The 144,179-nt window shown below is 42.3% G+C and overlaps 2 protein-coding genes and 2 long non-coding RNA genes across 7 annotated transcripts; 1 reads left to right on the forward strand and 3 right to left on the reverse strand.

Moving 5' to 3' along the window:
* Positions 1 to 10,735: 10,735 nt before the first annotated feature.
* On the reverse strand, positions 10,736 to 57,667 carry LOC101825530 (neuroendocrine protein 7B2). Its single transcript, XM_013117834.3, has 6 exons — positions 57,511 to 57,667; positions 55,901 to 56,133; positions 24,851 to 25,000; positions 21,701 to 21,813; positions 14,867 to 14,920; positions 10,736 to 11,278 (listed from the first exon to the last, which is right to left on the reverse strand). Exons 2-6 carry the CDS (start codon positions 56,124 to 56,126, stop codon positions 11,183 to 11,185), a joined length of 639 nt encoding a protein of 212 aa, XP_012973288.1. The 5' UTR covers positions 56,127 to 56,133; positions 57,511 to 57,667; the 3' UTR covers positions 10,736 to 11,182.
* LOC121140471 lies at positions 32,534 to 45,201 on the forward strand. 3 transcript variants are annotated; one of them, XR_005877315.1, is made up of 3 exons: positions 32,534 to 32,866; positions 38,046 to 38,171; positions 39,476 to 40,145. It is a non-coding gene; the product is annotated as an uncharacterized LOC121140471 (long non-coding RNA). The 3 variants fall into 3 exon arrangements; XR_005877313.1 differs by lacking the exon at positions 39,476 to 40,145 and adding an exon at positions 44,527 to 45,201 and having other exon boundaries at positions 32,535 to 32,866; XR_005877314.1 differs by lacking the exon at positions 39,476 to 40,145 and adding an exon at positions 40,557 to 40,729 and having other exon boundaries at positions 32,535 to 32,866.
* Positions 57,668 to 60,520: 2,853 nt separating the features above from the next.
* Positions 60,521 to 80,735, reverse strand: Arhgap11a (Rho GTPase activating protein 11A). Of its 2 annotated transcripts, none has more exons than XM_013117772.3 (12): positions 79,991 to 80,735; positions 77,357 to 77,427; positions 74,940 to 75,036; positions 74,199 to 74,452; positions 73,124 to 73,287; positions 72,819 to 72,965; positions 71,240 to 71,314; positions 70,221 to 70,388; positions 67,503 to 67,629; positions 66,935 to 67,040; positions 63,222 to 63,315; positions 60,521 to 62,897 (listed from the first exon to the last, which is right to left on the reverse strand). In XM_013117772.3, exons 1-12 carry the CDS (start codon positions 80,117 to 80,119, stop codon positions 61,384 to 61,386), a joined length of 2,946 nt encoding a protein of 981 aa, XP_012973226.1. In that variant the 5' UTR covers positions 80,120 to 80,735; the 3' UTR covers positions 60,521 to 61,383. The 2 variants fall into 2 exon arrangements, with proteins under 2 accessions (XP_012973226.1, XP_005064823.1); XM_005064766.4 differs by having other exon boundaries at positions 63,177 to 63,315; positions 79,991 to 80,733.
* A 10,812-nt stretch (positions 80,736 to 91,547) lies between these two features.
* Positions 91,548 to 95,345, reverse strand: LOC121140229. The gene is made up of 3 exons (XR_005877019.1): positions 95,163 to 95,345; positions 94,180 to 94,214; positions 91,548 to 92,888 (listed from the first exon to the last, which is right to left on the reverse strand). It is a non-coding gene; the product is annotated as an uncharacterized LOC121140229 (long non-coding RNA).
* Between the last annotated feature and the right edge of the window lie 48,834 nt (positions 95,346 to 144,179).

A 144,179-nucleotide genomic window follows, 5' to 3' on the forward strand; every position in this document is an offset into this window, starting at 1 on the left:
AAATTGAAATAATTTTCATAATACTGCACTATTATCTTGCTAGACTATATTCTGGTAGACTGGAAGGAAACAGGAAATATTCCGGCTTTCCTACCTTTGGTGCAATGACAATAAAGGAACAACACTATATGGATTAAAATAAAGAATAATTGAATATATGGTGGGAGGTGATGCAAATTCTACTAGATTTTTAAAGCACTCGTTTTGGAACAAGGTGAAGACTAAGTTTCCTTGAGAGTGAACTTGATTGCAAAGGTCTCTTCATTTTCAGCTCATTGAGGCAGGACTGAGGATCTCGTTGTTATTTACCTTGTGAGAAGAGAAAGCGACACCACTGTTCACTGTCTGAAAGCAAAACACAGGAGGCCTGGAAGAGCCCTGGAGAAGTTGGGCTGACTAGGGAGGTCTGGGACTATAGGAGTTAGGTTAGGATAAAGTCCAAACATGCTTTCCAGACTGTTTGAATGCTGTAAGACTATTGTAGTTTTGTACGCTGCTCACGAAGCAGTGCAGTGCCACAGTCTTCTTTCTTCTCTGGGCCCTTATATTTACTCATCCTCATGCCATATCTGTTTGCAACTGTGTGTAGTGTTTCCCCAAATCAACTATATCAGGGTCAATGATAGAACTTAAACAAGAAAAAAAAAATGGCTCTCAGAACATGCTCTAGACTACTGAATCAGAATTTCCTGGGTTGAGGCCCAAGAATCTGTATTTTTAAAAGCTTTCCAAATGATTTTGACAAGCAGCCAGCTTTGGGAATAATTCATGTAGTGGAAAGAATCTTATTCGCACCTGGGCTCAACTACTAGCTCCTTGAACAGCTTTAGACAAGTCAACTCCTGGGTCATCGGGAAAATGGGAAGTGATGGCTACACAACAGTCTTTGGAACATTAGCAGGCCTTCCGTATGTGATCCATCTCAGTGTGACTTTAATTGGTGGAGCTAGTTAATACTCTGCTGATGCCTAGAAGCCTACCAGAGGGTTTTTATCCATCCTAGAAAAGGGGTTCAGCTTCCTCTCTCATGTTTAATTTCTTATGAAACTGGGCTTTTCCCTTCATCAGTCACCAAGGACAAGGCCATACACAGATGAGACCATTATGCCATTCCTTCTAAAACCCTTCCAAGTTCATTGCTGCAAGAAACACTCAACGGTTAATGCATATTGTTTTTCGATATCTCTTTCCAAATTGCAGTTACAATTTCCATTTCTGGGAAATTACATAGACATGTCTGGATCCAGCTCTTTTATCTTTGCATTTCCAACTGCTCTGTTTTCCTTCTTTCTTCCCATCAAATTCTCATATTTTGACATTTTTAAGAGCAGCTCTTCCTTGATCTTTTCCTTCCTGTAATACAATGCATCGAAAAGAGCCCATTCTCCTTGGTGTGCTTTCCTTCCAAATGCAAACTACTCTGAGGTTCAAATTATCTTCCTCCGAGTGAGTTAACATCACAAAGCCTTGTGGTTTCATCCATCATAAACACGGGTGTTTTAAATGAACTCTGCTTCTTTTCTCACGAGGAACGCAGAAAAGTTGGGACAAAGTAAAGTGAAATCACAAAAAGAGAGATGTGTACTAAAATAGTGGGCATAAAATTGTATTGTTTCAGTGGGAAGAATGTTTAAATTGTTTCATGTATATAACGAATCAGGATAAAATCACTTTGGCCACTTGAAAAATCTGTTTCCTCTGATGAATGTTCACAGATTATATCTGAAGTAGCCCTTTCTCTTAGGATGGGGGTCAGGGTGGGGGTGGGGAGGCACCCTGCACCCAAAGCATCTGACCTCACTTCATTTTGGGAATGTTGGAGCTTTTGGTTGTGTGCCCAGTGATCTGAGAATATTAACGTAGTATTAGCTGCTGACAGTGTTTTCTATCAAACATTTATCCATTGCAGAAGTAGAAGAAATACTATATTCACATTTTCTATCCTGACTTTTCCTTAACAAAAATGCTGCAATGTGGTTTGAGTTGTGAATCTATTGAAGTCATCTTTGACAAGTCAAGTCAAGACATATGTAAAAAGTGATCTGGGAAATTCTTCATGGGTTATTGGCAGTGGGTAGAATAGCCTATTGGGGTGTTTCTTCATTTTCTTTCTGGCTCCTCCATCAACCCCTATCAGTCCCTCAGATTATCTCCTATTACCAGAAAAATAATTACTTCTTTCTCTGAGTATTATTGGCTAGTTGCAAAATAATTTGAGTTTTCTTGGACAACTGGTACTATCTCAATATGATAGACTCTGTTAAATACTCCAAAATAGCATCACTTAAGTTGGAATGTTCCTAACATTTGGGGTATTAAATAAACTAACAGCCTAACCAAAAAAAAACCAACCAAAATAAAGGCAAGACATATTGAAAGAGAGCAAAGACAAACTTCCATCTGTACATTTGTCAGTAATGTCACTGTGCATCTGAGGCAGGAAGGAATGATTCATATGTCAAAACTAATGGCATAGCTAAAGCGTGGCTTATGTCTGTGCTATGATCAATTATTTTCTTTAAAGTAAGCCTTCTTATTTTATCAAACTGGAAAATACAATTTTTAAATTTCCACAATCATATCTTTCTCCTTTAAACTGTTAGAGTAAAATGGATTAATGGCTAAACTGAGATCATTACAACTGGACATCACATTGGCTCTTGACAAAAAAAGTCAAGAAACCACTAGTTTGGTATCTTCTACATAGAAAATATAAATTGTAGTTGGCAGTCAGGAATCTTGAGGCAAACTAGAGTACCAGATAAAACGTATTTCCACAAGACTCGGAGGGAGGAGGAAAGAAAAGTTTATTTGCAGCTGCTGTTTCTATTACAAGAAAGCATAGCTGCAGGCAAGTCAGCATCCCACTGTCCAGACAATGGCTTTGGGATGTTGTGCATCAGCCTTAATGTTGTCAGGGCAGTGACACTGACCACCACTTCCTGACATCTAGATTCCAGCCATGCCAGTGACCTTGAACTGACTAAGTCCAGCCATGGATTCCTGTCTCATGCTTCTGCACAGCTTCAAATAATTGTGTAAGTACCTAATGCCTTAGAGTAAATTCCTTTCATTTAAAACATTAAGAGTGAGAAGAATGTGTTTCTTGCACTGAAACCTCTCTATTTCTAAGTTTGGTATACACATTGAGTATTAAAAGAGGTGCTGCATTGTAGACCATTTACATTCATATTAATTTCATGAGGCAGGTGTGACCATGCCCATTTATTTGTCAGATGAAAGAACTAAGATTCGAGAAAATGAAGGTTCTCTATGTATAAGTGATACATCTTACAAATCTGAAAACTCAGGATCACTATGAATCTAGGCACAAAGTTTTGTGTCTAACTGCTCCACTCAATTGCGATGATGCAAGATTGAGTACAAGTCGGTCATTTGGCAATTCTTTTGCTCACCATGCTATACTATAAGCTGTGTGAGGTAAGATGCCATATTTTCTGCATTTTTGCAAAAGATTCCTGTGCTGGTCAGTTTTTATTGTCAATTTGACATAACCTAGAATCACCTGGGAAGAAAAAAAAACCTCTAGTGAGGAATTGCTCAGACCCGCCAGTGGCCATGTCTGTGAGAGACTCTGTTTTGTTTTTATGATTATTTAACTTTATTTTATGTGCGTTGGTGTAAAGGTGTCAGATCCCCTGGAACTGGAGTTTAGACAGTTGTGAGCTGCCATGTGGGTGCTGGGAATTGAACCCCGGTCTTCTGGAAAAGCAGTCAGTGCTCTTAACTGCTGAGCAAATGTCTCTATTCCCTGAGAGATTGTTTTGATTGATGATTAATGTATAGCCCAGCCCACTGTGGACAGTGCCATCCCTAGGCAGGTGGTTCTGGATTGTATAAGAAAGCTAGCTAGAGCCGGGCGTTGGTGGCACATGCCTTTAATCCCAGCACTTGGGAGGCAGAGGCAGGAGGATCTCTGTGAGTTCGAGACCAGCCTGGTCTACAAGAGCTAGTTCCAGGACAGCCTCCAATGCCACAGAGAAACCCTGCCTCAAAAAACCAAAAAATAAAAAAAAAGACAAGAAGGAAAGAAAGAAAGCTAGGATGATCAGGAGATCAGCGTTCATCCATGGTGTATGATTTAGTTCCTGCCCTGACTTCCCTCAATGATGAACTGTGTGACCTGGAAGAATAAACCAAATAATTCCCCTCCCCAGTGTGATTTTGGTTATAGTGTTTTTTAATCACAGCAACAGAAAGCAAACTAGGACAGCCTCCCAGTCCTAGAACACAGCCAGTATTTAGCACCTAGAATATGTCCCTGGCAATAACTACTTAATGAACATGTGAAATGTTGTAACAAGGAAAGTGACAACAAAATATGAAAAAGTCATCCGAAGCCCTGCTTTCGGGCGATAACTGTAGTCACCAAATGGATTTTATTAACATGCTTCTCACTTCTTGGGTCTTTAACTGTAACTGCCAATGCATATATTTTCCTGTGCATATGTAGTTTTGGTTTCTGCTGGGAGAAGGTCTAGCAACAATTTCTCCTACCATAATAAGTTCATCAAGCAATGGGATGTCCAGTTTCTCTGGATAAACTACCAGGTCTGTTTATCTTAGCCTTCTTGTTACAACTCTTAAGAGATTTTCTTTACAACATCTAAGCTGATATGTTTCAAACCCCAGGACACTTTTCTATTAGAATCTTTACAACACTCTCTTTTGGTCACAGACTTTAGAAGTCAAGGTGTAACACTCCAAATTCTCTTGGCAGTGTTCTCCATGGACTCCTCTGTTCTCATTGCCAAGCAAGTTCTCTTTCATTAAATGCTTATGATGAAGTTTTATGACCCCTGTTTTCTCATGGGACTTTTGGGCAAAGAAAAGTGTTTTGTAGGAACCTCCTGATAACTAATTCTTGATAAAGTCTCTCTTCATCTCTAGGAAAACGAGACAAGGGTTGTGAAGAACAAGCCTGAATCGTGCTACGCCCAGGTCAGGGGACAGTGCAGTCTTTGTATGATTTCACATGCTACTTTTTTTCAAGATACAGTCCTAGTTAGGTATATCTTGTTTCCAATAAAGCTGCTGAATAACATCCTGAAGGCTGTCTTTGAGAGATAATTGCCCACTCCTCTGGCCTGTCTTTGTAGTGCTCCTACAACCCTCCAAGTAAGCCCACCATTGATTGGCCAGCTTTTCCCAATGTCTGTCTCCAGCAATTTATACAGCTATTGCTAAAGTGCTTGATGCAAGGTAAAGTGCACATATACCCTGCATGCTGCCCATGTGGCTACTGGGTGTCCCATGGGTAGAGAAGTGCCAACTGACGAAAACCCACAGTGGAACCCAATATAGTGGCTTCCTTCAGATCAGCTGTCATGAAGAGCAGAATCGTCAACCAGTTCATTACACACTCATGCATAGCCATCCTTGGAATGAATGCAGCAAATAGGAATGTTTAGACGAACCTCTGCAGCTCTACCTTGGACCTGTTTTCATGGGGCTGTCACTTTGGAAAAAAAGGGCATGTCTCTGTTGGACCAGTCTCAGAAAACCCTGAGAATCATCTGCAAGTTTTAAGGTCAATTTGGGGGGCCATAGCACCCTTACTTCTTTATGCAGTGTGTGCATGTGTATGCATGTGTGTTCCTGTGTATGTAGATGCACGTGTGAATATGTGTGTGTGTGTTGCATTCATGTGCATGCTTCCATGCGTGTGAAGCAAAAGTTGTCGTCAGGTGTGTTCCTCTATTCCTTTCCACCATTTTTGTTTTTAAGGCAAAGACTCTCAGTGGTCCCAGAGCTCACTTACTGACTAAACTGGCTAGCCAGTGAATTCCAGTGATTCAAGTGGCACTGCTCCCAGCCCTAGGGTTACAGATTGTCACCACACCTGCTTTCACCACATGGGAGCTGAGGACCTGAACTCAGGCCCTCAGGCTTATAGAGCAACTGCTTCTTACTGACTGAGGTATCTCCCCAACCCAGGACCTTAGTTTTCGTCTGTCTGTCTGTCTGTCTGTCTGTCTGTCTGTCTGTCGGTCGGTCTGTTTCTTTGCTTGTTTGAAACAGAGTCTCTTGATGACCTGGAACTTACCAGTAAGCCTAGCCTGGTTGGCCCACAAGCCCCAGGACCCACCTATTTTATAGTATTGGGATTACAAGCAGGCCACCGTTCTTGGCTTTTTAACTGTGGGTTTGGGAATCAAACTTGGGTTTTTATGCTTCCGCGCACGCACTTTGCCCACTGAGCTACAGAGCTACAGAGCCCATCCTTCTTTATACACAACGTAAGATGATGACCCTTTTATAAGTTTTTCAAAACATTCCTTAACATTCATTAATTTGGCACACATGTATCGTTTTTGGGAGGGTCTCTGGAAGATTGCAAGCTAAAAAGAAACACAAGACACAACCCATGGCCTCAAGGAGTTATAACCCTTGAATGAGGCAAGCACACAATAAGTAAACAGGCACTGTATAGCAGCGAAGCACTGGACGCTGGGAATAAGATAATAAATTCAAGAGACTAGTGAAAATTGAGAAGTTTTTAACAGCATTCTGTAGAAAAGGTTGCTGACACAGAGAAAAGGCAAAATGGTTTTTTGATCTAGAGCAAGAGAATGATTTTTAAAGCCCCTAATGTCAAGAAATCCCTAACCTTTCCTCCCATAGGCTAAGAACTTTCCCCCTTCCCAAACTCCCCATCCTCTTGGCTTAGGACACACACCCTGTCCTTCTTATAGTTTTGCACATGCATTCCTTGGACCAAAATATTCAACTATCCACATCTCTCCTGACTTTGAAGGTTGCCTTTCTATAGTCGTAATAAATACTTAAAGAATTAATGTACAAAGAGAAAACATACACTTCGTTTCACTGTCTGCTGCTTTACTTGATGACTGATTATAGCCATCACTTTGCTTTTAGCAGCATGTTGTGATGGGAGTGTGTGACAGAGTATCCAAGAAGCAAAAAGACACAGAGGAAGGGCATTTCAATGACTTGAAACCTTCCCATGAGACCTCTCAAAGAGGCCATTACCTATTAAAGGCTAGGTCACTTCCTAATAACACTACCCATGGGAATGAAGCTTTTAATATAGGCATTTATCCAAAGCATCATAAGTGATCATCTTTCTTTCCTGATGTGTTTCCTCTGAGAAGGCCACTGCTCTGTTCTTACTCCTTCCCCTGCTTATCTTTGTCTATTTTTTTAATGTTTTGAGATTGAGTCTCACTCTGTAGGCCAGACTGACATGGAAGTCACAGCAGTTCTCCTGCCCCATCCTCCAAGTGTTGGGGTTTCAGGTGTAAGTCACCACACCGGGCTGAAATTCCCTTCCTCTGAGTCTTTCTTAGACTTCTCAGATTTTTTCTTCCATGATGGCAGAATGTGATCAGTCTCTACACTGTGGGTCCAGAGTTATTGTGTGTACCCCATGGCACCGTATTGATTCACAAAACACTTGTGTAAGTTATATCTTCTTACAAAGAAGCCCCAGTTACTCTCATTGTAACAAACTGGATGCCCAATGAAAGCCTTTTTTAATGCCAGTGTCTTCTATGTTTGGGGCAGTGTGTTTCCTTATGGAGCAGAAGCAAAAACATCATGAGGCAGAATCATGGGCTCTCTTTGATTATATAAATGTATGGTAAGATCCTGCTGTCCTGGAATAAGTTTGTGGTATAGAATAAGCCTGTTTTTATTTTTTAAGATTAATTTATCTTCATTTTATGAGTATGTGAGAAGGGCTGCATTCATGCATGGCTGGTACCTGACCACACTATATCAGATAACCTACACCGGTGCTTGGGGATCCATTACTGATCAGTTGGAATGATATGGTAATAGGACTGGGGTACTGAGCTAAGATTGGTTCAGAGGTCATGGTAACTTGTAGAGTATAGCCTTCCCCGCCATCCGCCTGGGCCCTACCACAGTTGCTGTCCCCAAATAACACACAAGACACAATATTAATTATTAAGTTGTTGGCCGTTTGCTTGGTTTCTTACTGGCTAGCTCTGACTTAAGCCATAATTGTTAGTCTAAGTATTTCTCTTACCAGAGAAAAGGTCTGGACCTCTTACTCCTCTGGTGCCTACATGGCGTCTCTTCTGTCTCTTTTCCCCAGAATCCTCCTTGACTCTTAGTCCCACCTATCTTGCTTCCCTATTGGCCAACAGTGCTTTATTCAATAACCAGTATGAGACAGATTTACAGAATGACATCTCCCATCAATAACTCCCATTCAGTGCATACTACATTATATTTAGTAGTAGGGAAAGACTCTTTGTCTAAAGTCTTATAATTGCATCATTTTTACAAGAGTAAACCAGCAAAACAAAATAGACCTTCTGACAACTAAGAGCAGCATCCGCTGGCCATCCCTCTCTAATGCTGCTGCCAGGAGTCAGTGGGAGGAAGGATGGTCTGCCAGATGGAGAGGGAGTCCCTCATCATTGTTAAACCCACATGAACACTCCCTACACTCAATGTTTGAAATAAATTCATGGCTCTTTTTATATTTTAAATAAAATTTCAAGAACATAATTTGCTTAGGGGTAGTTTAAATTTTCCTTCCTGAGAAACAAATAACTTTTTATCTAAAAGTCACTGCTACTTTCTGATATCTTTTAGTAGAGTTTCCCAAAGCACACTAAACTAGACAGTATCCTCTGTGTTGCTATATGAAAAAAAACCTCAGAAACAATGTTTATTGACCCATATTCCCTACTGTCTTCACTCTTCCTCATCTGTTAAATCTCACTAGACCACCAGCCATCCAAGTAAAGGGTTTAATGATTAACCATACCACCCCTTAGCTACCTCCTGGCCCCACCCACTTACCCTTCTCCTGGGAGGACTGTTTCCAGAGCTCATAATTTCATTAGTATTTTTTGTTACCTGCCCCTTTTCTGGCCTCCAGGTTCCTGTATGCTCAGGCACCGTAGTGATGGCTGTGTGTTCCATAGCAGATGCCTGACTATACCTGTCCCCTTGGTCCTATGCCAATACTGAATGAGCTCTGTAGCAGGTACCAATGAAGCCTTGTATCCCTGAAGGCTTTCAAAGGAGGGCAGAGAAGAAACCCTGTTTCTGTTGCCTTGTAGGCTTAATGAGGGAATAGGATTTTTGATCCAGGATGGCCAGGAGGTGTACAGTGGCTGGTCATGCTGCCACTTGTATGTCCGTAATGGTGGGATGGCAGATGACTCCAGTTTTCCAAGATCATATCACCTCCAGATAGCTGCACAACTCTAATAACACCTTAGCTCCCTGGTAGAAACACATGATCCTTTCAGGAATTCTGCATATTCTGGAATATCCTATATCATAGTGGCAAATACATTTTGAATTCCTTGAAGCCTCAGCCTAATGATTCATCTGGTAGGAATTAAAGAGTAGCTTCAGTGATAGTACATACAACAGAAAATATTGAACAACTCTCTACTCCCTTCTCCCACCCCAGCAGCAAGGGCAGAGGAAATTCTCTTCTAGAATGGCCCCATTGTATCCTCCTCTGGAGATGGGACTTCACCAGCCCTCATGCTGTGTAATTGCATCCAGGGATCTTGAGTGTGCTGGTACCACGGTCAGAGTTCAATCAGGACAATACTGACAGTGCCTGTATAATATACTTTACTTCTGCCTAGTGTGCCAAACATGTTCTTCTTTTGTTCTCCAAATGTCCCTGGGGTGACTACAACTACCTTCCTCACTTCAAAGATCCTTGGCTATAGTACTATGGAAAGACTGATGATAGAATGGGTGCTAATGACCCTTCTCAGCCAAGGAAAAGCAATGTCTCTGCTGTAGATGTGGTCCAGGGTCTATCTGGGAAAGCATGTCCCTTTCAAGGCTATTAGTCTAATGAAGTCCCCTCTAAATTTCCGTCCGCTTCCATGAAAATCTTTTCCTCCTAGTCACGCTGGCCCCTCTCCATCCAATTCACTTCATTCCAAACCAAATTTTCTCCCCCATGGAATCCTGGGGCATATCCTTCCATGATGATTTTGGAAAATGGTCTCCATTAACTTTTCATATCCATATGCATAATGATTTCTACCTTACTTACTATATCTCCAGACCAATGCTTACCATAGTCTTGTCTTACTGTTGAGTCTTACCTGTGTTGCTAGTGTGGAAAGTTCCAAACATACAAATAGTCAGGAAATCCTTATGTACATTGAATCCAGCTTCAACAGCTATCAATATGTGGTAATCTGATTCATCTAAATCTAAAGTTTCCTTCCTATCACTATAATGAATCATTGTAAAGCAAACCTACACACCATCTGCACAAATTTCAATAGACATCTCTAAGACACAGAGTTCTGTAAAAGATTGCTATAAAATTTTGCATAACCAAATTGCACCAAATACTCAGCAGTGACTCATGCTTCTCCAACTGTCTGATAGATAGTATTGTTTTACTTGAATCAGCAAACAAAGAAACACCCACAGAGATTTCACTTGGTTCACCTTTCTCTTAAGTCCTTTAAAATTTATAGCATTTCATGTACAGGGGTGTGTGTGTGTGGGGGGGGGTTTCTTGTCTTGAAAATCCTTCCATTCTGGATTTTGCTGATTATTCCCATGATGTGTTGAACATTCTCAGTCCTAGTATATGTGAAATGGGGATCATCAACTTATTAGCATTACTACTAAAATTAGATAGTCATGCATGCTACTTTGCTGTATTAAGCAAAGAAATTGATTTTTCGACTGTTATTTAACAATAAAGAAAGACTTCACAAGCCAATGCTTGCACACACATTTATTAAGAAGCAGCCAAGAGAAATGTGTCAGCCCCTCCCCTTGAGTTCAACCTTCTTTATTGGTGTGTAACAAGGCCCAAGGGCTAGATACACTACATAATCAAAATCAAATGCTAGCTTTTTACAGACTTGGCCCAAACTGCACAACCCAAAACTGCAAGAAATCTGAGTATTTCATATCCGCGTTTTTATTATACTTGACATATACATTTTAATTGTAATGTTTCTTGCAGATCCACATTAAAAACCCCTCAAAAGAAAAGGAGCTTTTATTCTAATTTAGCAGAAAGCACAGCCATTGGTGTGGAGGCAACTGCAAGGACAGCTGCTTTCCATCCATAATTATGTATGTAGGACGCATGCTGCCACTCGCGGGGGCTCTAGTAACATGCACAGAAGCACTGGATGGGTTTCCACCTACTGCCTTCTCTTTATTCTGACTCCTTCTCCTCTTCAGAAAAGTGAGGGACAGATTTCTTTGCCACAACATTGTCCAGCCTCTTTCCTTGTAGATATGGATTGACACTCTGGGGAAAAAAAAAAGTCCTTTGGCATTACTCAAGAACCTCTGATACAGACATCTCACATAAGCGTAGAAGCCTTGCTTTCTGACTGTTGTATTCACAGGACAATAACATAACACTTACCACCCCTTGCCAAATGATGGCTCCAGGGAGTTGGTTAATACCTCAGTGCCGCATGACGCAGAATACAGTCTCACTGACAGATGTTCCAATAGTGTCTTTCATAAAACCATAGTGTTCTTGATCAAATGCAATGTAGCATTTTTATTGTCATATTTAGCTTACAAGTTTGGGGTGAACCAGAAAAAAATTCTTGCTACTAACTTAGGTACCAGGTCTCATGTGAAAGAAAATGATTATTCTATGATCCTATTTAAGTGGGAGAGAGAATCTGAAATGTCTTAATTAATCTACAGGAAGCAAGTTAAAGGAAAAGACAAATAGGACCAAGTGGGAATCAGTGTCTGAAGACTGGCCCATGGCAGCAACTCTTCTATGCAAACATTCTGCTAAACACAATTAAGGGATCTAGCAATCAATTCCAAGCTTCCCTCAGTGAAACTTAAAAGGCAAAATAAAACACAAAGTCACCAGGAAGGGTCTTTGTTTTTTTACTTAGGCCTCCATATTCTGGAATCTCATTTGTTGATGTTCTGAATAAGTCAGCTTCCATTGCTTCTCTAATAATATCAATTTTTTGAGGTTTGGATTTGAACTGGTAACTGGAGCTGTGCAACATAATCTTTAGTGAACAGGAAAAATTTTCAAACTTTTGGAAGGTATTTGTTTATTGAAGCTGCCTTCCAGCAGTGGAACAGAAATGTAAGAAACAGGCTGAGATTACATATGAGGAGTCGTCCTATTACAGTACTGAGCCACTGTGAGTAAATAGACACAGTTCTTGTGCGGGCCTGGCCTGCACGGCTCTCTTGAAAGGTCTTTAGAAGACAAGGACTGGAACACATGAGCAGCCCTTGTCAATGGACTTCACATTCTGCTGTATAAATCAAGGAGGACCCCAGCCACTCTGCAAAGCCGACTCACAAACAAGGTGGGGACTACAACACAAACGGTGTCTTTACGTTATTTGAAAAGAAGCAGGTCACAAAAAGGTAGACATCCCTAAAGTATTCAAAATAGTACGTTTCCCATTGGAAATTGTCAAATCGCGTGATCTGGCTCAACCTAAGGAATCACATAAGAACCTCTGGGTAGGCAGACTTACTGTGCTTGGAAAGAGTGTATTCAATATCATACTGTTTCAGTTTCGTAACAGTATTGATTCCTAAAATTTTAATATGTTAAAAGAGAATTTCAAATATTCATATTTGTCAGCTGTGGGATTAAGCAGCTGGTAGACTGTTTAAGATAATTAGTGGATTCAAAATGATAACAAGACGCAGCTTCAGAGTTCATTTTTTTCAGAATCACTTAAACGTACATTGATCTTTTATTTGAGAAGCATCTAGAAATTCAAATGGCCCAGAGTAAGTAAAAAAAAAACACACACACACACAAAATAACCTGGAGCTTTGGTTATAATGTTTGGGATCAAGCTTCTTACTAAGAAAATGCCATGGTGCAAGATGGGCTATCCAGACTCAGAAATGTCAAAAGTTGGAGGAAAGGGAAGAGGGAGATGCCAAGGCCAAGCCTTGACACTTTCAGATTAATGTTCAATTATTGAACCAAATGTTTTCTTTCAAGTATGTTCTGAAGACCTCAAGATACATATGTATGGTCACTCATGATTAGGTTGGGTAGAAATCACTATTCATATCTGACAACTGGAAGGACAGGTTGGGATGGAACCTTGCTTCCTGTCCTCTTCAACCCCAGTAGCTGATGAACTTCATTGGAGTAAGCCCTAATTCTTCAAATAAGTGAGCTATGATTTCTTGATATTGATTCTTGCTCCAGAGAGGGTGGTTAAGGTCTCTAATCAAGATGGGAACAGCAGCTGAAGTGTGGTAATGGGGGAGGGGGGAACATTTGCTTCCTTATAAGTCTACAGGGGCCCAGGGCTAAACAAATGAGAATGGGCTTTATAGATGTTTGAGAATAGAAGGAACCTGAAACCCTGGGTCACAGTGACTCTTATTTTCCTAAATTCTAAGCCTTGTCTATGTGGAAGATGTTGAGGCCAAAGTAAAAATCCTTTATAGCACATGTCTTAGCCAGAATCTTGAGTTTTGGTAATCACTGGTCTCATGGAAATATGATCTAAAGTCAACCTAAGTTCCGCCGAGTCATGACAGAAGGCACGTGGGCCAGCAAGTAGAGACAATTAAAACTGCATACTGTTATTCATTTGGGGTCAGTCATTGGCCCTATTTGGAAATGTCCTTGCTGTACCACGGGGGATATTCCAGCCATCTTCCTGGTATTCTGAGCTCCTAGAATAGAATTTCTTGATGTTCTCTCAAGAACACATTACACCCTTCCTGTCACCATCTGCCATTGGAAGCTGTAATCACCAAGCAAAACCCTAATAACCCCACTTATTCTCCCAGAGAAGATCTGCTTCCAGACATAACAGCTTTCTGCGTCTTGCGTAGGAAGTTGTCTGTGGGTCTTCTGTGTTTGTCAGGCAGCTGGGGCCTTATGATTAACACCAAGGCCAGAAACTCCACACTTCTGAAAACATTTCTGATTGAACTTGGCCAGGCTCTTTAGATTGACCACAATTGTCACTGTCTAGATTCCCAATTTCCCCTGAGATCCAGGTACTTTCTATTCCAAACAAATCGTCAGTGACCTTGGATATATATAGGTTGGTTTGCATATTTTAAGTAAAGTAATTACTATGGTAGTACTGTACTGTGAAATAGCAGGGTTTTTACCTGTTTTCTTTGGTCAAATAAAAGAGGCAGTGTTCCGATCCTTCTGTTCAGTAAGGTACCAGTAGAATAGTATAGGATGGACATTGATCACTGTTAAGTCTCAGCAGTATAACATGCACCAGAAACCCAATATGACCTTGACATTCAGATTCATGCCAAGCAGCACCATAAAAGGATAGCAAAATGCAAACATAGAGACCAAAGGCCATCTTGGACAATCCTTCCAAGGAGAGCTAACTAAGCCTGCACTAGACTTAGCAGTCAGCAAATGAGATAGGTGGAATGCATGTTACACCATCCTGCCTAGGAGTATATAGATATGTAGAAGACATTCAGAACGACAGCCTGCAGTATGTACTTCCCCGCTCTGTTTTCCATCATGTGACTTATATAACTAATGCAGATGTGTGAGCCATTTCCTGGCTTCAGTGTATGTTAGGAAAGTCATGCCCGCAGATCCTCCCTGCATACTCCCACCTTCCCTGTATGAGGTACCATTCATGGTTGCTCACTAGAAGGGAAGTAATGAGTGTTCCATATCATGTCCTAAAGCTTAGGGAGGAAGCCATGCCACCCTGGAAGCCAAGGGTATATCTGCTAGGTGTGGCCCTTGCCATACAGGATTTCAGTTTTGCTCTTTGGGATTGCATCAGAAAAGATTCTGCTACTTTCCCCAAACCAAATGTTTCAATTGCCCTACTCAGAAGCACTAAATGCCCCCGCACCACCCGGCCCCTGTGTGACTTACCCTCCGCTTCCGCCTCTGCCCCCCCTTCATCTTCTCATAAAGGAGTTTCTTGTTCTAGAGAGGAGAGAAAAGAAAACACAAATGTACAAGTATGGATTGAATTTGGTAACTGTCTATTTTAAAGCGACACTTGGTGTGTCCCCTGGATATTTGCATACACATATTTTGGAAACAAAGCTAGATGAAAGGAATGTCGTGTCAGAATGATAGACCACAAGAGAAAATCTGGTGACTGTGGTGCTTTTCACAAAGTCCTCTGCACTGCCTCAAGGCATACAGTGTCATCAACAATCTCATAAACAGGGAGAGATGGCATGCTAAAATACCAGGGTGTGGGAAGCTCATCTCCTCACTTTGAACCGTCTTTGTTTAAAATAAATAACTTTATCTCAGTATCTAATTCCCTTTTTATGAACTACACACATGACTGTACTCTGGAGGAGTGTCCGGCCATTAACGACAATCGTCTGTATAAATAAATGAGACGCTGACTTCTGCAGCCATCCCTCCCATGGCTCATGTGAGTGCTCCCATCAAGCCAATCACAGGACCATTTGGTCTATAACGTTTTTAATAGAGTGAACCTTTTAACAACTGCCAAAAAAAAACTTGGCAGAAGAGAGTTATGTTGTATGTGTGTGTGTGGGGGGGTGCTTCTCTGTGACCACAGTTTAAGTGTTCCCACATACTGCTGTGTGTCAGACATGGTGGACTTAAATGAGCTCTAGAATATCAGACACATGCTCAACACATTGCCATCTAGTAGAGACTATAAAAGACAGAACACTTAACCTGAATGTGGAACCAGAAAAGGCATGAGGGTGTTTCACTCATGTTATTTTATTTTCAAATCATAGCTGTAACTATGATACCCTAACCTTGACTTCGAGGAAAAAGAGCCGGCAGAGTTCTGGCGGAGAACAAATTAATCCTCCGAGTTGTCTTGTTAGTAACAGAATATTTAAGTGGTAGATATGAAAATGAGAGTGACAAATGCCAAGAATGATCTTCATTGTTTTCCTGTTCATTAAAACAACAACCTGCCATTTACAAGGGGCAGCTTTGCCCAACCTCAAATATCCAGGAGCGGGGTCTGTGCCAGGAGCAGCACCTCCACAGGCACTGCCCAGAGACCCTGTCTCTGGCTCTCTTGGGGTGTGGATTAAGTAAATATCAGGAGGGTGAAAAGGCAGGTCTGCTGACGATTCCCTTGAGAAATGAGAATATTGTAGTTGGTCTTCATTTCAGTGTCTGAATGTAAATAGACCAGTGTAATGCACATACAATGTTCTGGGTGCTCAGGCCAGAGTTCGAAAGGAGACTGGAGTAAAGAGGGTGAGGACAGTGACTGCTCACATACATCACTCCTTTTAGCTGTCTGAACTGAGGGAGGGCAGAGGGGCCTGCAGGCTGGTGCAGTGGAGCCCACCGCCCATCAGCCCGGGCACAGCTTCAGCATGCTGCAAATGAGATGAAGGTAGCAACATCTCACCCTCCCTTTTGGATCCTGGGGGAAATTATGAAGAGAAGTACAGAAGGTCCGGAAATCTTCTTCTCAAAGATGCCCCTGCTTTCCTGGAGAGTTAAGGTCAGGACTGGCACATTCATGCTCCCGCCTCTCCGTGGCGAATATGTGGCTGAGCTTTCTCCAATTAGCTCTGCATCAGTGTGGATTTGATGGTAGAGATTGGCAGGTGTGATGTGAATGAAAAAAAAGTACACAAAATGAATGAAAATAAATTAGCCACCTCCTCTGACAACCACTTGTTAGTTCCTTGGGGAGGAGTGGCCTAATTTCCAGGAGTGCAGCTGGTTTAAGTTCATCAAGATTTTGGACAACCCAGTTCCATTCCTAAAGGACCTTGGGGGATGGATAACTTTTTAGGGAACTGTCTGATTCTAGGGCTAGGCTATAGAAAGTACAAGGATTAGTGATGCTAAATATCTGATTGACCATGAAAGTAAGGATGTGTTCAAACAAGTTGTGTCCAAAGGAAAGAAAAGCCAGCTTGAAGAAAGTCCTACCAGTCAAATGCAGGGCATTGTGAACATCACACTCAGTAATGATGAATCTAAAGAGGTACCAGATAAAGAAGTAGACTTATAAACAAGAAATGAAGTAATGGAAGCTCCCTATGGGAGTAGGATACAACTTACCAAATGAAGAAACAAGAGAGCAAAACGCATGATTCTGCAATTACCATGGTTATAATTGATTCTGGTAAACACCATCAATGAAATGGTTAGCGAATTGGCAAAACGTATTGGCTAGCAGTGTCATGGAGATCAGAATATTTACAGTCTCAAAGTAGTTTCCCACAAGTTAACTATTTAATTTCAATTGGAATGATTTTATATCAGAGAAATACCACGTTATTGAAGGGAATGAGGTTACCACTAACAGGAAACAAAGTGACATCATGCACTCCCCTTTGGCGCAAAATGCTAAGGATACACATAAACAGCATGACAATGAAGAAGCCTAAAGAGTTGGTCATGTGAAAACAGAGAGACTAGGTGACTGCCAGAGCTGGGGAGGGTGAGGGAGATGGAGAAAGCATGGTGACAATCCACAGGTACATGCAGTTGAAGGAGCAATAACTACAATTGTCCTTTAGCACAGTGGATCAACCATCTTAGCAATTACTGTATGTGTTACAACAGTGGAGACTCGGAATATTTCAACATAAAGATAAAAACAAAGGAGCTAGAGAGATGGCTTAGCAGTTATGAGCACTGACTGCTCTTTCAGAGGACCCAGGTTCCATTCCCAGCGCTCATATGGCAGCTCACAACTGTCTCTAACTCCAGCTCCAGGGAACCCAGTGCTCTCTTCTGGCCTCTGTGTGTAATGCATAAACATACACGGAGACATAGCACCCATACTCATAAAATTACAAAATTTTTAAAGAAATGAATGCAGTCTGAAGTTATAAATATGCCAATCACCCAGATCTAATTATCACACATTGTGTGTTTTGACATGCCACACTGTACTCTATAAATATGTACAATTACTATGTGTCAACTCAAGGAAGAAATGAAAAACATTGCTCATGTCTAATAACATGGAAACCTAAGAGAAACCAGGACTAGAGAGTACTCTAAAATGCAAATGTGGCAGAGCCATGCAAAATAAACAAAGTCAGAGAGAGACCACATTCTTCCTGTCTCCCATGGGCCAGCTCAGGCTCTAGTGAAAGTTGTATAAAGCACTGGAAAAGGAGAAACATTTGTTTTTCTGACATGAAAGTAAGTGTATTAAGAGTCAAGGCTAACACCAGCCTTTGGCCATAGGCCTTGAGGATTGTAACTGACTGGGGCAAGAGGGTAGTATCAACTTTTGCTCATAGACCTTCAGGGTTGCAATGGAATGAGAGTGAGGAGGAGGGGCAGCCTGAGATGATGAGATGAGACGACTGAGGTAAAATACCAGTGCAGTGTCTGGCATGTAGCACGAGCTCCACAAATATTATGATTTCCTATTATATAGCAATTATTGGTGCCTTCCCATTACCCACCACAGGACCCAGAAGTCATATGGAGTATATTTAATAATCATGTCTTGATGCAGTAACAAGGAAAGAATCATGCAGGAAACAAGACAGACACTGGTATTTGTAATGTGTGAATCATTGCTAAAGATGCAACTCAGCTCCAGATAATATAACAGGAAGGCGGCATCATCAGGAAGGAGGCAGGGGGACTTGTGTGAAGTTTGAGAGATAAGGGTTTTGAGAGTTGAAAGAATAGTTGAGCTGCAGACTTGATTGAGTCTGTCTTCTGTATAAATACCCAGGCTGCTTTAGAGAGAGAGGGAGGGAGGGAGGGAGGGAGAAAGACTCAGTTCACACTTCCACACAGAGATCAAGCAAACACTGTTTTATTGCTAGGTGGTAATGAGAAAATAAACAAGGAAACTGAAGGGTAAACAAACACATAATTAGAGCTGAGAAGAGGCATGGATGTCATTCCTTGGCCAGTGGTCTGTGATAGCACTTTTTATACTTGGTCTTAAATTCTACTCCAGCTCTGATGTGCGCAGTGAATACGGGTGACAGAGAGAAGCGCAAGGCAGTGTTCCAAGGAGGGAGAGGGAAGGAAGCAAAAGGGATGTGAGTGGAATTTGATGACAGGAGTCTTCTGAGGAAAAGGACATGGTGGCACACACACACACACACACACACACACACACACACACACACACACACACGCACGCACGCATGCATGTGCCCTTAATCCCAGTGCCCTGAGGCAGAGGCAGGTGGAGCTCTGTGAGTTGAGATCTAGGCCAGCCTGGTTTACATACTGAGTTTGAAGACAGCAAGAACTACCTAGAAAGACCCTGCCTCTAAACAAACAAACAAACAAACAAACAAATGAACAAACAAACATACATACATACATGCATACATACACACAAAATAAATAAACGTGGAAGCTACCTTCTCTTCCCCTCCATCACAGCACAGACAGGCTCTGCCCACACTCAGACATTTCCTCAATTGTCTTTCTTCTGGTTCTCAGATCCAGCCTTCCAGTTAGCGAAGCCCCTCCCCTAGGACTTCAGCACCAGTTCCTCTTAGTACCTCATCTCTGCAGCCCCACAGGCCTCACATAGTCCCCTGCCTTAGGCTTCAATCTCTCCTAGCAATGGGACCTGGCCTTGTACTGTATCAATGAAAAACTGGGCTAATTTTGTCTTCATGCCTTGCATTTCAACCTGTTTCACAACTGTAGACTGAGCACTTAGCATAGTTTCTAAAGTAAAGCAGGCTACGAACCCAGTGACTCCCTTCTGAACCTGGTCTCTGCCTGGCCATGCCATGCTCATCTATTGTGGGTTTTTTCCAAGAAGTCCTCTTGATTATTTGTTCTTTCCTTGCTTTTCCTTACTCCTTTAAGCTGGCACACAAATACTTAATGCATCTCATACTCTCTTCTTAAAATGCCTCACAAGAAGAGTTTATAGTATCCCTTTCATATAGACTGTCTCTCTGTCTCTCCCTCCCTTCATCTCCTAGGCTATGTCTACACCATTCTATTTAGTTTATCCCCTTTGAAAGAGCAGAGCACAAATTCTTACCTTCATCACTACATTTAGGACCACCATAAATGGAACTACTTTTTTACTTTCCCCATTATCTTTCTGTCTCTAGTCTCTCTCGATTTTACCTCTTACTATTCTACTGGAATATATTTTAGAGGAGACTTTCATAATGTCCAAGTTATTTTTTCCTTATGTTTAAATTGTACCAGTAGGAGAAGGCTTGAAAATAGTTCTACAAGACAATTCTCCCTAACAGAACTATATATGTGGGGGAGGAGAGAGAGAAAGAGTTGGGAAGGAGTCAGAGGAAGGAGAATGATACAAATTGTAGATGCAAGGTTAACTCAAAAGTTTTCCTCCCCTAATTTGCAAATATATTCTGAAGGCAGAGGGAACTCAACTGACTCAGTGCAACATGAAATGAGATACTACAAAAAAAGCTCAAAGTGATCATTAATGAGGACAAATTTCTTCCTCCAAAACAATGCAGAAGAAAGGGAAATGTTTGTTTTCAAGGCTTAAGTGTGCATTGCAACACAACAGTGTCATTAGCACTGACTTGAGAAGGGACGGATGAGGTCAGAGGGGCTTCTGTCACCTGCAGTGTCTTTGGAGGGAACACTCCTCATTCACTCATTCCACAGAGGCACTGACCACTGCTCGGCATTTCCCGCTTTCCTCAAATGGCTTCAGCATTGGGTTACACAGGCCCAACCACAGGCACCTAGACATATTCCCATTCAGTTTGAATCTTCCTTGGCTCATTGTTCCAGCCTGTTGGGATCTTCTTGAATACCGACTTGGTCATCAAGTGCTCTCTTCCAACTTTGTGTCAACCACAGCGAATCTAGGAGGTACGTGATCTGTGTTTTTCTTAGAAACATTGATAAAAATGTGGAGTGTGGCAGCATGCAAATATGCAGGGTACCCTGTGCCATTTCCCTCCCCTCCTGCCTGACTCTTCAACAATCTGTCTTCTGGTGATGTTCTGTTGACATGGCTGTGTCTCTTCACCTCTCCCAATAGGAGATCATAAAAGACCCTGTCAAATGCTTCGATGAAGTCCAAGTGCATCATGCCTGTTTTATTTCCCTCATTAAGCTGGCACAAAGATACAGAATGCTGGCAGGGGAATAATATGGGCAGATCGACAAAACTTGTTTTTAGCACACCAGTGCCAAGTGGCCATGATTTGTCTTTCCAAGCGCTTATAAAACAACACCCTTCATTGACAGCTACCCATGGTTGCATGCAACCGACAGCAAGCTCACTGCCACACATCTGGAGATTGTCTCTCTTTCCACAAGGCAGACTTATGTGTGCCTGTTTCCAAGTCTGGATGTCTTTATTTCCTCGATTCTGCAGAGATATGCACAGATCATCTCCTTTAGTCTCGAGGTCAACTTTTCAAATTTTCCCAGTGTCTTTTCCTTTGAAAAAGTCTTTTCCTTTTCATAGAATCCTATTGAGGGGCATGAAGTCCTATGGAGTGGCATTAAGCACTAGGGAGACATGAGGATGCTATGACCCAGACTGTGGAGTGTAGCAGAATAGCCCCTGGAGAGTGTGTGGTCCAGATTTCTGTCTCTTTCAATGCACTTAGTATACTTCTCCATAGACACACGAGTGTGGTCTGGAATAAAAATTGCATGAAGTCCACCTCAGCCAGAGATTGTTCCTAAACAATTTTTCCTCCCCACCCCCATGCGTACTGTTCATCTCTGGTATCGCCAGCCCCAAGAGATCAGAGGGAAAACTCTACCAGCTGCTGAAGAGGCACTTACCCACTTGCCCAAGCCTGGGTAGTCATGCTCTGGATCAAAAAGGTGCTGGTTTAGCTGAAATTCTCGACTGAATTCTGCAGTGTCAGGGGCATTTTCTAGACATCCATCATCAGCTGTGGACAAAGTTTTTTGAGAAGTGGTCAATACATCTGTTGTTATTCTAAAAGTTAACTGATCAAAAGCATTTAGACGCACCAAGGTCATAGTCTTTTCATATCAGACACTCTAAATCACAATGTCTCTGGGTTCCAATCTCCTTCTGCTTGTCACAAGGCCAGCAAACACCTGTTGGCTGCCCTCCAAACTCATTTCCCTTTTCTCCTTGGCATACAGCAAGGTTAATTTTCCAGTCTTTCTTTGCAATAAGATGGAGTCGTTTGCCTGAGCCCAGGGCAATAGAATGTAGGTAGCAGTGATATATTCTACTTCCAGGCCTGTCCCCAAAACCTTCTTGTGATAGTCCACTTTCCCCAACTCCATCCCATGTGCCAGTATGCATGCAACCAGTCAGATCAAGGAGTGGGGGCATCAAGAGTCAAGGAAGCAGAACCATCTACTAATGGAGTCCACAAGATTATGCAGTAGATCACTGCTAATCTGCCTCTATCATTTCCTTCACGTAAGTGAGAAACAAGTTTCTATTGGAAAGAACTAGAATATTTCATTTGCTTCAACATCAAGTGTTTCCTTAGGTGATACCTTTCCACCCACACGAGTTCCTCTGTTCCTCTTGGGTGATATCTTCATGACCACTCTAGTGCCTTTAGACAGGTCTCGGTGCTGTGTAGCATGTGTTTTAGAGTCAAGTTTAATGAACAAATCCCAGCACTTGTGGGATATATAGGTTCAGCTTTTTTGGGGGGGGTGGTTAAAGACAGGGTTTCTCTGTGGCTTTGGAGGCTGTCCTGGAACTAGCACAGAGATCCACCTGCCTCTGCCTCTCAAGTGCTGGGATGAAAGGCGTGTGCCACCAATACCCCGCAGGTTCAGCTTTTTAAAGCTAACCTGGCTTCTCTAAGTCTGCTCATTTATCTATGAGATACAAATATTTACCTAGTTGCCCTAAGAAATGAAGGTGACCAAGCATGGTACCGTTGTCACATGGAAGGCTTGCAGTATAATTAAAGCATGGTACTGTTGTCACATGGAAGGCTTGCAGTATAATTAAAGCATGGTACTGTTGTCACATGGAAGGCTTGCAGTATAATTAAAGCATGGTACCGTTGTCACATGGAAGGCTTGCAGTATAATTAAAGCCCCTTTCAGCCACCTCCCTTAAAATGAAACTTTCTTCCAAGATAGTTTTGTTGTTATTGCTTATTTTGCTTTTGTTTTCATTGCTACCTCACAGAGGGCCTTACTCTGTGACTCAGACTGGCCTCAAACGCATAATCCTCATGTCATTGCCTGCTGAGGCTGCGATTACAGGGCTATGCCGTAGTGCTCAGCTGTGATGGGTCACTGAAGTGTACATGCTTCCCATTCAAACCAAGACAAGCAGGTTATCTTTCCTGGCTTCTGATCTTCTAGAAGATCTATGATCACTAGGTAGGGTTCCCCTAAGAGTGAGTTTTTAAAACTTCCTGATTCCAATGTATTTTAGACAACATCTTTAAAAAGAGGAGAAATAGGTACAGGAGATACATTTCGATGAACCCTGGGTTCAAGTCCCAGCATCATAAAACAAGGTATATAAGGACAGAGGTGAAGACAGGGGCTGGGAAATTTTGTGCAAGGCCAGGGTAGGAAGGAAGCCCCGCCCCCTCCTACTTTTCAAAGGGATAATGACCTGTCAAAGTCAACACTGAGAGGAGCCCAATTAGGGAGGCTGTCTAGTTCTTGGGACAGAACTGAAGTCTCTAGGCATGCAGTGTCTCAGTCCTGAGCACCAGGAAGCTAGTGTGGAAGTTATTAGTGCTGCCAGCAATTCCCCAATATGACTCCCCACTTCTCACTGAGCCATTTCTAATAAAGTTATCATGTGGGAAAGGGATGCCAGGCAGAGTGTGGGAATGCAGCAGCAGTTTCAGTAACCTTTTGGTAACTCTCAAGTACCTTGAGTAGTGATAAAGCCTTGCTGGGGGCCGAGCTGAGATTTGTGGGACTGAAAATGTGCTCTAGAAGTCACCTTCTAGCCCTGAAGTCGAGAGTTCGATTCTAGGAGCTGAACTGCTCTGTGCGGGGAGATGGGTAATGATTCAGGCAAGAGCAGGGCAGGGCAGGGCAGGGCAGGCAGGGCCAACGTTCTAGTTTGTGTTAGTCAACTGTGCTGTTCTGTATCACACATGTTGGAAGGTGGTCTCAAGAGATTCTTCTCCAAGAGCAGCGAAATTTAGCAAACATTTTCTATTTTTAGATTGCCAGTTGTGTCAGCAAAACAATGTGGTGTGTGTTAGCTTCATGGAATGGTAGTGAAGGCGAAAGCAGATTCTGAGGCCGAGTCTAGTGTTGGGATCCATCACCTTTCACTGCTCACTCTGACTGCTCTTTTCTGTGTCCTAAGCGCATGCACAGAGTGCTATGTCAAACAGGTCTTGCGTGGGATAACCCAGAACAACACTGTATATTTCTTTAAGGTATTGGGTAGGTCATATTTCTATAGATGAAGAGACTGAAGCCTAAAGACACACTGTGTGGTTAACCCTGGGACTCAGATCTCTTGACTCACAGACTTCAATGTGCCCAAAGGCTGGTCATTACACAGTGTCTGCTTCAGTAAGCCTGATTCAGCCAGGGGATCTGCGTTTCTTGCAAATTCCCAGGCTATGCTGCTGCTGCTGCTGGCCCAGGGCTCCCACTTTAAGAACCTCTGTGCTACACTGTATCTTACCAACTTTTTCAGATCCCCACACCCTCAGCCAGTCTTTCTTCCTGCCTATCCAGCACACTAGAGAAAGTAAAAGGTGGCTGATGGGCTTGCTGCCAGGCAGTGACTAAGGATTTCCTGTCATCTGGGGCCAGCCTCCTCATACTGGCTCAGTCGTATCCAACTCCCATGTTGCTCACCCAACATGGGAGCTCTATGCTTCAGGGAGGAGAGAGGCCTCACCCTAAATAAAAGGACGATAACTCTTCAGAGAGAACCCTCATTGAAACTGGGGTTAGAATTTCCAATTACCTCCCATTATAACCCAAGGCCATGTTCCTTACCAGTTTTCCCAAGAGGACAGGGATTTGGAGGGTCTGGGTAGCCTTGATCCTCGCTGAAGTCCTTAGGAATATTGTCACCAGTCAACTCTGCCACTATATTAGGGATGTTGCCAAAAGGACCCAGGTGCTGGAGACCCTCATGAGCACCACCTGCCGTGGGAAGAAACATCTTGAAATTGACATTTACTCAGCAGACAGTATGGACAAAGCACTGTGGTTGGTGAGCAGGGGAAACACAGCAAACGCTTCCTGCCATCTTGAGGTTTGGGTTTAGCTGCAAAAAAATGGACACACAGTATACATCGATCATTTCCTCAGAATGTGAATTGCACATGACTCTCATAGGAATGTTAAAACCGCATTAAGGAGCTTGGAGGAGAGACAGTTCCCTTTAGCTGGTGGGATGGTTGGATTTTTGGATGCTCACATAGGTGACCAGGTCTCTGGAGTTGAGTATGGATGTGAGTGGGAATGAGGGTCCCACAAAGAAGCAATTGCCACAGAGGTCTAATAGATGAAAAGAACATAATGGGGGGAAATTAAAGAAAAAACTCGCTAAATCCTGCCACCCCAACCTAACAACTGAAAATTGTTCCAATTGTTCCCTTCTGTACATATTTTTCTGCAGAAATCTTTACAGAGGCAGAGGCAGTGGCTCAATGGTTAAGAGTGTTTGCTGCTCTTCCAGAGGACCTGATTTGGGTTCCCAGCATCCACAGTCAGAAGTGACAACTACCTGTATGTCCAGCTCTAGAAATCTGACAGCCTCTTGTGGCATTAGTGGGCAGCCACCCTCATGTGCACACATACACACACATAAGTAAATGTAAGAAAATGTTAATTATTTTATAATTTTTATTTCTTAGCAAATCACAAGACTCTTTCCATTTGTAGCCCTGTGCCCCTTTCTGTATTATGAAGAACAATGCTGTTTTATAGCTAATCAGTGTACCGGGGCACATTCGCTATTCCTCTATTGTGAGACACTTAGCATTTCCCAATTTACTTCTGGACCTTAATTTTCTCCATATTTTGGATTAATTTTCATCAGGATAAGTTCCCAGAAGTAAGTCAAATTACTAGGTCAAATGCTATAAACATTTTTATGGCTCATGATATTGTACTGCCAAATGTTTTCCAAAAAGAAGGTACTAATTTATGAAATATCACCAAAACATGAGAGTACCATTTTTACAACATCCTCTCTAACATTGGGTCTCATAAAATTTCATATTTTTTCTTGCTCATTTAAATGGATTTGACTGCCAAATCAATCAAATGTCTTCCATATGTTTATTTACTGGTTTTATTTTCCTTTTTTATGACTTGTCTGTTTATGCTTCTAGAATTACTATGTTTCTCTTATCAACTTGTACAAACATTTCACTTAATAAAGATATCGGGCCTTTGTCATCTTCTCTGCAAGCATTCCCATTGTCTGACTTTGAATTCTGGTTGCTATTATAATATTTTGCTAGCATAAGCTTTTAATATTTGCATAGTCCGAGTTGTTTTTACTCTCCTTTGTAATTTCTCTTTATCTGTCTAGACTTGTGAAATCATTGCCTCTTCAGAGTTATGACCAGAATTTGGATATTTTAGTTTACTTTAAAAAATTAACTCTTTAATCCATTATTTATTTTAACTGTTTAAAATATATAACCTATTATCCCAGCTAATTTGTCCAATAACTGTTCCCATTTCCTTCATGCCAGCAACAGACGTCTAAGTGCCTGATCCATACACAAACACAGCAGTGAACCAGAAGTTCCCATGGTAACTTGTTTTACTGTACCTACTTGTGCCTTTTGACTGCTGGACTATTTCACTTGTAACATTGACTTTTTTCATTTCTTTAATTAATTAATTTTTTACATTCCAATCCCAGTTCTCCCTCCCTTTTTCCCCCCCACTCTGTAACACTGACACTTTACAAGGTAGGGGAATTTCCTTTCTCCAGACCCTTTCTTAGGAAGACTTCATATTTTCAACTCTGTTAGGAAACTGGTGCCTTAATCTATGTATGGGGTGTCCACAGACATCCATAGTGGGGGTTTACTTTAAATCATAGGATGACCTGTTGTGCATGAATTCCATGTCCACAAGAAGCATGACTTTCCCCTCTGGCCTCCTTACCTAAGTCCAGCCAGGCAAAGCTCCCTTGACCCTGTGTGACTATATTGGTTTTGTCTTTTTGGCCAAACCCGGTCCTCTTTGGATAGGCATGTTGTTTCCTTTGGGGTTGTAAACATATCCAAGTAGGATCATCATGGCTAAACATTGGCATCTTTCTGAGGTATTTTTCCATTACTGTCTCTGTTATGTTTGATTCAAGTTTAACCTTAAAGAGACAAACTTACCTCCCTCAGTAGCATTAGCCTTCAAATCCAGACACTGTCGACATGCTGGGTTACTTTGCTTGTACTTACATTGTATTCCATTGCTCCACAATAACAGTGCATGTCTACAAATTTTATATATTTAAAAAAATGGTTGGGACTGGTACTCTTCCAAAGGCCCTGAGTTTAATTCTCAGCACCCACAAAATGACTCACAACCATCTATAGCTCCGGTCCTAAGGTATCTAAAATGTTCTTCTAACCTCCATGGGCACTGCATGTACATTGCATACACATACATGCTGGCAGAACGCCCACACATATAAAATAAAAATAAGTTAAAAACTTGTATTTCTGGGCAGTGGTGGCACACAGCATTAATCCCAGCACTTGAGAGGCAGAGGCAGGCAGATCTGTGAGTTTGAAATCAGTCTTTTCTACAGAGTGATTCCAAGACAGCCAGGGCTACACAGAGAAACCCTGCCTTGAAACAAAACAAAACAAAACAAACAGGCATTTCTTTTGTGGACCACTTTAATTATGTGAACATTTAAAGTAAGCTATTTTGTGTAACTCATAAGTAAATATGGTCAATATTCAATATTATTTATATTGTCTTATGTCCTTTTCCATACTTTATCATAATTCACATTAAGACATATTTGCTAAAAATCTACTATGACTAATAAGTATCTGTCAGTCTCTTATTTCCTACTATTTTCATGCTGTCACTCTAATGCTATGTTAGCTGGTGTGCCCACAGGAATAAAATCCTTCATTTTAATTCTGTAGGTAATTGTTATGGTCTGTAATTCTGTTCTTAGCTTGTTACTCTCATTCCTCTTATTTGATGTCTTTATTTTTAACCACTCTGGATCTTCATAAAGTGTTATCCAAGTCACAAAGTGCTTTCAGAAGTACTCTGGGAATACGGTTTTTTTCCCCTAAATTAATTTGTTTTTCCAAATTAACCTACAAACTGCAAAGGTTAAACCAAAGGATCAGTGCATTTGGTATCAGTATACTTGAAGTTTAGTAAAACCCTGGCTCTGTAGCCACTGCTGTGCTTGTTACAGGGCAAGCAAGCTCTCTGGTATGTCAATACATGTCTCTGCTTCTGAAAGCACCCTCGAATTAAGTGCCAGGAATTATCCAACTTGGCTCAGAGAGAACTCGTGTCTTAATGCTCCATTAGTAATTAATGAAGGAAGCAAACATAGTTTCCCTCATGGAAAACCTGCCAGAGCTCTGTTTACCTCTGTGCCGGTGCCACTTACATGAATGCAGCACTTGTTAGGAAGCAACAGATGTTTAGAACCAGGTAAATCTATTAGAACACAAACTTCTTTTCAAACGGTACTTAACAACAGCAAATCCAGGTGCACTCACTGAGGCAGGAACTGTGGGGGACATGCAGATGTCAAAGATGCTGTCCTGTGCACATCTAGAAAATAAGTTTGAAAACAGTGGCATATACAACCAAATGCTGCTTTTCTGATTCATTGCATCGTTGAGAACAGGTCTGTGACATCACATACTAAATCAGCCAAAATGCTGTGATAGCATGGGTTCTGCTCGGTCGGTTTACCTCAGTTGCCTTAATCCTCTGATATTATCCAAACGTGTGTTTAAAAATCATTATTCAATTTAAACTACTTATTGATCATAGTCTATGTATCAAGACTTAGACAAAACAGAATATCTAGGTTGAGTATTAGAGGGTGTGGTGGTTTGAATGAAAATGACCCCCACAGGCTCATAGATTTGGATGCTTGGTTACCAGGGAGTGACAACTATCTGAAAGGATTGGGAGGTGTGACCTTGTTGAAGGAGGTGTGTCACTGGAGGTGGGTTTTGAGGTTTGCAAAATCCCGAGCCAGACTTAGTGACTTTCCTTTTCTGCTACCTGCACCAGGACGTAGAACTCTCAGCTTCATCTACGGCACCATGTCTGCCTACACACCACCATGCTTCCCACCATGGTAATAACGAACTAAATTTCTGAAACTACAAGCCAGCATCAATTAAATGTTTTCTTCTGTAAGCATTGCTGTGACTAAGTCAGAGGGTCAGCTGTAAACCAGGTTATTGTGGATGCTACTTTCATTGAGTACTAGAACTCAGTATTTAGGGGGAAGGGAGAGGACAGCCATGTACAATACAGCCAGTTGTAATACATGTATCACAAAAATGGGAGACAATAGGATATTATCATTGTATAGAGAAGTATGTAGCCCGATCCAGGAGCACGAAGGACTTTCTGCAGGAAGCAGCACACAAATGATTTTATTAGTGCTATAGAACATGAAACTGTGAAAATGTGGTGGTTTCTGTTCTCTAGCTGTTTCTCCAGTCTGCTTGGCTATTCAAAATTAACACGATGAAACAATGAACAAGATGCACAGTCCAGTGCGGTTATGCATGGTGCAGGCATCATGATATCTCTGTGCAGGGGTAAGCTGGAAGGAAGTGGAGAAGCCTGCCTTAGGGATGTTGCTGAGGCTCAAGAGTTAAGTAGCCAGGACTGGCATCAGGATGGCCGCAGCAGGACTTGAAGTTTCTAGCAATACACACAAAGGAGATGAGTCAGTGGCGCTTCCAAGCGGTAGTGATCTGATGGTTTGAGGAAAGACCAGTGGGAAAAACAAGATCTTTTTACTAACACCCTTGAAATTATTTCAGATAATTAACTCTATCCCATGACGAGACATTAACTATTTCTACTATATCTGTAACACTCTACAAATAACTCTGAAAGAAATAATGCCTAATTCTTGTTAAATGATATTTGAGTCAGTTTTATTTATTTTTCCCTTCTCTTTTTTTATTTAAATTAGAAACAAGTTTGCTTCACATGTCAATCCCAGCTCCCTCTCCCTCCCCTCCTCTCCTGTCCCCCACCAGTGCCCCCAACCTTCCATCCCATCCAACTCTGCTCCCCAGGGAGGGTGAGGCCTCCCATGGGGCATCTCCAATGTCTGTCATATCATCTGGGGCAGAGTCTAGGCCCTCCCCCATGTGTCCAGACTGAGAGAGCATCCCTCCACGTGGAATGGGCTCCCAAAGTCTATTCCTATATCAGGGATACTCATCTACTACCTGAGGCCCCATAGATTTCCTAGGCCTCCTCACTGACACCCACATTAAGAGGGTCTGGATCAGTCCCATGCTGGCCTCTTAGCCATCAGTCTGGGGTCCATGAGCTTTCCCTTGTGCAGGTCAGCTGTTTCTGTGGGTTCCACCAGTCCGGTCCTCCCTCTCTGCAACTGGGTTCCAGGAGTTTAGTTCAGTGTTTAGCTGTGGGTGTCTGTTGAGGCCAGTTTTATTTGTATAAAGTTTATGTAGTAAAATTGGTACCAGACCACGATTTCCAAAATTTCCATAATAGACTCACTGACAGATTCTGTGTGTGTGTGTGTATTGTCACAGCAGTGGTATTGTATTTAGTCATAACTAATGTAATCTAGGACTTTAAGTGGGTGTGTGGAAGGGACTGATCTGCATCAGAGCCTATCTTAGTTAAGGTTACCATGGCAGTGTTGAAACACCATGACCAAAAGCAGTTTGGGGAAGCAAGCGTTTATTGGGCTTACACTTCCTCATCACTAAAGGAAGCCAGGACAGGAGCTCAAACACAGTAGGAACCTGGAGGCAGGAGCTGATGCAGAGGCCATGAAGGAGTGCTGCTTACTGGCTTGCTCATGGCTGGCTTAGCCTGCTTTCTTCTAGAAACCAGGACCACAGCCCAAGGGCGGCCCCACCCACAATGGGCTGAACACTCCCACGTCAATCACTAGTTAATCACTAGTTAAGAAAATGCCCCACAGGCTTGCCTGCAGACTTACCTTATGGAGACATTTTCTCGATTGAGGCTCCTTCCTCTCTGATGATCCTAGCTTCTATCAAGCTGACATACAACTATCCAGCATAGAGCACTCCATCAGAGTCTGCCACTCTTTCAAACACACCCTGCTCTCTCCTCCACTCCTATCCCATGATTCTCTCCTGGATTCTGCTCACATCCCTTTAGGTGGCAGCTCAGCCTTGCTTCTTGGTTTCAGCCTCTCCCTAGACTCTGCTACCTGACCAACCTCAGTTCCCTGCTTTCCAACTAATGTACTTGTCTGTCTGAACACAGCAACGATGTCAAGAGACACCCCTCAGAGTCCAGCACCTCCAAATCTCATTGACTGGCATGGAATTGTCCTGGCTAATTAAAAACTGTTTTTAGCTTCTAATTCACTTTCATATTTAAGTTATTTGGGCTCGCTGTCAGTATGTAATAAGTGAAATCATAAAAACTGAATACCAACAAATCCCCAAAATTTATCTAGCCTTTAACATGTATGGGCTTCCTGGTTCACTTAATGATTTCTAAGATTTTCATACAGTAGATCTATAACATTACACAGTACTCTGAAGTAATTTGACTCCTTGTGAGCAAATTTTGAATGCACAAAATCCAAAGTGAGGTTTTCTTTGATAGAGAAGATGAGTCCCCACATGCAGTCCCACGCTGGTCAGAAACAAGAACAGGTAGACAGACAGGCCTGGCCTCCCCTCATCCCCTCCAACACCACCACCACGCCCACTTTGAGTCGTGTTATGGTTTCAGGAGTTCCAAAGTCCTTTTCTGTTCTGTAGAGAGCTCTAGTGAGGTCGGTAGGACAAGGGCTACTTCTCTTAAATAAGAGAATTCTGGAATATGGTTATTTGCCTAAAGCACTTCAGCAAGTTTCTAGTCTGCCTTTTTTAGTAGTGTGAGGCTCCAGCCCTCTGTCCACTCTGAATGACACCAGGAGCATGCTATGGGGTCTTGTGTACACACACACACTCTCTCCAGAGACTCCCCAGTGGTTTTCTAAGATCTGCTTCAACTCTGGAGCAACAGTGACTTGTCAGGATACCTGGGGCCTCTGGTAGTTTCTAGGTCCCTCAGATGTCCCAAACACGTCAGTGGCCAGGGGTTTGTCTTCCCACTGCAGACTAAAGTAACAGCAGAAACACTCTGAGATGGAAGGCCAGCCCCTGTCCTCACTCCCACAGTTCCTTCGTCTCTGATCGCAGCCTCATGCCAGAAGGCTCAGCGTGTCCAGACGGAACCCCTGCCCGGCAGACTTCGCCTCACAACTTGGTAACACCCTGACAAGCTTACAGCCAGCAGAGATCCAGCAGTACCCCTTGCCCCATGCCGAGGCTGTCTGTGGAGTCATGTAGCTGGGCATCAGTGCTAGGCAATAAAGGAGAATTGTGGCGGGGCAGCCTGGTGCCAAGGAGCTAGTCACCCACCTCATAAAAGGGGAGTTCCGTGAGGAGAGCCTGGCAGGGAGAGAGCATCGACTCTTCAATACCAGCCATTCAGGGGAAGGGAAGGGATCCAGCAGTTTTCACTTACGTTGCCACAAGCTGCAGGCACTAAAAATACACTCTGCAGTCCCATCCTGAGTTCCTTCAGTGTCTCCATCGCCTAGGAAGCCACCAACCAGCTTTCTTTTGTTAATGTCTGGGAGACTGGAGCAACCACACAAGCTGTTAAAGGTGGCCCGACTTCATCTTCTCCCCCCCCTTCAGACTCTTCAGGAGAGCTGAAGGGACAAGAGAGGCCTCGCCTACAGACATTGGAGATGAAGTGAGGAGAGAAACGGGGGCTCTCAGCCTGCAGCTAGGACAAAGAGAAGTAAGGGGGAGGTGTCTGACCAGGCGTGGAGGGTGAGGGGGCTGGACACTATGCATGTGAAGCGTCAGGAGACACGAGGCACGAAGATGGACCCGTGCTCAGGAACTCTGAGGCTCTACTCAAGGCCATCTCCTTTGCTCTGAAAGTTTGGGAATTGCCCCTCCCCCAGACACACCCACACAACTTGACCTTCACACCCACACACCCACACATATGCACACACACAAACACACACATGCACACACACACACAACTTGACCTTCACCCCCACACTCCCCCACATACACACGCACATGCAGACACACACACACAATTTCCGCTGAGAGACAATCATTAGGGAATATTATTTTAAGGTGTGTGACTTTTGTTTAAGCTGCATTTGTTTAACTCTGTGAAGCTGTGGTTCTTTGCCTGTCTAAAACACCTGATGGTCTAATAAGGCAGAACAACCAGCCAATTGCAAGGCAGGAGCAAGGATGGGGGGCTGGCATGTAGGGAATATAAACAGAAGGAGGGATGAGGAACCGAGGAGCACCAAGGAGAGGAGGACACCAGGGACCAGCCACCCACTCAGCCACCCACACAGTAAGAAGTAAAGTAAGATATACAACAGTTAGAAAGATAAAAGTCCAGAGGAAAAAAGGTAGATGGGATAATTTAACATAAGAAAACTGGCTATAAACAAAACAAGCTATAGTTGGGCATTCATAACTAAGAATAACCCTCCCTGTGTGATTTATTTGTGTGTTGGGTGGTGGATCCCTCAAAAAGGCCAAAAAAAGTAAAAAAAAAAAAACACAACACACAATAACGAATGTTCTAAAATTCTGGCATAGTATGAAAAGCCACTATTCCCTTAGCTAAGGAGGCACAGACAACAGAACCTAGTTACAGGAAGAACCAGTATGGCTTCCTGATGTTTCCTGGTTTGGGACTGGCTTCAAGCACACCTGCTGCCGTATCGTGCAATTCCTTAATCTCCCAGTTAGAAGCCAGTTTCCTCCAGTCTAACACGGGGATGAGATGCTTGGAGGAGAATCAAATCAGACACTGCGTGTTATATAAAATGCTCCCCTCCGTGCCATGGCTCACCAAGCACTCAATTAGTATTAGCTGCTTTTTACTACGCAGTCATCATTTCCCAACAGCATAATTCACAGAGCCAAATTTAATCATCTTTCATTCTAAAGCTGCTGTAGAACGTCAGAACAGTTACATCTCTGTATCTGAGGGTTGGAGCTACAGCAGCTCAAAACAGTTGGAACATTTTGATGACATCTACGAGCCTTCGCCAGTTAAAACCAGTTAAGTTACTATGTGAGTTCCTTCTACTCATTGTTCTCAGAGTAGTCCTTCCCAAACTCACTCACACTGCTCTTGAGGAGCCCCCCCCTCCAGAAAGGGGACAAAAGATGTCCATGTGGACACAAATGCCCACTGGGAAGGGCAGACCATGAGCACATGGAGGAAGAAAAATATTCATGAAGAAATGAGCATGCCGCCCTTCCCTCTTCAACATGGAGGTTGTGTTCTCCAACTCCTCCACCCTATTAGTGAAAGGCGTTTAAAATGGGCAGGGCTTATGTGGCAATAGTTGCATTCCTTTGACTCATGACATATGACCCCAAAGCACACAACACTTGGTGAATGGGAAAAAATAATGGGATGATTCTACCTATGCCCACTTGACTTCTCCCGGATTTGCCTCAGGGCAGGGCCTGGCCTGCGCAGTTTGCTTACAATCCTTGCATCCCACTCCCAAGTTCAAGCTTGGCCTTTCCCAAGTTCAGCCCCCGCAAGCCCACAGGGAGAGATCTGCATTGGGTGAGTCTGGCAGATCCACAGGTGAAACTTATTTTTCAGATGTTTGGACTGAAAGGCACTTGTTTTCATTCCTCTTCTTGCTTTTGCCTTCTCCCCCTCATACTAGTATCTAAAACTCATACTAGGATCTAAAGCCATAGGGCTCCTTCAAGACCAGAGGCTACAAGAGCTACTCAAGGCACCGGAGCAGTGAAGGGAGGATGGAGGAGCCTGGGTGCATGGCATTTGTAGGCTCCACAGCTCCATGTGGTCCCAATTTAGGGTCCCAGGCAGAGTTGTTTATTTTTGAAAAGCTTTTCGGTTCACTTTTAAGGTATTTTGCTTAGACACTGCTTGCTTTTCAAAAGAAGAAAATGTCTACTTTTTTTTTCACCAGAGTGTATTTGTTTTGGCTGTTTACTCGATTGCCAAAGTTCAAATTTTATTCTATGAATTTAATTTTCATGAAGCCTCCATGAGCCCTGCCTCTCTCAATACATACAAAACACAAAAAAATAAAACAGAATAATCTGGACGTGAGACAGTTTCTGGGAGACTTGAGAACCTGGAAGGTTTAAGAAAAGCCATTTTGAGTAAGAGACGTGCAGAAGAGCTTCTGGCTCCTTCATCTGACTTTCATTTGTTGTCTGAAATAAAGAATCGACTCATCGAATTATACAGAGGCCGGGCATACCTTTATACTGAGGTTAAAGGCCCCCATTTGCTGCTTTAAGAACCTTATCCTATTCCAGTGTGAAGTTCTATGGCTCATCAGAGTGGGGCCCATGTTAAGGTATCATCAGTTTTGGCGCTAGAATGATGTATCCATCGTGGAGGTGGTGGGGATCAGGGAAGGATCCAGGAGGTACGAGACTACGCTAAGTCTGCGTGCTCCAGCATCTGGTTCCATCCCCAGCTGCACTTTGCTTCCTGTTTTGTCCTGGAGGCCTGTGTGTCATTCCACAATGATGAGTGCTGACTAATAAGCTATATGATAATGAGGAATTATCAAAACCACGAGCAATGATAAATAAGCTGTAACCCACTGCATAACGTATCTGCATCTTAGCGGACTTCTAAGATGGTTTGATGTTCAAGAGGCGATTCGCCAACAGGAGCTCCAGGGCCCCTGCTTTACCAGCTAACAAATCTAGTGGGGCTATGTCAGGGTCTCAGGTGGGAGAGAGTACATGGTAGGCAGATAAAAATCAAGGTGAGCAGACTTCAGAGGCCAAACTAGACCCAGCAAAACAATTAAGAAACACCTAATCGGACAAAAAGGGTCCACGGTTAAAACATCCAACAAATAAAGGAGAACCACAGAAGCCTCAGGAAAGGGCAGTGATGAGCAGGGGTGAGTACAAGACTCAGGAAGGTAGACATGACCCTCTGCCCCCCCCCAGGCTCAAGGTTATTTAATGATCTCTACCCCCTTCAGCTTTCCAGCTAGCCTGGACTTTTAAAGGGAAGCAGGCCACAGGGAACACACTGTCAAAACAGAGTAAAATCCCAGCGGCACAGAATGAACAGAGGGGTAGCATGGCCCAGCACTACTGTGCCAGACCACAGTCCAGCTATCCTGGGGTACCAAGCCCCACACCGGCATAGATTAGGGGTACACAGTTTGTATACATAATCATCCCACAATGTCAGTGTCCATCCCTGATCCCTAACCCTAGTCTTCGGTATAAGACAAAGGCCTCAATTTGGGTCAGGAAAGGCTTCTGCATCGTGGCAGAGTACTCTAACTTGGCCTTACCAAGTAGTAACTGCAGTAAGCAGTAATCTCTCGTCTCCTCTCTCCACCCAAAGCTGCTGTGGATAAGTAAGTATCCTTTGTAAATTACTAACACAAACATTTACTTTGAACAAGCAGCACATTCTTTTCTGTTTCTGACTTTTAGCAGATATTACCATTAAAATTTTTTTTTGCCCTGGGGGAGGGGAGTGGGGAAAGCACGTGATGTGTGTGCTATGGGGAGGGATGCCTAAAGTAAACCTCTACCAAGCTTTGGTGATGTTTCTCTGGCTTGTGGCTTCCCATTTCCACAAGCACTTGCAACTTCTTCCTCATATACCCATGCAATCTCTGCCCGGCAAGAGTCATTAGGTATAAAACAGCAACAGAAAAAAAAAAGGGACTAGGCACTTGTTTAAGTTATAAGTCAGGTATTACAGTTAGAGGTGGGCTCTCAAGGCATGTGATAGGAAACACAAATGAAAGGTAACGCAAAGATGGGGGGCAGGGGGCGGGGTATGAGGAACTCACACGGTGGAGACCAGAAGACAGCAGGCAGCACACAGTCAGCAAGACAAAGGAAACATCGCCCAGCTAATCTCTTTGATTTCTCTCTTACCTATGCATGATAATGTGGGCAATGCCAGATCCATAAACGACAGAGGATTTACATTTAAGATTACCAGGAACCTCTTCATCCTAACCAAAACTAGGGTTAACTAGGAGCATCAACCTTGGCCTGGAAAAGTTTCAGTCTCTATAAATTTTGGAATAGTATATCAAAGCAGGACCTGACATAAACCTCATATATAACTGAAAGTTGTCTGGTAGCCTCATTTTAGAAAATAAAAAGAAGCAGGTGAAACTCAGTTTTAATTCTTCATTTTAGTCTACCTTTGTATATCCAGATTACTGTTATTTCAACATACAATGGGTATAAAAGCTACATTGGGATGTTTTACATTCTTTTTCCACACTCCAATGTATTTTGTGTACTATGCAATTATGCAATCCAAGTGACTCATCTGGCACCTGCCGAGGAGCCGCATGGGGCTGGTGACCAGTGTGAGGAGTGGCCAGGCATAGAGAAGGCTAGGTCCTGAAAGCACAGACAGCCTCTGTGGTCTGATGCTTGAGTTGGAATCTTGGCTTCATCAGATTGGTTGTATAGCCTTATGTGTAAAAGGAAGACACTAAAAATACCAACATATGGGGCAGCATAAGAATAAAATACTCTTCTTATTGGTTTTTTTTCTTTTGGTGCGAATTCTGGCCAATATTAGATGTTTAATAAAAGTCAGTTGTGGTCATCATTTTATAATGCACAGGATCTGTGTCAGCTCTTCAGAACCTGTGGGCTGCAACCTCCCAAAGGGGTTGCATATCACATATTTACATTGCAATTCATAACAGTAGCAAAATTACAGTTATGAAGTGGCAACAAAAATAATTTTATGGTGGGGGGGTCACCACAACACGAGGAACTGTGTTAAAGGGTCTCGGCACCGGGAAGGTTGAGAAGCACTGACATACGTGATCCTGAACAAACAGTCTTACCTCTTTGCATACTAGTGTCCTCCTCTATGAACAGGTGATAATAATAGCACACTTGCTAAATGTCCATTTCCTCACCCTCAGACTCAGGTGTGAATGAAGAACTAGCCAATGGCAAGCTGAGTGGGAGTAGAGGTAAATGGACCTGGGCAACTGGCAAACAGCACGGCGTCTGGAAGACGAGGGTCCAGAAGGTGCCAGCTTGTCTCTGTGAGTGTCTTTTATAATATGCCTCAACAGCAAGTAAAGTCACTTTCCTCCAGGCTGACCCACAGGGTGTTTGGATCTTATGGGATGTGGTTGGGGTTTTAGCTTTATTTTGTTATTTAAATTAGAAACAAGCCTGTTTTATATGTCTATCCCAGTTCCTCTCCCCTCATCCTCTGCCCCCACCAACCCCCTATCCCACCCTTTTCTGCTCCCCAGGGAGAGTGAGGCCCTCTATGAGGGATCCTCAAAGTCTGTCATATCGTTTGGAGCAGGGCCCAGGCGCTCCTCTGAGTGTCTAGGCTGAGAGTGTCCACTATGTGGAGTGGGCTCCCAAAGTCCATTTGTGTTCTAGGGATAAATACTGATCCATTACCAGAGGACCCATAGATTAACTAGACCTCCAAACTGATATCCACGTTCAGGGAGTCTGGATCAGTCCTATGCTGGTTTCCTAGTTATCAATCTGGGGTCTATGAGCTCCCCCTTGTTCAGGTCAGCTGTTTCTGTGAGTTTATGGTGTATATTGGCATGAGTGTGTGCCATAATGCGTGTGTGAAGGTCAGATAACATCCGTGGCATCCATTTTCTTGTAAATTTATGCGGTTCCAAGAATCAAACTCAGGTTGTCAGGCTTGCACAGCAAGATGCCTTTACCTGCTTTGTCATCTCATAGGCCCCTAGAGTTATCATTTAAAGGGATAGCCCTGGCTCAATTCTCCAATACCAACTAACCTATTATAAGATCCAAAATCTCGAATGGAAGTGGTTTTTAATGTTTGCCTACTAAGCAGTTTGTTTAATGGCTGGTACAGGATTTGAAGAAGAAAACTTAATTTTTTAAAATTGAAACCATGTTGTAAATACCCTTCTGGTGTTCTGTATTGTTGTTTACTACCCCTTCCCCTTAGGATTGATCTGTTAAAAGTTTAGGAATTATCCAGGAAGTACTCCTGAGGATGTTTGAATCCCATGATTCAAAACAGGGAGGGACACCCAAGTGACAGGATTGGTTATGACATCAGAAATGAACGCGCATGTGTCAGACCACAGGTTCCAGAGCCCTCCATCCTGCACTTTACCGAGGGCTTGTGAATCTACTGCCCTCTGTACTGCAAGGTCCCAGAGGCTCGTTTCTGAAGAATGCTCAGACTGCCATTCAAGCTAGCGAATCTGCAATGGCACGATGACACACAATCCCTTGTCACTTCTCCCTGAAATCCAAGGGAGCTCTGAAGAAAGGGAAACACTGCCATGTTTACCTAAGGGGACTCACCACCACCACCACCTGAATGTCCTCTTCACAGAAACTCAGCGAAGCCGGAGCCAACAACGAAGGATGAATGAAGCAAACAGAATGACATTTCTTCAACCAACCAAGCTCTTTTGAGCCCAGATTTATCTCTAATTCCATGTTTACTGTTTGGAATGTGTCGAGAGCAGGTTAAAAACAAGGAGAAAAAGGGAAAGTCTAATGCTGTTATTATTTACATAGACAGCATGGATGAAAGTGTTGTTTTCCAGAATAAGAACAAATTTTGTGGGCTTTGGCATGAAGTACTGGGGTGTTCGTTTCTACTATTGTTTTGGGACTTTAGGCAAAGGGCACCCTGACCATAAGCATTCCTTCTGTTCACTTCAAGGCAATGGTGTGGATTTAAGGGACCTGACATCAAAAATCGGTGTAAATTTTGAAAATATTTTCATCCCATGATGCTAATGGGCTTCACTCACACCTGTACGGAAGTCCTCTTTGGACAGAGCACCCAAAAGAAGAATGACCATGAAAGAGTCTCTGAGAAGAAACTAAAGATGTGGAGAGCTGGGAGAGGAATGGGCCTCAGTGTTCACCCTGGGCTTTAGCAACCCCACACCGAGTGAGGCGGTGCAGTCCTGACCTCTCCACTCTCTTTGGTGTTTCTCACATTGACAGGCGTTCAGTGTATGTATATTTCCAGGATGGTCTTTATTCCATGAGGGTAGAGGGTTATAAAATGCTTCTCAGGACACCTGGTGTCGTTTATATAAACAAAAAGGTGGGTCCCGTCTCACAAGTCCTAAGAGAAGATTGACAGTGAAGTGAAATGAGGCCCCTCATTTGTATGAACTGCTTTACGGGCCTTGCAGCTATCATTATTTTTAATCTTATGTATATGGGTGCTTTTCCTACACACACACACACACACACACACACCACATGCATCTTGTATATGCTCGATGTCTGCAGAGGTCGGAAAAGGGCACTAAGTTCCCCAAACTCGAGTTTGAGACAGTTGTAAGGTGCTGGGAAATCAACCTTGGTCCTCTGCAACAGCAGCCAGTGCTCTTAACTATGGAGTCATCTCTCCCAGACCTTTTGAAATTATAAGTTTGTATTGTTTTTCTTAGCTTAGGGGGTCCAAGTTCCACAAGCTTCAGGCCCTACTGAACTTGACTCTGCTCTGTGCTGTTCCTGTGAAGACCACCATGACTTCTGCAGCTGTCATGATTTCAACTCCTACTCATTCCACACAAATGACATCTCAGATCCTCGAGATCTGGAGCCACGAATAAATGAGACTAGAGTCTACTTAATTCTGAAAGTCTTCCCATCCCAAGGGAGGGATTTTGGAAAGGAGGGGGAAAGGAAGAGAAGAGGACACAAATCTGTGGCTCCCAGATTCACGGTTGGCCCTGCACCAACGGCCTTCAGCAAAGATCTTCTCCTCTGCAGACTCGATTTACCATGAGGGAGGTCGGTGGACAGGAAGTCCGCTCAGTCCCAGCCTGTCCCTTGATTCTGTCTAAGGTGCTGGTTTGCTTCAGTGTGTCACTTCTCATCTAGTCTTCACAACAGCCCCAGGCACCAGGCAGTGGAATATTCGGGTGAGCTTCAGGCAGCAAACTGAGCATTCTTTCTGCTGTGCTGGGCTCTGTTTGCCAGCTGAACAGTAAGTAAGGTTGATGTCACTGGTTTTGATGGCCTTCAGATATGTCCTGTTGTCAGGCCGAGTCAAGGGTGCCCATTTGACAGGAAGCAGCCATTACAGCCCGCTCAGGAACACAGGGACTGAAGCTGGGACAGGCACAGTAAGCTTCAGGCAAAGGGTCTGCTTTTTTTCTTCTCCACTATGACCAGCTCGGTCATCAGTGGAGTCACGTGAGTTACTGACCAAGAATTCTCACCAGCATTAGATGCCCACTGCACCAAACCTAAGCTCCTGGGAGGCTGGGGCTCAGAAATCTTCCATTTTAGCATTCTGGGCTAACCATCGAAGAGCCATCACGTAGAGAGGCTATTTTAGGTAGATAGGGAAGTGCTCATGTCTCCTTCAGGGAAGTCAGGTAGGGCAGTACTGGTAAGTCCGGAGTAACAGTAATAAGTACCCTCATCATAAAGAACACCTCCAGGAGGGTCCATTGATATGGAATCACTGTGACAAGAAGCCACATTAGTGCTTTGGGGGATTTGGGAAAGGGAGAGGGGGCTGGGGAAATGACAGGGATGGGGGATACAAAATATTATAAAATGGATTGTTGTGATACAAATATCTTAAACCATGAGATTGTATACTTTATTAGGCAACTATATAGGATGCAAAATGTTTCCTCACAGCTGTCGCATATTTTAAACAAAACTGAAAAAGGCCCTGACCTGCTTCAGAATACACACAAATGCATTGGGCTCATTCCTGATTATTGTCAGGCTAATTACAAACTCGACCAATGGTGTCCTGTCTAGGCAAAGAGCTCTTAGGCGCTGTACCACCTCACCCATCTTTTTATGACCATATTTTAATTAACAGCCTCCTACTTGCCAGAGCAGTGACTCCATTCTGAGCCAATGGCACCACCTGGTGGCCACCACACAATTCCAGTTCTCCCAGATTTTCACCCCAGTATCCTATGCAAACTAAAAACCTTAACACATGAACGTGAAAACACGAAAGCGCCAGGTACAACTAGAGCTGATGAAGGAGTGTGTCGTGTTGAACACTTCAACGAATAAGAGAAACAAATACATGCAAAACAGGGAAGGAACGGTGTTCAAGTTTGTAGATCTGAAATAAATACTAATTAAAACAGTAGGAGGTCACTTTCATCTGTCAAAGGCATTTTTTAAAGGATGGTGCTCACAGAAAACAAGTGGAAAAATAATGTCCATGAAGAGAGGAGAGGAAAAGGAGAGAGAGGGGAAGGAGGGAGACTGAGGGAGAAACACTACATATATCACTTAAACAGTTTTGAGCAATCTGACAGTAATTAGGAAATTGAAACTAAAAATACAAAGATCTTGGCTGAATTATTCTTTTCTCAGAAATGTACATGCTAAGGAATTTATCAAGAGTCTACTTAAAGGGCCAAGTGCATATATATTCACTGAGGAAATATTTATGAGGATAATAAATTGGAAAAACTATAAATGTCCACCACTTGGGGCAATGTTTGCACTGTATATAGAATAGAATGCAATGCAATTGCTAAAAATAATATTGACTTGTTAGGCATAGAAAAATATTTTACAGTAATATTTACTACAAAATGTACATAAATAATATTTATAAAGTCTGGAGAGATGGCTCAGTGGTTAAGAACATTTACTGTTCTTGCGGAGGACCTGAGTTCAGTTCCCAGCACTCACAACAGGAAGCTTACAGCCTTCTGTAATGTCTGCTGGTAGACTCTAACCCAGTCTTCTGGCCTCTGCTCGTGTGCACATAGCACCCCCTACACACACACACACACACACACACACACACACACACGTAATTTAAAAACCTTTATTTGAAGCGTTATTTTTAAGACTACCCATGAAGAAGAAATTACTAAAGTAAAAAAGGCCCCCCAGCCCAGATGCCAAAAGAGGAAACTTCTAAGTGGTAAGACTGTAAACAGTTTATTATTTTGTCCTAATAATTCACAATGGCTTTTTAAAAAAATCACTTTTATGGTAAAAACATGTTTAAACATAATTGCTGAATCCTTAAAGTTACTCCCCAAACTTTGTTTGGAGTGTTCAGTGGTAATAAGAAAGGGACAGAGATACAGAGGGAAGGGGAAGGTTGAGGAAGGGGGGGGAGAGAGACAGAGACACACAAAGAGAGATAGAGACAGAGAGAGGAGAAAGAGACAGAGGAGACAGAGAGAGAGGGAGAGTGAGACGAGAGAGAGAAAGAGAGACAGAGAGATAGAGAGACAGAGAAAGATAGAGACAGAGAGGAGACAAACAGGGGAGACAGAGAGATCGGGAGAGAGAGACACAGAACAGAGAGAGGAGACAGAGAGAGGGGGGAGACAGAGAGAGAGACAGAGACACAGAACAAAGAGAGAGAGAGATGAGAGAGAGAGAGACAGAGAGACAGAGAAAGACAGAGACAGAGGAGACAGAGAGAGAGGGAGAGAGACAGAGACACAGAACAGAGAGAGGAGACAGAGGGAGGAGGGCAGAGGAAAAGAAGGAGAAAGGGAGAGATCAAGTCTCTGAATCAGTATGTTTCAACACAAAACTATAACCTGAAAGGAACATTTAAAATCATCTGGAGATGTTTTTAGCTGTCTCACTGGGGATGGGGGTGGGTGGGTTGTAGTATCCACTACCCTCTAGTGACAGATGCAGGCTATCAACGGGAAATTTTGCTTCTGCTCTGGAGTCAAACATAAAGGATCCAAATCTAGATCCCATGTCCTTGAGCTGTTCACTCTTGGTACACTCCTCATACACTTCTATTGTAAAACAGAAACACCCACAAAGGATTTATGAGGACAAAACTGTAACATACAAAGTACACAGTAGACCCCAAATGAGGATCATTTCCTTTCTACTGGATCATTTCCCTTTGGCTAAGTTGTTTGCAGATTCTTTTTACCCTTTTCATAGAGTCTCTATTCATTCCAAATATATATTAAAAAAAAAACATAAACATGCCCTGTGTGTGCCCAGTACCCGTGGAGGCCAGAAGAGGGCATCAGATCCCCAGCACTGGAGTTACAGATTGTGGTGGGTCACCATATGGGTGATCAGAACTGAACCCTGGTCCCCTGAAAGAGCAGCAACTACTCATAAGCACTGAGCCATCTCTCCAGCCTGCTCAAACATATTTCTGAAGTTAGATAAGTGCTGCTATATTTCCTCCAGATTTTAGAGCTTTAAGATTGTATAGAAAGGGTGGCTGGAGAGATGGCTTTAGTGGTTAAGAGCACTGACTGCTCTTCCAGAGGACCTGGGGTTCCATTTCCAGCACCCACATGACAACTCACAACAGTCTGTACCTCCTGTCCTAGAGGATCTGCTACCTTCACACAGACAGACATGCAGGTAAAACACCAATGTACATAAAATAAAAATATTTCTTTAAATATTTTTTTAAAAAATCATCAGGTAGAAAGGATGAAAGAGAACTCACCATTCTACACTGCTGTTCAGCATGAGCTCACAAAGGCAACACAAGATGTGCCCCACAGTCAGAAGGCTGCAGCGTATCTGAGAGCATCAGGGCAGCAGAGGACATGAATGTCAGCGTCATACATGCACCTCCCATCATCCGCAAAAGCTGTATGTAAGCCTTCTGGGCCCTTCCAGCCATTTAGTTTGCTTGTGTTTTTGTCCTTGCTGAATGAACACTATGGATCTTTGGATCTTGCTTCTAGACATGAAAAGAATTCTATGAAAGTGCTCAGAGTCTAAGTGCTCCCATTCTTACTAATTCCCCATCAGAACAACACTGCTGCTACTCAACAGAGGAGGGCATACTCCGCCGGCTGCCTCTTAGCCTCTCATGCATTCAATGTTCTCCCTGAGGATGAGGAAGGTGATCGGATGTGCCTCACAGCACAGGCATCCTGAGGCAGGGGCATGAGAAGGCTGGAGAGTAGGGTAAAGTAAGCTTCAGGAGGAACATGAATAGGTACTGACAATTTACTGTAGCCACAGTTCCCAATCTGGCCAGCTAGGAGCTCTGACCACTCCCTGCCTGCAGGCACATCTTGCTGGTCCATGGCCCAGACCCCAAGGCACCAAAACTCTGCCTGTAAAAAAAGCCAGAGGCACTTACCAGGCTCCAGCATGCTGTATACAGACCTAGTTAAATGGGAGCTGATGCCAACAGTCCTATTCACTGACCACACATTAAAAGCAAGAGCCTTACAGTATTAGTGCAATGTGTCATTTTCTGTCAAATAACTGCTCTTTCCTCCCTTTCTTTGTAAACACTTCTAGACAATAGCACCTGCATCGCTGCCATGTTTTTACACACTTCAGTGACCAAGAACTATTTAGGGTCTGGACAGACTCAACAAATGGTCCCTCCCATCATCTGCTGAAGGCCTGGAAACATGGAAAGAAGGGAAGAGACAAGAGACATGCTGGATGGGTTCAGGAGACAGCATGGTTTACAGCAAAGGAATTCTTCCCAGCAGGCCTGTCCGTTCCTGCTGCTTGCAGGGAAAACGTTAGTCATTCACGTTTATTCAAACTGTGCAGGGCTTGTTGACACAAGCCTTCTGAGCTGTCCTATTAGGAGGGTGGCATTAGGAAGGTCTCCTGGGTCTTCCTCTGCAAGGCAGCCCAGTAGCCTAGACCGACTGTCCCCACTGCCTCACACAAAGAAAAATTATGAGTTTCCTGGGGAGAATGATTTCCAGTTCCAAGTCCCCTCCTGGGAGAACCCCTCAGTACAGTCATCTCAGCCCTAGGTGAGTGTCACTCTGCCTTGGTCAGGTCTGTCTCTGGTGGGTTAAATGTCCTTCCCCAATCTGTGTACTGGGGATATTCTAACATGCCATGAAGAGTCTGTGCTTGCTCCTGGGAGGGAAGGTGATCAAATGTGTCACCTGGAAAAGGCACAGGTTCATGTCACAGAATATGAGACCTCTTCTGAGTAACAGTTAAATGGCAAGCTGAAGAGACCCCAGCCTCCATCGTCCGGTCTTCCAGTGGTGCTGGTGAACTCTGCACATCGGTCTGACCAGCACAAACATATGTGGACTGTCCTCCAGCCAGTACCATCGAGCACCACTGCGGTCACCACTGAGGGGATATCCAGATGTGTGGAAGCCTTATCTGCAAGGAGAGACATTAAGGGACACCCTGCCAGCAAGTACAGGATGCGCTATTTGAGAGGCAAGCGTTTCCCTGTGTGAGCTTAGGGGCCTGGGCAACATAGGCCAAACTGGCTGGCAGCCTCAAATGTGCCCAGCCTTCCCTGTCGCACCACCCCATGGCCATCTGTATTTGACACAATGGCTATAAAGAATTTTTTTCTTTACTTCTTCTACTCAAACCCAAGTTACCATGACATACATCTTTAGAGAAGCTCAGCTCCAGTTGGGATGATTATCCAAGTGGCAGCTTTCCTGGTCCCCTGGCCCCGACAGAACTATTTCTGTAATAATCCACATACACAGACTCCCAGTTTCTAGCCCAGTACACTACAGACATGCACTGAACTTCTTGTGTCCCTTCCCCCATCTCGTTTGCATCCTCCTTAGAGAGGGGCTGCAGGTCACAGGCAGAGATGCTGATGGGCTGCTGCTTCTCTTGGCTGGTCCTCCTTTAGTCAACCTACTTCACTGGATGCAGTGTCACGCTGGGCGAAAACAAAGTTCACAGTTCCAGGTCTTTCTTACCCTATGGATGCCTCTAGACTGAAGACCAATGGGAACTGCCCTGGGGATTGGAAGGAACACAGCAATCAAAACCGACTGTGACTCTGGTTTTCTAGAAAACTGTTAGATCCCTCCAGTCACAGTTAAACCTTCACAAGAGGCTAAAAAGAGGTAATGCCTGACTTGCAGTTGGTTTACAAAATCCTGGAAAGGCAAATTAGGGCAGTATACACAGGTGTTGAAGCCTATGAAGGCCAGAGTTCCTGGAACAATGTACAGACTGCTTGCTAATCATTTGTTGAATCAATAAAAGTAGAAACGCAGTAGGGGACACTCTGATGGGATGCTAGCGAGGAAAGCAGAAAGGGCCAGATCGCTCAGCAAATGGACAGTCTGCTTCCAGTTCTGTGCAGGCCAGCTCTCTGGTTCATCCTCACATTTGTCTTTCACCAGCCCCTCTGATGTTCGCCTGTGACATGTATCACATTTGGCTTGGCATCCGCTGAGATGGCCATACAGTCCAGAGAGCAAGAATCAGGAAAGGCAAGGCCGAGTAGGAAAAGTTGCTGCTCAGCTATCTTCACCAAGCACTGTTCCTCCCTACAGTCCCATGGTCCTAACTCCCCGGTCACCACCACTGGGGTGAAGGTAAGTCCAGTGGAACCAATTCCTCCAAAGATTACTAGGTAGAGATTAAGAGTGGTTTTTCTCAGGCCTGAGCTCAGCAGAACTGGAAGAGAGGATCACCTTTCAAACCTCAAGCTGTTTACAGCTAGAAGTGAATACAGGTGGACTAAAGAAGTGGCAAGCAATAAGAATGACAGTTTGAGAGATGGGGATGGAGTCCAGTGGTGGCACACTTGCCTAGCAAGTGCAAGGATCTGGGTTTGGTCCCCGTATCACTAAGCAAGCAAACAAACATTCTTTGTGTTTGTGTAACACTTTTCAAAGGGCCTTGATATACCTTAATTTAGCTGTCACTGTGAGATGGACCAGACAGCAGATCTCCAGTTTTGAACTGAGAAACTAAACTATAGGGTGCAGCGATGTTATTGCTTCATGATTCATCCAAGCAAGAGTTAGAATAGCCAGAAGAGATAGAATAGTTGTATCTCAGTGTACATCCTGCTAGCTGTACAATCCATCCTCTCCTCACTCCCTGTGGTCGTTAGAAAGAAAATGACCCCCAAAGGGTGTGGCCTTGTTGGAGGAAGTATGTCTTTGTGGAGGTGGGTTTTGAGGCCCCCATATGCTCAAGACATGCCCTGTGAGACACTTGCCCGTTGAGTTGTTGCCTGTGAGTTAAGATGTAAGAACTCTCAGCTCCTTCTCCAGCACCAGGTCTGCCTGTATGCCATCACGCTCCCTCCAATGATGACGGTGGACTAAACTTCTGAACTGTAAGCCACCACAATTAAATGTTTTCCTTTTATAAGAGTTGCCATGGTCATGGTGTCTCTTCACAGCAATAGAATCTCTAAGATACTCCCTAAACTCAAATCCCACATGCCTCTCCCTACTGAAAATCACATGACACACAGTGGTCAATGTGCACACTCAGATTTAATTGCCATGCCTACTGTGGTCTGCTAACCCTAGTCTGCTTCACTAACTCTTTATGGACCGTGGTGACCAAGATGTTTGCACCAATTTGTTCCAACAGGGAAACTTCACTTCCTATAACCCCAGGTCCCCGAAATGCCAGCCACCCACATCCACATGTGGTTTACCATAATGCCCAGCATCGTTAAGAGTTTCTCAACTAAATAGCCCAGAATTATACAAGTCCACAGGGACAGATGTATTCAAGCCTCACACGGCTGGCTTGCCAACAAACTTACAGAACTCAAATCATTGTGGGAAACCTTAAACAGTTTCAATCTTTGTGATGATTATATCAAATAAGACAAGTCACAGGAAAGCAGTTTTGCAAACCATAAATGTTACATAAAATTTAGTTACTGCTCTTTCGTTTTCTACATGTACATAATCCACTCGGTCAATTATCTGTGGAGAATCATTCATCGCAGCCTCCCAGGTGACTCATCGCGATTCTCCTTGGCTGGGTCTTTTTCCAGATGGCGTGAGTCTGATGACACGACAGAGGGTTCTCGTTTAAACACCATGGGCTTTGCACAGATTTGGGTTTTGGACAGATAACCCTGGCAGGAAAACCCCCAGGAGCCAAAGCTCACAAGGAACCAAGAAGCCTCCTGGGTTAATCCCACACTATAGGAAAGAGGAAGGAATCCTACGCTGCCAAACCTGAGGTAATGTCTTACAAGTAGATGTGAAGGGAGGGACATGTGGTCCTTTATGCTTAATGCTTAGATTTTCCTCCCTGTGAGACCCTCATGGGAACCAAATGGAAAGTGGGAAGGGAGAAAAGGGCTTTAAAAAATGTTTCGTTTTAAAAACATCATTAGGGTTTAGAGGCAGCAAAGTACACTGTCCCCACTTGGTTCATTCAGGCTCTTGTCACAGAAATAGAATGGGTGCATGGTTTAAGCAGTTTGTCCACCAAGATTCCACACACTGGGTGCTTGGTATTCAGAAGAATGAAATAGAACAGAGAACTTTCAAGAAGCAGGGTTTAATGGAACAGCAGGGTCTAGCACAGGCCCTGAACCCACGGGTGGACACTAACTGGAATACACCCTCAGTGTTTATGTTCCTTCAATAATGATTTGTTGAAGTCTAAACCCAATGGGTGATGGGAAAGAGGCCTCCTGGAGTTCTCCTTTCCCCTACCATGTGAGGACACTAGCTGCTGGTAAAGCAGGCAGGCTCTCACCAGACACCTCAGCCAGTTCCTGCTCCACACTCTGCAGAGCTGCGAGCAGAGGAAGAAGAGCAAGACACCAGTCACTGGATTCTTGTTAGTGCACGCCAGGCAGACTGTGACAAGCTGGGCCCCAGATAGATAACTTCTCTAGGTTAGCAGCTGCTGTGCAGTAAACTTCACCTCTTTAATTATGCTGCTTTTCTACGCCCGTCTTTGACACCTATGCTGGCTCGTTTTATGTCAACTTGACACAAGCTAGAGTTATCTGAGAAAGGGAGACTCATTTGAGAATATGTCTACATAAGATTTTGCCATAGGGCATTTCTTAATTAGTGATTGATGGGGGAGGCCCAGCCCTTTGTGAGCGATATTATGCCTGGCTGGTGGTCCTGCATTCTATAAGATAATAGGCTGAACACACCAGTAAGCAGCACTCCTCCATGACCTCTGCATCAGGTTGCTGCCCTGCTTGAGTTCCTATCCTGATTTCCTTCAATGATGGACTACAGTGTGGAAGTGTAAGCCAAATAAACCCTTTCCTGCCCAGCCTGCTTTTGTCATGATGTTTCATCACAGCAATAGTAATTCTAAGACAACATCATAAGAAAATTCACATTCATTTAGGGAATGAACTAAGATGTCATATTCTTTAAGATTTGCATGAATCAAGCATAAGCCCGATTGCAGACAGTGACAATTTTTGCTTATTTATTAAAGTGCAAAAAAACCTTGTCTACAACTACTGAGTTTATCACGTTAAATTTGTGATTTTGGTTTTGAGACTAGGTTGCATTATGTACCCAGATAGGCCTGGAACACTATATGCCCTCAATATTACAATCCTCCTGCCTCCATCCATTTTTCCAGTTCTTGAATTGCAAGTGTGTGCCACCACATCTGGCTCGGGCCTATATTCCTTAACAAACTGTTTTATTGAGATGATTCATATTTCTATATTTTGTTCACACAGTAATACTATATTTTTATTGCATTATTGTAAGGACATACAATGTTTATTAAGATTGGTTTTCCTGGGACCGGAGAGATGGTTCAGTGGTTAAGAGCACTGGCTGTTCTTCCAGAGGACCCGGGTTCAATTCCCAGCACCCACATGGCAGCTCACAACCGTCTATAATTTAGTTCCAGAAGACCTGACACCCATGGCAAAACACTAATGTACAATTAAAAAAAAAAAAAAGGAAAGATCGGTTTCTCTAGGTCTTCCCTTACCTGCCCAGCATCTTCAGCCTTCTCTACGCTGGTTCCTGGCAATCAGCACTTAAATGACTTTGAAACTCTCATATCTGAAAATAATGACTTTAATGAAAAATTCTCCCCAGTTCTATATCACAACTCTCCAATCCCTCCACCATTCTCTGACTTGACCAAACCATTTTGGGTTTTGTTACTCTGCACTGGCAGCTGGGGAACTTGCATAGGACTGACTTAGGCCCTCCTGAATGCAGGTGACAAACTGCCTGGGCAGTTTGTGGGGCCACTGGCAGTGGATCCAAGATCTAACCCTAGTGTATGAACTCGGTCTTTGGAGACCACTTACTATGGTCAGCCTAGACACAGGGGGAGAACCTTGACCCTTCCTCAACGTGGTGGTGGGACAGACTTCATTGACAATGGGAGGCCTTAACCTCGCTAAGGAGTGGATAGGAGGAAGAGTGGGGAGAAGGTAGGGGGAGTGGGAGGAAGGGAAGGGAGGAAATTGGGATTGGTATGTAAAAAATAAGTAAATGAGTAATGTTATTTTATGTGCATTGGTGTGAAGGTGTCAGATCCCCTGGAACTGGAGTTACAGACAGGTGTGAGCTGCTGGGAATTGGACCCAGGTCCTCTGGAAGAGCAGTGAGTGCTCTTAAGTGCTGAGCCACCTCTCCAGTCCGGGCTGAGTGGTTTTTTTTTACCATCTATCTTCTCCTCCCCATCTTTCCCCACTATGGTCTCAATGCACTGCAATGTGGGTTCACCTCACGCCCCTAATTCTTCATAGCCTTGGCTCTGTGCAAGGCTCTGATAATTTCTGTGTAGTCACACCGATAGCCCCCGAAGACACGGGCTCCTCTTTTCTGCTCTCCCTCGTGCTCATCTTTCTGATCAGTCTATTTGCTTCTTCCTCCCATCCCCCTTCCATGTTTGCAAACTCAGGGCGGCAAGCAAGCTATGCAAATGCGTACTGTGGAGCTACGCCCCCAGCCCCCAGTTCTCTTTGCAGATTCCTGTCTACCCCGCCTTTCTGTGTTGAGCTCTTCGGGAGTTTGCAGTAGATTCTCTGTCTCCATATGTGATGTTTCCTGGGACACCTCATTCACGACACAGCCTCAGCCATTGCCACCATGGCGATGATGCCCAAAAGCCCTCCTTCACCCAGACATCTTTCTTGGGTTAGGCACATCCAAAGCACCACTTTCACACCCCCTGTCAGAGGCCCTGGGTTACCTTAAAGACAAACAACCATTTTCATCTTCCCTAACCTACACGCAGTTAAAACTTTTCCTATTATTATCCAGGCGGCTGATACATACAGGAAGCTTAAAATCATTTTCCAGACTCTTTTTAAAGAATTACAGTAGTGTGTGTGATCTCAAGACAGCCAGACTGGAGCCCAGATGTAGGCAGTGTGAGTTACAAACTCGTGTTCTCACTGATTCCTCTAGAATGGGAAAAACTGAGAAACAAACTTTAGTCAAGCCATCTGGGACAAACCGCAGCCTCTAAATGCGGAGAGACTACCTGCCTTCCTCCAGCCTTTGTTCGGGAGGCAAATATTGCCACTCCGTGGCAGGTAGAGGTACTGCAGGTCCTTTACTCGGCAAGGCTGGCCGAGGGTAATAGGCTCCTTAAAACTGCCTTTTCAAGAATGCTAACCTTAGGAAGGACTTTCCCCTCATTTGATATAATTTTTTAAAGTTTCAGTTCTCTTTATTTTGAAAAAAATAAATTGAAGTTCCAAGTCAGTGTTTTTAAAAAGATTTTTTGACATTTTTATGTTTAGCAATATAAGTACAAATTATTTAGAACCAGCAAATGTTAATAGTTACACATGTCTGTCTTAGTGGTTTAAATCCTAGTGTTATCACAGTGCTAAGTATCCAATGGCTTACAGTGTGGGGAAAGAAACAGCTGACACTTCAGGAGAACAGTTTGGTGTTGTTTGGGATTTTAACTGTGGGCCGTTAGTATTCTGTGAGCTAGACTGTTTGATCCACCCCAGTTCACTCAGAGTGTCAATGGGCAGCCGCGGTTCCCACTCTCCTTAGCAACTGCTCTCCAGGTCTGCCCTTGTGACAGCCACTAGCTTGCCTTGCTTCTGAGGTACAATGACAAGAGTACCATCTAGCTACATCACAGAGCTCTGCTCCACAAGTTGGAGAAGACGCAGAGTGCTGACCAACGCAATGAGTGGTCAGAAACAGGCAGGAGCCCAGGAGGTAGAGGCAGGAGTATGGAGACTCAGGGTCATCTGTGGCTACATGAAGTATTCAAAGCCAGGGCGGGCTACATGATCCTGTCTCAAATACCAAACAAGCTGACAAACCAGGGGGCTGGAGAGATGCCTCAGCAGTTAAGAGCACTGACTGCTCTTCCAGAGGACATGGGTTCAATTCCCAGCGCCCATATGACAGCCTTCAAAGGTCTGTAACTCCGTTTCCAGGGCACTCTCAAGTGCACATAAAATAAAAATAAATCTTTAAAAAAACTGACAACCAGCAAAGCTCATATGCTGCTGCTAATGCACAGAGTGGAGTTGTCTTGCGGTCCTCTTATTAGCTGGTCTTTCGAGTGCATGTGAAGGGAGCCTAAGAAAATCACATTTCAGAGATGTTATAGAGGTTACGCACAGCAAGGAAACAATGTGGACACAACATAGATCCTGTTTCCTTGCCATCGAAGATCATGCTGTCCTTTACATAAGGCCACTTTCTAGTAGTCTTTACTTTGTCCTCTTGACTTGCTTTTGGTCAAGAATTTCTACATTTGGAAGATGCTCCTACTCAGCTATTTTTAAGGCATCTGCAGAGAAGCACTTAAGCTAAACAGAAACAAAGAAATTAAATAAGTTGCTAAAAGATGACATCATCAATAACTTTTGGAATTAGTATTTAAATCCAGGGAGATTTTTACTAATAACCACATTAAATATGTGTTAAAATTTACCCAAGAATATGAGTATTCTGTATGTTGTCTATAAAAACTGGGGGAGGGAAATGCTAAGGGAGTGTGCACCTTTAACTGATTCTTTCTGATGCTATTAGAGATTGAAAAGAGCTATTCCACATGGCGCAAGTAACCAACAGGTAGATGAGTTGAAACAATGATATATTTAATTAAAACCCAGATGGAATGGGAAAAACTCAGGAGTTGTATTAAGATTTTTTTTTCCTCCTACTGTCTTTGGACTATTTCCTGTCAGTTTTTACCTCAGCTGTAAGGGGCAGAATTCTTGCTTGGCAGTGGTGGCGCAAGCCTTTAATACCAGTACTTGGGAGGCAGAGGCAGGCAGATTTCTCTGAGTTCGAGGCTAGCCTGGTCTACAAAGCTACACAGAAGACCCTCTCTCAAAAGATCAAACAAACAAACAAAGAGGCAGAATTCTAAAATGGCTTCAAGGTTCTTTTTTTTGTGTGTGTGTGAAAGCATTCTTAAGATTTATTTTATTTTATGTATACAGTATTCTTTTTTTTTCAGTTGATAAATTTAATTTTATTTTTTAATTTATTTTTCAGTTTAAATTTAGATAAGAAACAAGGTTGCTTCACAAGTCAGTTCCAGGTCCCTCTCCCTTTTCCTCCCCTCCTCCCATGCCCTCCCCCCAAACCCCCCATTATCCCCTCATTTACCCAGGGAGGGTGAGGCCCTCCATGGGGGTGTCCATAGTCTGTCATTTCATCCAGGGCAGGGCCTAGACCCTCCCCCAAGAGTTCAGGGTGAGAGTGCACCTCACATTGTTGGATGGGAGTCCAAAGTCCGTGCGTATACTTGGGATGAGTACTTATCTGCAGAGCTGCAAGAGTCTTTGCCCTTGGCTGTAGCGTAGCCTGGAGATAACTGGGCTATCATCTTAGATAAAAGGTGGTGAGATAAAAGTAACTCCCATGATTCTATGCACGGCCCTTATCAGACTACAGGGGCTGGTAATGGAGAAGTAAAATGCTGCAAAGAATATTGTTGTTCAGGATATTTTGCATGTTATGAGACAGCATGCTACCCAAGGGTAGCCTCTAAAAGCTGAAAGGGGCCCAGTTGACAGCCACCAAGCAGAAGGGAACTTGTGTTGATAACTGCATGGAAACCAAGTCTGTCGATTACCATAATGAGCTTACAGCCTCCCACACCAGCTTGCTTTCATTGCTGGTCAACACCTGGATTCACCTTGGTATGACTCTGAGTGGAGTGAGACAGTCAATGTTGTGATAAGCTAAATGTGCCCTGCTAAATGGCTAATGCTCTTGTAATCCATTGTAGAGCAATAGTCAATGAAAGCACAGGTCCACAGACATCACTTAGGGGAGCACTGACTTCAACAGTTCATCACCTCAAGGATATGATGGGAACTCATTAGCTCCATTTATTGTAATCCATGCTATTTCATTCCTCTTTGCCTTTTCACCACACTTCCCTGAGGGTTTCCTACACAAACTTCAAAGCCCAGGCCCAATGATAACTTCTAAGAAGTATTTCCTTACAGCCCCCCTCCCCCAGTCCTGAGCAGTCTCCATGGAAGCAGTATGTATCAGGATACACTGTAATGACCTTTTGCCAGTTCCCTTCTCCCAGTTAGCCTGCCCCGGCGTTCTGCACAATGGCAGGCACACAGAGGATAATACATAGTTGGAGTGAATTAAATGAGGCTCTGCATAATAAACAAGGCTTATGGCAGCAGGGAGAACCTTCTCCATGACAGCAGCAGAGTGGTGAGCCGTGCACCTCACTGGTGGAGAAAGGGCAGATACATTTACCATCTTAAAAACAGACCACTAAATAAACAGGAACAGGTGGCTTATGCCACAAAGTGTTTAGAGTCTCCCTAACAGAATAATGGCGAGGAGCCCTATCTGATTTATCTTGCTACGAGTCATTTGCTATAGTTGCATGCTTGCATATTCATATTATTTGGGTTAAGCTACTGCTGACAAATGTCAACCAAAATACACAGCAATTCACATCTCAAAGTGATAGGCCCCAAGACAGAAATGGGAATCGTACATTAACAAAGGCCTCTGGAGCAGACAGCATTGTAAGCTAATCACAGCAGGGAAAAATTAGCCCCCCCCAAAAACAAAAAACCCTGGTAACTGGAGACAGTAGCCTCAGAAATGCAATGGAAACATCGTCAGTTAGCAGCAGTGCGTACCTTCGATACTCTGTGGTCCAACAAGATTCATGGCCTGGTGAGCTGGGTATTCCACACGTGGCCTGGCAATACCCAGCTGCTCCATAACGCCATGGAGCAGCCTCTGGATGTCTGTTTCAGGGACTCGATCAGGGGTCCTCGGGCTATAAGCAAATGCTGGATTCCAGTCGAACATCAACCAAAATAAAAGGCCAGATAGCAGGACAGAGATCATCCTTGAGGCCATTTTTAACCTGCAGAATAAAGGACCAAGTTTATAACTTGGCCCAAATTGGCAACTATAATAACACTACTGTGGGGATATAATTATGAATCACATCTTGAGGCTGAGGACCACCCTGAAAGGAGACTACAATGAGAAATTCCTAGAGGTTTGCTTTGTGTCAAGTACTCCAGCCAGGGCGGAAACCACTGTGGGAAGGAAGTAAAGACAAAAGAGTCTAGGGTAAGCAAGCCCCTCTAACTTGCTACCTGAGAAGTCTAAGCTGGAATAATGCTTCTCACACCTATGGTCTGTTTTCCTTGTAATCTAAGCACTTTCAGTTTTGAGAAAAGGAGGGTGGTATTTTGAGTTTTCCCAATTTAAAGGAAGAAAAGAGTGATGAGAAGGGGTTAGGGATATTCAAACTGTAATAATAATAATAATAATAATAATATAAACCCACAGAATGTTCTAGAGTGGTGGCAGAGGGTGTTCTAACTTAGCAGACAAGCAATACAACAAGACCCTGAGAAGAAGTACTGTGAGCTCAGGTCCTGCCCTGCCATGTGGGAGGCAACATGAAAGACACTTGTGTCACTGTGCACTCTCTAGGTGATCTTGGGCAAGTACCTCAACCCCTTCTGCAGGAGAATAGTTAAGTAACAATCCATCTTATAGACTTATTAAGATAACGATCAAAATCATGTATAGGAGCATGGGGCAAGCCAGGTACACAGTGAGCCCCCGCACTTCTATTCCAATGTTGGTTGTTGGCAGCATCAGTTCACTGTTCTACAAGTTGAGATCTGTGGAGGCAGCAGGGAGGAGAGGGAAGAGAGCGAAATGGTGGGGTGGGGGTGGGGGGGAAATCTGTGGGCTGTCAACCTGCCCTACATGCTGGTGTCTGTGGATATGCCTGCAGAGCAAGGAAGCAGTATTCACACAGCATCCCTGGAAGCTCCTTGTTTCGAATAGGTGCTCCAGGCAACAGCCAGATAAACCCCTATGAGCATTCACAGGGATAGAGATTGTAACAGTGGGATACACGCCAAGCATCGCTCCTAAAACTGAAATATTCATTTCATCTAATGTCCTTCTTCTCCAGCTAAACGTCTTTCCTAGCCTTGCTCCTCAAACAGCAGAGGACGGCTGTTTTAACGGCCCAGTCAACAGCCGTGATGAAAGGGCCGGATGCAGGCACCAGGCTCCATTATCTCCATCTTTGCCCATGAACTCCGATGCAGGATGTTTTCTTTACTGGCCAGTCAACTGATGAACTACCCAATCACCATACTCGGAACTGTTTCTCCCACCCCTTGTTTACAGCCAGCCCTCGTAAAACCCACACCCATCCTTTGTCTGACCCCAACCTCAAGTGCAAGGATTTCTGGAGGGCATCCTCCCCTACCTTATGAACCCAAAGTACTCCCACGTTCTGCCGGCTGTCTAGCCGGCCGCTTCACTGCAGAATTTACCGTGGGGCCGCGGGCGGGCGAGCTTGTAGCAATCTGGCCCAAAGCAGGGAACTGACGAGCTGGATAGCTCCTGCGTCACCTCCCTCAGCATCCTAGCTCCACCCAGGCCCCGCCCCCAGCAGGTGGAAGAAGCCTTCCCAGAGTTCCTGAAAGGCTTCCCAGACTTTTGCATCTCTGGCCTGAAGCCTGCATTCCAGCCCAGGCATTCGCATCTCATGACTGCGAGATTTCCCGAGTGCCCCCTTTCTGCATCAATCCTACGAACGTCTTTTCACCTCCGTTATCAGTCTCAAGCAGCTACCTAAATGTAGACCACCACTAGACAGCACACCTTTAATTCTGCGTCTTCTAGAAAGTTTTAAACTAGAATACAAAATCTTCCTGTTGGCATTTTCATACACCTCTTTTCTAGTATCTTTTTCTTAACCCTCACTTAAGCTCTCCCCTTTCACAGTCCAATCTAGCTTCATGACCTACATTCACACAGAAAACTTAAAAGACCCGTCTATAAGACAAAACGTGCCATTTATCCTGAACGTGCCAGTGGCAGGGGTGACTGAGAAAAATCCAAGTCCTAAGGTTTTGTGGTGACAGTGATGCCTTTACTTCACCTTTCTTTAACCCCTCAGGGCACCTGGAGGTTCTGAGAGCTCTCAGCATTGCTTCTAAAGTTCACCAAGAGAAACCATACGGAAAGGACACACACAACTTGCCTAAGCAAACCTGACTTCGTTATATTTTGTGGTGCTGGTGATGGAAGCCAGAGTCTTATGGGATTCCTAGCCCTAAAAGAAACACCTGACACCACAAAGCCCATCAAACAACTAGGAATGAGTCGTCCTTTGGGAAAATTTCTGGGAAACACAGTTAAGTTCCACAAAGAAGTTAGAATTCAGCTCTTACTGCAGCTTGGAGCAGCAAACCCATTAGCGTTTTAATACAATGCATGGAGGTAGGGAGACTTGGGAGAGGGCTTTCTGTGTGAAGCCAGGCATCTTTCCCAATGTCTTTTTTTTTTTTTTTCTTTCCTGGATGCTTTTTGTTTCAATCAACATGAAAAGTAGCCTGCTGGCTCCAGGCTCAAAGTTTAGGGTGGTACACAGTATTTACTGCTAATGAATACTGTTTAGTCTCAAGTTGTTCAGTATATTCAATTTAAGATTGGAAAAATGGGTTATTACATTTTGCTGGCTGTGTAGCTGCCTGAAACATACTAAAAATGTCTATGATTCACATTGCACTGCACTTTGGAGGCAGTGTGTAAGCCTTTATTCTGCTTACAAAATGCTGAGGTAAAGGATACTTATCTTGGCACACAACTTTTGAGATTTCAGTACAGGATTGTTGGCTCCACTAGTTTATGAACCCAGTGAGTCAGAACGTAACGGTGGGAGCACATGGAGTCAGAGAAGCACACAAGTCAGTGCTCAAAGGCACGCCCCCGGGGATCCCCAAAGGTTCTAGAACCTCAGAATAGTGTTACTAGATAGGAACCAAGCTTTCAGCAAGAGCCTGTGGGTGACATCACACATTCAAGCTGGAATACAAGAATCTTACCAAGGCTGGTCTCAACCACCTTATCGCAGCCTCCTGATTGTCACTACAGACATGTGCCAGTACACTTGACTAAAATGTGTTATTTTTAAAAATAAAACAGGCATCACATATACCCTATACTTGATGATTCTCAAAACCATACATTAAGTTCTTAGCGGCCATGCAATGTTGCCCAGAAACCTACTAACTTTAGTCCTTTGTATATTAAAATCTGCTTCTTATAACATAACAAATAATACATTTTATACTTAAAAATGATAATCCTTGAAGTTATTGTACACATCATTTTCCACTTTGGAAAACACAAATGTATACTGTCTGACCATACAGCCCATGAAATTAGTAACAATCTTTATTATGTATTAAAAAATACAAAGATGTTTCTCTGAACTCTTGGGGGAGGGTCTAGGCCCTGCCCTGGATGAAATGACAGACTATGGACACCCCCATGGAAGGCCTCACCCTCCCTGGGGAAATAAGGGGATATTGGGGGGTGGGGGGGAGGGCACGGGAGGAGGGGAGGGAATCGGAGAGGGACCTGGAACTGACCTGTGAAGCAACCTTGTTTCTAACCTAAATTTAAAAATAAACAAAAAAAAATTCAAAGATGAAACCACATTTCAAAATTTGCCCAACTCTCAAATATGAAATGATCTGGAATGTTAAATGTTGAGGACTTTTTCATTTTAAAAATTGAGACAAGAGCTCATCAGGCCCTGCTCAGGAGCTATAGACATTAACATCATGGAGGAATTCTTAGTATGCATTGAGAGTTTAGTTCAAAATATTTCAAACTGTGAAGCATGTTATCTTTCTGTTTCAGGGATGTTCAATCAGTAAAGCAAATGTAAATATTTCAAAATCTGAGATATCTGTCTTCTCAATTTTAGGTAAGGGATCCACAACCTATTCCAGCCATACCTAAAATGTAGGGGCAGTCTTAGGAAGTTTAAGGCTAGAGAGTTTTAGTTTTTATGTAAACCATATACTGGTTCTGGGAAAAGATAAGGAATGTAGGAAATAACCTTGAAATAAAGAGAAATTTGGGGCAAGAGAGATGGTCTAAGAGCACTTGTAGCACGTGGTTCTCTTGTAGAGGACCCAGGTTTGGTTCTCAGCTGCATACAGAGCACCTGGGTTCAGTTCTTAGGTCCTGATGTAACAGCTCTCAACCACCCAGGGTACCCAAGCCCCTCATACCTCAGAGAATAGCACACATGTGCTACACTCACATAGGTTTACATACACAGATGCAGCCAAAACACTCACACATGTAAGTCTAAATAGTCACACAACTTCAAGTAGAAGTTTCAAGCAAACTTTAGGACTTGAAGTTCCTCATATGCAATGCTTTGCATCTAAAACACAACACTCTAAGGCAAGACATTTTCCAGAAGTTATTTTTAATGTGCATGCTAAATAAATAACATTTAAACACAGGGTAAACTATCAAATATTTATCTAAGTAAAATGTACAGAGGCTCATTAACAATTCAAATTCTAAAATCAACCATCTTCATAGGAAAAAAAAAACCTTGATTAAAATTTTCAAGTTTAATAATTCCTTCTTAAAAATTTCATTTTCATATTGGACAAAATAGACCAAAATTGTCTTCAAAACGAAGTATGGCTTAAAATTAATCAATTATTTCAATACCATAATGTATGAATGCAAATTAGACATTCTGATTTAACCACTGTCCTTAACTCAAAATTCAAGTGAACCCTTGTATATACCTACAGGAGACACTAACCAAATTCCTCTGCCCTAACCAGGAATAAGCATTAGCAAACAGCTGAGGCAAATCAACCTTTAGGTTTTAGACAACAAACATGAATATAATTCAAGACATAAGATTTGTAGGGACTACCCATTCCCTTTATGTAATAGATTTATAACGGACAATATTTCTGACTTGGAGGGAAACCAAATAAGCACAACTTCCTATCAGGCATACAAAACAAAAATCATGCCCCGCCCCCTTAAATAAATCTAGCCAACAATTTCTTTAAATTTAATTATAACCTTTGCTTCAAGAAATCACAATAAAATTTAAATGCTTCAGTAATAAAGACAAAGTAGCCTTATGTGCAAGGATGAAAACCAAATTGTTCCAGCAACGAGACTGCTTCACAGAAAACCCGCTTAACAAGCATCCTTAGCTACACACAAGCACACAATTATCCTGCAAGCCATCCCACCAATTGCTAACTTTATCTACACTGAGGACAAACACTACATTTGTCAGTTACAAGTCTACAGGCTTGCTTGTTGGTAGTAGTTGAGTCTTTCCAATAGGGTTTTTGGGAGAACCTTTATACCAGACCCTTTCTTTTTCTGATGGTTTCCTAAGAACTCGGGTTTTTACTGCATGAGGAAAGGCTGTATTATTATTTACAACAAATTTTAATCTATCATGATTAGTGAGATCTTCCAAGGGAAATTTAATTTGGTCATCAGATTTGCTCTCCCGTTTACAAAGTCTAGTAGTTCCAAGAGAAGCGTGCACAGGTTCTGGATGTCTCTTCCCTTTTGAGAAAGATTTAGAAGTTAACTCAACACTTGATTTTGAAATCTCATTACTTGACTTATCGTACGACACAGACTTCTGTGCTTCAGGACCTAATTTAGCACATGAAACAGAGGAACCTTTGGATGTACTTTCTACACGAGAGGGAAGAGCACCATCACAGCTCACTGATTTTACCAGAGGAGAAGCTGCATCGCCAAGGAGTGCCAACTTCTGCCTCACAGGCTGCCTGCCATACTCCAACAAAGAATTAATTCTTCTGACAGATTGACGGACAGGAGTACGCTGAAATTTCAGAGGTGACTTCACTTTTGTTCTGTTTGGTTCATTTAGAGAAAGTTTATTAAACCATTGTATGTGATCAGAAACCTTTCCATGCTCCGTCATTTGTACACCTCCAGCAACTGCATGATCGCACTTTCCCGGCACTGACCGCTGCTTAGCGAGCCTCTGGGGCTGAGGTTTTGGGACTACCATACTGCACGTACTCTGCTCTAAAGAAGAGTGAGCCTCATCTTCCCCAGGGGCTTCACATGCTGCTGAGTTCTCAGCCACAGTCTCCTTCCCCGCTGACTGAGTATTTAGTTGGTTCCTTGGGGACTGTGGTCCCTTCGTTTGCTCCTCGCTGGGGGACGCTTGCTGGATGAAGTCAGCTGTTGGAACTTCGGAATGGATGTCTTCTTCATACCCCACCTTCATGCTTGCTTCTCTACCAAATTCTGGACTTTGACACAATGAGCCATCTGTTTCTGAGACACAGTTCTCCTCTTCCCCAGCGTAGTTCCCATCATTTCCCTTGGATTCTCTCACGGTCACATCACTGGCTTCACTTTCTTCCCCTACGTTTGTTACGGATGACTGCCCATGACTCAACAGGGTATGAAGATCACTCCCCGATTCGGAAAACGCTTTCTGAATCTTCAGCAAGGTCTCAGAGGCCAGGTTACCTTCATCCCCACTGAGGGAAGTCCCAAGAACACTGCTGTCAGGTTGGCTGTGGAAGGTGGACCGTCTGAGCTCACATGACACAGCTGGTGAGTTTTCAACGGTAACATCAGACTCCAAAGAAAAGTGCTTCACCTCCAGATTGCTCATGACTGGAGAAGCTCCATTTGCTTCCATGTCTTGAAAACTAGAATTACTGGGTTCTGTCCAAGACATCCTGTAACCTGCTCCATCTAGTCCATCTGGAGTTAGTAAATGTTCTTCAGATTTGCTCACCTTTTCTGCATCTAAAATAAACCAGTTGATGCTTTTAATACTTTATGTCTTAAAATATCCAAACACACGGCAAGTAAAGGTACTGAGCATTATTTCCAAAGCATTGAAGATGTTATAATTTAAGAAAGATATGTCTAATGTTGCCACTTATAGGCATCTTCCAATTGTTGACAGGAAACCACACTGTCAAGTCAAATATCAAACTTCTAGAACACAAAGTAGTATATTTTATCTTAAAGAAACTGCTACTAAAATTTTGAGCAAAATTCTACAGTATCATGTAAATGTACCTTTCTTTAGAAATCTCTCATCAATATCTGGGCTAAAAAGCAGACCTGTTTTTACAGACTCAATCCTGTTCTTTAGATTTTGCTGATTCGCTAGTCGTCGACCAACAGTTTCATATCTATTGATGACAGAACATCCATTCTGCACAGAAAAGAAAATTTGAAAATGGTTTAGCTAAGTAAATCCATTTAGTTAAAAATATGAAAACCAATTCAGCATTAAAATTAGTAACTTAATTGAAAAGGCTTATATAACTGAATAACTTCGTAAGAAACACAAATATTCTTGGCTGTTGGTGAAATGTGTAATATTTTGTGAAGTAAAATAAAAACAGCATAACACATTATCATAAAAGCATAAATTCTTGTATTGTTTCTGTGCCAGGGCCTGTTGACAAATTGTGTGTTGGGGGGGTGGGGGTTAGGGTGGTAAAAATTCTGCCCTCACAATATTTACACTTACAGGTGAGATTTAGATCGAAACAGTTCATTACATCACATCAATATAATCCAAGGTCAAAAGTGACATGGAGAACAATAAAATAGTAAGGAGGCATTGCTGGTGATGGTGGGAGTATAATTTCAAGAAGGGTGACGAGAAGGTACAGGGCAAGGGCAATAAAAGCCTCTGGACAACTGCATTTTAGTGCAGCCTCTACAGCTGAGTCAGGAAGAAAGCAGCAGTGTGAGGAGGCGGAATGCCAGGAGCAGAGTGAGATGTGCTCTGCGCACAGATCATGTGGAGTCTTCGACTTAATGTAGGAGGCTGGGGTTTCAATCAGAATAACAGAAGAGATATAGGACTTGTTTTTTGAAAGGATTGTTTTTCAGGGGCAAGTATCACAGAAAGGGTAGAAACAGACAGACCTACTAGTAGATTAACTGCAGTTATCCATGAGAAAAGACGACTTAAGGCAGCTAAGAGCAGAATAGGCAGGCTTCTCTAACAGACAAGGTGTAGCACACGAGACTGTGCGTGAGGAACCAAGAACACGCACAGTCTAGCCTGAGTGGTTGAAGAGCAAGCTGAGCAACTGAAATGGGTGACAGCAGGAAAAAGAGGGCTTGGTTGTAGGGACAGCAGAGCAAGGACAGTGTATAGAATAGGTTTTGCCTAAGCAGATATCCAAGGAAGGAATAATCAGAAATCAAAGTTCAGTGCCACAATTTATGCTTAAGAACTTTAAAAAACAACTCTTCCCAAATCCAAACCAAACCAAACAACAAAATATAATTCAGTTTGTTTAGGAGAGTATTGTGATCCAGAGAACTTAATGTGGATGTCTTAGACAAACAATATTGGATATTGTTACAAAGGAATTTGAAAAGTAATAGCGAAGTAAATAAAAGGCCAAATGCTTCTCCAAAACACCAAGGGATCCAATTAAAAAGTGGGCTGCAGAACTAAATAGAGAATTTTCAATAGGAGTCTAAAATGGCTGAGAGGCACTTGAGAAAGTGCTCAACATCCTTAGCCATCTGGGAAATGCAAATCAAAACAACTCTGAGATACCATCTCACTCCTGTCAGAATGGCTAAAATGAAAAACACCAATGACAATTTATGCTGGAGAGGATGTGGTAAAAGGGGAACCCTCCTCCATTGCTGGTGGGAGTGCCAACTTGTTCAGCCACTTTGGAAATCAGTATGGAGATTCCTCAGAAAAATGGGAATAAACCTACCACAAGACCCAGCAACTCCACTCTTAGGCATATATCCAAAAGATGCCCATTCATACAACAAGGATGTCTGTTCCACTATGTTCATAGCAGCATTATTTGTAATAGTCAGAACTTGGAAGCAACTAGATGCCCCTCAACCGAAGAGCAGATAGAGAAAATGTGGTATATTTACACAATGGAGTACTATTCAGCAGAAAAAAACAGTAGAATCTTGAGATTTGCAGGCAAATGGATGACACTAGAAGAAACCATCCTGAGGTAACACAGTCACAAAAAGAGAAACATGGCATGTACTCTATCATATATGGATTTTAGACATAGATCTGGGGAGTGCCAGCCTACAATCCCATGGCCAGAGAGTCTGGGAAACAGACACTTCATTCAGTGGCTGATGGAAGAAGAGGCAGACTCCCACGGCTAAGCACTGAGCTGAACTCAAGAAACCCAGTAACAGAGAGGGAGGACTGATGACCAAAGGGATTAAGACTGGGCTGGTTTAACCCCCAGAAACAGCTGACCTGACAAGGGTTAGCTCTTGAATCCCAGATTGATGCCTGGGAATCCAGCATGGGACTGATCAAGACCCCCTGAATGGGGGTGTCAGTGAGGAGGCCTAGGTAATCTATTGAGCCTTGGGCAGTAGATCAGTATTCATCCCGGGTATACACATGGACTTTGGACTCCCATCCAAGAATGTGAGATGTACTCTCACCCTGAACTCTTGGGGGCGGGTCTAGGCCCTGCCCTGGATGAAATGACAGACTATGGACACCCCCCCATGGAGGGCCTCACCCTCCCTGGGGAAATGAGGGGATAATGGGGGGAGGGGGGGTTGAGGGGAAGGCATGGGAGGAGGGGAGGGAAAGGGAGAGGGACCCGGAACTGACTTGTGAAGCAACCTTGTTTCTAATCTAAATTTAAACTGAAAAATAAATAATAATAATAATAAAAAGGCCAAATGCTGCCTCCAGGCCCACAGGAAGGGAGAGGTAGGCCTATTCATCAACAATTCTTGACTGCTTGATTGAGAACACTGAATTCACAGGCAACCCTGTTTTGTTTTGTTTGGGTTTTGGTTTTTTGAGACATGGTTTCTGTGTAGCTTTGGAGCCTGTCCTGGAACTCACTTTGTAGACTCAATCTCAGAGATTCGCCTGTCTCTGACTCCCGAGTGTAGGATTAAAGGCATGCACCACCACCACCACCACACTTGTTTTTTGAAATAGAGTCCCAGAATTCACTCTGTAGACCAGGCTGGCCATTAACTCAAGAGAGATCCCCCTGCCTCTGCCTCCTAAATTCTGAGATTGGAGCGCACCCCCCACCTCAATGAAAGCAGTTTTAGTGGAGTTCTGAGATTAAAATGGTGATAAGGAGTAGTAGTGCAAGGTTCACTATTTTGGAAGGAAGGCAAATGTGAGAGGTTTTTTTTGGGTTTTTTTTTTTTTTTTTTTTTTTGGGTTTTTCGAAACAGGGTTTCTCTGCATTGTTTTGGAGGCTGTCCTGGAACTTGCTCTGTAGTCCAGGCTGGTCTAACTCACAGAGATCCACCTGCTCCTGCCTCTGCCTCCTGAATGATGGGATTAGAGGCTGGCCCCACCAATGCCCAGCGTGAGAGGGTATTTTAAGTTTACAATTTTATGTTACTATGATGAATTATGCTAACAGATTAATAAAGCCATAAGCCACTATGATGTTCTTAATGGTGGCTTGACTAAGAAATGCCTATCACATTAGACAGGCACCTCTTTAGGGGTATCTGTGATGGCGTTTCCAGAGATTATTAGAAGAGGGTTCTGGCCCAATGAATGAATGCATCCATGAATGATTCATGATCTGACAGCATTATTGGGATGTGGTGAAAAATGGGAGCTGGAGGAAGGATACGTGCTAGACTAACTGGATCGTACCCTGGCCCCTTTTTGCATTCCTTTGTCTGTTTCCTAGCCACCATGGTGGGAAGGCTCTACTTGTCACATTCCTTCACCAGGATGAACTGACACTTCCAAAAACACTGACTGAAAGAACTTCTCCTTTGTGTAGCTTGTTGGGTATTCGGTCACAAGAAAAGACACTTACTGAATCTCTGCTTTTTCCCAGACTAAATTTCAGACGAAGAGATCTTCGGACCTTTTCTTTACGACTGACTTTAGGAGAGAAGCAGCCTGCTTTTCCTGATTCTACCCTGAAGAGTGAAATTTAAAATGTCAGTTTCTGTCATAAATATCAGAAATTCTTACAAGATGAAAATATGACTAAGTCCGAAATCATATTGTTAATAACTAAATAAAAATTTAAAAATGACTTAAACTTTACCATACTATATATAAATGCTTATCTGTATATGAAAATTATTTACTATCCTTAGTCACTTATAAACCAGAGTCAGGAGAACATATGACTTGCCAAACTAACAAAATTTAAAATTACACAATCGACATAGACAAGGATTTTTATCAAGGACAGTGAATTCAATTTAGTTCTTTTTTACTTCTTTCTGATGGTATATGAATGGCCTATAATTAATAAGAACATAAAGACTGAGGGATTTAAAAAGTATGGTTACACTGTAATTTTTGGTAGAATGACAGACAGCACACACACCATTGGTCACCCAGTGAAAAGACAAATGTCTGGTACAGCTTACCTATAAACTTTTTTGTTTGCAATCCTTTTACTTCGCCTTAGGTCTGTACTGATCAAGTGGTTTCCACTCATGATGATAGGTGAGAATGAATTCTGAGATGACCCTTCTGGGCTTGTGTCCAAGTGAACTAGAAAAAGGATAGGCAATGCGTCACACATACTTTCTTTTCATAGTATAAAACTACGGCAAGTAGATTGAAGTCTAATTTCTACCACCCACGCTGCAACAAGAAACACTATTTCTGGTAACTGACCCAAAAGGAAACTATTAATCTCCTATCTAACAGTTGCCAAGTTTTAGATCACTAACCTTTAATTTGTCCTCTTAAGCACTTAATAATAAGGGAGGGATATACCCTACCAAACTTTGAAGAGCAAGCTGAGGATACAGAGTAGAATTAACCTATCACTTACTAAATGGTTTCATACTCTGGAATATGGTTTCTTGATGAACATAAATATTACTGTCAGGGATTGTTAAAAGTGGGAAAGGAGGTCAGGTGGTGGTGTGCGCCTTTAATCCCAGCACTCAGGAGGCAGAGGCAGGCGGATCTCTGTGAGTTCAAGACCAGCCTGGTTTACAAGAGCTAGTTCTAAGACAGCTTTCAAAGTCACAGAGAAACCCTGTCTCTGGGAAAAAAAAAAAAGAAGTGAGAAGGGATATTATGAAATTACATAATAAAACCCATTGTGCATAATATACGCTAATAAAAAACTTTGACATATGTTGAATATGAGCATTCAGGATACAATTGCTAGGCAAACATCTATAAGAATAATTTTTTTTGTTTTTTTGAGACAGGGTTTTTCTGTGTAGCTTTGGAGCCTATCCTGCCACTCACTTTGTAGAACAAGCTGGCCTTGAACTCACAGAGATCCATCGGCCTCTGCCTCCCGAGTGCTGGGATATAGGTATAATTTTTGTCAAACAAAGAAAACCTAATAATCTAAAGCTCTGCCTAACCCATTCATCCCTGCCAGGTTCTAGGCAAGTAATTCATGTTCACAACAATGTTCAATTTCATTATTCAATCTTAACTATATCATACAATCTGTTATACAAAAAATACAGAGGTACATATACATTTGACTATGCAGTAAACTTCCAACAAACACAAATTATCAATTCATTAGTTATTGATAAAAAAAATCCATAAAGTATCCAAAGAGCCTTTGGATTATTAACTAAAATAAAGATCTTAGTGACTTCTGCATGCATTAGACTAAGAACATTTTAGAAGTCAATATAACACATCCAATGTGACTTAGTCATCTTGAAAATGAATGCCATCAGAAGAGGCAGAATAATGTAAATTAATCACGCACAAAATTACAAGTAGTAGCACACAAACTGTAGATTAATGTCTTTATGCCCTGAGGAAAAAAGAGGGTCTTTTTAAAACTCACATGAAGAAACCAACCTGTTTTCATACATACAGATATATTTTATTGATTACTGACTAAGTAAGCAGGCCAAAGAAAGATGATGAGCTAATAGCAATAGAGTTACTGCTGAATATTTCATAAAGAAAATTCACTGGTGATTCACACTCAAACTCAGTTCAAAATAACTCAAGAATATTTCCACTTTGGGGAGCAGCTGACAGAAAGACTACAATTTTCAGTAGCCACTGGGAATTCTTGCACCCTGGATAGCATTTTACATATCACACAGTATGAAGTTTCTTTAAGTGCTTTAGTCCCGTGCCAGGCATTGGTGGCACAACCTTTAATCCCAGCACTCGGGAGGCTGAGGCAGGCAGAAATATGTTAGTTTGCAGCCAGTCTGGCCTACAGAGTGAGTGCCAGGACAGGCTCCAAAGCAACATGGAGAAACCTGGTCCCAAAAAACCAAAACAGAGTTTAAGTCTCCAACCTGTGGTTACTTAAGGGACCACAGATATAGTCATCAATCTTCCTGTTGTTCTACTGTAATAAGCCCTGCAGGACCTGTGAGATAGGGCTTTCCTTCTAGAAAACCTTGACTTGCTATTCTGTTCAATTTAAGCAAAGTATGAACCCTCAAAAGAAACCACCCAAAAGACTTTGGGGAAGAACTCATAAGTCAGGTCTTGAGCTCAAAATGAAACATTCAATAATGCCTGAAGCAAACAATTATTAAAATGTAAAAAAGATTTTTATTAAATGTGACAAACTTGAGACAGGGGACTCCTAGGTTTTGGGTTTCATCCCTAGGCTTTGTTTCATTTCACTTTTGGTTGATGATAAAGTAAACATAAGCCAATTTATATTGTGTATGCTGTAAGAACAAACTAAGTGTAAGGTATATTCAGTAGCTAATAGGATTTTGGTAACCTGAAATGAAGAAGGGACAAATGTCTGAAACCATAAGCTGATAGTATTGCCCCAAGGTTTAGGCTTTTGTAAACCTACTTGGAGAAACTTTTGACCTTAGCTCATCTGCAAAAAACAATAGAGCCCTACATATGGTCCAGTCACATAAACCCTGAGTACCCATGCCATCCGCAGAAGCCCAAATGCTCAGTTATTAACCATAACTTCACTGGACTTGCCCATAACATAAGCACTTTACTTTTCCTAAATTAGTGTTTATTTTTAAGAGCAGACTTTATAAAATACAGAAACTTGAAAAAAATGTAACTTCTGGCTCTTGTGGGTCGCATTAATCTAAGTAGTTAGTTGTTGAGACCAGGTCCTCATGTTAATGTTTACAACCCAATGAGAAAGATTCTGTTACCTGATACTGGTGTAGAATTGCTGCTGAAGAGATGACTTGGCAACAGTTCAAAGTTCAAGTTGTGTTTGATGGACTTCCTTTTCTTACTTGAGAAGGCATGAGAAGACTCTCCTGGCAGTTTACGCTTAACACTTGGTGTGAGAATCAATGGTGATACAGAAGCCTGGGCTGAAAACCACAAAGAAACAATTTGCTTCTCCACATAGATGGAAACATACAAAAGCTTTAATTTCTTTAAGTGCTATTACTTAGAGGCTAACAAAACAATGTGAGAGATACATTTCCACAATACAATATTACTTAATTAACATTCTGCAATTATTTAAAATAAAAATAGCAAGGTTACAAAGAGGCAAGATTCTTTATTTCTTCATTGTTTGTGATGGGGCTTCCTTTATGTTGCCAGATAGGACTTAAACATGAGATTCTTCTGCCTTGTTCTCCCAAGTACTGGGATGAAGGACAGAAGCAACCATACTGAGATTGGCAAGGCTCTTAAAAAAGCAACAGTTACTTAAACTAAATAGAGCAATGGACATATATAAAACAGATGAAAGAATATCAATACAGGGAAGTAAACTACATTCAAGATATAAAGATAAAACTAACTCTGTTATTTGCTTCTCATAAGTGAATGTTAACCAATTCATTTCACTGAAAAACAAAAAAATCATGTTGTCTGTATTGGCCGAATACATTTACCAGGAAGCAAACCGTATAAACGTTAGAATATAGAATGCCTAACTTTCTTCTTCTGACACATAGTGAGGCTGAGCCATTTTCAAATGCTCTAGATTATAAGCAAATGAAAATCATGATTAGGATTATTTTTAAAAATGACAACAGATAAATTCTATCCTTCTTACAATTTGGCATTCATCACAATCAATGTAACAATATAATATTATAACACTGAATACAGTTGATTATTAAAATTAGGCAGTTATCGTAATTTTTTTTACACAGCACTAAATACATTTTCATTTAAATGTTTATAAATAACAATAACAATCACCTACCAGTTCTATCCTGTTGGGGTGTAATAGAGGGTGTTCTGCTAGATTTAAATTTATTTAAGGCTCCATTAACAAAATCTGAAATGAAAGGCATATACAGTTATATAAGCAATTAAAAGGTAATATAATCTGCCTTGTACCAATAGTAAAGATGACCCATGTCTAAGAAATATTTACATTTGTGGCAGAAAGTTTTATAGATAGAGTTGTGTTCTAGAAACCAGAAGAGGAAAGAAAGCTATCTGTCCTACAGATTGCAGAGCCCAATTGACACTTTGTAGATTGGCCTCTAGAACTGTGATTTTCCATTCAATTTGTGTCCTTTGAAATTGTGTCCTGCAACACAGCAGTTCTATGAAACTAACAGAGAAGTAATAAAAGAAACTTACAAAAGCAGAAAAGAAAAAGAAAGCAATAACTGAGCCAAAAGATTCCAAAAGGAATGATATTCAAAATGTAAGAAATCAGGAGAGGAAATGGCTCACAGTGGATAAAGTACCTGCTATGTAAGTGTGATGATCTAAGTTCAAATCCCCAGAACCCCTATTAAAGCTGGGCATAGTCGCAGGCATTATCTATTGTCTCAGTATTCCTTTGGGGAGACTGGGAGGCAGAGACAGCAGAATCCCCAGAGGCTTGTGGGACAGCTAGCCTGGAGTGCACAGCAGTCAACAGGAGAGCCCATCTCAAAACAGGTAGAAAGCAGGACTGCCTTCCAAGGTTATCCTGATTTCCCCAAAACTACTCATGCACATGAACATGCATGTGTACACAGCAAATTGGGGGGAAGTCCCCTAAGGAAGACGATGGTTTCACTCTTCCTGACTGGACACAGGAACTACTATCACCACAATAGAATTTTGTTTTGAATCTCCTTTAGTAGCATTTCCTTCACTACTGACTTTACACTCCTCATCCACACAACTAAGTTCTTCAAAGAGCTGGTACCCATATTGTTGCCATACCTCTCTTACTACTCTCTACCTGCAGGTGTCAGTTCTGCAAATTAGACAAACTTATAACATACTTCATCACATCATACCTCAAATTATAATCCTTCAGCATTTAGCCAACACCCAGGTACCAGTCTGTGTTTGGCCTGGTCTCTAGTTTCACATTATACCATCAAATGTACACACGACCATCATTCAAAGCACAGTCCTAGGATACATGTGTGTCTATTCTACATTTCTCAACTAGTACAGAATGTAAGTTTTCTGCTCTTTTCTCAATTTCTCTGTGTTTTACCCATCCTTCAAGGAGACCCATGTGGAGGACTGAGAATACAGTTCAGAGGTTTAGTGCTTGCCTAGCCTGTTTGAGGGCCTCGTTTCAATTCCCAGCACAATAAATAACGCTTAGTTTGACCTCCTCTTTGACAAGTCCTTGGTGATTACAGTTCAAGGAATCTTCTGCTAAAGATTCAGCACTTAATACCAGATTGTATCATCACTTGAACTTCTAATATGCCTGTGTTTTATTTCTCCAACTAGGCATCCAAAAGACACACACCACACCTAATGCTGATGTCTGAATTTTAAATGCAGTCTCAGTACCACCCTAAAATGGGAGCACCAATTACCTCCAACACTTTGTCTTCTTTTTCTCTTACATTCACCTGGAGTTTCATAGTCTCCTTCTTCAAAGCCTTCCAGGGATGGAGTATTACAGAGACCGTCCATACCCAACATGGCCGGTATCTTTTCCAGGATAAAATCTGGCACACGCCCTAAATCAAAATGTTCATAAGACAATTTATTCCTTCTTTCCCCATCCTACAAGTATAGGTAATAATATAGTCCTTTTCAAATAGCTGTCTTCAGTTGCAAGCCAGGATCTCCCTCATTTAAATAAATCGTACTACTTGACAATGCAACTACCCCTTACCAATATCTGATGCGCAATCAATAAGAGTCTGGACTACAGCTGCCTGCAATCGTAGCTTTTTCTCTGTGTTAGCAGACATCTTTTCATGGCCTTCACTTGTCTGAAGAAGATTTGGTGCGAATATTACTGCAAGATTGCTGCTATCCATTTTATTCTCACTCGCCCTGATGACAAAAGGCTTTATTAAATGGCGAAAAGGGTAGAACTAGAAGAAGTTAAAATAACAAATTGAGAATATTTACTTTACCTGTCACCTACAAGTAGAACAACCCTCATCTAGCCACCCACATAAGTGGCCTGAAGAAACAAGGGACAAAGGAAAGAGAGAAGGAACACTAAGGGTATGGCTTAAATGTAGTCTGTCTACTATGTAGAAGGCACCACAAAAAGAACATGAGAACCAAACATATGGTCTCATAGATTTAAATATAAACCATACTAATCAGGTCACACTTTGGTCTTTCACACAGATTCTGTTTGTTCATCTGTTTTTTAGAGTCACACATAGAAAATGAAGCATTAGAAGGCAGCATCAAGTATAGACAAAACAAGTAGCCGGGCCTTGGTGCACGCCTTTAATCCCAGCACTCGGCAGGCAGAGGCAGGCGGATCTCTGAGTTCGAGGCCAGCCTGGTCTACAGAGCGAGTTCCAGGACAGCCTCCAAAACAACACAGAGAAAACCCTGTCTTGAAAACAAACAAACAAACAAAAAAAAAAAAAAAAAAAAAAAACCAAGTAGGTGCACTGACAGTAGAAAGGGGAAAATTAAGTAGGAAGGGGAAAATTAAGCAAAAGACAAATATTTTAAAAGCTCAGCAACCAGAATCCATCCAGTGGAAACTGAATCTTGTAAATATCAATAAGCTAGCTTAAGACATCCCTAATCAAAACTCTAATGATAACAAAATATTAAATCAGTTGGTATACTATTTTTTAAATGACACAGGGTATACTTCCTATAGTAAAGACTAATTAAATTTTTTTCATTCCAAATTAAATTTATTAACTACTAGGAACAACTTTAGGTAGCTGAGAAATTAAACTCATTCTTGAGGCTTTTAATTACCCTCTTACCTAAGAGAAACATTCTTGAGAAAGTTAAAGAAGTATCTTAATACATCGACTGCAGGGTCTGCTACCAGACAGGACAGCAACAATGTAGCTTTAGTCCTTTCCTCTGCCCCTAACTGTTGTGCTTTGAACAGGGCTTCATGCAGGTCAGCTGGGAGGACAGGCTCTGGCAGCTCCCTGAAGAACTGCTTAAGCAGACCTGCGACATCACACGGAAGTGCAGAGGACAGGCAGGCTTCACCATGGTCCAGCTTACTCTGAAAAGACACAGGAATCTTGGGCACTCTAGAAATTGAAGAGTATATTAAATACAGTAATAGTTGTCATATCTAATTAAAAGGTTCTCCTAACTCTTGTTTAAAATACTAGTTCCTTCTAAAAGTCTAAAAACAATAAAGCTGGGTTTTCTTTTCACTTACTATCTTATAACAAATCTGAAAGCATGTATTTTTATAGCAGTACGTAAATGACTTACAATTGCTTTTAGAAAAATATTTCAACTGTAAAAATCAAATCAGAAACAGTAATAAGGAAAAAGTATAGTTCAAAACTATGCTTACCTTAGCCGGGCGTTGGTGGCGCACATCTTTAATCCTAGCACTCGGGAGGCAGAGGCAGGTGGATCTCTGTGAGTTCGAGGCCAGCCTGGTCTACAGAGCGAGTTCCAGGACAGCCTCCAAAACAATAGAGAAACCTTGCCTCGAAAAACCAAAAAAAAAAAAAAAAAGCAAAAACTATGCTTACCTTTAGTGCCTTTAAACGAATAACAGATCCCGACTTCCTAAAAAGCCCTTCTGTGTGAATATGCTCTTCTAAAGATGTGCATGCATCAACAAGAAAGCTGAAAGAGAAATCATGTTCTTTTAAGGATCCAGACACCCACCTCAATAACCTACTGCTAATACATAAGAAGGCCAGGCATAGCTGGGCGTTGGTGGTGCACGCCTTTAATCCCAGCACTCGGGAGGCAGAGGCAGGCGGATCTCTGTGACTTCGAGGCCAGCCTGGTCTACAGAGCTGAGTTCCAGGACAGCCTCCAAAGCCACAGAGAAACCTTGTCTCGAAAAACCAAAAAAAAAAAAAAAAAAAAAAAAAAAGAAGGCCAGGCATGCCTTTCCAGCCCCAAAGCCAAAATTCCACTTGATCCTTGTTAACAAAATATTTACCTGCTCTCCTTGCTTCCTAACTTTTTCTCTAAGGTCTATAATTTTATTCGTGGCAATGTGTGCCATATCCAGCAAGGCTCCAGGGAAAGAACTAACAAAGGGTAGCAAAAGAATGAAGAAAAGAAAGACACAAAGAGCTGGGGCCAGGTGGACCAGCCCCCTCAAGCTCAATGCTTTTATACAGACTTGAACAGGGAGGTGAGGTTACTGCATCCTGCTGAATAAGCAGGCAGGGTTAGTACACAGAAAAACAAAGAGGCAGGATTTGGAGTATACAGCTGGGTCAAGGAGACAAGTTTAGCTACTGTCCATAGAGCAGTCTTTGAAGAATACTAGTTTTCATTCTGGATGGTAAAGCCTATGGAGGGCATTTTCTGTCGATAGCTGCCCTTAGTCCCCCAAAGAAGGCTTTGTCATTTCCTCTGAGCCTCACCCTGTGGTAAAGGCCTTTCTATTCCTCCATAGGGGCCTTGACTTGACATGACTGTACCCATGTGAACAGCACACATTCATTAGGACTTCACACACTTCAGGCTTTCTCTGTTCAACACAATCGTGTTGACACTATCAAGTCTGCATTCTTTTCTGCCTCTTCATAATACAAGTCTTGCCTTATTTATCACAGCCCTATCTCCCTACCCCTTGATTAGACACATTCACCCTCACTACTCCTGTCAAACAGCTTCCACCAAGGACACCAATGCCGTTTGTCCCACCAAATCAACTGTCAATTCACTGTCTCCTCATATTGCTTAACTCATCCACATGTGACACCTGACTGCTTTCCAATCCAAAATGTTCTTTTCACCATTCCTCTGGGTTTTTTGCTATCTCTCTAAACTGTTCTTTCTCAAGCTCTTTTTATGGCCTCCTCTATCTACTGTCTACATGTGGAATGAGTTGGGTTTTATCCAAAGCCTTTTTTGATACAAAGTTTCGTGTAGCCCAGACTGGTCTCACACTTGCTGTGTAGACAGGGTGACTTCCAGTCTCCATCTGCCAAGTGTTGGGACTGCAAGTATTCACCACCACGCCTATCTGGCCCAAGGCTTCTCTATCCATAGTCTCTCCATGAGTGGTAACCTGTATAGTATGCACTGCTTTACATAGCTATCACCCTACATTTGCCCCCAAACAACATCAAGTTTTTCTCATTCTAACATTTTTCCTTGGAAAAGTAGAATCCTTCTCTGTCCTTATCATCATTCTCACGTTAGGGGGTGAAGGTTCAATTTTACCCATGAACTGATCTCAACCACTGTTAACATTAGATTCAAGAAATTGGAAAGTATGCCAGCTACAAGCAATGAGAGTTGTACTGACTCCAAGTTCCTGGATGTCAGCTCCAGAAGAGGGTAAATGACTACTTACAGGTAGTCCAGAGATCACACCAAACTTCCAGTCATCACTCCTGGATCTAAGACCCTAAAACTGTTATACCAACAAGTGCATGATGTGTATGGGTGAGTGAGTGTGACATAGCACCCATGTTGGAGGCCAGAGAAGAATTCTGTGAAGCGGGGTTCTCTCCTTCCACCTTTATACACGGGTTCAGTACCAGGCGTATGCTGCAAGTATCTTTAGCCACTGAGTCATCTTTAGCCCCATGTTTTATTTTTTATAATAGACGATGTTCAGAGATGAAATAATATGGTTTTAAGTAAATGTATGCATCAATCAACCATCTTTGAAACTATTTTTAATACCCGTTTGAAATACTCTCTTCATTTTTTCTTTCTTTCTTTTTATTTTTTGGGACAGGGTTTCTCTGTGTAGTTTTGGAGCCTATTCTGGCACTCCCTCTGTAGACCAGGCTGGCCTCGAACTCACAGAGATCTGCCTGCCTCTGCCTGCCTAGTGCTGGGATTAAAGGCGTGCACCAAGACCCGGCTACTTGTTTTGTTTATACTTGATGCTGCCTTCTAATGCTTCATTTTCTATGTGTGACTCTAAAAAACAGATGACTTCATTCTCTTCATTTTGAAGACTGCTTACCTTGGAATGTGTCCAAATTCTGGAACAACTGAATGAGGTAATGAATTAAAAGGAACTCCAAATACCTTACCCTAAAATGACAAACTCAGTTAGTTACTCAACACAGTATTAGGCATAAAGTAAAATCTTTAACACCAGGCAAATAAAGATTTTAGGAATAAAAACATTATCAGAAATGAACTTCAAGCTATCAGTCAACACAAAACAAGTATCTCCTACAAGACATGAAGCTAGATATTTTGAGTACAAAGACACCAAGATAAAATCTTGTTCATTCAGTCTTTGACTTCATTATGGGAAACGGATACAATGAGTCCAAATACTAATACCTCCTTTACGCTATGCATTTCTTCAGTGACCTTATTTATACTCATCTCTAGTCATCCTACTAATTCACACAAAACACTAAATCAGTTAGTAAGCAAATAACTCCTGAATTCCTGTCACATTTGAGTACTTCCTAAGACACATCACATGTAGGTATTTTTATACCTTTCTAAGTCTTCTGTATGGTACAGCAGCACGTTGTCTGCCTTTTACACCAAGCAAAGACTGCAAACATTTAAGTCAGTTTTCCTTCAGCTACCTTGAGACTCACACTGAAGAAAATACATTCAGTTTAAAACACCAAGGATCCCAAAAGTACACTTGTGTTTGGGTGTTTTTCTTCCCCCCACTTTTCCACTATCTTCCTACTTCTTCCAACATGATTACTAACTTCCTAAAAATGTATTACTGAGTATGAAGACTGTGGCTTTCCACTGGATTTAAGTCAAGTCTGCATAGGCCTGCATACCCAAAAGTAAGTCATTGTACCCTAATCTCTCTCGTGCTGATTTAGTTCAGATGAAACTGCTCTCCACAACTGTTCTCCAAGTACTTCTGACTGAGATCATTAGGCAAATCATTAAACACAGTAATGAAATTTTACCAGTCCTGTGTCTACCATTTGGCTTGTCCTGACAAATATTCCAAGCAAAAAAGACCACCCAGTCAAGAAGTCGAGAACAGTTAGAAATTAGGTTCCCACTGGCAAGACTGCCCCTTTTCAAACTCTGGCTTTCCTAATTTTTAGCTGTGCAACTGTAATGAATCATTATAACATTCTCTGTCTCTCATGTCTGAACCCGTATTTTATGTCCTTGTGTTATAGAAAGAATTGTATCTCATTAGAATATGTTACTAGCATTCAGAGCTGAATTTGTACCACACAGCCATTAATTAGAACATGGATAATTGTCATAGTTGAATAGGTGGCTAGACCTACTTAAAGAACTTATCAGGAACTACCACTTTACAAACAAGGAACTGAAACTCACTGAGAACCGAACAAGCAACCCACAATTCATAGTTAACTATAAAACTTGGGCCTGTTTCTAAAGGCAAGTGTCAGGATTTGTTAGTTAAGGAATGAAAGAAAAAAAAAAAAAGCAAATACCTATACTAAAGGTTGTGGAAAGAAAGTTTTAACAACCCACTGTAATTTTTAACCATAAACACACACATTAAATGGGTGTGGTGACATATCTCTTTAGTCCCAACACTAGGAGGTGGAGGAGCTCAAGGCAGCCTTGGCTAGTGAGTTCAAGTTCAGTCTGGGCTACATAATACTCACCAAACAACACAATTATGCAAACTAATCTTACTAGTTTTTGTCTTCAAATACTACAAAATACTAATAAATAACCCACATACTTTTAAAATGACTTCTATTCAGTTCTTCAAAGTCTTGATTACCCAATAAATAAAATCTCACCCCAAGTCCCCACCACTAAGTTAAAAAGAGGGGCGGGGAGTAAGATAGTTTGATGAACAGAGCATTTGCTGCCAAGCCTAGCAACCTGAAGTTTGAGTTTCAAGACCCACATAGCATACAGAAGGAGAGAACTAATTCATTCATGCTGTCCTCTGGCCCTTAGATGCTTGCCACTGGCACGAGTGGCTCTGTGCACACACACAAGCAATTGGAGGGATCATGAAACTTCAGAAACGCAGTGATAAATCACTAAACAAGCCTTCAACTCACTAGTCTCAATTTGCTTATTAAAAAAAAAACCACAAAAGCCAGATTTGTTTCAGTATAGGTCTGGTGTTGGCAGCTAATGCTTACACTGCTAAAGAGACAGGAAGCATGATAAGTTCAGGCAGCAGGCCTGTTTTCTTAAGTTGCTGAATACAGAAAGATCACATGAGGCCTATTTCTAATGCTTAGACTAAGTTTCTCATCTACTGATTCATTTCGCAATGCACTGATTGCCCACCCCAGCCTGGCAGAAGGGAGTTTGTGTCCCTCCCCACATACTGCTTGTTTAAAACACAATCGATTATCAGGTCAGTAGCACAGCGTTTAAATTGGAGGCCCAGGATCCTATTCCTAGCGTCGCAAAAATAAAACGGCATTATAAGGAACCGCGTTTGATTGTCACAACGGAGAGATACTACTGACATCTAGCAGCGTTCTGATCCAAAATGGTGCTACAGCGAGAAATAATGTCATTTTCAGAAAAGTTGCTGGAAAAAAATCCTTAAACATATACAAAGGACTACACAGATGGAATTTGACACTTCTAACTACGCTTCTTTCTTATCCAGAATAAGCCAGGTGTGTCCCTCTCCCGACACGTTTTAACTTACCCTTATTTCCGTAGCGGCAGTTTCATGTCTCCTGCGATCACACTGGCCGCGGCCACCCTTGACCTTAATGCCATAGACCGCTCGAAGCTGCTGCAGCAGGGCCAATCTGACCACCCTCTGATCCCACATCCCGAACACGTCTCTCACTCTCCGAGGCCGACTCCGGGTCCCGACTTTCGTTTGCCACCAAGTCTTCCAATTTCCAAACACCTTCAGGCTTGAGCTCCGCTCCGCTGCCTTGCGGCCACGTCCGGCACTCTTCCGGCCCCAGACCCCGGCCACTTCCACGGCTTCCCTTCGACCCTCTATCCACGTACACAGACCTTCTTCTCTCCAGACCCCCCGCCCTCTTGTTTCACTTCCACCGACCTTCTTCCCGGGTCCCTCGGCCTTGTCAGCGACCTACACAAGCCTCCCCTTTTCCCTAGGCTCTTCCGCTTCCCGAGACCAACGCCTGCAGCTAGTTTCTCTCGCTTCCGGATACTTCCACCTGTCCTCCCCCAGGCGGGACGGCGCTGACCGCTCAGACCTCCGAGATGGAACCGCGTCCTTCCAGCCGGGCCAGCCGGCTGCTCAGGGATCCCCCAGTCCCGGTCCCCGCCCGGGCTGGTCCCCGCCGTCACCCCGTGTCACACGCTGCCTCTCCCCCGGCCCATCAGCCTGCGTGCGGCCCCCGCCTGCTGCAGCTCAGTGGCTCGGTTCATGCCGCCGCCCCACCTTCTCCGCTCGCGTCGGCCGCACCTCCGCAGCCCCGGCCAGGCTCAAACGCCAGCGCCAAGGAGCGCTCCGCCTCTGATTGGCCCGCTCCTGTTTTCAAAATGAGGACCCCCGCGGGGCGGCTAGGAGCTGCCTGACTGAAAGCTTCCGGCGAAGCGGAGAGCACAACGTGCGCGGTGTGCACGCTTAAGAAATGTGAAAAGAGAGTGAGTCCCACATTTTCTTTGCCAATATATTTAGAGGAGAAAATTGCCTAGAGCGTTATTTGCTTTGCTCTTCGAACAATATACTTCGGGGATTCGAATAGATACCTCGTATCTTCTCCTCTCCCCGCCCCCTCTCTCGTCGGAAACTGAAGGACCTGTTACCTAGAAACCGCTCGTACGGAAGCCCGGGTGAATCAACTTTAGTTATCAATCACAAACGCCGGTTTTTGAGACCCGGCCCCAAGGTTCCTGATGGGAATTGGAACCTTAAGCCATCGGTCCTTATTTGGAAGATTGATGGTAGTGTTAAATTTTCTTGCATAGATAGTTAAGTACAACACAGATAACTTGTGAGAGAGTAGTGGAGGAAGACGGAGTCTTCGGGAGGCGGCTGCTGCAATAGTTTCTTTCTGCGGGATTCGGTTAAAGGACTAGCAGCCCTGTTATCCATTGCCATGGCGATTACTGAAACCGCGGCTGTCTAATTTACATGCAGAACGTCACCCTCTCACCTTCTGTTTACCAAGCTGTCTTTCCGTTTTCAAACACCAGTAATCCCACCACCGAATTCTGTTGCTGGGTAGGTAATTATTTTAGGACAGGAAACGTGCTCAAATACATAGTGTAATATATACATTTACTTACTCCCCATCCAAACTCAAAACAGACGGAATTTTTATTTTCTTTTTTCTTTTTTAATGTGCTGTTAGATTGTTACCTAATAGTGTTAGGGGCTGACTAGTTAATTAAGTTAGGTAGGGAATGTTTTCGAACAGTTATTTTGTTTCTCCAGTGAGTTACAAAAACAAACAAACAAACAAACAGAAAAAAGCCCCCCCCCAAAAAAACACACACACACATGAGGACTTGCTAGGAGCAACCTTGGGGAGTTGGTGGGAATAGGTGGATAAAAGATAATAAAGGCTTCCTCTCTGGTTCACAATCTTCCTAATGCTGTGACCCTTTAATACAGTTTCTCGTGTTATGGTGTGGGTGTGTGTGTGAGCTAAACCAACCAGAAAATTATTTTGTTACTACTTCATAACTGTAACTTTGTTACTGTTACGAAATATAATGTAAGTATCTGATCTGAGTATCTGATCCTCAACTCAAAGGGTTCTCGACCCATAGGTTGAGGAACATTGGTAGGCAATGAGTAACAAGCAGGCAGTGACTACTGAGAGAGGGAGAGTTTTCTCCAGAGATGAGCTCTCTGACAGGTTACCCAATCCCAAGTGCTCTGCTGGAACACATGTACATACAAGCAACAAAGCAATGTGCTAGAGGGCTGGAGTGATGGCTCAGCCGTTAAAGGCTAGGCTCACACCCAAAAATATAAGAGAGATGTGCTAGAGCCGGGCGGTGGTGGCGCACGCCTTTAATCCCAGCACTCTCCAGGCAGAGGCAGGCGGATCTCTGTGAGTTCAAGGCCAGCCTGGTCTACAGAGCGAGTTCCAGGACAGCTTCCAAAAGCCACAGAGAAACCCTGTCTCAACAAAACAAAACAAAACAAAACAAAACAAAACAAAACAGTGCTAGATATGTTCCAGAGAGAGTCCCTCCATCACCACTATCATGGCAGTTACAATGGCAGCAGGCATATTGGCACAGTGCTGGAGCAGTAAATGAGAGCTACGCCTAATGGCACAAATCTTTTGAAAACCTCCCTCCATCTCCAGTTTCGTATTTCTACTGTGGAATAATTCTTCTGTACACTGTGAAAATGCGTTGTTCTCATTGTTAATAAAAATCTGATTGACTGATAGCTAGGCAGGATTTTCAGGGCAGAGAGAATGCTGGGAAGAAGAAGGGCAGAGTCTAAGGAGTCACAGGCCAGACTCAGAAGAAGCAATATGGGAAGTTCACAGATGAGGTGAACAAAGAGCCTCAGGGCAGCACATAGATTAATAGAAATGGGTTTATTTAATCTTAAGAGCTGGCTGGAGACAAGTCTAAGCTACTGGCTGAGCATTTGTAATTAATATTGAGTTTCTGTGTGTTTATTGGGAGGTGGCAGGCTGACAAAAAACTCCACTTACACACCTCCCTCCTCCCCAAACAGCCATCAACTGGGAACTAAGAGGTAACTTAACACAAGCTAGAATTAACTGAAGAGAGGGACCCTCACTTCAGAAAATACTCCCACAAGTTCCAGCTGTAGGGCATTTTAAAAATAAGTGATTGGTAGGGGAGGCCCCATTCTATTGCAACTGGTGCCATCCCTGGCCTGGTGGTCCTGGGTTCTATAAGACAGCAGGTTAAGTAAGCCATGAGGAGCAAGCCAGTAAGCAGCACCCCGCTAGGATCTCTGCATCAGCTCCTGCCTCCAGCTTCCTGTCCTGACTTCCTTCATTGATGAACAGGGATATGGAAGTGTAAGTAAACCCTTCTCTCAACTTTCTTTTTTGGTCATAGTGTTTCATGGAAACAATAGAAACTCTAACTAAAACAAGTTGGTACCAGTGTAGTGGGTATTGCTGTGATAGACCTGATCATTTGGAACTTTGGGCTAAAAAAGTCACTGAGTGTTGAGAGCTTAGTGGGATTTTTTTTGAGACAGGGTTTCTCTGTGTAGACCTAGCTGTCCTTGAACTCACAGAGATGCACCTGCCTCTGCCTTCTGAGTGCGGGGATTAAAGGCATGTGCCACCACCACTTGACAACATTCTTATCTTCTAAACTACTACTACAAAAAACAATCCCAGTAAACCCGACAGTGGTGGCACACACCTTTAATCCCAGCACTCTGTGAGTTGGAGATCAGCCTGGTCTACAGAGTGAGTTCCAGGACAGCCACAGCTATTAAACAGAGAAACCCTGTCTCTAAAACCAAACAAACAAACAAAGACAACAACAACAAAAAGAGGATACGGATGTTGAGAGCAGTGTAGAAGATGGAGGCCTGGCTTGTGAAATTTCAGAGGGAAGTTTAAAGACTCTATCAAGGCCATTTCCTACTTTTAATTAAAAATTAAGATTCTGGTCAGATGCGGCTGAAGAGTCAGTAATGATTAACAAGAGACTGGCACCACTGAAGTAAAACCTTTGCATTACTGAGATGATTGATGCTGCTTGGCTAGAGCTAAGAAATTAGCAGTGATTAAGAAGAGACCAGCATCATTGATGAAAACTTGTGCAAAGTGTTTCCTGAAAGTCAGCACACAGAGGTGGCCAAGGTTGTATCTCACACTGGCGCCAAACCTGGTGGTATAAGAGTCACCCAGGTGGTATTGGGTTTGAGGGTATGAAGGGGTCACGGAGAGCAGCTGGGACTGCACTGTAACAGGCCAGGAAAGGCCATTGGTGAAGGTACAGCCACAGTGGGAGTTGAAGGCCTAAGACTGAAGGGGACATGGGAAGAAGTTGAGCCTTGGCACCATAAAGAGAAGCTATGAGAGGCTATTGGTAAAAGTGCAGCCCAGTTACAGCAGAAGACCTCAGTATCGTGTGATTACCACTGAGAACAGCAGCAGCAGTGGAGTGGAGCCAGCTGGAGAGGAGAAGACAAGTTGTGTGTGCTGCTGAGGGCAGAGCCGGAGAAGTGACTCAGAAGATCGTAAGTGAGTCCCAGATGACTGGACATTGGATTGCTTATACTCTTGGAGTTTGGCTTTGCTTAGTTCCGATTGTGACTGCACCCTGGTTCTTCCCTCTTAAAGAAGGCATTTAATTTAATTTTGACTTTTGCAGTCAAAAGACTTTGAGCTTTTAAAAGAGATTGTGGATTTTTAGAGAGACTGGATATTTTAAAGAGACTGAAATTTTAATATGTTTGAAGTTATAAAGACTGTGGGGGCCTTTAAAGTTATTTATATTTTAATTTGAGATCTTGAGAATGAATAAGAAAGGAAAGGTATGCCTTAATAGTGATGTGTTTGTGTATCAAGCTAACAAGGGTTTAGTTGTGCTGGCTAATCTGTTTTTATATTATTTATTTTTAAATTTAAATTAGAAACAAGGTTGCTTCACAAGTCAGTTCCAGATCCCTCTCCATTTCCCTCCCCTCTTCCCGTGCCCTCCCCCCAATATCCCCTCATTTCCCCAGGGAGGGTGAGGTCCTCCAAGGGGGTGTCCATAGTCTGTCATTTCATCCAGGGCAGGGCCTAGACCCGCCCCCAAGAGTTCAGGGTGAGAGTATATCTCACATTCTTGGATGGGAGTCCAAAGTCCATGTGTATACCCGGGATGAATACTGATCTACTGCCCAAGGCTCAATAGATTACCTAGGCCTCCTCACTGACACCCCCATTCAGGGGGTCTTGATCAGTCCCATGCTGGATTCCCAGGCATCAATCTGGGATTCAAGAGCTAACCCTTGTCAGGTCAGCTGTTTCTGGGGGTTAAACCAGCCCAGTCTTAATCCCTTTGGTCATCAGCCCTCCCTATCTGTTACTGGCTTTCTTGAGTTCGTGCTGGCTAATCTTATGTCAACTTTACATACAAACACGTGTTATCTGAAAGGAGGGAATCTTTTTTTTTTTTTTTTTTTTTTTTTTTGGTTTTACAAGACAGGGTTTCTCTGTATTGTTTTGGAGGCTGTCGGTCCAGCCCGGCCTAGAACTCACAGAGATCCGCCTGCCTCTGCCTCCCGAGTGCTGGGATTAAAGGCGTGCACCACCACCGCCCAGCAAAAGGAGGGAATCTTAATTGAGAAAATGCCCCCATAAGATCTGCCTATAAGGCATTTTCTTAATTAGTTATTGATGGGGGAGGGCCCAGACAATTGTGGGCAGTGCCATCCCTGGGGCCTGGTGGTCCTGGGTTCTATAAGAAAGCATATTAAACAAGTCATGGAAGCAAACAGTAATTAGCATGCCTCCATAGCTTCAGCATCAGCTCCTGCCTCCAAGTTATCGCCCTGTCTGAGTTCCTGTCCTGACTTCCTTCAGTGATGAACAGTAATATGGAAGTATGAGCCAAATAAACCCTTTTTCCTCAACTTGATTTTTGGTCATGGTATTTCATTGAAGCAATATACAGACTAATGAAAACAGACAGTGATAGGAAAGTTTTAGTTAGGATTTCAGTTGCTGTGAAGAGACACCATGACCATGGCAACTCTTATAAAGGAAAACATTTAATTGAGTGGTTTAAGTTTCAGACGTTTAGCTCATTATCATCATAGCAGAGTACAGACAGACATGGTGCTGCAGTTGACACTCCTACATCTTGACCAGTAGGCAACAGGAAATGAACTGAGATACTGGGCATGGCTTGAGCATATATGAGATCTCAAAGGCCACCTCCATGGTGATACACTTCCTCCACCAAGGCCATACATATTTCCACAAAGCCACACCTCCCAATAGTGTCATTCCCTATGAGCGAATGAGGGCATATTATAGTCAAACTACCACATTCTTCTCCCTGGCCCCCCATAAGCTTGTAACATTACCATAATGCAAAATTTACTTAGTTCAACTTCAAAAGTCTCCATTGTCTGTCACAATCGCAACAGTGTTTTTAAAGTCTCTTCTGAGATCCATGCAATCTCTTAGCTGTAGTCTCTTATAAAATAAAAATTAAAAGAACAAATGAATACTTCCAACACATAACAGCACAGGCTATACATTACCATTCCAAAATGTAAGGAAAGAAACATAGCGAAGAAATACAATACCAAAGTAAGACTGAAAACCAACTGGGCAAACTCCAAATTCTGCATTTCCATGACTGTGTCAAAATTCTCTTTAGATCTTCAACTCCTTTCAGCTTTGTTGACTGCAAAACACTTCTTTGTCTTGGGCTGGTTCCACTTCCTGCTAGCAGCTTTTCTTGGCAGGTATCCCATGACTCTGGCATCTCTAACATGTAGATATCTCCTAGGTAATCCAGGCTTCTCCTTCACAGCTTCACACAGTGGCCTTTTGGGGCCTTCATTTGGGCCTGACACGTGCTTGACCTCAGCAGCTTTCCATAGATGCAGAGGAATATTCCATAACCCCCATATTCTTCACCAAAATGCCATAAAAATGATCTCTAGGCAATATTATATTCTTCTCCTTTGAAATTTCTTGAGCTAGGCCCCACAGTACTGAAACCAGAACCATGTGGCTGAAACTGTAAAAGTCTGCTGCTTATTAGGACTGGAACATTGCCCCCTTGTTCAATTACATCTTCACTAGATTTCTGTTTTTTGATAGCTACCTTCACTGCCTAAGCTTGGTTGTTCTGGAATTTTCTCTGTAGACCAGGCTAGCCTCAAACTCATGGTTCTGTCATACTCTACCTTCTAAATGCTGAGATTAAAGGCATGTACTACCACACTCAGCTCTAACCTTTTCTTTAATTCTTTGCTCAACTTTCTCCTTTTCATTATAAACCTGTATAAGATTAATAACCATACAACAGAGTCAATACTAGGCTGTTTTGATATTTCCTCTGGCAATGGAATTAATCTAAAACTTTAACCTCAGATACTGGCTATTTGAGACCTCAAAGTCTGCCTCCACAGTGACACACTTCCCCCAACAAAACCATGCCTACTCCAACAAAGCCACACCTCCCAATAACACCATTCCCTATGAGCTTATAGGGGCCAATTACATTCAAACTACAACAGGAAGTTTTCGCCAAATAAATCCTTCTCTCCCCAATTTGCTTTTGGTCATGGTTTTTCATCACAGTAATAATAACCCTACCTCAAAAAGAAGCTGGTACCAGGGAGTTGGGTATTTTTGTAACAGTCCTGGCCGTGATGTTATAGGAATATGGAAGGCTTTGGGACTCTGGAATTGAAAAGCAGTTGAAAACTTGAAGTGGGAGTTATGGAATCATCCTACTGGTAACATGGATGACCAAGCTGAGAACAATATAGATGATGACGACCTGGCTCAAGAGGTTTCAGAGGGGAAGAATATTAGCAAATGGCCTAGAGACTGTTCTTGCGACATTTTGAAGAAGAACATGGCTACTTTCTGCCCTTGTCCAAAGAAAAATCTGCCCAAGTCTAAACTGAAAAGTTTGAATTAATGGCATTGGAAGAGGAAATTTCAAGACTGCCCAATATTGACTATGTTTTGTGGTTATTAGTGGTCACTCTTATGAAGATCCATAATGAAAAGGGACACACAGAACAAAAAGAAAAATAAAATGTACAGTTTGAGGAAAAAGGGAGAACCAGAAAGTATAATGAAGTTAGCTAAGTCCAGTGCTCAGGGGAATAGAAAGTTTAAAACAATTCCTGATGATAAATGCAATAAAGAGAGTGATGACCTCAGGATATGACCCCATCCAGCTAAGCTTCCAACATATGAAAAGGAATTAAATGCTTAAATACTGAATGAAACCATCAACAACAGAAAGCTTATGCAAGTGTAATTGAAGGAGGGGGCCAAATTCAAGCAAAAGAACTTGTTGTCTTCCACCATGTGGTTCTGGCTTTAGAGTCAAGGATACAAGACAGGAGTTGTAGAATCTCCCTCCATGGCTAAGGAAATCCATGGAGACCAGATACTTGTCAAGGATATTCCTTCATGGAGACCTAGAAAGGCCATTGCATTGAAGCTGTGAAGGGGAAACCTAGATTATGTTGCAGATGCCAAGTTGTTAGAGACATGGGATACCTGACAAGGAGAGCTGCAGACTGAATGTAGAACCAGCCCAAGAGAAAGAAGTGTGCTGTGTGGTCAGTTAACAAAGCCAAAGGAGTTGGAGATTTGAAGAGCAGTCTGACATCAGGCATAGAGATGCAGAATTTGGAGTTGGCCTTGTTGGTTTTGGTCTTGCTTTAGTTCACTATTCCTCATTGTTACTTTCCCATCCTTTGGTAATGTATATTCTGTGTCATTGTGTGTTGAAAGTATACAATCTGCTTTTTTATTTTGATTTTGCAGAGGGTTACAGTGAAGATATTGCCTTTAGTCTCAGAAGAGTCTTTGAACTTTGGACTTTTAAACAATGTTGTGACTGTTATAGACCATGGGGGACTTTTGAAGTTGAACTGAATACATTTTTACATTATGACGTGGGGATACAAGCCTATGGGGCCCAAGGAGTGGAATGTTGTGGTTTGAATGAAATGGTCCCCAAACATTCATAAACTTGAATGCTTTGTCACCAGGGAATGGCACTATTTGAAAGGATTAAGAGGTGTGACCTTGTTGGAGGAAGTATTTCACTAGGAGTGGGCTTTGACTCCAGAGTCTTTCTCTGCCTACAGATAAGACTCAAGTTCCCAACTACTGCTCCAGCATGGGCCTGCATGCCACTATGCTTCCTGCCATGATGATAATGAACTAAACCTCTGAAACTGCAAGCAAGCCCCCTATCAAGTGCTTTCTTTTATAATAGCTGCCTTAATCATGTTATCTCAGCAATAGAACATGACTAAGACAATGTGTATATATGTATATGAGACAATAGTAATTGAAGAAAAAGAGGTCATGAAGTTAAAAAGACAGAGTAGGGAGGACATGGGGCCAGTTAGAGCAGGAAAAGGGAGGAGTAGAGATGATATAAATGTAGTATTCATGCATGACATTCTCAAAAAATTAAAAATTTAAATAAGAAAAGATAGAGAGATAAATGTGAACAGAATGTATTACACACATATGTGAAATTGTCAAAGAATAAATTAATTTTTAAAAGTTAAGGTGAGGTGGCTGAGTGGAATCAGCATTAAAGACAAACTCCTGCAGAAAGCTATACATTTTTAATAAGAAACAGTGCATTAAAGAGAGAACTGAACCTATTTCCTGACTTCTTACTTCAATCAGAACTTTAAAAAATAATTTATGCCATGCATATGCTTCTCTAGGCCATGGTGTTCTGGTTATCAGATGGCTCAGAGTCCCTTTGAAGACTCTAAAAACAGCTATGAAAAATTGAGTAAGATTTTCTAATTTTTGTTGAACTTCAGTTTTAAAACTAAACCTTTTAAAAGTTTAACTCTTCCTATGACAAAATACTGCTAATTAGTTATACTAATATAACTGCATATTTGATTTAGCACAGGTGTTCACATATAGAAAACAGAATAACAATGTTAGAATAAACAATAACTCAATGTAGCAGCAGTAATAGAGTTGCTCACACTTGAGTGATGACTGAGGTTTAAGTTTGTCACCATTAGCTTTGTGACTTGATACAATCTAGAATCACCTGAGTAAAGGGTCTCAATGAAGGATCATATACATTTGATTGGTCTTTAAGTATGTCTATGAGGGATTATCTTAATTAAATTAATTGATGTGGGAAATCCAGCCCACTGTGGGTGGCATCATTCCCTAGACAGGGAACCCTATACTATATGAGTGTAGAAATCAAGCAGAGTACAAGCAAGAAAGAAGCGAGTGTGTATGCATTCATTTTTCTCTGCTCTTCTTTGTGGATGTGATGGATTATCTATTTGAAGTTCCAGTCTTGACTTCTCTATAATGATGACTGTCCCCTGGTACTGTTCGCTGAAATAAAACTCTCTGTCCCTAAAATTGCTTTTTCTCAGAGTATTTTATAACAGCAAAAGAAATAAAACAAGGACAGAAATGGATACTGTGAAGGGGGAGAAGGTTACTGTGATAGATCTGACCATGTGTTGGAGTGTTTAAAGACTATGGTCCTGGGGCTTTTTAAGTTGAATTGTATTTTATATTGTTTAAAAGGTAAGACACTGGGGCAAGGAGTTTAAGGTTGTGATTTAAAAGTGGAGTGTTTGGGGTCGGAGAGTGAGGTTAGCAGTTAGGAGTATACTGCTGGGGGCTGGAGAGATGGCTCAGAGGTTAAGAGCACTGGCTGCTCTTCCAGATGTCCTAGAGTTCAATTCCCATCAACCACATAATGGCTCACAACCAAATATAATGAATTCTGGTGGACAGACATACATGCAGGCAGAACACTGTATACATTAATAAAAAAAACCCTTTATATAAAAAAGAAAGGAGTGTGTACTGCTTGTCTGATTTACTTTTCTATTGCTGTGATAGTACACCATGACCAAGGCAACATATGGAATAAAATCTATAATTGCGGATTACAGTTTCAGAGGGTTAGAGTTCATGAGCAAGAACAGCTGAGAGCTGACACCTTGATCCACAAAAGGAGGCAAGAGAGAGAAATACAGAAAGAAATAACAGAGAATGGTATGGGCTTTTGAAAACACAAAGCTTGCCCCAAGTGAAACATCTCCTTGAAGAAGGCAACACCCCCTAATCCTTTCCAAACAGTTCTACCAACTGGGGGCCAAGTATTTCAACATATGCACTTATGGAGGCCATTCTTATGTAAAGCTCTTGCAGAGGGTACTAGTTTGATTCCCAGTGCCCATGTCCTACAGCTCATAATCATCTATAACTCCAGCTCCAGGGAGACTCAATGTCTCTGGTCTCTATGGACACCTATTTACAAATATTCTTACACACACACACACACACACACACACACACACACACACAGAGTAAATCTTTAAAAAAACATTGTGTTGACACAACCTAGAGTTACCTAGGAAGATGATGAAATTGAGAACTTACCTAGATTATTTAGAGTTTATTGGCCCATCTATGAGAGATTGTCTTGAGTACCTTAATTAATGTGGAAAGACACAGCCTGAAAGAATACGGTAAGACCCATGGTGGCACCATTCCTGACTTGAGGGACCTGGACAGTGTAATACCAGAGAAAAACAGCTGAGCACTTAGTACACATGGACTCATTTATTTACCATATTCTTAGCAATAGATATGATATGACCAACTGCTTCAAGATCCCACCACTCTACTTCCCCGAGATGAAGGATTGTAACCTGGAATTGCTTTTGGTCAGTATATTATCTCAGAAACAGAATGGAACCAGGACACCAATCCTGTGTCTTTAGCCGTCCCCACTTAACTCTTTCATGAGTAGACAAGGCTAGAGTTTCATGTTCATCTCCAAAACAAAGTACAGACGGGGTATTCTCTGGGCCTTCCAAGAAGCAGATAAACTTAGATGTACAAGAAAGATATTGACAAGAAATACTTTAAAATAGAATATATCAGGTAACCTTTAGGCCAGGACTCCTGTGAAAGGAAAACAGGAGAGCAGAAGAATTGTAAGAACCTCAAATCACAGCACAGCTCTGAGGAAAACTGGACAAGCTTCTGGGAAGTTTCCCCATCCAACGTCACATGTTAGAAGAGCCTGCATCTCACAGGAATGAATGGGCCATTGGCTGCCGCAGCACAGAGTATGAACACAGGGATGATCCAGAGAGTTAGCAACAGGACTGTCAGGTGTTTACACTCCTTGAGATAGGAAATCAGAATGGGATGATGATGGCCTTAGAGAGTGGTGTCGGAGACCTGGGGTTAAAATTCCAGCTTTAACATTTAGTAATAAAACTTCTGTGACTATTAAATTCTTCACATGTAAGCTGGGCATAGTGGTACATGCCTTTAATCCCAGCACTTGGGAGGCAAGGACAGGGAGATCACTGAGTTTGAGGCTAGTCTGGTCTACGGAATGAGTTTCAGGAAAGACAGCCAGGGCTACAAAGAGAAACCCAGTCTTGAAAAACAATCCTTCTATGGAATAGAATCCACCTCAACAAATTATCAGGAGACTAATATGACCCTGCTGTAGACTCAACATTTTGTCTGGGGTTAGAAAACAAGTCAATAGTGCTGAATATTTTTTATGACGTGTGCTTAAATAGGTTCAGACAGGAGTCTCAGCCTTTGGGGATTTGGACAGTTGGATGTGATGCTGAAAGGTAGGGAAAGGCCTCCATCACACGTGCCTCCATCATGTGGACCCTCATCACATACGCTGCCCCCTTCCCTGTAGCTCTTCTCAGGATCTTTCGCACATGACCATTTCTTCTGCTTCTTAGAATGCAGATGAACTTCACTTACAGCTGCTTAACAACAGCTGGGGACAGGGAAGAGAACAATGGTCTCTTGTCCCCACCAGATGCTTGAGGCCAATTCCCCCATTTAGAAGGTTTCTCTGCAGAGTTTGGTGTGTTTATTCATTCTGTTTGGATCCTATAAGCAGTAATTCTGTAAACACAAATGATCTCCAGGGTCAGTCAAGCAAAACAGAATATTGAAAAGATCCTGTAACAAAGCACCTCACACTGTGACCCACAAAGTATATGTGGCATTACAGTCCTGATACTGTGACTCTTCTTCAGAGTTTTAGATGACGTGAATGATGAGTAACTTCAGAGCACATTTTTTATGACCAAAATTAAACTAGGGTTTGATTCGCTTTGAGCAGCCTGAATTCATTGGATTGCCTATTGTGATCACAGAATTCCTTCTCTATGTTCCTCGGTATGATGAGAGTATTTATTGCTCTATTTTTTGTCTGTGTATGTGTGTACATGTTTGTGCACACACATATATATGTAAATGTGGGTTTACATGTGTATAATGTCCACAGTCAAGATCATCTTCAATTTCTCTTAGCTCTGTTTTGTGAGGCAGTGTCATTGAAGATGGAGTTTGCTGATTCAGCTACACTGGCAGGCAGCATGCCCTAGGAAACCTTGTTCATCTCCTTCCTGGTGCTGAGGTCAAAGGCACTCACCATGCCTGGAATTTCAGGCGGGTTAAGGGGATCCAAATTCAGCTCTTCATGGTTACGAAGCAAACCCTTTACCAACCCATCTCCCAAGCCCAGTGATAAAGATTAGTTCTTGTTTTACACAAACTTTCCTGAAAATTCAAGGAAAGACAAAAAGCATGTGCTAATGAGACAGTCATTCTGTCCCAAGCCTAAAGACAGTGATGCTTTTGAGGGATGCCATCCATCTGCTGCATGAATTTGTGACATTAGTTGACTCAAGTTTAGAAACTTGTCTTTCCTTGGTCATGCCACAGAGATGACAAACTGAGTAGAAGAGACTGTTAACCATATATGTAGTATCTTTACAACTCAGGAAGCACGCGAAGAGGCTGTGTGGGCATCTCCCTGAAGGGATCCTGCTTTAGCAGCCCAGACAGGCTGCAGAAAAGACATGTAGGTCTCCAACTCAGGGCATGTTTGACTTAGCTGGGCTTGCCCTAGTTACTAGGAGGTCAGATACCCTCCTTGTGGCAAGGAACCAATCACAAGTTGGCTGGCAGGACTCCAAATGTGCTTTAAGGCTCTGGGTGTGCTTTACAGTAAAAGTAGCACAATAATGATGTGCGGAGCATAGCAAACCGCCCTGCGAGGGCCTATAGGCCATAGCAACCAGTTGACCAATCAACACAGGGCAAGCCACCCAAGCCCGGGAGCGCACCAGCCCTGAGACTGTTGCATATCCCTAGACACTCCCCTTATGCTTCCCAATAAGGTCCTCACCTGTTGGTTTCTCCCAGTCCTTCTCCAGCTATTCACTGCAATGAATAGACAAGGGCAAGAGTTAATGCAGTTAGCTCGTTAAACAACAATAAAAGACTCTCTGTTTTTGCATCAGAACGGGTTTGAGGGGTTCTGAGTCTGGGCACAACACTCCCATGTATACATCTGCAAGAAAAGGTTCTGTACCTGTAATGAGAGGCCTTTTCTTTGAGAGGATGCCTTCCCGCCAGCCTGGTTCTAGAGTCACATCAGTCCCAAATAAACACACAGGAGGCTGTATTAATTATGAAGCTGTTGGCCTTTGCTTGTTTCTTACTGGCTAGCTCTGACTTAAGTAATTACCCCATAATTGTTAATCTAAGTATTTCTCTTACTGGAGAATAGTTCCGGGCTTCCTACCCCATGGCGTTACATGTCAAACTGTCCTGTGTTTCTCCTTTCCAGAATCCTCCTGGACTCCTAGTCCCTCATATCTAGATTTCCTATTGGCCAGACAGTGCTTTATTGACAAATGCACAGGACTTCCCCAACATGTACCCATAGGCACACTGGTATAAAATGTTTGGGTAGGGGACCAGACTTGGAAATAGGGAATACTCTTGAGGAAAGAGTTGTTTGTCTGTATAGCCTCCAAACTGAGAATATTAGTGGTGTTCTTATGCTGTCCTTTGCAAGATTTACATTCTGCCACTATCTGAGAAGCACCATCAAAGGAAGAGGCAGTGAGGAACTAACATACATTGAACGTAGCATGCCAGTCATTAATCCTTATTGCATACCCAGGAAGGGGCTATTATTCCTGTGTACAGATAAGAAAGCTAAAGTTTGGACAATAAAAGTATACATTCTGAGACATTACACCATGCTCCAGTGCACATTCTATCACACAATGCAGATTGGTAAAGTTCTGAGCATTCCTGTGAGGATACAGTAGCCTTGATTGGTAAGTCGCCTTTTGATTTGCTTGACTACAGGAAACCTACCTAGGAAAAATGTCTCCAGAAGTAATCTTCAGATTTCCTTGAACGGCCTGGTTACTTTGTGATTGCCTTGACATTCCTCTTCAAATTATCCTGAGCGGTGAGATACTTAATTGTGGTTGAAGGTTCCAGTCACTTTATTTTATGAAGGAAGAGTATGATGCCATTAGATCATGGGTTACCTGTGATGAAAAGAGAGAAGGCCTTGAAGAAAGAAATGACACCATCAGCAAATATGGAAGTCCACTTCAGAATGGTACTTGAGGCTGACCATGTGATCCTTTCTGTTTCTTAGGAAGAGTAAGTTTTAAATCTCATAGTGTGGACACCTACCAGGTGGCACTGTTGTATGAAGGAATAAATGTGAGAATGCTTTGCACTGTGAATAGCCAGGGAAATGGTGTGTTTATTTTAACTTATAAATGAACTAATTTCATAATATTATTTTGTGTCTAAATACACTTCTTATTATACCAAGTTCCATTCTTTTGAGCATGTATCTAATATAATTGGGGAGGAATAGACCAAAAAGACACATGAATATAGACCAATGACCTCTTCTCGTAAACAACTTAAATTTTTCAAAACTGAAATAAAGTTTTCTTTTATATTGTTAAAGCAAAATTAATGTATGCACTAATTTTATTTTAAAATAACTAAGATCTATACTATACTTTACCAGCAGAGGGGAGTAAGGGAACATACAATAACTCTTGGTTTCAGGTATTTTGGTACATGAATAGGCAACAAAGTTCCCAATTCTATGCTTTTTAAATTAGCCAATGGATCCATGGGAGTGCACTAAATTTAATTAATAATTCTTCTTGTGATGGACAAGCAAAAAGCCATGTGGGTTAAGAAAAAAACTGACATGCATCAGAAGCTCTGGGAGTAGAGAAGCATGAATACCCATGGGGACTTTTTGAGACAGGGTCGCACTAAGTAGTCCAGAGATGATGAATTTATAATCCTCCGTCTCATCTCATCCTTTTGAGTGCTTAGTTTACAGGGGTCTTTTACCAGCCTAGCTCTTTATGTCCATGTTTACGGTTGTGGCTCTAATATTCTTTTTTTCCCTTTAAATTAGAAACAAGCTTGCTTGACATGTCAATCCTAGCTCCCTCACCCTCCCCTTCTTCCCTACCCCCAACCTCTCACCCCATCCCCCCTTAACTCCCCAGGAAGGGTGAGGCCCTCCATGGGGAATCTTCAAAGTCTGTCATATCATCCCAGGCAGGGCCTAGACCCTCCCCGTGGCTCTAATATTCTATAACAAAATGTGTCTGATTTTCTCTGGCAATAAAGAATGATGAGGTTTCTACATGGCATTATTCTAATGACTCCTAAGGGTTTCCTGAGTTTTCTTCTAGAATGGGCATAGGACTATTTTTTTCCCCATGTTCCAAACGACTTAATACATTCTCTTTAAGAAAATAAGTACATATTGTGTATTATGGTACATTTTGTTCTATTACGAAGACCACCAAACTTCTAGAAGGGAAAGACAAGAAAGGAAACTATGGAGTTGCATTTGAAGGCAGTTACTCCCTGCCAGTTTGCTGTGACAGATTTTGCTGGAGAGTGATGTGGTTGCCCTGCCATCAGTGCACCCAGATTCTTATTTGACTATGAATCCGATTAACAATACCTAGCAGAATTCTTCTTTTGCTTTTGGTTCACTTAAACTAAAGGTGATTTTTACAAAAGATTTGATCGCATTCACATGACAAGAAAGGAATAGCTATAGCTATATAGGTATCTTTTTTTTTTTGTCAATTTCACACATCTGAAAAGTGTTAATTAATCCCAAAGATGTAAGAAGACCACTGACCCAAATCATCATGGCCAAATTAATTAAAGCAAGCTTTTTAAATGTGTGTACATATGTTGTTTCTCCCTGAAAGTGGGGTTCTAGAGATCACCATTAAGTGTGAGGAATACAAGGTTTTTATAACTCAGGGTTAGGGGGCTTCCAAATGGGGGATTTGGTAGGCAAAATAGGTGTGGTTACAGAAGCAGAACATACCAAAGTATCATAATAAGGTAGTTATTACAACATTTTGAAACAGGTAGGGTTGCAAGATGGTCATTAACAACTTTTTGAAACAAAGACGAGGTTACCATTTCCTGGAACAGGCAGTACAGAAACATTTGTAGTTAAGGTTATCTGTGGGACACAGATACACATTTGTCCTTGAGATACACATTTAATCATGAACAGGAATGACCCTAGTTTATCTTTACTATAAGATGGTTTTCAAGCCTAAGATGGAGGCAGGTTTGTTCATCACAAGAAGGAACCCCAACAGAACAACTGCATCCATCAGTTGGCTTTTGGGCATATCTGTGAGGCACTTTCTAAATGCTGATTGATGTAAGAGAGCCCAGTACACTGTGGGTGACTCTACCTCTAAGAGTTTGGGCCTGGGTTGTAAAAGGAAGACAGCTGAACATGAGCCAAAGTGAGCCACTAAGTAGTCCTGCTCTGTGGTATTTGTTACAGTTTCTGCCTCCAGTTTCCAGCCTTGAGTTCTTGTTTAGGCTTTCCCCAGTGATGAGCAGTAGCCTGTAAGCCAAATAAACCCCCTTTCTCCCCCCAAATTGCTTTTGGTCAGTGTTTTATCACATCAAAAGAAAGCAAAGGAGCACAACAGGCAACAGCATTTCCATGTCTATTGTTATTTTAATAGTGGAGAAAAATCTGGATGTATTTTCTGTCTTCTGAGAATTAAGGGACTTGTCAAGTGCAGAGAGGAATGATTCCATGTGTGTATTCTCAAACACTCTTCCCAACTCTTTCCTTTGAGGGAAACTGCAAAAAAGTGGGTGTATCTCAAAAACCTCAAAAAAGTGGGCAAGCCCTGTCTTTGTTCACCACTATGTTTCCAGTTGCACAGATAAACCCATTCGTTTTTCACTTCAGGGTCTGTTTCAGTTTTTCACTTCAATTTTTTTCCTTCTCAAGTGATTCTATTTTTAATCCTTAAAAAAAAAAGAAAAAGAATAAAGAAAAGGGGGAAGATTAAAGAAGACCTTTCTTTTAGTTCTTAAACTGCCTTTCACACCCACTGAACTTCCACAAAATCCAGTTTGAGTATCGTGGTCATCTGTACACCTTTCTGCTGAAAAGACAGTAAACTGATGGGCAAGCTGACTGGCTGGTGTTCAGTCATTATTTCACTGTCCTTCTAGCTAACAAGTGCCTTTTTCTCGGCTATCTTCTAATCGTTTCCTATGTCACTCACCCTGTAATGACTCAGCTGCCCCAGAGTTTTGTCTTCCTTCTCTTCGCACTCTGTGTGGTGGCCTGAGTGATGACACTCACGCCTGTGGCTTTGCTTCCTCATCATGGGCTGTCGGCTCTGTATTGCCCAGGTTCAAATCTCACTGTAATGCTCAAACCCCGTCTTTATAACTGTTCCATAAACAGTTCTCGTAGCTTGTTATATAGGTTCCCTACATGCTCCCCAGTCTCCTGGTCAGCATCTCAGTATCCACACCTCAGCAGTCTTGTTCTTCTGTCCAGTTGTTCATCTCAGTTAATGCCAGCACCACCCATTCACTCTTGAAAATCGAAATCGAAGTTATCCTAAACCCAGCCCCTCCATGTCTTCTTACATCTAGTCGTGCACTAGCATCCCTAGTTGTTCAGTCTGTAGAACAATTGAGATTTTGGAGTTCTTCTTATTCCTATATTTGTTCTCCCAACCCAGCTCCAGCTCCATTCCTTTTTATGTCCACATTACTTTCTCGACAGTGGAAGAGAGAGCCTCATCTCAAGAGCATCTTCGGCGCTTCCATGAAGTGAAAGGCTCTTTGCACTGAGATCTTGACTCTGCTTCAGCACCAGCTCTATATTCCCTCTGCCATACTCTTTGGTGTCTTTGTCACACTCTCCCACACATCCCTCACCACACTTTGGAAATCACTACTGACAGTGAAATCTTGGGAGGGAATGATGTCACTCATTTGGAGTAGGAGGTGGGACTGACCACAATCCTGTGCCATTTTGTGTCTATAGAAAACAGCTGGCATTTTCTGAACTTGAGCGGGGATGATAGGGAGGCTCAAATGATAGGATAATTGCTATGTAACCATGAGGATCTGAGTTTGAATACACATACTCACATAAAAAGCCAGGCATGGCTATTTGCTCTTGTAATCTCAACACTGGTATGTGGGGGGAGACAGCAGGATCCAAGGATTTTGCTTTTCAGCCAGCCTTGCCAAAGCAGTGAGATTTGGGTTCAATAAGAGACAAGAAACACTGTCTCAAGGGAATAAGGCAGAGAAGACTAGAAAGAGATATCAATTCCTTCACTGGCCTCCATATTGTATGCACACCTCCTAAACACACACACACACACACACACACACACACACACACATACACACACACACACACACATACACACACACACAGAGCAGAATTGTCCTATAGGTACATATGAAAATGTATATAGCAATATGTAAATGTAAATAATTGCTAAGGCTCATAAAGTGGTCTTGATTCAGGTTTTTGCATACTAAAATAATATGGATGAAATGAAATAATTCCACTAAAAGTTTATTTGAAAAAAAACATTTGTCAAGAAGAAGGCAAAGATGAAATTTAAAAACATCTTCACTGCCTTTAAAATAACTCTCTAGTCATCCAAATGCAGACCCTGGGACTGCGCAGACTCTGTGGTCTTTCGACATCCTTTAATGAGAGGAAGCATCTCAAAGCACCCCAGAAGGTCTTCAGAAATTTCCTGCATGCTTCTAGCACTCCCACAGAAGACATAAACACCAGAGGTAAAATGGAATTCAGCGTTCTTTAATTGTTTCCTAACCTCATTTGGTTCATTTCTGTCATTGAACCTCTGGGGCTATTCCAATATAAAAGGTTCTTAACCACTGAAATGGAGCAGTTGATGAAACTGACAAGGAGAAGGAGCAGGAGGATTGCCACTTGCCTAGGGAAGGATAGGAAACTCCTGCCATGCTACTTTTTCCTTTTGAATCTGCAGTCAGGGCATCATCACAGCCCCTAGACCTTGCTTGCCACCTTTCCCTAGACTGCAAGAAGTGCATCTCTGCTAGTCTGAGCCCTGCCATTTCTGAGTTGCCTTGGAGCTATAGGAAAACATCATTAACTCAATCTGTGTTACCCTGAAATTCTCAAAATAAAAATAGTATCTACGAGGCCAGTTCCTTAGACTCCTGATATTTCACATAAAGATTTTATTCTTCCTTGAGCTACTGTTGCTTTCTGCCCATTTCTTCATTACTGCTGCTCTCCTGAAATTTCACTTTGCAGCCGGTTCTGTCAGCAAGCTCACTGGAAGACACAGAAATACTTTTTCTCTTCACATAGAAGCACGAACGGGTGACAAACAGGTCTACTAAACTGAGGGAGCTCCTTCTCTGGTCACACATATGTTTATGTAGATGGTACCAAGTAAAAGTGAATTTCTTGCCAGACCTGATGGGTCACACCTTTAATCCCAGTACCGATGAGACAGATGCTGGCAGAACTCCGGGAGTGCAAGTCTAACCTGGTTGGTTTTGGATATGTTTGTGTGTGGAACAAATGTGTATACTAAACTAGTCAATCTACGTACTCTCTACCAGACTACTGACAAATGTCTCCTTTTTTTCTGTCAGTACATTATCTTGGGGGAATTTGCTTGATTTTCTGTTTTCAGATGGAAGAACTTTCTTATAGATAAGCACATTATTCCAATTCATCAAATGAAGAAGACTACATCATCATAAATCTGGACACACTTCAAAGTGCTAAAGAGAGTCTGAAGATGATGATAATAACGCTATCTGAAAGAGAGGTCTAATATTTTTATTCGATATACTTACAAGATGAACAGGGATAGAAGCTCTGGGAACATGGCTCGCTTCCAAGTGAGAGCGAGGTTTTCCTTTTCCTTTCCTTAAATATCTCATCTGTGCCCAAAGGGGCGTGGGCAATATTGTAGGCTCACCCCTACAAGAGTCACTGGACATCAATTGATCTGTATGGCAAGTGAAAACAAAGATATTGTTTGAACTTTTTCCTCATCGCTGTGAGAGAAGGCAGAACACAAACAACTCAAAGGAGGAAAGGTTGGTTTGGGTGTTCTGTGTCAGAAGGTTATCTGTCCATCACGGTGGGAAAGGCACCGTGGCTGTGGGGCTCTGTCAATGGCAGTGGGAGTTTGAGCCCCAGCTGGATCACATTTTAGTGGATCAGGAAATAGGCTAGGTTTGAACCACCAAGGCATGTCCCGAGTGGTCTATATCCACCAGGTAGTTGGGGACCAAGTACTCAAAAGCATCAGGCTGAGGGAATGGTTCCCGGTCAATACATGACAGTTTACCCCTGACCCTTGTAATCTCACAGTCGTCTCAATATACCAAATGTGCTCAGTCTGGCTTCAAGAGCCCCCAAATTCTTTTTTTCCCCTTTTTTCTTATACGTGTAGACCTATTAAATGAATTGGCATTTTTAGGTTCTGTAGGCATTGATGCGTGGCATCTTGCCCTTAAAACACCTTCCTTACTGTCCCAGGGGAAGTGCAGACTCTAAGGTCGCCCCTGCTTCCACTTTGTCCATGCTGCCTTGTTCACAGCTTTAAATGTACTCAGTTGCTCCCAAGCTGCATCACTCTGCTCTATCTCCCACCCCCACCCGTTCTCATTGTAAAGGGGCTAAAGCAACAAGTAACAAACATGCCCAGTTCAAATTTTCTCCATCCAACAAAGGAGTTGTTACTCTTTAATTCAGCCTCCCAAACTTTTAGGAGGTGGTAACATGAAGTTAGACTCTTTGCCAGAACTAACAGTCTTTTTTTTTTTTTTTTAAAGACAGGGTTTCTCTGTCTAACAGTCCTGGCTGCCCTGGAACTGGCTTGGTAGACCAGGCTGGCCTTGAACTCACTGAGATCTGCCTGTCTCTGCTTTCCAAGTGCTGGGATTAAAGACATGTACTACCACTGGCCAGCATAACACAGCCTTCAGTGTAGTTCTCAATAAAAGACCCTGTGAATCTCTTGAGCAAAGTCTTTTCCTGGGCCAATGAGTTCAAGGCTAGTTTCCACTTTCTCTTCTACTACATCCGGTGTATTTGCTTTTATGTTTATTCTTTGATTCATTTGGAGTTGAGTTTGTGCAAGATGAGAAGTGTGGATCTATTTGGAATCTCCTATGTGTAGCTGTCCAGTTTGGCCAGCACCATTTGTTGAATGTCTTTTTTTTTCCAGAGTGTATTCAGGTGTCCATATGTGGGTGGACTTATGTCTGTGCCTTCAGTTTGATTCCATTGATGGATGTGTCTGTCTTTGTTCCAGTTCCATAATTTTTTTTTATTACCATAGCTCTGTAGTACAACTTGAATTCAGGGATGGTGACACCTCCAGTAGTTCTTTCATTATTCAGGATATTTTAGCTATCCTGAGCTTTTAAAAATGTTTTTCTTTAAATTAGAAACATGCTTGCTTCACATGTCAGTCACATGTCAGTATCAGCTCCCTCTTCCACCCCTCCTCCCCTGTCCCTCCACCAGCCCCTCCCCAACCCCCCACCCAATCCGCACATCATTCCCCAGGGAGGGTGAGGCCCTCCATGGGGGGATCACCAGTCTGTCATTTCATCCAGAGCAGGACCTAGGCCCTTCTCCATGTGTCCAGGCTGAGAGAGCATCCCTCCATGTGGAATGGGCTCCCAAAATTCAATCGTATGCCATGGTGAACACTGATCTACTACCCAAGGCCCCAGAGATTGATGAGGCCTCCTCACTGAAACTACATTCAGGGAGTCTGGATCAGTCCCCTGTTGGCCTCTCAGCCATCAGTCTGGGGTTCAAGAGCTCCCCTTGTCTGGTCAGCCGTCTTTGTGGGTTTCACCAGCATGGTCTTGGCACTTTTGCTCATCATTCCTCCATCTCTGTCACTGGGTTCCAGGAGTTCAGTGTTTAGCTGTGGGTATCTGCCTCTGCTTCCATCAGTCACTGGATGAAGGTTCTAGGATGACATATAAGGTAGTCATCAATCTCATTATCAGGAAGCGGCTTTAATGTAGTCTCTCCGCTATTGCTTAGTTTGCCAGTTGGTGTTATCCTTGTAGATCTCTGGAAAGCCACTGGTGTCAGCTCTCTTCTCAAACCTATAAGGACTCTATTAAGGTATCTCTCATCCTGCTCTCCTCTATTCTTACCCTGACTCAACCTTCCTGCTCCCACATGCCTTCCTCTGCCCTCCTCTTCCCCCTCTCTCTTTTTCTCAGTTCCCTCTCCCCTCCCGCCCTGTTCCCAATCTGCTCATATTCTGAGCTTTTTGTATTTGGGTATTCAGTTGAAAATTGTCCTTTCAAGATCTGTAAAGAATTTTGTTGGTTTTTTTTCTCCCACTGAGACAGGGTGTCTCTGTGTAGCTTTGGAACCTGTCTATTTTTATCAGATATTAGTTAAAATGGCTACACCAGCTTGTTTCTTAGGTCCATTTGCTTGAAATTATTTTTTCCATCCTTCTACCCTGAGGTGATGTCTATCCTCAATGTTAAGGTAGATGCAGCAGCAGAAGGAGGGATCCCCTTTGTTAGTTTGTGTAGTTTGTGTCTACTTTTTTTTTGTTTTTTCGAGATTATTGATCCTGAGAGATCAATGAGTAATGCTTGATTCCTATTATTTTGTTGTTATTGTTGTTATTGGTGGTGGTGGAGGTGGTGGTGGTGGTGGTGGTGTGTGTGTGTGTATGTGTGTGTGTGTGTGTGTGAGAGAGAGAGAGAGAGAGAGAGAGAGAGAGAGAGAGAGAGAGAGAGAGAGAGAGAGAGAGAGTTTCCCTTCTTTTTATTTGCTGGTCTGGGATTATTTACTCCCTGTATTTTCATGGGTGTAGTTTATCTCTTTAGGTTAGAATTTTCTTTCTAGCACCTTCTCTGAGGCTGAATTTATAGACAGATACTGCTTAAGTTTGGATTTTACCACAAAATGTCTTACTTTCTCCATTTTTTTTATTGAAGGTTTTGCTGGGTATAGAAGTCTGAGCTGACACCTGTGGTCTCTTAGAGTCTGTAGAAAATTGGAACAATCATGAAGCCATAAGATAATAAAGGTATTATATTTATGTTTCACAGGCAGAGGCAAGGAAGAGGACTCTTGCTGCATATATCCAAATGCCTAGTTTATTAACAATTCTTTTGCAGTTTCCTCACAGTACAGTCTCTATTTAAGCACCTTGCTACTTCCTTACCATTGCTTACCCCTCAGAATATCTTGCCATGGCCTGTTGGAATCCCCTTTAGAATTCTGCCAGTGTCTCTTCTAGGAACTGAGATGATTCAGTTAGCCAATATTAGAAGCCTGAGACATTATACTTTCCAGATGGGAAGATTAATGTAGCACACATGCAAGAATTACAGGACACTGAACTCTTGTCCTAGATTATAATTTCAAGAAGGATCAGGTTAGGGGGAAGATGGAGGGAGAGGCTACTGAGATAGATGACTGCAATTGGAGAGCATTTTGAGGGTGAGGTAGAAACCTAGTGCAATAGAAACTCCCAGGAATCTACAAGGGTGACCCCAGTGAAGACTCCTAGTAATAGGGGATAAGAGCCTGAACTGGTTATCTTCTGTAACAAGGTAAGACTTTCAGAGGAAGGATGAGGACATCAACCCAGCTACAAGACCCTCAACCTACAATTTGTCCTGTTTACAAGATGTGCTGGGGTAAAGATGACATAGAATTTGTGGGGGTGGCCAACCAATGACTGGTCCAGATTGAGACCCATGTCATGAGAGTGATCCCATCCCTGACACTGCCTGGAGGTCCAGGAACCAGAAGCTACATAGCCCAGAGACTTAGGATAGTACTAACCAAGCCAGAAGAAAAGTCAATGAAATGATTCCCAATGATGTCTACTATATTCTTAGATAGGAGCCTAGCAAATCATCATCATAGAGGCTTCGTCCAATTATTGATGGGAGCAGATGCACAGACCCATAGCCAAATGTTAGGCGCAGCTTGGCTAATCCCATAGAAGAGTGGAAGGAAGTGTTGTATGAGTCAGAGTGATCAAGAAAACTGCAGAATCAATTAAGCAGGCCTCATAGAGGCTCACAGAGACTGAACCAATAATCAGAGAGCCTGTATGGGTTTGACCTAGGTCTTCTGCATGTATGCAATGGTTGCATAGCTGAGTGTTCTTGAAGGACTCCTAACAGTGGAAATGGGGAGTGTATCTGACTCTTTTGTCTGCTTTTGGAACCATTTCCCTTCTACTGGGTTACCTAGTTCAGCCTTAATAGGAGAGAATGTGTCTAGTCTATTGTAACTTGATATGCCATGTTCGGTTGATATCCCTGGGTGGCATGCCCTTTTCTGAAGGAGGAGTAGTGGATCTGGCAGTTGGGGTGTAATATATGAGAGAAGAATACAAAAATAACTTCAGATATGAGAAATATGAGGCTAGTAGGACAGGGTTGGTCAAAAGTGCTCCCTGGAGAGAGTGAAACAAGACCACTACAAGTTGGGTCTTGGAGGAGGAAAAGGATTGTCTTCTGAATCTGGAAAGACAGTAAGAAAATGAGCCTGAAGGAGGAGTGATACTGATGGACAGGAGAGACAGCAAGCAACTGCAGGAATACATTGTCACAAGGGAAATGTGCCTGAAAGAGTGCAGTGTGGTCAGACTACCAAGATCTTGGCAAGAGAAATTACTTTGAAGATAGTAATGCAGCCACTGCCAGCCCATGAGCAGGAGTGCTACCAGTCAGTGTGGTATCATGGAAAGAAAAATGCCACCTAGTCATGACGACGGTTGGCAGCGGTAAAGTTTGAGGTGTAGAGTCTATTTCAATTATCAAGTGACAAGAAAAACAATTCATCACAGTTTTAATGCTGTGCCCACATTATTATCCATTTATGGCCAATGTTGCTTTCTGATAAATTTCTGGAAATATCTCATTACTGAACAATTCACATATCTTCTTTTTAGTCATCATTATTTTCTTCTGGAAAGGACATGTGGCTTTACTGCTATAACTCACCAGACCCACAGTAGCTGCATATTTCATGAACTGTCAACTTTTCTTTAGATATTGGAGATTTTGAGGCACTTGGACAATTCTTCAAATTTTCTCCATTTATTCTCCTCACAATTTCTGTGATCTTATGCTATATAAACTGTTTGAACTTCATGAATTTGAACAAAGGACAAAAACCAACAATGGGTCACAACTATTAAAGGAGAATCTAATCTGAAATATGTTTGGTGCTAGAGTTTTGCTGAAGTCAGGTAAGGCTCATGGTGGTGATATCTTGCCTGTACAAATAAATCTGTCTGAGGGTTAGAGGATAGAGCTTGCCACTAGCTAACCATAGAGGTCTGGAGATCTATACAGACAGACAGGAAGTGAGGTAGCTGGGTAGAAACAGGATATAAACAGGGAGAAACAGGAAATCACTCTCTTGTCTGCTGAGATGCTAAAGAGGTAAGGTGTGCCGTGGCTTGCTCCTTCTCTCTGATGGCTCAGCATTTCCCTCTATGTCTGACCCTGGCTTTGTACTGTCTAGACCAGTCAAGAACTCCATTTATAGGCCAGTGTGAGAGAGTCCTTACCTTGTGAGTCTTGGAGTACTGAAAAGTGTAGGGAGAAAGGTAGGTGGAGAATCTAACATGGTGGGCTTGGTGCCACATACAACATGCTTGTTGAAACTGTTCAGGCTCGGGTCCCGGTGGCTATGTGACAATAAGATTATCATTTAACTACTTAGGACATCAGTTTTATCATCTGTTCAGTGGAGGTGTAAAACTGAGGACATTCAAGCAGCTTTTTGACTGGTGAGATGGCTTAGTAGGTACTTGCCATCAAGCTTGGTGACCTGAGTTTTAGGGACCCACATAGAGAGGGAGCAGAGATGTGATTTCAGAAAGTTGTCCTCTGGCCTCTCCATACATGTACATGCACATATACATAAATAAGTAAATATAATAAAATGCTTTATTTCACAATTTTGTAATATTTATGATCAAAGACGTGCTTTTAAAGTAAGTCTTTTGGGGGTGAGGTGCCATTTGCCTGTTCCCATGTTTGGGGGCTTTTAGGACAAGTGAAACCTCTGTCTCTTAAAGTATGTAAACAAATAATAAGCATGAAAAGAAGGAATAGATGAAATAAGACCATTCAGAAATGGGATTTTGTGGACACCCCACCACACTGACTGGATAGGAGATGGATGTGCAGGACAGTGGAGAATGGCTAGTGTGGGACCACAGTGAGTTCAGGTGGAAACACAGGCTGTGGTGGCAATTGGTGGTGCCACCATCTGAGACAGAGGCTGCTGAGTGCATGAGGCATCTTAAGGGAAACGGGTCTGAGAACTCAGACACTGAGTATGGGTTTTCCCCCAAGTCTCATGACAGACATTGGAGATGAATTTGATGGTTCCCCCAACACTTCTGGGACATGTAGACTATATCCTAGCTGAGATATTTGCCATACACTGGAGCATACAGAGCAGAGTTGACATCTACAGCTCACTACCCACCTAATAGTGATGCTACGGGTGAGAGTGCTTGATGCTGCTTAGACATCTAGATGACACAAAATTATACCTCAAAATAATGAAGGTATTTCTCACATCTAAAGTTATCCAACAAAGGAACTAATTTGTAAGTAAGTGATTTCATGATTAAATTCGTTTGTCCCCAAAAGAATTGTGTCTATAAATAGTGCCTTAAGGCTATTTTATACTGCTATATTGTAATTTACAAAGAAAAGAAAATTATGGAGTTTTAGAAAATACAATTTTAGAAAATTGTAGAATTGTGGGAGCTGGGAAGTCCAAAGGCATGGTGTTGTACCTGCCTGCATGCATGTTTCTTTGCTGTAACATTCTGCCATGGGACGTAAAAGGGCAGAAGGCACGTACAAACAAACAGAAGGGACTGAACTCACTTTTACAAATCCATTTGTGAAATCCAAAACAATGACATTTTCTGTTCATAAGGCTTACCTCATACCCACGCACCTCTTAATACACCCTACCTGCCCAACACTGTTGCACTGAAGGTTAAGTTTCCAGCATATGAACCTTTGGGGACACATTTACACCATGACAGATGGCCTTAGAATTGTCTTCTCTCTTGTTAGTTTTCTTTTCTTGGTAATATCAGGGTTCAAATCCAGAGTTATGGAATGTGCTACACACACACTTTACCACTGAGACACACTTCTAGTTGCCATATGACCTTCCTAGGTGTGGCATTACATTAATCTGTAATGACACTATGATTTGCTGTCACTAATAATATTCAGTAGAAATTATACAGTTCAACTTCATAGTTCAAAGAGGCTTTATAGTTTCCATTTCTTACTCATGAAGCCCCAGGTGACACCTAGCACCAACTCAATTCAGTGCTACCCTATGAATGACCCAACACAAGATGAGCACAAGAACTATCTTGCTGAGTCCATCCAACCCACGGAACCATGAAAGCATGTCTCTTGTTTCATACTGAGTTTGAGTGTTTTGCACGATTCTTTCAAGTGGCCCTCAGTCTCATTTTGCTTACTGCATCTCCATGGCACTATTTATTAAGCCTCTTGTCCATACTCTTGTAAGTTGGTGTTTAAGGCTTAATCATATTGAAGATCATGTTTGTGGCAATGGCCCTTCATAGATAGTATTCTACCAGGTGGCACATGCTATGACCTTGCCTCTCTTTTGTGACTAGCATCCGCTGGTTCTCTTTGCTCTAGTCCATTCCTAATTACAAGATAAAAGTCTTCTAATATTAGTTCTTTATACATCAGAATGGAACACTTTCATAAAGATTTTCCATCAACTTGTAGGTCAGAACCAAAAACTGGTTTTCTTGCTCTATCATTTGAAAACTAACTATTTCATTCCTTGCTGTTTGTCAAAGGTGGCTGGGGAGTTTCTATTCTTCCTTGCTCTGTTTTTGTTAATATGTTCATGAATTCATGGATTAAACACACTTTATTCCTTTTTATTTTATTCCTTTGCTTTTCATTTTTTTTTTTACGAGACAGGGTTTCTCTGTATTGTTTTGGAGGCTGTCAGTCCAGCCCAGCCTTGAACTCACAGAGATCCGCCTGCCTCTGCCTCCCGAGTGCTGGGATTAAAGGCGTGCGCCACCACCGCCCGGCTTGCTTTTCATTTTTTGATGTGCAAATTGTCCCACCATTGGCTAATGGGAAGCTAATATCTACATATCGTAGATTCTTTCATTTTGAGCATCACTATTATATGGGTAGTGACCTGTATATGTCAACTCTGTGGACCTACTCAGTGTATGGCAAACTTTTCAACTATTATATACTGGAGAAGCCTCAAATGTGTTGGGGAAACAATCAAAACAAACCTCTGACATCTGTTCTGGGACTGGAAAACTCGTACTCAGATACAACTTGAATACTTACTTTACCTCAGAATGCTGCTCCTGCATAAGCGACAAAACAAAACAAAACAATCACATGCCACATAGTGGCATTTCAGTCAATGGCAGACAGAAAGACAGCATATCCAGCTGCTCTAAGGGATCTGAAAAATTCCTATTACCTGATGGTTTTATAGCCATCAAAGCACTGTTACTCAGCTAGATGCTGTCCATTCCTGTACCACTCAGAAAACTGCCAGATGATTATGAATTTTAGGTCAACCTTGGCTATTTAGTGAAACACTGTCTAAAACAAAATTAGTTAATCATGTTTGTGATAATGCTGGTATAAGCAAATGTATAAAGTTTCTGGTAATATAAAAACATAGCACATACAACTATGTCCAGTACCTGGTATTTGGTGATGATAGCAATGGAATATATTATGGTTTATGCATTTACTATAGGATACCTTTTATGGCTATTATAGTTCCATTTCTGCTGCTATGACAGATACTCTGAGAAAAGTAACAGAGGAATAAAAGGTGTATTTGAATTACAATTCTACATTGCAACCCATTATTTTGGAGAAATCAAGGCAGGAGCTCAAGCATCTGGTCACATCACATCCACAATCAAAGGCAAGGAAAGAATAAATACATCCTTGTTTGCTTGTGTTTGGCTAGTTCTTCTCACTTGTATTCCAGTTCAGAATCTAGCCTATGGAATGGTGACACATTCAGAGAAGGTCTTTCCATCTCAACCAATGGTTTCAACTAATAGACAATCCCTTACAGACATCCCTACAAGTCAACCTGATCTAGATAATTCCTCAGTTGAGGGTTCCTATTTAGGTAATTCTAGGTAGTGACAAGTTGGTATTTAAAATTAGCCATCATGGTGGCTGTTTTAGCGTATACTCCCACCTGTGAAGAAAAGAGTTTACTGAAGAACAGTATGCCACATGGTATCAGCAGCAGCCCTCATATACTTTCACCGCAGCTCTTGATTGTATCATTTAATCGTGTCTTTGATTTAACCTTGTGCCTTTGTTCTTCACAACTCCTATGTGCAGAAAACACACTTCTAATACTGTAAATAAGAAAACCCATAGAGCGTGGTGGGAAATGAAAAGTGATTAAGGATTACGGTGGTAGAAAGTCAGTGATGGCCACTATTCACCAGCCAGGCATGTCTTGTCCCCACCATACCTACAGTTTGGAAGAACAAGAACAAAACTCCAAAAACTGTTAAAGGAACAAATGAAAACTCAGAAGGCCCTGTAAAATATATGGAGAGACTGGTGATGATCTAATTGAGATGATATCTCTTCCAGCTTGTCTATAATAGTGAAAGAAACGTCTGGACCCAACTTTTATGGTAAACTTGGTACTGAGTCTGGGTGGTTTTAAAGACCCAAGAATGATTGTCTACGATATACTAAAGTAGCTGTGTGCACGCAAGTGCTGATGCAAAGGTAGAAGGATTGCAGGCTCTAGATAAGCAGGTGGAGGAGAAAAGTTACTTCTCAGGCAATCTTTCTCTCTAGACCAGCAGTTCTCAACCTGTGGATCACAACCCCTTTGGGGGTTGAGTGACTCTTTCACGGGGATCACCTATGACCATTGGAAAATACAGTTATTTACATCATGATTCACAATAGTAGCAAACTTACAGTTATGAAGTAGCAATGAAATAATTTCATGGTTGGAGGGCACCACAACATGAGGAACTGTATTAAAGTGTTGGAGAACTAGGAAGGTTGAAAACCACTGCTCTAGACAAAATCCTACTCTCACAGAGACACATGTTTGAAAGGCCTTTTCTCTATAAGGCAAGTTAACTTCATACTTCAAAAATTTGAAAAACAAGAAAATAATCTTGCTTCGTGGACAGCTTTGAAGCCATTGTGGCCCAGCATAGTGAGAGGCCAGGGCATGCATACCTCACTAGGACACATACACTGCCAACACACTACAACATCAAATGATCATGTGGGATACAACTTCTCTGCCATGCCCTCCTGTGCTAGCAAAACAGAGGCTATGCCACCCATGCATGCAAGTACACTTGATGAATTACACACAATGAAGAGATCACTAAATGATGTATTTCTCAGAATGTATCTTACTCATTAAAGAATGAACGACTTTTCTGTAGCCTGGATAACTTAAGCTACAGACACACACAGTTCTGACGATCAATGTGCTGACTGACTCAATCCCAGGAGAGAGCTTCTTTCCTGGCTGATATTCTTCTTACATATGAGGAGGAGAGAGAAATAGTTTAGCCTCTGCCTTGTTCTGTAAAGACATTAACCTCACTCATAAAAGGTCTCACTTCATGACCTAGTTTACTTCCCAAAGTGCCACCTGAAAATTTTGCCACATTGAGATTGAATTTCCATTTATGAATGTGGGGAGATACAGACATGTACCACCCCCAAAAAACAGTCTTGCACAGTTGCCTTGTTTTCTAATATATCTAGGCTCATGCACATCTTTGACTTTAGACTTTGAGTCAGTCATTTCTCCCAAATGCATCTTTTCCTATTATTGTAATAATGCTTAATAACTACAACTTAAGCTCATCAATTCCAGGACTTTTCAATGGGAAGATGTTGGGAGTAGTTTTTTTTTTAAAGGGATGGATGCTGAGGTGTATAACTCAGTGGCATAGGTTAAGCATAGTATGCATAAGACCTTAGGTTTAATCTTCAACATGTGTGCACCCTCAAGCACACATACCTGTCATAGTTTAAATTTATAATGACTTAGGAACAGACAGATTAGTAATTCTAAGAGCTAAGAGAGCATACAGAAATTCAAAGAGGACTTACAGGCACATTTCTGAGAGGTAACCAGTTACAATAGCAGTTGTAAATAAGGCCCATTACTTATACTTTTAATACAACTAATCTGGAGAAGTAGATATAAAACTATAAAAGTTCTCAAAGAAAAATGGCCAATAACAAACATTTATAAAGGAATGAATCCACTGTAGGGTTTACTGTATGGCAGGGAATAAGTCAGTCAGGGTTACCAGGGATGTTAAGACTGTCTCCTTCAGCTGCTCACAGTGCAATGGTGATGATCAAGCTCCCTGAGGCCCCCAAGTAGAAAATGAGTGAGTTAAATGGGGTAGCGGGGTCCATGCAAACTGGAGACCATATGGGCAGCTGCCACTGTCTTCTGTTTTCATCATATATGGTAGGCCCAATGATACCATATTCTACTATCAAAAGAATAGTAACCATAAACTTACATTTAATGAATTCAATTTTTAAATGTTGAACAGTAAACACTTAAAAAAAGACAGTGTGATCTGGGGACCATTGTAGACTGCAGATGGGAGTTTGGCCCAAGAGCTGTGGTCTATGACTTGTCAAGGAATAATGCCATACGTCATTGTAGGGTAGTTTCATATGAATTCTGGGGAGTCGAGAATGTGCAGAATCCTTAGTCATTCCCATTAGGAAATTTATTTTCAATTATATTTGAATAAAAAAAATATCTACTAGCACGAAATTACCCTCAAGCTTAGCAGCTCAACACAACAGCAAACATTTACTTTCTTTTACAGTGTGGACCAGGAATTCATGTCTCAAAAAGTTGCAGCTGAGAGCTCAAGATGCCAGTTGGATTTCAGGTCCCTGACCTTGAGACTAGAAGATGCTTTGCTGTTGGAGAGTCCCCTCTCCTGCACTTAGGCCTCTGCTGTGTAAGTCTCTTCATGGTAAGCCCGCTGGCAATCATCTCAGTCCTAGGGGGTGGGGGGAAAAGTGGAGTCCACAGAGTGTCTGATGACATGTTCTGAGAGGTCTCAGCTCAAGGTGCTATAGGAAAATATGTAGACCAGGGGGCTTGAATAACAGGCATTTATTTCTATAGATCTGAAGACTGGGAAGGCTAAGATCATGATGATGGCAGATTTGGTTTTTGGTGAGGGTTCTCTCCCTGGTTATGTCCTCATGTGGGAAAACTAGGAAGCTCTGTTGTATTACAGTCCTCTTACAAAGGCACCAAGTCCACCATCATGGCCTTACTTAGACCTAGGTACCCCCAAAGGCCCATCCTAAGATCATCACATTGGAGGTTAGGTCTTTACATATGGATGGGATACAAATGTTTAGTTTGTAACAATCCTGTTGATAACAGCTGAATCCTCTGAAATGTGAAAGGGGATGAGATACTGTGAAGTAATGTCAGCCATTCTGGAGACTGGCCATTATAATCCTGAACTGAATTGCTTTAAAACTGGGACAAACCTCTAACCAATAGGAATTCAAACTGATGTTTACAAATGAGTGTAGCTCAGTGGTGTGGCACTTGCTTAGGAGTTAGGAGATCCAGGGTTTGATGCATATTGAGAAATGGGAGATGGAGTAGGAGTTTTCTCTTTCTATATCCATATAGTTAAAAACAAGTAACCTGTTTCCTGAGCACTGTTTGTGGTGGGTAAGGCATTTCCAATCCACCCTATTGGAGTCCTGATCATTTTTGCAAATCTCAGGTATAGAAATTTACCTGAGCAATGAAATACTATATGCCCCAATTGGTAAAGGGCAATACCAGCAAAACTGAAGCCAGTGCTAAAATGAAATCAATGACAACCAGTGGACAAAATTACCTCACAATAAATAGTCAAGGTTCTTAGATGACAAATGCAGACTGAGGCTGAGATTTCTGTCTGTTTTCATTACAACTCAGAATGAGGAAGCCCCAAGCAAGTATTCCAGGCTGACAGTGTCCTAATGCATAGCTGATATATCAACACTCATTCCTCTCCATCAGGGGGTGGGGACAGCAGGGGATGAATGTGGGAGGAGCAGCAAAGGAGTGGGGACAGCAGGGGGAGATGGTAGCAAGGAGTGGGAATAATGGGGTGGGAATAGCAGGGGGTGAGGTGATCAGAGGTCATATAGCAGGGGGTGGGAATAGCAGGGGGTAGGGAGAGCAGGAAGGAGGGACAACAGGGGTGAGGGTAGCTGGGGGTGGGTGTAGCAGAGGTGGGGATGGCAGGGGTGGGGATAACAGGGGTGGTGGAGTAGCAGGGGTTGATGGTGATAGTTCTTTTCTTTTCTTTTCTTTTCTTTTCTTTTCTTTTCTTTTCTTTTCTTTTTTAAAGGAGCCGGTGTCAACATAGTTTGATTAGCACATACTGGTTAGCTACAGGAATCAGACATTAGCAAGGAAACAGCAAAAATGTTTAAAAAGCTGTGAAGAGCATTTGTGGGCTACAAATAATTCAATAAAGGATAGGAAGTAAAAAAAAAACTGGAGACATTTTCACAGATTCTAAATTGATCCTTTTATATTCAAGGAGGGTTATCCCAAGCTGTAACTGGTGGATAGCAGCCTGCTGTTGCTCTGAGATCTTTTGGTCTAAATGACAATCTTGGTTGTAAAGGCAGTTATGAACGATATACAATAATATGTACACAGAGCTGTGTTCTGAAACTCAGTTATTTTTTAAGGAAGGGTGCAGATATTCTTTTCAACTGAAAAGGAGCAGATTCAGGGTCAACAAACTGGAGTCGGAGTCTGAGGAAACACATGGGCAAATGTACCAAAATTTGAGTTCCTTGGGTTTAAGCACAAGCCCAGTCAGCTCTGTAATCAGTAAAAACCACAGAGGGTATCTGGGAACAAATAAGTCTGGGGACACTTTCCCGTGATTCACCCTCAAAGGTCAAGTTCCACATTGTTGGCAAGACAAAATTAGCTACTTTCCCTCATCAAGTCTTGTTTCCCTCTGCATGTTGGAGTACTGTTTATTCTGCCTAACAGACCTGACTCTTACGATCCTTCAGGCTCTCATCCTTCAAGACAGACCAGGAAATACTTTCTGAATAAAGCCCACACACACGGGCTCAGAGTTAAGCCTGTTATATGCACGTAACACTAATCATACATGTATATACCACGCCACATATGTACACCACAGACAGCAATCTCATACACACAGAATTAAACATGGTACATTCACACCAACCACATAATGTGTATAATAATCTATACCATACATGTGCACCGCACATAGCAACCATACACACAGATTTAAATATGGCACACACATGCCAATCATACACATGTGCATACCATACCAAACATGCATACTGCATAGAGAAATCACACACACACATACACACACATATTAAACTTAAACACAGTATATACACACTGATCACATACATATGTGTATTGAACCATACATATACCAAACACATATGACGTGTTTCCTTTCATCTTAGCTCATCACTTCTTTATTTCTGTGACATCAATTATCTACTTACTGACTCTCTCAAATAGGACGAGATTTACATTTTCACCAATGTATATTACTTAAAACATGAACAAAGGATTTGTTTTATAGCACAAGCTCTAGCCAACTAGTATATGATTTTCTTTCTTTCTTTTTTTTTTTTTTTTTTTTTTTTTTTTTTGGTTTTTCGAGACAGGGTTTCTCTGTGGCTTTGGAGGCTGTCCTGGAACTCGCTCTGTAGACCAGGCTGGCCTCGAACTCACAGAGATCCGCCTGCCTCTGCCTCCCGAGTGCTGGGATTAAAGGTGTGCGCCACCAATGCCCGGCTTAGTACATGATTTTCAACAGCAGGCATAAATATGATATTATCAATGAGAGCCTCTGAACTGAGATTTAGTCATGCCATTCTGGGGATAACCAGCCTGTGAGTGAGGTCAGCTGGGAAATAGTCACAAAATGGCCAAAAAGGAGATGTGGAAAAGGACAGGGAGGCCTTTCAGTAATTTGTCTTTAAATAACAGAAAGCTCTTAGCAGTGTAGAGTTTCTGTGTTTCTGCTGGAAAGTAAACGGAGAGATTTCACCTCTGACTCCATTTACTGTCGTCTCGAATGTAAGCTCTTCTGTAGCTGATGTCATGTGCCTTAATGAGCAGAACAAGGTTTTACAGTTGTGGGATTGGAGCAAGGCTGGTGTTCCATCTTCCAGTCCATTACCACACATTATCTATGGCTTTTGGGTAATTGAGCAAATAATACTCTTGACAACCATTCCTCTCTTTGACTCCAAAGCAAGGTAATTAATTAAGGCCAGAAGGGGATTGTTAGCATCTGCTAATGAACCACAGTTGAGGGAATTACTTAGGAGAGCCCTCTTACAGCCTGTAAGTGTACATGAACAAGAGTAGCTTGGCCACTAATGCTCTCAGTCTCTCCCATCACTGAGTCACCAAAGGGCACATTAAATGTGGAACAACTGGAGCTCTTCTGTGACATGGCCCTGTCTGATGATGTTTGTATAACGTTGAGTGGCTATTTATTCTCAAACCATATGACACACCAAAATATGATGACTCAGATAACAAACTGACTGACCTGCCAGAATCCACTCACCACTGTGCTATGTAGCCTATACGTCATACTCTCCCCCACCCCTGCCCAAATAAATAAATAAAGCATGTGGAGAAAGCTCTCAGGCCTGAAGAAATTGCAGTCTTCATGGGACCTAATACAGAAAATAAGTGGTGGGCAAAGTACCATGATAGTCGGTAAGCACTTCCTAAACTGTGTGGTAAAAGAGCTCAAACAATAGTTCAGCGGAAGGATACTTTCCAAACATGGGTGAGACCCTGGATTCAACCCCCAGTACTTCAATTCAATCAATCAATGTATCAGTCCACTCTGTGTCACTTGGCATGATGATGCATGACTGCGACCCCAGCACAAGCGAGCTGGAACGGGAGGACTATGAGTGTGAGGCAAGCCTGGAGCGCATATGGGGGAGAGTTGAGAGAGAAGGGATGAAGAAGACGGGTGGGAAGGAAGAGAAATGAGCAAGAGAAACAGACCACAGTCTCCAAAAGGCAGGACCAGCCCAGCCTTCCTGGAGAAGAATTCAGAACCTTCAGAACATCTTCCTTCCTTCTCCCTCTGCACTTTAAAGAGATGGAGATTCCTAAGTGTACACACTCACATGTACACACAGCACACATATGATAAGCCAAGGGTCTTGAATGTAGATCTAGACTAGACAAATAAAATGGCAATCATACTCTTGTTTAATGCTTTCATTAATAGAGCCAAAACATTGTAGTGTGGGAACACATTATAAAAGAGCTAGTACTCAAAATTGAGATATGGCAACAATGTCTACTAGTATTGTTAAATAGGTATGAGAGGGGGCCATTGTTTTTTACTTAGTTGCTTTACCGGACCCCAATAGATGAGACCGAACAATCACAATGCATCCACCTGTACTAAATTACTTGTCTTCAAACCAAAATTAAGCTGTCAACTGGTAAACAGTAAGAAGTGAGTGAGAGCAGGCAAATTTCCAAATCAGGTTAGTTTTTACAGTGATGGTGAAACTCTCTGCTTTCATCACAATCTGTTGTTAACTAATCAGCTATTTTTTCTATTGTTCTGTCTTCTTGTCTCACTGTACAAGTAATTTATATTGACCAACTCTGCATCTTGCATATTTCTTAAAGCCCTTCTCTGCCCATAAAAGCAACCTGTTAGACCAGAAAGACTGCTGAATGGGAAAAGGCGCTTGCTGGCAAGCCTGACAACTCAAGTTCAGTCCCTGGAACCTGTATAGCAGGAGAGAACCAACTCTGGAAAGTTGTCCTCTGACCTCATCATGCACTGTGGTGCATGTGTGTCACACACACACACACACACACACACACCGCAAAAGTCAACCTCTTCTTAGCTTGTGTGAATTCTACCTCATGAAGCGAATTGCTCTGTGCAGTCTAGAATTGCAGAGTAAAGCCAGATGTAATCTTTTAAGTGCTGTAGTTCCACCCTTTGATTGTGAGCAGCACATCACTTAAATCTAATTTCAATGATGCTTGAAAACAAAGAGAAAAAGTCTGGAAATAATGCCTCATAGCCATCTCCCCAGTTAGTGATATACCTGGAGTGGGGAGGAAACGTTAGCATACATCCATGAGTAAATGTAACAAATGAATATAAAAAGTGTTTTTCTATTTTTATTTTCATAGTTTTAAGGGCCAAATAATCATGTTCACATAAATATCTGAAGGCTTTGGGTTCAGCAGTTCCTTCATTTTTGGGAGGATACCCAAAGGAGCTGCCAAGGTTTTGAAAAGCATTTTTTGTTGGAAATGATGGATAGCTGAAAATAACTTGTACCATTATAATGCTTTTGAGTAGCAGAGAAAGGTTCTGGCTGTGAGAACCAGGGGAGTAAGTTGTCTGTAATATGAAACATTGTTAGACAGTGGTAAGAGTCTCAATCCCACACAGCAGGGTAACTAGAGATAATGATGACATACTCTACAATTCAAAACACTGCAAACAAACAAACAAACAAAAAACCCAAAAATACCACCACCACCAACAACAACAAAACAAAGGCTTGCATGTTTCACCCATAAGATGATAAATGAGGAGACCGACATGTTTACCCTGATCTGAGTATCACTATATATGTGTGTGTATCTCAAAACATCATATGGCACCAAACAAGTATGGTCTATTTTTTTGTTTTTTTATTTGTTAAATTAATTTAAATTTTGAAATAATTGTTTAGCTAAGTAATGCATTAATTCTTCATAGTTTATCAGCTCCATTAGATTCACTTTCAATTTTGCTGAAAGTGAAACATTGGAAACCACTTGGTTTCCAAAGAGTGTTTCCAGATCTTGAATGTTATTCACCTTCTGAGTGCTAACATCTCCAGTTAGTTATCTCTTTCCCTGGAGGCCTATAGTCTGTAGCACTGTTCCTTCAGGATCTGGGAAGGGTTGTGCTTTCTTCTTGTTCTTGGGACTATGAAATGTGGACAGCTGGTAGGAAAGAACCAGTGTAGACATCACTGGTTCTTAAAGAGATCCATTATAGAAATGTGCGCGTGGTGATCAGTCCCTACAACACTAGCTATTCTCATATAACCTTAAAGAGCCTCTACTTAAGTCTAAGTGCTTATGCACCCAATGATGAATATCACTGTCCCACCCAGGACGTAGGCAAGACGGAATCATCATCCATACTCATTCTGGCAGTGGGTCTGAGATGGGGACAAGGATTTTTTGGATACTGTTTTGCCTCCTCTTTTCTTTCCTGGCTTCCAGAAAATAACACCTTAGAAGTCAGACTCTGGGTTTCAGGTAAGAGTTTTCCAAATTAAGTATTCTTCTGAATTTGGTTAAGTTCCTTGATTGTGTGCCCTAGCTTACCGATGTGTAAAATGCAACAATAGTATTTGCCTCATAGAGTAGATTTGTGAGGTAAACGAATTCAGGTACATAATGCAATCAGACACAAAGCAAATTTTGAAACTAGGAAGTGTAAATATGACAAGTTTTAAGTTCCCTAGACAGTGATACAACATTAGGCAGCTATCTGGAAGTTTATAGTAAGAATTCTCATGGAGGCTCAGCTGTGTGTCCTGTTTCCTTAGGCCTGGCAGGAATCTTGTTGAGGTGAGAGGATTCCCATGGCCACTGCCAAGGAAGTTCTCTCTGTGCTTTTGTTTTTGTATCAATGACCAAAGATAAGGCTACAGTAAAGGTTTTTAACCTAAACTGAGCACATTCTCACTCCTTATCACTCTACATTTCCTTATTGACTCAATATAATAGCCACTTAGGTTTTGTTTCTTTTTCTTAGAATAGTTGATTTGCATATCTGTCTCATTAATATTTAATATTTATGTAAAGTTCATGTTTGTCTGATCTGTCAAGGTTAGACTTTGAGGAGAAGAAAAAGGATAATCTGAGTGTCAGAGATAATGCAGCTGAGCAACATCAAAGGAAAATATGCCCCTCCAAATCCACAGCTTTTGAGGGCTCCCCAGGAGAAGAAGTTTCGAAGATGGTCTTCTCTGAACAGTGGGCAAAGACTGTATTGACAAACTGATGCCTTCGTTCTCACTGGCTGCTCACCTTGCTGCTTTTCTTATAACTAGTTAGCTAGGTGGTAGAAAAGAACTTACCTGGGAAGGTGTTGGGCACTCAGACAAGGACTTTTGTGGCCTTCATTCACTTTAGTGGAGAACCATGGAGGGGGGGGGGAGGCAGATGAGCTTTGCTTCCATCACAGCGGGGATCCACAACACATGTTTGGAAACTTTCCTTGTGCTGTTCCAGGACTGCTAAGCCATGCCAATCAGCTGAGGGAGACTGTTGTAGAAAATCATGTATCCACAGGTGGGTGGATTTATGTGTGGGTCTTTGATTTGATTCAGTTGATCCTCCTGTCTGTTTTTATGGCAATACCATCCAGTTTTTATTACGATAGCCCTGTAGCAGTGCCTGAAATCTGGGACGGTGATACCTCCGGAAGTTCTATCCATTGTATTGGATTTTTTTTAGCTATTCTGGGATTTTTTTGTTTTTCCATATGAAGTTGAGTATTGTTCTTTCAAGGTCTGTAAAGAATTGCATTGGGGGCCGGGCGGTGGTGGCGCACGCCTTTAATCCCAGCACTCGGGAGGCAGAGGCAGGCGGATCTCTGTGAGTTCGAGGCCGGGCTGGACTGATAGCCTCCGAAACAATACAGAGAAACCCTGTCTCGTAAAAACCAAAAAAAAAAAAAAAAAAAAAAGAAAAAGAATTGCATTGGGATTTTAATGGGAGTTGCACTGAATCTGTAGATTGCTTTTGGTAAGATGGCCATTTTTACTATGTTAATCCTACCAATTCATGAGTATGGAAGATTTTTCCATCTTCTGATATCTTCTACAATTTCTTTTTTCAAAGATTTCAAGTTCTTGTCATACAGGTCTTTAACCTACTTGGTTAGAATTACATCAATATATTTTATATTATTTGGGGTTATTATGAAGGATGTTGTTTCCCTGATTGTTTTCTCAGCCTGTTTATTGTTTGTATATAGTGGGGCTACTGAGTTTTTTGTTTTTGTTAACTTGTATCCAGTCAGTTCACTTAAGGTGTTTATCAGCTGTAAGAGTTCTCTTGTAGCATTTTTGGAATCCACTTATTTATGCTATCACATCACCTTCAAATAATGGTACTTTGACTTCTTCCTTTCCAATTTGTATCCCCTCAACATCCTTTAGTTGTCCAATTGTTCTAGCTATAACTTCAAGTAGAGTTTCTCTTCATTTAATTTGATGTTGGCTATCGGCTTGCCATATATTGCTTTTATTATGTTTAGGTGTGTCTCTTATATCTCTGATTCTCCAAGACTTTATCATGAATGGGTGTTGGATTTTATTAAAGGCTTTTATTCAGCATCTAATGAGATGATCATGTGCATTTTTTCCTTTTAGTTTGTTTATACGGTGAATTACATTGACAGATTTTCATATGTTGAACCATCCCGGCATCTCTGGGATAAAGGGCACTTGGTCATGATGGATGATCTTTTTGATGTGTTCTTGGATTCAGCTTGCCAGTATTTTATTGAGTATTTTTGCATCTATGTTCTTGAGGGAGATTGGTTCTAATTCTCTTTTTTTGTTGTTGTTGTTGAGTCTTTGTATGCCTTGGGTATCAGGGTGACTGTGGCCTCATAAAATGAATTTGGCAATCTTAATTTTGCTAAGTGCCAATTTTTCTTAGTCAAACTCATATTGGAAGCACTAAACTCCTCATGGATTTTTACTTTCAACAAGGAAACCAACTTCATTTCAGGTAGAGATGGAGGCCCTGTTAGCTGCATTCATGATTTACCTAGATTACATTGCTAAATTCTTAAAAACACACACACAGAAACAAAAACAAAAACCCTTATCTTCGGGTTCTTCTAAGCATGACAAAAACCCAAAACCAAAACAAAACAAATCAATCAAAACAAAACAAACAAAACCCAACAACAACAACAACAACAAAAACAAATGAATTCTTCTGCATGGTTCTGTTAGTTTCTGATCCATTCATTTCTGCAGAAGCCAAGATAGAAGTTGAAGGTTTGGGTGCAATTTGGGAAAAGCAGGATCCCTGAATCACTGTTCCCTTGGGCTCCTTGTTGGTACAGGGTTTGTCTGAAGAGAGAACAAACATGCCATGCATAAAGAGAAGAGATGAGGGCTGGATATGCAAATGAGCTGCAATGGTGACAGTTTCCCATCACCTGCATAGATTGTTTGCCAGTGCTGCCTACTTGCAGCAATGCTCTCTACAGTGAGTCACATGAGTCCCAGCTCTGCTTCTCTCTAGTTTCCTGATACTGTGCAAGCATTATCATGTCCAGAAGCATTGGTTTTCTTATCTGTACATGAGGAAAAGCATATCTATGCTGTAGGGTTGTTGTAAAGAATAAGGAGCATAATGTATCTAAAACATCTTTACAGTGCTAACAGCATATCAACACATCTTCTCTTTATTCAAGCTTTCCTCAATGCCATCATTGTCTAAAGCATGTTGGAACAATGTTGCCTCTGTACAGGTCCACACAAAAAGGACAAAAATTGTTGATAGTATAACTCAGTGGTAAAAGGCAAACACATGCACAAGACCCTGGGTCTAATCTCTAATAGCCAACACACACACACACAAACACACCACCCCACACATCACACTCACACACACACATTCACACACAGAAGGAAATGGAAGGAAGGGAGGGAGGAAGAGAGGGAAGAGAGGGAGAAAGAGAAAAGGGAGGAGGGAGGAAGAGAAGACTGTTTGTGATAGTTGATACTCATTTCAAAGTTCACTAGACATGGAACCAGCTAGGAGACACACCTCTGAGTCTATCTGGGACAGCGATACAGAGGAGGGAAAATATACCTTGAATCTGGGTGACATTATACCATGTGTTGGTGGTTCAGACTGAGTAGAAAGGGAAAAGCTAGGGGACCATGAGCGCTCACTTCTCAGTACTCTCTGGCTGTGGATGCAATGTGACCAGGCAATTGTCCCTGCTGTGATGGGCACCAAACTGTGACAAATCTCAACAAGTCTTTATTTAATCATGTATTTAGTCAACAACAGGAAACTAAACTAAATGCCGGGCAGTGGCAGCACATGCCTTTCATACCTGCACTCAGGAGGCAGAGACAGGCAGATCTCTGTAAATTCAAGGTCAGCCTGGTCTACAGAGTGAGTTCCAGGATAGCCATGACTGTTATACAGAGAAACCTTGCCTCAAAAACCAATGAAAAAAGATAGATAATACATTATATTTATCTGCTATTTATTTTTGAATTTCAAGTCTTTAGAAGTGATCATTTACATGTATAGATCTATATATGCATCTGCATGTAATTATGTATCTATAACTCTCTATGCATAGATACACATACAAGTATGTGCATTTATTCACCAAGAACTTAATTGAAATAGTTGTGAGTCTCCTTCATCTTCAGACTCAGAAGACAGTGACAGCATTACCAGCAGATCACTCTGAAGAGTGTATAAAGAAGACTAGATCGATGAGTCAAGGCAAGAAGGCTAATGTGGAACTTAGGTCATCTAAGTGTAATGCCATCTTATTAGAGTTGCTTCTTTGCAGTATGATGTAAGATATAATATTTAAGCTCTGGAGTCACCTAGGATTATATTTGCCACTTGCTGGGTTTGTAACATGGAACAAGTTTCTAAAAATCTTTTGTCTTCAGTTTGATGGTATGTGGAATGAAGAAAAGCAGCAACCTATGGGGTTGGTGAAGGAATTAAAGAAGGCTGTGCACATAGAAGGCTCAGAGTCTTGTATGAAGAGTCAGTTATGCTAGAGGAAGATGAGTCTCTTTACGGCACCGTGGGAGGGAGACAATCCCAACAAATGGCAAAGGTTTACTACTAGAGTCAATAGAGCAGAGTTCTCAGCCCTGTGACTTTTGAGCCAGCTGTGTCTGTTCCTGTGCTTCTGTCTCTCAGAAATGATTCTGTGGGATGCCTGGCCTGTTTGCTTCAGGTAATTGTAACCCCACAGAGAATAATCATATGGGAGAATCTTTTTGAACACGATAAAGTGGTTCACGAATGCAATCGATGGTTATTAAATGAAGGGCTTGTGTACAGGTAGTGCTGCTAAATATTTTTGGTCCTCATCCTCAAAAGTGTAAGTCTGAAAATGCTGTATTGCTTCACCCAGACAAAAAGCTTTCTCTTTCCCTGCCCCATTAGATTAGAACCACACATGGTCCTCAGAGGTGCCATTCCAGGTCATCTAGAAGAGGTGTTTATTGTTTCCACTTAGGATATTTCAAGAGTTGACTTGCTAAGTCTTCCCCCCCCACACACACATTAGCACCTTTGCAGCTTTCTCTGTGATAGTCAGAGGTACTGCCATTCTCCAGGGCTTCTGCAGGCTTTGGGGCTTTGGGGCTTTGGGCTGTTGTTTTCTGTTATTCACTTTCCACTTTTCCTTTAATATGACCTTTAGATCTGACTTCCCCTCCTTACTCCATACCTGTTACTCTTTTCCAGGCCCTTGTACATCTATCTACACACTCCTCAAGGGGTTAGATCTTGAATTTTTCTTCCCTCAGGCCATGTTGAAAATTGGTTCCATGATCGATCTCCTTTGATTATTATCGTGATATGCTGTTCCCCACCTATGGCTGTCAGCTACATTGCATCAAATTACTTCAGATGATACTCACATTCCTCACCAGCTGGTCCACTGCATTCTCCACCCTCATCGATTATATTGTGGGCCTACTGGATGAAAGCAAAGTCATTCTCTTGTCCCTTGTCCATTGCCCACATGCCAATGAGTCCCTGCCTTCACTCCCAGTGTTCCTCCATGTCCAGTCCCTCTATACAGAGGAATCGGTATCCTGCATTCCTTGCAAAACCTGGTTTAGAACATTTCCCCCAAGATGGCTTCTGGTTTTTATTATTATTATTATTATGTCCACTAATTTGATTTCCTTGGTTGTCATGCCTCCAGTACTTAGCCTGGCATTGCTGTTATAGAATGGTATGCTATTGTCATTACTCTCCAGTGTCCCTGGCACAGTCCACAGTGAGCAACTTGTTCTCTTGACTTCATTCATTCCTGCCTCAATGTAATTTCCTTGAGTTTTATTTATATCCTTTTAACTCCTGAAACCCGCAGAGAATCTGGTGCAGGGTCTATCAGCAGTAGGAACTTAAAACATAAATGTTACAAGAGCTAAGGAGAAATGGTTGGACACTGAGGCCCTAGACCTCCTTTTGTCCTGGGACTTAGCCCCATCTGCTACACATTCTGAGTTTCCTTCCTCATAAGAAGCTGGAGAACAGATGGAGACTAGTGCCAACCAAGTTTGCTCATAAGTCTGAAACTGTGAAACAGTCAGAGAGTCAGGATAATGCCAAACCAACACCTGAATGAGCTCTCAGTACTCATAAAGCCACAAATGGGTATTTCTATATATTCCTGGAGTTAGGATAGGTAAGCGTAGTAAAGAATGAACAGATATACTGCCCACAGTGTTTCCCCCACCACAAATTGATTAAATCCCCTTGAGCTTTGATTTCAGAAGTATCTATGTACTCAATGTACATATGTCCTAACATTAAGTTCAACCATCATTGTAGCCCAACCTCCCTACATCTCTCATTTGTGATATGCTAACATGCTGCTAGCTTACCCTCCAGATACCCACTCATCTTAGTTGTTTTTTTTTTTCTGTTGCTGTGATAAAATGCCCTGGCAAAAGCCACTCACAGGATCAGGGGCTTATCATGGATGCGGTCCATCAGGACGAGGAGTCAAGGTAGCCAGAGTCAGTTGGTCACATTGCAGCCACAATCAGAGAGAAGGGTTGGATGGATGCTCAACTCCCTTTCTCAGTGGGACGGTGCTTCCCATTTCCGGTAGCAGGCATACCGTTATCGTATCATGGAACAGTGCTTCCCTTTTCCAGTAATAAGCATGCCCATTGGCTTGTCTTCTGGGTGACTCTTGATCCCACCAAGTCAACAATATGAAGCATCATACAATGTATCTCCACTTCTGTTCTCTGTCCACATTGCCACCCATTTAACAGAAAAGAAAACCAGTGTTCCTAAGACTGAGCAGTTGCACAAACACAAGAGAGGGCCTTCTAAACAGAGCCCTTCCGGGTACATACTTTCAGATTCACACTGGCCAAATCTAGTGAATTTGCTGAAGGTAAAGAAAAAAGAGGCCAGGCTTCCAGTGAAACTAGCCAAGTGGGCCTGGGAGATCCAACATGGCGCACGGCCAGTCACTGTGGAAGCACTTGTACCTCACCGTGGTGCTTTCTGTTGTGAGTTGCTTTGCTGTGGGTTGACTGAAGGAAATCCAACTGAAGGTTCACCGCCCCGCCCCATCCCCAGCACACACACCTATTTGTCAGTCCATCTCCCACCACTGGGTTTCATTTTGTGAGGAGGGGGAGCTGATGAGGGCTACTTCCTCTCCCATTGTGTGGGGTTCCGACATGAAGTTAGCCTTAATCTGCCGACTCATTCTGATGAGATTGCTTTGGAAGTCACTCCAAAGTCACCAAGGCTAAAAGGGATGTGACAGTTAAGACAGAAATGTATTTCTGTTAATACCTCCGCTGTACCAAAGCTAAGCCAGTGCCAGCCCTAATTCCTAAAGGAAAACAAATCCTCACTAATCCATCTTCTAATTCTGTGCAGACTGGCACAACACCCGATCATACCGGCTGAGAGTCCTCTTTTCTTCACACCCAGCTCAGACCAAGCCCTGGGGGGGGGGGCTGAATCGGAGGTCAGCACGTGGAACACAGATGTGTATGACACAAGACGGCATCGACAGTTCCCTAAGTTTAGCTGAAATAATTACACTCCCTTGGAAGAAATAAGCACATGCCTTGTCAATGGAAAAATCATCTTTAGTGAGCTGCAAACTGTAAAACCACTTAGCAGGCTGCCTGGAAGACTTTGCTGGGCTAAAGGTGGTTTTTGTCTCTTTGTTTCCTTTTGTGCAGTATTGATCTTATTTTACCCCTGGCCTCTGAGGAAACATTCATACTTTTACTCATGTACACTGAGATGAGGGCTATTGAGAACCCTTGCTTCCTAGAAACAGTCACACTGAATGCAGTTTGACTGGATTGCAAATGATGAACAAGGGGGAAACACAGAAGGTTGAAAGGCAGATATTTGTTTAGGGCAAGGCCAGACAAAATATAGCCCAAGGACCAAATTTGACTTACTATCTGTATTTTTGTTTTTCTTTGTAGAACATAAGCTAAAAATGTTTTTTTTAAGTTAAAAGAGGGTACTGTTGGAGGGACTATAGCTTCTAGTCTGATTTTATCACAATTATTATTATGTTGTGCATGTATGTTTGTGAGAGGGGAAGTGAGAGAATTAATGAGATTGAACTCACATTCTGAATAGCTTTTATTGTTTATCTATTTATTTGTTTATTTGGGCATTTATGCCATGTATGTATAGAGGTCAAAGACATCTTGTGGGAATCAGTTCTCACCTTCTACCATGTATGTAGTCCTAGGGATTGAACTCAGGCTGTCAGGTTTGGCGGCAAATGCCTTTACCCATCTTGCCAGCCCCTAGAGTCATTTCTTTTCTTTTTTCATTTTTTTGGTTTTTCCAAGACAGGGTTTCTCTGTATTGTTTTGTAGGCTTTTCTGGAACTTGCTCTGTAGACCAGGCTGGCCTCCAACTCACAGAGATCCGCCTGCCTCTGCCTCCTGAATGCTGGGATTAAAGGTGTGCGCCACCAACACCCGGCTAGAGTAATTTCTTAACAAGCATGAATCCATTCATAAGCATGGAGCCATTGAGACCTAAACATCTTACTTTGGACTCCATCTCCCAGCATTCCTGAAATGTGGATAAAGTTTCTAACATACATTTTAAAATTAATTTATTTTTAAATTTATGTATCTGTGTGTGCCTGCTTTTCCATATGGGTATCACATGTACATGGTACCAATGGAGGCCAGAAGGGGGCATCAGATCCTGTGGCGCTGGAAAGAGAGGTGGTTGTGAGCTGCCTGAGGTGGGTGTTGGGAGCTAAACCTGTAAGAGCAGCAAATACTGAGCCATTTCTTTGAGCTCCCAATACACATTTTGAGGGGCACTTTCAAATCATAGCACAGTCCTTCACACACACACAAAAATGTGTGTTATGCCTTTTAAAGCAATTGTTTGTATAAAAAACAAGTAGCTTCCAGTTTGTGAGGAAAATGGAATGCCCTGTTAGTGGCAGATGTGTCTGAATGAGCAAAGCTTTGTTATCACACAAGATGGCATCTCAGGGGTTAGACCCTTCCCAGAGCAGGGGATCATCTAAGATCTGCCCCTCAACATGTGACTAGAGGCCAAGGCAGATTCCTGTCTGATAGAATGCGCGATGGCTCCTGAAAAGCCTGGCTGACCCCAAAATGTTGACTTACAGGGATAATTCTAGTTGACTCTTTCTAAATCTCCAAGAACAAAAGGTCCTATGAGTTAACTTTTGGCATAAAGTAGCTTTCCCCCCACTTGTTTACATGCCCATCAAACCCTTTGTTCCACATACTTGTGAGATGTGAGACTTGGTACCTTATCTACTCAGTGCCAGACATACAGAATGAAAAACAGCCATCGTCCCTACTTCTGAGGGAGCTGATGGGTTGGTGGTAGAGAAGTGAGTTGTGGTTGAAAGCTGTTCCCAACATAGGATATATGTTTCATAGTAAAGGCAGAAATAAGATGCCTATGGGAGTTCAGAGAACAAGCAGGAGTCGGGGTGGAAACAGTAGGAGACAGTCCTTCACTATGCACGAAGTTATTTTATTGACAAATACCTACAACTTTGGAGGAAAGCAAGTGAATACCACACCAAAAGACTTAGTACTGGCTTTTGTTTCCCATAACCCCCAGGCTCTTCTCCCTGTGTTTCTTTGGGAAGGCTGCCACAACAAAAGACTGTAGACTACAAATTAATTTTCTCACAGTTCTGGAGGCTAGACATCCAAGACGCAGTCCTGAGCAGGTTCGATTTCCTACGAGGCTCACCTCCTGGCCTGCTGCTCATAGTCCTCTAACTTCTCTCACACAGCCTTCGCTCTGTCTGTGTCCACACACTGTCTTTGCATGCGCCCCACTAGTCATATTAGATCAAAATCTACCCTAAAGATTCAATCTACTTTTGTTACCATTTTAGAGACCTGATCTCTGGGCTTGAGGTGGAGCTCAGTGCACAGTGGGTCTGAGGGATACTTCTGGATTTGTGAACATTGCACTCTCCCCCTACCCAGTAATAACTACCTTGCTCCTATGGGTTGGCTATTTTATCTTGTCTTCACTCACTCCCTTTCCTACCTTGTTTGGTGTTTTAGGGTACTTGGAGGTAGACTTATTATACAGTATTATCTCTGGAAAAAGGGGGGGGGGTCTTCTTCTGTGCTACAAGGGAAAGCCAGACAGCCAACGACAGGCTTTACAAAAAGCACCAAAGGAAAAAATATATGCATATATATTATTTATTTATTTATTTTCAACATCTTAATCTAAGTTTCCCCTCCTTCCTCTCCCCCAGTCCCTCCCCCGCCAAAAGTATCATCAAGGTCCCAGTGAAATTTGAACTCACAACCCATGGTTTACAAGACCAGTGTTCTGACCCCCAAGCTATGTAGCCAGCCACAAGGAAATCTTATATTATAGGATACTTTAAAGGAGACTCATGAATCAAATAGGAAGTGAAAATTTGTCAAATATTTTATGTAACTCATCAATAAACAAACAGGTAAGATTCTACAAAGGAGAATGCAATGAACAGAGAAATACGCAATGTATTCTAAAAACCAAACTGAACTGAATTTGCTCAGTAGATACAAAGTTGATTAGCAGCTACGTACAGCAATTTCTTGCATTCCACTAACTATATTGTTATGATAAGAACCATTTAGACCACAACCAGTATTATGGGGAAGGAAGAAAACTACTTCGAAGTCAAGGCTGGCCTTGAACATGACTTTCCTGCCGCAGGCTTCCATGCCAGGAGTGTACCATCCTGCCTAGTTTTTATTATACATTTTCCATATCTAGAACTAATTAGTAATATCCAGTAAATGTGAGATGACAAAAACATGTTTTGATAACTATACTGATGAAATAAACTAAAACAATTTTTTAGTAAGTTGACTATTGGCAGTGTTGAGAAATGAAACAGCTAATACGTTTTGGGGGTGGCATTCTCATTACAGTGAAGCTTTGAGTCTGTCATTTTGAGTCATTTTCTTCCTAGATCCTAAGGAAAGAGTTCTTCGGGTGAAAACTAAAAAAGTTGCCCCTGACCCTTAAGTAGAAATTCTGTAAAACACTAATGGACAAGGTCTCTGCTCTCTGCCAGCCGAATATTATGTAAAAAGAGACATTTCTCTTCTACCTCATCACTCTCAACTCAGCAGCCCAGAGCATTGAGTGGGGGTGTCCAGAGAGTGGTAATTATGATAAGAGAAAAGCTATGACCAGTATGTGTGGACATCTATAAAGCTGAGGATGCCTGAACTATCCACTGAGACCATGGATTGAACAGCCTAGAGCAGACTTTAGACGGAAGCTGTACTGGCTGGTTTTGTGCGTCAACTTGACACAAGCTACAATCACCAGAGGAAAGAGCCTCAGCTGAGGAAAAGCCTTGATGAGATCCAACTGTAAGGCATTTTCTCAATTAGTGATCAATGAGGGAGGTGGTGCCATCCCTGGGCTGTTGGTTCTGGGTTCTATTAAAAGGTGAGCTTGGGCAGCAAGCCAGTAAGCAGCATCCCTCCATGGTCCCTGTACCTGCTTCTGTCTCCAGGATCCTGCCCTGTTTGGAGTTCTTGTCCTGACTTCCTTCAGTTCTGAACAATAAGACTGAAGTGTAAGCCAAATAAACCCTTTCCTCCCCAATTTGCCTTTTGGTCATAGTGTTGTGTCACAGCCATAGAAATCCTAACTAAGAGAAGTTGGTATCAGGGGCTGGGTATTGTTATGCTAGGCTGGACCATGTGTTTATTTGGAGGAATTTGGACTTTGGTACTTTGGGTTAGGAAAGCTTTAGGCACTGCTTAATGGGCCAAATCAGTAGGAGCATGGAAGATAGTGGTGCTGAATGTGATTTGATGGACTGTGGGGATCAGGAGGTTTCAGAGGAGAAGAATGTTAGTATGTGGTCTAGAGACTGGTCTTGTGATACTTTGGTGAAGAAAATGGCTATTTTTGCCTTTGTCTGAAGATCTGCCTGAGGCTAAAGGGAAGAGTTTTGGATTAATTCCGTTGGCAGAAAAGATTTTAAAACAATCTAGTTAGATTCTGTTGTGTGGATAGTAGGGATAATTCTAATGAAGATTTATAATGAAAAGGAGAAAGCTGAGCAGGGTAAATAACAAAATATAAAATTTGAGGAGAAAAAGAGCACCAGGGAGTAGAATAGAGCTAAGTCTTGTGTTCAAGGAGATAAATGGATTAAGAAATGGAATATAGGGAATGGTGACTTCAGGGCAAGATCCCACCCAACTAAGTTTCCAACTTGTGAGCAGGAACTAAAGAAAAGCTTAGAGCTGGGTGTGGTGGGGCACACCTTTAATCCCACCACTGGGAAGGCAGAGGTTAGTGGATCTCTGAGTTTGAGGCCAGCCTGATCTATAGAGCAAGCTTCAGGACAGATAAGCTTAGACAGTGAAGGACAGAACGCTGGAGAAGATGTAATGGAGGCCTAGTAAAGAAACCATTGTGTGATGCTGTGAAGTTGAAACCTGGATTGCCACAGAGAACCCAAGATGTTAGAGATGCTAGAGCCAAGGGATGCCGGCCTATGAAAATGGCTAAAAGGGAGTGGAACCAGCCCAAGAGAAAGTAGTGTGCTGTAGTCAACAAAGCTGGATGAAGCTGGAGATGTGGAGAACATTTTGATATGAGACATGCAGATGCAGAGTTTGCCCAGCTGGTGTTTGGTCTTTCTTTGGTCCAGTATTTGCTCATCATGCTCCCTTCCCTGTGTTTTGGAACAGTGATGTATATCCTGTGCCATTATATGTTGGAAGTATGTGATCTGCTTTTGCTTTTGCTTTTTATGTGTTTACAGTTAAGAGATTGCATGAATCTCAGAAGAGACTTTGGACTTTAAAACATTGTTGAGACATTGTGATAGACTATGGAGACTTTTGAAGTTGGACAAAATGAATTTTGCCTTATGATACTGTTATAAGCTTATGGGGACCAGGGAGAGGAATGTGGTAGTTGAATGTACTTGACCCCCATAATCTCACAGGGAGTGGCACTATTAGGTGGTATAGCTTTGTTGGAGTAGGTATGGCCTTGTTGGTGAAAGGGGTAAACTAAACTCAAAGGCTTCACTTCTAATAATTTAGGAATAAAGGGATCAGACCCTCACCCAGCCCCTGCCTTAGCAGCCATGACAGGCTACAGAAAAGACACGTAGGCCTCTAACACAAGGAAACTCCAGATCCTCTGGCCTTTGTTGACTTCCTGTTGCCTGCAAGGTGTAGGACTCTTAGCTACTCCAATACCATGCCACCATGTTCCCTGCCATGATAATGGACTGAAGCTCTGAAACTGTAAGTGAGCCACCCCAATGAAATGTTTATATGTGTTGCTATGGTCACAGTGTCTCTTTAAGCAATAAAAACCCTAATGAAGATAGAATATCCTAGTGGCATATTGCTGTGACAGACCTGAACCTGTTTTGGTGAGGATTGTGCAAGGACTTTGGAACTTTGGGCTACAAGAGCCATTGAGTGTTAACAGCTCTATTTGATGTTCTGTGGAATTTGGAAGATAATAAAGTTAGGAGCAGTGCAGAAGATGGAGGCCTGTCTTACGACAACCTCAGAGGGAAGATTAAAGACCCTATCAGAGCTGTTTGCTATTTTTAATTAAAATCTGTGGTTCTGGTCAGCTGGGGCTGAAGAATCAGCTGTGATTAACAAGATACTAGAACTACTAAAGTGAAATTTTGCTTTGTTAAAATAGTTGATCCTGGTTGGCTGGAGCTAAGAAATTAGTGGTGATTAAGAAGAAACCAGCATCACTGAGGTAAAATCTTCTGGGAAATGCTTCCTGAGAGCACAAAGAAGCTGCGTTCCAGAGGTGGCCAAGGTTGTACCTCGTGCTGGCAGCCAGACTTGGTAAAAGTCACCCAGGTGGTACGCGTTTTGAAGGTATGAAGAGGTCATGGATGTTGTGTCCAAGTCGCAAAGATGCCCAGAGACCACCAGGAAGATAGACCTACCAAACTGCAAAAGCAAGGTTTTAATTGTTCATGCAAACATGACAAGTAATCTCCAGAGGGAGTGAAGTTCCCTGTCTACTGCTAGGTTTTATAGACAAAAGTTACAGGATTACATCGTAGGTACAGGTTGGTTTCTGGATTGGTTGACATTTGGGAATTCCTCAAAGTCATATTTTGGCAGGAAATACCTGTGTAACAATTATTCTCATTGGTCAGTGTTGAGAGGGAACATTCTGTGTTTTCTATGGCTTTGTCTTGTTACTTGCAGGTGACCTGTTGTTCATAGATACCAATAGTTTTCAGAACTGTATCCTGGAGACTACAGGGGAGGTTTTGGTCCCCCCCTGGAGTTTCTTTTGTGATCAAACAGTTCCCAGGAAGGAACCAAGTACCTAGGAGGCTGGGGGATAGGGGAAGTCTGGAGTCTGTGTTCAGTTTTGGCCCTAGGCTCTGAGAGGCCAGAGGATATGGAGTTTCCTTGTGTTAGAGTCCTACATATCTTTTCTGTAGCCTGTCATGGCTACTAAAGCAGGGGGCTGAGTGAGAGTCTGGTCCCTTCAATGGAGAGCAGATGAGGCTTGGCACTGGGAGAGGCAAGGAGGTATATTGGTGAAGGTGCAGCCTTAATGGTAGTTGAAAGCCCAGGACTGAAGGGATCATGCAAAGAAGTTGAGGCTTGACACCATGAGGAGAGCCTATGAGAGGCTATTGGTGAAAGTGCAGCCCAGTTGCAGCAAAGGACCCCAACATTTTGGAGATGCTGGTGCCATGGGATGACCACCAAGAACAGCAGTGGCAGTGGAGTAGAACCATCTGGAGCCTAGAGGACAAGCTGTGTGTGCCAAAGATGGCAGAGCCACAGGACTTACCGAAACCCTTTGCAAGAATCCTGAAGATCCTGAGTGGCACCCAGCTACGTGGATACTGAGGCTCTTAGAGTTTGGTTTTGCTTGGTTCAAATTGTGACGGTGCCCTAGTTCTTCCTCTTGAAGAAGGTATTTAATTTAATTTTGATGTTTAAAGGAGTCCACGGATGAAAGATTTGAACTTTGGAAAGAGACTGGATATTTTTGTTTGTTTGTTTCTGGCTTTTTGAGACAGATCTCTATGTAACAATCCTGACTGTCCTGGAACTCACTCTATAGACCAGGCTGGCCTCAAACTCATAGATCTGCCTGCCTCTGCCTCTTGAGTGCTGGGATTAAGGGTGTGTTGCCACCACTGCCCATCTGAGATTGGATATTTTAAAGAGAATTAATTTGTTTTGTTTTGTTTTTGTTTTTCCAGACAGGGTTTCTTTGTGTAGCTTTGGAGCCTATCCTGGCACTCGCTCTGTAGACCAGGCTGGCCTCAAACTCACAAAGATCCACCTGCGTCTGCCTCCCAAGTGCTGGGATCAAAGGCATGTGCCACCAATGCCAGGCTGTTGAGACTGAAATTTTAAAGACTGTGGGACTTTTAAAATTTAAGATTTTAACATGAGATCTTGGTGATAAATAAGAAGGAAGGGATGTCATTTAATAGTGATGTGTTTGTGTGTCCAGTTGACAAGTTGTACTGGATGGTTTTGTGTCTCAACAAACTAGAGTCATCAGAGAAAGGAGCCTCAGCTGAGGAAATGCCTTCATGAGATACAGCATAGTCTCATTTAGTGATCAATGGGAGAGGGCCCAGCCCATGGTGGGTGGTGTTATCTCTCAGCTGTTGGTCCTGGATTCTATAAGGTTGGCTGAGCAAGCCATGGGGAGCAAGCCAGTAAACAATTCCGTGGCCTCTGCATCAGCTCCTGCTTTAGGAATCCTGTCCTGTCTGAGTTCATGTCCCCATTTCCTCCAGTGACGAACAGCAATGCTGAAATGTAAGCCAACCTTTTCCTTCCCCAACTTGCTCTTTGGTCACAGTGTTTTGTTGCAATAATAGGAACTCTTAACTAAGACAAAAGGATTCTGGGTTTGGTTGTGAAATGGTACCAGTAGTAGAGTTTATGTCTGCACTTTTCTAATTTGTGTTGCTACTTTCAGATTTGAAACATTTATTATTTACTACTAAACTTGCATCCAGCAGGCTCACCTGGGGAAACTGGAAAAGAAGTATAGCTGGCTGTCGTTAGCCTTCTGGTCTGGTCAGGAAATGATGTGCATCTACCCCTGTCCTTTCAGCAGTGTGGAGGAGTAACCATTGTTATGGTGGGAATTCTGAGCCCAGCATGTCTCAAAGTTGACCACTGTGTGTGAGGACCTGTGAAATACAGCGCTCACAGCATCTCTGCATTGGCGTAGAAATATAAATCTACTTGTGACTCTTATGCAAAAGTAAAATGAAATACATTTCACAGTAAGTGTAACCAAAGTATAAAACTAGTGAGCATTGCAGTTAAAATACTAATTGAGAGGCCTCAAATATGCCTTAAATATACCAACATGTGTACACCCTCAGCCTCCCTTGCCCTTTAAATTGGTTTATTTTAAAATAAAAACGGTAGAACAGAGAGTGCCTATTTCCATCAGTAGAAGTTATGAACTGTTATAAAAACTGTCAAATCTTTTGGATAAAATCAGGAGTAAATGAACACCCCACTGTGTGCCCTGGACGCTAGCCATTGACAAGCCCTGCGGTATGGAGGTGGGGTGCCAGCAGCCACTGAAGACCCCTGCGGTAACTTCCCTTACCTGACTTGTTGTCAGTCTTGGCAATGCATTCTTCTGTAATCTGTACAATTTCTTTACTTCAAAAAAGCTATCTCACTACTTTTGAAAGTCAGTGTAAGTCCTTATTTTTAATTCTTCAGATAAGAGGCATGGAACCTGGAAACACTGGACCTGAGCCCTTACCAACCACTATTCTGTTAAGTGTCAACTTAATTATACATTTTTACATGATCAGAGTCATGTTAAATCTACTGCTAAGGATGAAGTGACCCCACAATAATTGTGTATTCATTAAAAGGAAATTATTGATGCTTAAAGGGTATATCTACAGGCCTGGGCCAATTATGAGAAAGCATGTTTGTAGACAGAAGGAGGGAAAGAGGGAGATGGAGGGACACTGGGACAGTAGGCCAAGGGAGAGAGTCACGTAGCAATAAGTGGTCCTTTCTCTGTGACTGTTCAGTGCCGAGCCCTCCATTTTCCTTTAAAACCTCAATCTTATTCACATTGGACTCGTAGACTCGTATTGCCTATTGAAATTTCCTGAGATGTTGAGATTATTTCTTATCAGCTTCCACTTCTCCCCATATTCTGAGAAGCCCTTGACCCTGGCTTGGGATGTTCAAAGTCAGCCACATGAAGCAGCATTTGTTTGTGGGGGGTGGGACAGGCAGGCTATGTGCTTGGCTGAGTGCAGTGACAGAAAGGCCAGTACCTCTCCTTGTTCTGTCAGAATTCACATCTGTCGGCCTCCAGGGCAGCATACTCAAACCATCTGCTCAACTGGTATTTTCTAGATGGGGAGGGAGGAGTTGGGGTGAAAGAGACAGAGAGGGTGAACTGGAAACCTCCGTGGCCTCCTGGGGTTCTCAGATACATCCAGCTTCGATAGGTCTAGATCATACGTGGCAGAGACACTCGGTCCTTTTTCTTTCTTTTTGTGTGTTTTTTTCTTTTTTTTAAGACCCAGATATAGGTGAATGGCAAGCTATGAGTTACTAGAACAAAGCTAAGTAGTTTCCTATGTCTTGGAATTTTGTGACAGAGATTCTTAAATTTTTTATTTTAAAATTCATTATAAGAAAAAAAAGTTCAAGTAAAGAAACACTGAACAATGACATTAACCATACACAAAGACTATACAACTGTGCAGTTAGAATAGTCACTTAACATGGAAGCTGTGGAGCTTTACATTTTTGCTTTAACATTTCTTTATTCTTTGGAATTATAATTATATCACTTTTACCTTTCCTTTTCCCTCTTGTTTCCCCTCAAATTCATGACCTCTTTTTATTTAATTATTTACACACACACATACAAACACACACATAGACACACATTTTCACACTCACGAAATCTTGCTCGGTCCATGGAATGTTGATTTTATGTGTGTGATTTCAGGGCTGACCTCTTGGTATTGGATAACCAATTGGTGGGAACACTGTTTCTCCCCATTGCCTGTAGTCCTTTGTCTAGGATTGAAGTCCCTTAAGATTTACCCATTCTATGTTAGCATGTCTACTGGTGCTGTCATTGTTCAGGTCTTGTTTAGGCAGCCATGTTGATTCAGGGATTATCTCAGAAAGATTGTAAAAGCCAGAGGAACAGGAAGTTTGCTGTGATAATGTGTCTCCCAGGGATGTCACATAGGATTTTACACTTTTACTATAAAATATGTTTTATGCAATTATGCACCACCAAAACCAGAAAGTCCATGACAGATTTAAAAACAATTAGCTTTATGTTCTCTTTCATAACATGTTCATTTCTGAAGTCAGTCTTTTCTCACACCCCACTATTTAGCTTTTCTTCCTCTCCTTTTATATGTTATAGTGTACCCACATGAGCATAATCTATAACATTTTGTTATATATACAGCTGTGATGAAGATTAAGGAAACAGTTTAGAAATTATACATGTATGATTTTTGTCATGTATTGGTCATCACACACATACAACCTGTATCTGCAGTGTTCAAGTCACCTAGCAGAAAAAGCTCAAATTAACTCTTGACTCAAACATCCAACATGACCCATAATTGAGGGGAAAAAATACATTTCTACATTGAAAGAGACATCATCGTGTCCCTCTTGCACAACTGAGCTCTCTCTTTGTGGGTGCAGGGCTAGTACAGACAATAACCTGCCTACTAATTTATACTTATGATCCTCCATTCTGCCTCCAATACTAGAGTCACTTGGGAAATTAAAACAGTGTGATCAGGTCTCAGCCCTGGAGACTTGGATTTAATTGGCCCAGGAATAGAATCCAACCACTTTCATAGTTTGAAATCCCCCCTTCCTCTCATCCCATGTGATTTTAGAAATGTTGAGGACCACTGATGTGGAGAGAACATGATATTCTTCTAAAGTTGTTGATTACCTGGCCTCAGAAATTAATATTCAAAAGAATCCCTTAGGCCGGTAGAAAGTGTACCCGAGAAAGGATTTTTTTTGAAAATGTGATTCATTAAATGAAAACTATCATACAGATGGACTTCTCACCTCCAGTACTTGACATCGTGGACCTTATTCTTTGCTGGACTGGGCAGTTGTCCTGCGGCAGCACCATGGCTTCTAATTCTATGCTAGCGCATGACATCTGAAAAAAGAGAAGCCCAGCAGGAAGTTCCACGTTCCTGAATGTCTCTTTCTGTTCCCAAGACTTATGCCAAGTCAAAAGTATGATGAAAGCTAGCTAAGATCAATGTATTTGAGGGAAGGCTGGTAGAAGGCAACCAACTCCTTCTCATGCATCCTGGGATTTGGGGCAGAGTAGTGTAACAATTCATAACACAACCATGAGATTTAAAGTAAAATGAAATAAAAAAGCCACAAGCACTTTTAAAAATGCAAATATTTCAGGAACTCAAGAGAATAATGCAATTTGTTTTATATCTTAAAATTTTCACTGGAGTTAACCAAGTGCCTCTCTCTTTTAAACAAACAAAATCATGTCTTTGAATTAACATAAGGAGGAAAGCCCCGAGGCTTGGAGTGTAGTCTCATGACAGAGCATGGGTTTGGCATGCATGTGCCCTGCTTCAGAACCCCAGCACCAAAGAGGGAAAAAAAAGTGAACAGGGAAGAAACCCTTATCAAAGGGTTGTCAGTGAAGTCATTTGAATATACTGTGACAAATCTTGGGGGTTGTAGTTTCCAGGTTTTAGAGTGACTTGATTGACACCACATTATCATAGCCGGTGCCATGGCAACAGCACTTTATAGGAGAAGCTACTGGCTTAACAAGCTTTAAAAACTGAAGTATTAGGGTTAAATGTAAATTTTCATTTATAGTCTGGGATCTTGTAGGTTTACAGAGTGCTTATTGATTGCTGGTGGTGTGCCAAGTCCTGGAACAAATGAGTCACTTGTGTTAGCTCAGTTGACCTCCACGATGGCCCCGAAGGTGCTTGCACTTATCCAGAGCTCATTGTGGAGTGCTTTCCCAAGGTCACAATGTTGATAAGCAGTGTAAAGTGCTCATCTCAGAAGTTCCTAGACTTTTCTGGTTCCCTTAATGCTTAAAATGTTTTCACAGTTTCCATCTCAGAAGTCCTCAAGACACTTCTGCTTTCCAGTGCTCTTCCTGTGACAGTGATGTTTTTCAAAGTGCACACAGGCGGTAAAGAAGTAGTTACCACTCCCACTTGTTAGAGAGTTAGTCCCATACAATGTTATAAGTACATCTGGCTTCACAGCTCAGTAGTCTTTTGAAACATTAACACACATGAAAGAAATGTGGCATCTCATTCTCAAATGGTCACTGTTATTCATTAGAGGGGCGGGAAACACCCATTGAGCATGCTCGGCTTCTCGAACTTGGAGTCTAATTGAAGGGCATTGTCCTCATTTCCTATTACAACTGAAGTTTGTGCCGAATCTGCTCTTCAGCAGAGTGGCTGCCAAAGCCTTGCTTTTCAAAGACATGACATTAACAAAAGGAGTGGAGTGATCCACTGCTTTGAACTGCTGTGAACTGGTTGTTCACAGGTTGTCTGACACCTGTCAAGCACTGTGCCTTTCTCTTTTTAAAAAGGTAGTTAGAAGTCTGTCTGCTTCCCTCCACTGGGCTGTGAGTCTGTAGATAGACCAGCAGTCAGGTTCTCGTTTGCATGTGTTTCCTTTCAAACACAACTTTCTAGGTGAAAGCACAGATTTGAACTCTTCCTAGACTCTTCTGGGCCTCCCAGGGATGACTTTCTTCTCAGAATTTGTGGATTCTCAGTTTCTTCTTCCACTATAAAGGCTCAAAGTGGTCTTCAGGACCATGGAACCCAGAGCCTCATTGCCAGTGGTTGTGTCAGCAAAGCAGAGTCAGGCAAAATGGTCTTTACAAATCCTGGTGCCCACGGTGATCTACACAGCTGTCCTGAAAGTAGTGGTTTCAGTGGTCCCATGCTTGCCTCCATTTCAGTAAGTGTGTGTGAGGGGGGTAAAGAAGTTCACATTCAGGACAGAGGAACCTTAGCAGGAGCAGATGCTCCTGTGGCATTTTTCTCAAGCCTTTTATTTTTTCCATACTGGGGACAGGGCTGAAATCAGCCCCCATTTATTTCTGTTCGAAACAGTGCTGTTCATGCCATCTCCCAGCACTGTAGTCCTCACTTGAGACTCAGTTTGTCTGTCTGCTGGCTTCCTTAACATCGCTGATGCAGATGACACCAGACTAACACATATGTCAATGAAAAGCGTTTGGCATTCTTGCTTAACCATTCCATTCCTAGGTACTTATGCAGATATGACCACATACATGAGGACAACAGATATATTAGTATATTAACTTCAGTATTTTTGCAATTATATAACATTAAAATATGCTATCTACATGTACTTTAAGAACAACAGTTCTCATGCTGGGCATTGGTGGCATACACCTTTAATCCCAGCACATGGGAGGCAGAGGCACGTGGATCTCTGTGAGTTCGAGACCAGCCTGGTGTACAAGAACTAGTTCCAGGACAGCCTCCAAAGCCACAGAGAAACCCTGTCTGGAAAAACCAAAAAAAAACAAAAAAACAAAAAAACAAAAAAAAACCAACAAACTGTTCACTTATGACATATTCATACATATATTAGGCACTCTTTAAAAGCAACAGCCAGAAGACAATGGGTTAAAGACTACATGAGAATGTGTTCTAGTAAGAATTTTTTTCCTAAAAAGGTTAAGAGACCAGCTTTGACCATAGTTTACCCATTCTGATTTACAGAAACTCAGAAAATCTATATGTACAACCTAACAAATCTCTGTGTGTGTGTGTGTGTGTGTGTGTGTGTGTGTGTAATTTGTGTATACATGTGTATACATTCATGTGTATGTGCACCTGAGTATGTGGGTGCATCTGGAGGCTAGACCTAGGACTTCACACATGATAGATAATAGCTTCTAACCACTAAGCTACAGCACCAGATTTGCATTATTTTTTGAGACTGGATCTCTCATGAAATGCAGAAGTCAGTGATTTGGCTAGACTAGATGGCCAGCGAGCTCCAGAGATACATTTGTTTCTGCCTCCTCAAAACTGGGGATGAGGATGTACACAGCCAGGCTGCTTCTTACATGGTTGCTAAGGATCCAGACTCACATTCTCACATTCGTATGACAAGCACTGTCCCAAGTGAGCCATCTCCTCTGCCTGCCAAGATATATATTTAAGTTAAGACTAAGGAAGAAAAAAAAATGTACAAAGCTTTATGTAAATGTGTAGAATGGTTTAGAAGGATATCCAACACACTCTAAATGCTGTGCATCTGGGGACAGGAAGCAGAGCCCTCAGAAGCTTTACTCCTACTAGAATTTGTGTCATGTATACACGTAACTCACTTAAAAGAAACAACAGCTAGTGTGGTCATCCATGCCTGTAATTCTGACACTCCAGAGGCTGAGATTGGATTGTTACCAGGTCCACTTGTAGGGAGTTAGTCCTACACAACTTTATAAGTACATCTGGCTTCACAGATTGCTGTGAGTTCTAGCCAACCACCACTACACAGAGACCCTGTCTGAAAAGCAAATACATCACAAAAATCCCAAGCAATAATACCATGGAACTTTTTTTCAGGGGGCAAGATCTTGTTACGTAGCTTAGGCCAGTCTCAAACTTAAGAGCCTCCTGTTTTATCCACCCATGTGCTGGGATTAGAGATAGGCCTGTGGTACTTTGTATGGAAGCTAGGGTGGAGGTTCCTCAAAAACCTAGAATAGACCTATCACATGAACTGGATATCTACTCCTGGGCATATTCCCAAAGGATTCAATATCCTACTTCAGAGGCACTTGCTCAACCCTCTTTATCGCTGCTGTATTCACAAGAGCCAGAAAGCGGAAACAGCCTGGATTTCCATCAATTGATGAATGCATAATGGAAATATACAAAATGAAATACTATTCATCTATAAAGAGATGAAATTTGCAGGTAAGTGTATAAAACTGAAAAATTCTGGATTTGGTAACTCAGACCCAGAAACACAAGCACCACATGTTCTCTCTCATCTGTAGGTTCTAGCTTTGGTCTTTTAGATAAGTATGTTTCAGTTAGGATAACCAGACAAGGCAGAAGAGGGCAATGCAGAGATTTCAAGGGAAGGATGGCACAGTGTGTAGGTGGTATGAAGGAGGAGATGGAACAGGATGAGGGGGATATGAAGCCAGGGAAAATAAGAGTATATGAAGAGGGTGGGCTGACACTAAAATTTTTAGAGCAATTCATGAGGAAACCTAATATTTCTTTTTTTTCTTGCTTTCTTTTTCTTTTTTTTCAGAGACAGGGTTTCTCTGTATTGTTTTGGAGGCTGTCCTGGAACTCGCTCTGTAGACCAGGCTGACCTCGAAATAACAAAGATCCGCCTGCCTCTGCCTCCTGAGTGCTGGGATTAAAGGCGTACACCACCAACACCTGGTCTAATATTTCTTAAAACATATACACATACACATATAAAAGAGTTTAAATGAGTTACCTCATAATGGGGGTGTGGGTGCTGTTAATGCCCCTTCTAGGCATCAAATACTATCAAATAAAAATAATTTAACAGACATAGGTTACCTCTTTGGAGTTGTTTTCTAGTTGCAGCCTATATATCTCCCAATATTATAGGGTATTGCCATTTATCTTGTTTACTATGCAGAACTTAACTGTGAGAAACTATTGGTGAGAAAACCATGTACTTGAGTCAAGGAACATGGAGAAAGCACGCTGGTACTGTCCTGGAAGCTCCATCCATACTTTCTGGCTTCCAAAGTGCTACAAGGATCTAGGCATGCTGCCAGAGGAGTAAAGTCAGACCTAGCTAGGAGCTATGAGAGCTGCAATAGTGACCGGCTTGACAAGATATACTCCCTGGTGCAATAGTGGCGTGGATGTTTTGGGAGTCATCAACCATTTTCTGATTGCATTTAAAGCTTGCTCCACAAGATAGAACTTATGCCTGGTGCCATTAACTTGGCCCAAATCACTTGGCTGTCTAGGTCCTAGGTCCTGGGGTGGGAGTGGCGGGGGGACTAATGCTATTGTGTTAAATGGACATAGTAAATAACTGTTCCCTGTTTTCTTATCTTTATATCCATGGAGTTGTGTACCTCTCAATCGCAATCAAAGAAACTTTTATTGTTTTTTTTTGAAGTAGATGGAGAACAGTAGTGGTCCACAACTGTTCTACATGCAGAGAACAAAGACCATGGAGTACTCAGCTTTAAATGGGACTACTGTACCAAGTTTCCTCCCCCCACAAGGTTTGAGGATCATCTAGGAATAGGGGAAAGAAAGGTTGTGAGAGACGGAGGTAGTGGAAGTCTGCTGGGAAACTGTGTTCGCTAGTTATGAAAGTGCCATTGCATCCAACAACTCAAAGTGGCTGTGACCGCATTCACAAGACTGTCACCAAGATCAAACCAAACGAAATCCTATT

This window comes from Mesocricetus auratus, unplaced genomic scaffold, assembly GCF_017639785.1.
Source record: "Mesocricetus auratus isolate SY011 unplaced genomic scaffold, BCM_Maur_2.0 Super-Scaffold_100004, whole genome shotgun sequence".
In the NCBI taxonomy this organism is placed as follows: domain Eukaryota; kingdom Metazoa; phylum Chordata; class Mammalia; order Rodentia; family Cricetidae; genus Mesocricetus; species Mesocricetus auratus.

Excerpts from the sequence above, each read along its gene's own strand:
- LOC101825530 (XM_013117834.3), bottom strand. The coding sequence starts at position 56,126 with ATGGCCTCAAGGATGATCTCTGTCCTGCTATCTGGCCTTTTATTTTGG. Across the intron at positions 25,001-55,900 it reads TGGACCACAGAGTATCGAAG|GTGGTGCTCATGAGGGTCTC; the intron begins GTACGCACTGCT and ends TTCCCACGGCAG. Across the intron at positions 14,921-21,700 it reads ACCCAGGCTTGGGCAAGTGG|AACAAGAAACTCCTTTATGA; the intron begins GTAAGTGCCTCT and ends TCTCCTCTCTAG.
- Arhgap11a (XM_005064766.4), bottom strand. The coding sequence starts at position 80,119 with ATGTGGGATCAGAGGGTGGTCAGATTGGCCCTGCTGCAGCAGCTTCGA. Across the intron at positions 75,037-77,356 it reads GAATTTGGACACATTCCAAG|CTTTCTTGTTGATGCATGCA; the intron begins GTAAGCAGTCTT and ends TTTCTCTTTCAG. Across the intron at positions 63,316-66,934 it reads TGGGAAAAAGCAGAGATTCA|AATGGATGTTCTGTCATCAA; the intron begins GTAAGTGTCTTT and ends TTTTCTGTGCAG.